This window comes from Pleurodeles waltl, chromosome 5, assembly GCF_031143425.1.
Source record: "Pleurodeles waltl isolate 20211129_DDA chromosome 5, aPleWal1.hap1.20221129, whole genome shotgun sequence".
In the NCBI taxonomy this organism is placed as follows: Eukaryota; Metazoa; Chordata; class Amphibia; order Caudata; family Salamandridae; genus Pleurodeles; species Pleurodeles waltl.
In genome coordinates this window covers 1,311,605,464-1,311,749,642 of record NC_090444.1, presented here as the reverse complement: position 1 = coordinate 1,311,749,642, position 144,179 = coordinate 1,311,605,464, and positions in this window count along the sequence as shown.

Genomic DNA, 144,179 nt, shown 5'->3' with positions numbered 1-144,179 from the left:
GACCTCTATAACTGGAACTGATACCACGAGCTGATAAACTATGAACCTAACTCCAATATCAGAGCTGAAGGTTCGGAGGCCCTGGAAGTCAGACGCCAACTGGGTAAGCTCTGACCTGAGATGGGCTGTATCAGAGGGTGCATAGCTCAGGGTTAGCTCTGTGTCTGGGAGGTGAAACTCACTGCAACACAGCATCTCAGCTCCACAGCTGTCAGCAACAGGTCAGCAATCAGGACAGGTTGGTTTGCAACCATTGTGATTAGTTGATTATGTCATTGAGTGCTGAATTAAGATTGGTTGATGCTGCATTGAAATTGGTGGATTTGCTGCTGTTTATAACATGTTCGATAGAGTGAGTTTCAATAGAAAGAAATGGGAATTTCTTTTAGGAAGCCCTCTGTTGACATTTCTAAGGGAGAGAAATCACTACCTGAAGGTACACCTGCCTATGACATTGTTAGCGTGCCTGGTCCTTTGTAAGTAAATTTACAAGGGGACGCTTATAGGTCAATGAACCTTTTGATTTGCATGGAGCATCCTAGCTAGGCTAATGACTGGTACACTAATGAGTAATACACAACTCAATAAACATTAACCATCATCGCTTTTGAATCAAGAACATAACACCCCATGGCCCTCCAGTCATTAAATAACCACAACTTATTATACGTTTTAGTAATTTTATTCCCTACTAGTTACAATACTAAGGGGGTCATTCTGACCTCGGCGGTAAAAGGCGCTTACCGCCGGTCAGAAGACCGCCATAACACCGCCACGGTAAACCGCCACGGTCATTCTGACCCGCAACTGGCAAACCGCCAAAAACCCGACACCAACAAAAGTCCGCCACACCAAAGGTCAGCGGGAAACTGGCGATGACCAAACCTCCACCGTCACGCCAACAGAAATACGCCCATACCATTCCGACCCACAAATCCCCGCAGCGGTCTTTCAACGGTGGTATTCCATTGGCGGTACACACCGCCGCGCTCAAAATACACACTCCATTACAAAACACTACCACATTGGACAAATCAAAATATACACACCTGAGACACATACACACACCACTCCCACACACCCAATTAAATATAAAACACACACCCACCTCACCCACAAACCCTTACGACCACAATTGCGACTGAAGGACAGAGAGAGACAGCACAGCATAGAGTAGACCATCACACAGAGGCAAATCACAACATCACCCACACAATTTCCACGCACAAAACACCATACACCACCACACTCACCACACTCTACAACACATACACCACCCCTCACCTCATCCACACCACCCCATGGCACCCCAAAGACACCCCAGGTTCTCTGACGCAGAACTCAGGGTCATGGTGGAGAAAATAGTTTGTGTAGAGCCCCAGCTCTTCGGGGCACAGGTGCAGCACACCACCATTGCCAGGAAGATGGAGCTATGGAGCAGAATAGTGGACAGGGTCAACGCTGTGGGACAGCATCCACGCAATCGGGACGACATCAGGAAGCAGTGGAACGACCTACGGGGGAAGGTGCGTTCCATGGTATCAAGGCACAACATCGCGGTACAGCGGACTGGCGGCGGACCCCCACCTACTCCCCCAGAATTCACAGCATGGGAGGAGGAAGTCTTGCACATCCTGCATCCTGAGGGCCTCGCAGGAGTAGGCGGAGGAATGGACTCTGGTAAGGCAAATCTCCACTACTTCATTCCCCCCACCCCACCTGCATGCCAAATCATACCCCCACCCTCACCCCCACCCCCATCACACCAACTCCTTGCAAATGCCTCACCATCACATCCCACCCATCCCAATACCGAGCCCTGCATGCGTCCCCAAAGCATGGACACCCATCCCCAAAGCATGCCCACTGCACACACCCATCACCCCCACAAGCCACTGTCACAAAAGCCCCCACAAGGGAATGCCAGAACTGGGGTACACGGCCACCCACCCATTACACGAAATGCCACACACAGAAGCAATAACCATACTCTTATACCCCTGCAGGACCCGAACGCCACCACACCGCCACGGAGGGTCCAGAGGTGTCAATCCCACCCCCAGAAGAGGCCCCCAGTGACGACATCAGCTCTGTCTCCCTGGACCCAGATGACCAGCCCGGCCCATCGGGGACCTCGGGACAGTCGGTTCCCCACAGACAGCCACAGGCTACACCTGACCTAACCCCCTCTGGGAACACCAGCACAGCTCCCACCCAGCGGGCCCATGCCTCTGTCTCCAGGACATGTCAATCAGCGGTGTGTCCACCACTACAGGGCACCCAGGTTGACCCACCACCCCAACAACAACAGGGACCTGGGGGCAGTGGTAGTGGGCACACCGTCCAGGGGACAGAGGCCCAGGGAAACAGGGGAACTGGGAGGGCTGCTGTGCGACAGGGGGGGGACAGGCCCAGGGAACCGACTCTCCAAGAGGCCCTCTCCTCCATCATGGTAGCATACCACCACTCCCAGGAGACGATGGCTACGGTACTGGCCAGGTTCCAGGAGATCCAGGTACTGCAGGAGGAACAGTTCATGGGGTTCAGAGAGGAACTGAGGAACATTAGTTCTGCAATGGGGACCATCGTCGTGGCCCTTAACCAGATAGTCACCACATTGCGGGACCATGTGGCACCACAAAGGGCCCCTGTCACTAGCCTGGACCAGGAACAGCCTACCACCTCCGCCGGCGCTAGTGGACAGGAGGCCCCCACACAACGAGAGGCCACCAGAACCCCACCTCCTGCAGAAGAAGAACCACCCCGCAAGCGGAACTTGAGATCTCACAAGAAGACAGAGTAGGATACCAAGACCCCCGCCAGCAAACGATACCCCCTGATGTCATCCCACTGTCCCACATTGTCACCCTGTCCAACCTTGAACTGCCCCTGCTCCATCCTTCCACAGGCATATGGACAATGCACCTGTGAGACTGAAAACTGGACTCTGCCATGGACATTACTCCACCATCACCCATCACCGTTTTACAATCATGTTCCTAAATGTAGCACTTTAATTAAATCACTTATTGCACTTAAAAAATCTGGAGTCTGCTTGTATTTTGAACAAATGTATTAGACATAACGGTGCAAAAATGTTCAGTTACATTGTGATGACAACATACCACTGTCACACAGCTGTAGTCCATGGGCAAACAAAGCAGAGGTCACGCAGTGGGGCCCACAGCTCTGAAAACGGAAGGGAAAGTCACAACTCAGTTAACAGGAACTGGGGGGAACTCAGACAGTAGAGAGGCAGGAGACTTTAAGTAAATGTAAAATGGCGGGGTTGATTCGTACCTGTGTGCTACTGAAAATACTGTTGTATCACTGTGTCCCTGTTGTCTGTGTCGTCCCCGTCGTCTTCCTCCTCTTCACTCTCCACAGGCTCCACAGCTGCTACAACACCACCATCTGGACCATCCTCCTGCAGGAAAGGTACCTAGCGTCGCAAAGCCAGGTTGTGAAGCATACAGCAGGCCACGATGATATGGCACACCTTCTTTGGTGAGTACATTAGGGATCCACCTGTCATATGCAGGCACCTAAACCTGGCCTTCAGGAGGCCGAAGGTTCTTTCTATAATCCTCCTAGTTCGCCCATGGGCCTCATTGTAGCGTTCCTCTGCCCTTGTCCTGGGATTCCTCACTGGGGTAAGTAGCCACGACAGGTTGGGGTAACCAGAGTCACCTATTAGCCACACACGGTGTCTCTGTAGCTGTTCCATCACATAAGGGATGCTGCTATTTCGCATGATGTACGCGTCATGCACTGACCCAGGGAACTTGGCATTTACATGGGAGATGTACTGGTCAGCCAAACAGACCACCTGGACATTCATCGAATGATAACTTTTTCTGTTCCTGTACACCTGCTCACTTCCACTGGGGGGAACCAAAGCCACATGGGTCCCATCAATGGCACCAATGGTGTTGGGGATATGTCCAAGGGCATAGAAATCACCCTTCACTGTAGCCAAATCGCCCACCTCAGGGAAAACAATGTAGCTCCGCATGTATTTCATCAGGACAGACAACACTCTGGACAAAACCTTAGAAAACATAGGCTGAGACATCCCAGATGATATGGCCACTGTTGTTTGGAATGATCCACTTGCCAAAAAATGGAGTACTGACAGAACCTGCACCAGAGGGGGAATCCCTGTAGGTTGGCGAATGGGGGACATCAGGTATGGCTCCAGCTGGGCACACAGTTCCTGTATAGTGGCTCGGTCAAGTCTGTATGTCAGTATGACATGTCTTTCTTCCATTGTCGACAGGTCCACCAGCGGTCTGTACACGGGAGGATTCCTCCATCTCCTCGCAAGTCCCAGCGGACGGTGCCTAGGAAGGACAACATGGAGCACAGAGTCAAGCAACCCACAGGTACGTAACCACAGCTTGCACAGTACACGATTCGCTATGCATTGAATGGCTTGTATGAGTGGCAATGCAAGGCCTAGGCCTGTGTGACGCAGTAGAAATTAAGCCATGTGGGCCCTTGAAATGGCGGCTGCCTGACCTGTAAAGTGTGACAATGGGATGTGAGGTCAATGCGCTGGCGTGGCACACCGTGGCGGTAGGCGGTCGAGGACCGCGGCGCAAAGCAGCATTGGTTAACATTGAACCCTATGGGTCTCAGGAGCCAATGACGATGTGCGCCGGCGGTCGCGGTACGCCCCGCCGCGGTACGCACCGCCGCGGGCGTGACCGCCATTTTCTAACTGCTTAATCACTCGAGACCTGATCATCCACAGGAGAGGACCTATACTGCAAGTGCTGCTGTGACCTCGGTCTGGAAGATACAATGGCTGCTGCGACTGGGGAAAGGGCCCCTGCCTTCACATCTGAGGAATTGGAGAAACTTGTTGATGGGGTCCTCCCCCAGTATGTGCTACTCTACGGTCCTCCAGACCAACAGGTGAGTACACAGGGAGCACGTAGTATGGGCTATGCCTGTGTTGAGTGGGGTGGATGTAAGATGGTGGGGAGGGGAGCGAATGAGGAGTGCAACGCACAACAGATGAGAGCATGTGCCACATGGCAAGGTTGGGGAGGGGGGGCCACTCACATCGACCAAGCAGAAAAGTGATGATATTTATTTTTCCACCCTGTACATGTCACATAGGTCAGCGCCCATCAGAAGATCGACATTTGGCGTGCCATCGCCAAGGACGTCCGGGCCCTGGGGGTCCACAATAGACGGGGCACCCACTGCCGCAAGAGGTGGGAGGACATCCGCTGCGGGAGCAGAAAGACCGCCGAGGCTCTGCTGGGGATGGCCTCCCAACCTACGAGGGGTGCCACACGGCAATTGACCCCCCTGATGTCCCAGATCCTGGCGGTGGCCTACCCCGATTTGGATGTGCGCGTGAGGACATCACAGCAGACACAAGGGGGTGAGTATCAGCACATTCTGCTATATTAGCGCACAGTGGAGGTGTCTGGGTGGGGGAGGAGGAGGGCTGTGGCTATCTCTAGGCCAGGGCGGTTTCTGTAGGCTAGGCCCCTCCGTTTGGCATGGCCCTGTGCCCCCGCCCCCCACCTCTGTAGGGTGCTAAGTACAGCTATCCATGGTCCGGGCTCACCTATGTGTGCATTTGTCGTCCATAGACTTGTAGGCCAAGTCACAATAATTGAGTAGTGTACCCCGAGTGCGCGGCGTAGTGCAGGGGGCTTCTGTGTCTGTCCTCTCCGCCAACGGTGCCGCCAATGCATGCACTCAACATGTCTTTCTTTCTTCTCCCCCCCCCTTTTTTTTGGTTTTCCTGTTCATGTGTGCATTAGCATCATCAGGCGGAGGAGAAGTGGCATCGGCGCACGAGAGAGCTGCATCTCACATGGCCCCAGAGGGCCATGCAACCGACTCCGAGTACACCAGTGAGACGGAGGGCGAGTGGAGCTCCACAACGGGGACCCGTGGAGACGTCAGCGACACCGACACGTCCTCGGAAGGGAGCTCCCTTGTGGTGGCGGCAACATCCGTGCCCACCGCAACAATAGGTACAGCCGCCACCCTGCGCACCAGCTCCGCCCTCCCAGCAGCCCCTCAGCTTTCGCCCCGTGCCCGCTCGGCCAGGAAGCCGGGCATCTCCTTCGCCCCTGGCACCTCAGGTCCTGCCCCAGTTACCCCTGCTGCCCTCAGTGCGGAGATCATTGACCTCCTCCAGACGCTCATTGTTGGGCAGTCTACCCTTTTGAATGCCATCCAGGGGGTAGAAAGGGAGGTGCATCGGAGCAATGCATACCTGGAGGGCATTCATTCGGGTCAGGCTGCCCATCAGCGATCGTTCAACGCTCTGGCCTCAGCACTGACGGCAGCAATTGTCCCTGTGTCTAGCCTCCCCCCGCCAACTTCCTCAACCCAGTCCCACTCCCCTGTTCCTCTGCCTATCCCAGACACACCTACAGACCAGCCTGCACACACCTCAACACCCAAGGGCAGCTCATCCAGACATAAGTACCACAGATCACACAAGCATTCACCCAAGCAACATCCACATGCAGACATGCCAACAGCCACTGCCTCCTCTGTGTCCCCCTCCTCCTCGTCTCCCTCCTCCCTCCCTGTGACGTCTCCACTCACACCTGCATGCACACCACCATCAGCCAGTACATCCATCACCACCACACCCACCAGAACAGTCCGCACACGTGCAGTCACCACCCCCACTGCCATTTACATGTCCCCTGTGTCCTCTCCCAGTGTGTCTGTCACCCCCTCTTCCAAACCACACAAACGCAGGCAGCCACCCACCCAACAGCCATCCACCTCACGACAGCCTCCAGCACAAGCACCTGCACCCAAAGACACCAGACTTCACTCTCCTTCAACCACATCCTCTTCCTACACTCCCATACCCACTACAACTACCCGTCCCTGTCTTTCTCAATTGATTTTCCTTTCCAACCTTGACCTCTTTCCAACAACTGACCCACCCCCTCCATCTCATAAGACTCCAATCAGCACCTCAGCCACCACAAGCCCTGCACCTACTTGGACCATCGTTCAGGGCTATTGGAGTCCACCAGCTCCTAGGGCAGGAACATCGGCCAGCAGCAAGGGGACAGCCAGCCCACCCCCTGGGAAAAAAATCAAAAAAGGGAAGGGCCGGCGCAACAGGCCTGAGACGGCTGCCCCCAAGGACACCACCCTTGCACCGTCACCTGGCCCATCCACAAAGGGAGGCAAGGGCCCCAGAGTTTCTGCCAAGGAGGGCAAGGCAGCAGGGCGGACAAGTCCGGCAGCAGGCGAGCTGCCCAGGAGGGCCCCACCAGCCCCATTTGGGGTGTGACAGAGGACACCCACGGGCCCAGTACTCCAGCACAGGAGGGCCCCGCAAGCGAAAGATCGGATGGCGACTGAGCGGGAATTATTGGCCACATCTGGTTCCCTAGGAACACAAGACAAGCACCGCTGAACTGGGCCCCGCCGTGAGAAGCACCGCTGAACAGGGCCCCGCGGTGAGAGGCACCGCTGAACAGGGCCCCGCCGAGACAAGCACCGCTGAACAAGGCCCGCCGTGACAAGCACCGCTGAACTGGGCCCCGCCGAGACAAGCACTGCTGAACTGGGCCCCGCCGTGAGAAGCACCGCTGAACAGGGCCCCGCCGAGACAAGCACCGCTGAACAGGGCCCCGCCGTGAGAGGCACCGCTGAACAGGGCCCCGCCGAGACAAGCACCGCTGAACAGGGCCCCGCCGTGAGAAGCACCGCTGAACAGGGCCCCGCCGTGAGAGGCACCGCTGAACAGGGCCCCGCCGTGAGAGGCACCGATGAACTGGGCCCCGCCGTGAAGGGCACCGCTGAACTGGGCCCCGGCGAGACAAGCACCGCTGAACAGGGCCCCGCCGTGAGAGGCACCGCTGAACAGGGCCCCGCCGTGAGAGGCACCGCTGAACTGGGCCCCGCCGAGACAAGCACCGCTGAACAGGGCCCCGCCGTGAGTGGCACCGCTGAACTGGGCCCCGCCGTGAGAGGCACCGCTGAACAGGGCCCTGCCGTGACAAGCACCGCTGAACTGGGCCCCGCCGAGACAAGCACCGCTGAACTGGGCCCCGCCGTGAGAAGCACCGCTGAACAGGGCCCTGCCGAGACAAGCACCGCTGAACAGGGCCCCGCGGTGAGAGGCACCGCTGAACAGGGCCCCGCCGTGAGAGGCACCGCTGAACAGGGCCCCGCCGTGACAAGCATCGCTGAACAGGACCCCGCCGTGAGAGGCACCCCTGAACAGGGCCCCACCGTGACAAGCACCGCTCCGCTGGGCCCTTCATCTCAAGCACCGCTCCGCTGGGCACCGCCGTCTCTGCACCACTCCGCTTGGCCCTTCATCTCAAGCACCGCTCCGCTGGGCCCTTCATCTCAAGCACCGCTCCGCTGGGCACCGCCGTCTCTGCACCGCTCCGCTGGGCCCTTCATCTCAAGCACTGCTCCGCTGGGCACCGCTCCGCTGGGCACCGCCGTCTCTGCACCGCTCTGCTGGGCCCTTCATCTCAAGCACTGCTCCGCTGGGCACCGCCGTCTCTGCACCGCTCCGCTTGGCCCTTCATCTCAAGCACCGCTCCGCTGGGCCCTTCATCTCAAGCACCGCTCCACTGGGCCCCGCCGTCTCTGCACCGCTCCGCTTGGCCCTTCATCTCAAGCACCGCTCCGCTGGGCCCTTCATCTCAAGCACCGCTCCGCTGGGCACCGCCGTCTCTGCACCGCTCCGCTTGGCCCTTCATCTCAAGCACCGCTCCACTGGGCACCGCCGTCTCTGCACCGCTCCGCTGGGCCCTTCATCTCAAGCACCGCTCCGCTGGGCACCGCCGTCTCTGCACCGCTCCGCTTGGCCCTTCATCTCAAGCACCGCTCCGCTGGGCACCGCCGTCTCTGCACCGCTCCGCTTGGCTCTTCATCTCAAGCACCGCTCCGCTGGGCCCTTCATTTCAAGCACCGTTCCGCTGGGCACCGCCGTCTCTGCACCGCTCCGCTTGGCCCTTCATCTCAAGCACCACTCCGCTGGGCACCGCCATCTCTGCACCGCTCCGCTGGGCCCTTCATCTCAAGCACCGCTCCGCTGGGCACCGGCGTCTCTGCACCGCTCCGCTTGGCCCTTCATCTCAAGCACCGCTGGGCACCGCCATCTTGGCCCTTCATCTCTGCACCGCTCCGCTGGGCCCTTCATCTCAAGCACCGCTCCGCTGGGCCCTTCATCTCAAGCACCGCTCCGCTGGGCACCGCCGTCTCTGCACCGCTCCGCTTGGCCCTTCATCTCAAGCACCGCTCCGCTGGGCACCGCCATCTCTGCACCGCTCCGCTGGGCCCTTCATCTCAAGCACCGCTCCGCTGGGCACCGCCGTCTCTGCACCGCTCCGCTTGGCCCTTCATCTCAAGCACCGCTCCGCTGGGCCCTTCATTTCAAGCACCGCTCCGCTGGGCACCGCCGTCTCTGCACCGCTCCGCTTGGCCCTTCATCTCAAGCACCGCTCCGCTGGGCCCTTCATCTCAAGCACCGCTCCGCTGGGCACCGCCGTCTCTGCACCGCTCCGCTTGGCCCTTCATCTCAAGCACCGCTCCGCTGGGCCCTTCCTGTCAAGCACCGCTCCGCTGGGCACCGCCGTCTCTGAACTGCTCCGCTGGGCCCTTCATCTCAAGCACCGCTCCGCTGGGCACCGCCGTCTCTGAACTGCTCCGCTGGGCCCTTCATCTCAAGCACCGCTGGCCCATTGGCAGGGCCGGATCTGTGTCGGGCAGGGCTTCACGAAGCACTCTGGCCAACATGCCTCCTCCATAACCAGTGGAGTCTGTAATCCACCTGATGGACTGTGGCTTTGCACTCCCCCGGATGGTACAGTGGGCAATCCACCCACTGTAGAGACTTGGAAAACTGTGGCTTTGCACTCCCCAGGATGGTACAATGGGCAATCCACCCACTGTAGAGACTTGAGAGACTGTGGCTTTGCACTCCCCAGGATGGTACAGTGGGCATGGAGGCCCCTCGTGGATCTGGCGTCATGGACTCATGTGGCTGAGGTGCCCCCCTTCCCCCTGAGGTGCCTGTGTTTTTATTATCTGATGCCCCAGCAGTGTTCTCTCCAATGGAATGGGGTCTCGTGTGTGGGCTTTGCCCATGTGTTTATGCACATTGGCCCACGAACAATGGAATGTAGCCAATATGTGCCGGACTTTTGGACTATGTATATATTGTTCATGTTGTAATATATTTATTTGATAAATTTCATATTTCACTTAAGTTCAAATATGCTTTAATATACTTCAATTTTAATGAACATTTTATTTTGTCTTTGCATTATTCCGGGGGGTTTGGAGGGTGTCACTCTGACTTGTTGCTCTGCATTGGTGTGTAGGGATTGGGGGGTGAGGGTGTGGGTGGGTGTGTCGCGTGTGTGTGTGCCCGTAACCTTTTCTCCTCCCCCCTCCCCTGTGTCGTAGGTGCAGTACTCACCGTTGTCTTCTGCGCCGGCGTTCGTGCTCCTGGTAGAGGAGCAGGAAGACAATGGCTGGTAGGATGTTTAATTCGGGTTCCATGCTGTCCAGATTCCTCGTGGAGTGTGTATAGGTGAGCGTTTTCCCGTTCGTAGTCTGTTTCCGCCGTGTTTTTATCGGCGGGGCGCCCGCCCCGGAAAAGGTGGCGGATTGGTGGGTCGTGATAGTGTGGGCGGTACATTGTCTGCCGCTTGTCTGTTGGCGGTGACCGCCGCGCTGTTTGTCTGTCCCGCCGGAGTGTTAAAGTCGGTCGGAGTGTTAAAGTGGCGGCCTGTGTTGGCGGTTCCCGCCAGGGTCAGAATCCCATTTTTACTACCGCCTGCCTGTTGGCGGGTTGGCCGCCGCTTTAACACCGACCGCCAGGGTTGGAATGAACCCTAAGTCATGAAAATTTGTTCAAACTTTATTCAAGTTCAACAAATCCATATTAATTCATTAAAAGGTGGCAAAAACATAACCTAATCAAAATTTGCATTAGAGTACATTCTAAAGCAGTAGCATAAGTCAACAATAGAATCAGGAATGAATAAGTCAACATAAGTAGCAGAGTTCAGCAAATCATTTGTCTCTGTGTTGTCAATGTCATAAGGTAGAAACCTCACCTAACCCAGATTAGCATCAGCATGTGGGACTTCATGCGAAAACAGTTTAGAACTTGAATTTGGAAACACATCTAGCTAAGAGAAACTATTAGACAGCGCAGTTGGTACCTAGAAAAAAAGGCACATAAGTTAAATCAGTCACATTGTCATATCTACCTATCCTCGGTATGGATCAGCAACAAAGTCAGTCTTCGTCCTCAGGTCATCAATCGATCAGCATCACATCAGGCTCTCAAGAGCATTAGCCCAATGACAGAATCTCAAATCTTCTCCGCATCAACTTCGGAGTAAGGTCTTCTCTATAACTGCACCTAACACCTCTTGCCATCCATTCCCCCTTTGTCACAGCATTATATCAAAGTCACCCAGACTATCCCCCAATTCTTGATTGGTCAATTAATAACACAATTTAACTTTGTCCAATAATTTTCATAATTCAAATATCTGAATTTTAATATTACACAGTTCCCAGATTGTTGATTGGTTCACTTTGCGATGTCCTCATCATCCAGCTCATCAGGTATCGAAAATGTTGCATCTTCTTCTCCAGTCAGTGTCTCTATTGTTTGATTCCTGGGAAAGTACACTCAGAGCACCTTACACAGTTTTTGATACATTCTAGTTCCATTGTCTCCTGTCCGTAGGTTCATGCAAAGGTTTCAGTTAAGCAAATAGCAGTTCAATGTTAGTTTGATTTGTCAGCATCTTTTCATTGAACGTTAATATTCAGCTTCTGCACAAGGCTTGGCAAAACTAGGCCACGACTTTGACTAAGTTAAGCTCTACAATATAATGCAAAACATAAGCTATATCTCTCAATATGACATAGTACTATGTTATTACAATACATTTTCAATATTTCACATATGTTAGTTGTTCTTTTAATATAATTCGTGAATTTTGGCGACCACTCTCCGAGGTCACAATTTCAAACGTGAACATTATTTTTCTACGCTAGTAATTTTCTACCTTTTTCATTATTCAAAATACATAAACATTCATTAATAATTTCTAATTAAGACATTTGCATTAACAATAAGGTGCGTAATAAAGGTTTACACACTTATTTATTGATTAAAAATTAGAAGCGGGTCACTTCTGAAAACAAGAACACACAATTTCCCCTGAATGGTACCTTTAAAGTGAGAAAAATTTAGAATGTGTGAGAAGTGATGTATTAAATGAAACTCCAAACCAGGCGTGTCTGACGCAAATCATTAAATGCATGGCAGCATGTTGTATTTCAGAAAGAATGCAAGAGGATAGAGACAAGTAGTTGACTTACTTTTAGTAATTGGTTAGATGTGAATTGGAATTCGAAACAGCAAGCAAGGCATGAAGATATGATTGAAGGTGTAGGCATCTTCTCTGCAATGGTAAGGGAGAAAGAGAAGGAGAAAACGGACAAGGAGTAGAGTCAAAATAAAGATGAGAAGAAAGAGAGAGATACTGGGCCTTATTATGAAGAAGTCAATTCAAGACCACCTCCATAACATATTGTACCTCCTCCGGTAGTATCACCCCCACAGGAGCAAGAGACAGGAGGACTAAGACCAGGTGTAACTGAGGTTGCAACTGTTACCTCTGTTCTGTATGCACTGAAACAGGTAATACATCCTATTAGGTATGTCCACAGATGCACTTCACACAGCTACTGTTACCACTGTTCTAGTCACAGAATAACAGTCTCACAATGGAGAGACAGTGACCAAGGATATTAACATAATGCAATTAAAAACAGAACTTGACAAGATTTTGAGGGACACTATTGGCATAGAAAAAAATGAATACATAGAATGAGGTTAATTTTACATATTTAAGTAAAGAAGTTGCTAGGCATACTTGCAAGCTGCATGATAAATTGGAAAGTCTGGCTGAAGAGTTTGAGATGACTTAGTAAGAACACACATTTACAAACTTCAGAATGGTGATGAGTGATAATTAAATGAAGCTGATGAAATTGCTAAGCTTGAGAGTGCATATTAAGGAATTAGTGAAGTGCACAAAGGAATAGGGAGAGTCAAAGAAATCTAAGGATCAATGGGCAAAGAAAGAATGGATCAAGGCAAATAAGAAAAGTCAACTTGTGAAGCTGAGAAGGAAACAATTGCAAGTGAGCCTGAAACAGGAGTGATTACTGAACTTCCAATCAGAGAAGTGCATTGTACAGTATATGTGCTGTATGCTTGGAGTCAATATGATCTTTTTTCATTTAGAACAACATTTCCAAAGCTGAGGGATGAGACAAATAAGTGGTACAACGAAGTAGAAAGACTCTAACTGTTACAAAGATACTCTGGGAAGATTTATGTATGGTGTTTGAAATGTTGATTCCCAATGATTTATGTATAAATTGTAAAGGGGTTGTAAATTGGTCGACACAAGAACTGGAAAGAGTTGTCCCAAATAATAGCCCATCTCTGGAAGTGAGGAACAAATGCAGCACAGTAATTGAGCATTTGAAGTCGATGGTACCACAAAGGGAAGTGTATTGGTGTAAAATCATGCAGGCAATGTAAGAGCCAAAACCGTCAGTGCATGTTTATTATGAGAGGCTAATGCAGATCCATAGACAGTACAGCAAAATGGGAAGATATTGAACAAATAAACTAACTCTGCTGTTGTATTAGCTTTGCACTGTAAATCTAGTGGTTAGATTTAGATTGTGTTTTTATAATTTTTGTAGAAGAGACATGGCAGATGGAAAGAAAGTTTGCTGCAAATCCTTACAATAAATTTTGGTGGTTATGATAATAATATTCATAGTTGGATTTGTGGATTCTAGCACTCCAGTTGGACTTGCCTCAGCTCAAAATAAAATTAACCAGACCTTGATGAATGGAAGAGGTAATGTAAATAAGAAAATGATGCATAGAGACAATTCAGTAGGTGATTTTAGGAAGTACTTATATTTTAGTTTGTTAGTGGAATATTCAAATATGAGTATACATGAGTGTTATTTATGTACCTTTTTACCTACCTTAGTAGCTGAGGGTGTGGCATAACAGCAACTCCTTCTCACCTATCATTTTTCATGTAGTATATTTGCAATTGTGTTTTATGAACAGGATTTTCTGGAGCTATGTCTTTCGGATTATGATGTTTCTTTGGACAAAAAAGCCTATTGTTAGAACTTTGATTCCCTTTTCAAAAATAAAAACTTTGAGGACTATGTCGAAATATGTAAGGACAGTTACACAATTTAACAAAACTAACAATACTGAAATAAATTTTGCATTCAGACTAGATGTTTGAAAAGGAGGTTCTGAAGGAGATCAATGAAAGGAAGATGTGAATTAGCAGAAATTGGTAGAAATTGGCAGGAGGCAAGAGAGACTGAGCTAGAAAATGAAGAGGAAGAAAGGCTTGGAAATACAAGAGAGCATCCAAGACTTATCCTTGGTCAGGCATGAAAAGGTATATTGTGCATGGTACATTTGGAGTCAAGAATCAGACTAAGTGGTAGGATGGAGGAAGAGCAAACAAGGTTATTTAGTTAAAGGTTGAGGTTTTGACTGGGTGAAGCTATTACTAAAGGGCTTTATCGTGAGTGTGGTAAGGCTTATTTTAAATGTCCACATATTGGGTAAGAAGCTGCTATTTAGCTTCATTATTTCCCCTGTATGTATTGCGCAGAGGAAATTAGTGACAGGGGTGATAAACATTTGACCAGGGAGAACATAGTTTTTGTCAGATATTAGGAGATGTATTTGGTGCCATGATTCCTTCCCCTGTGTGGCTTTGAATGATGTAAAGATTATAAAGTCATCTACATTAGTAGATTGGATGGCCACTAACACAGCTGCTGCCTCAAGTATTAATAAAGAGTTAATGGCTGTATGTGCTACTGTCATGTAAAATCTGTTTGCTTGAGATGGACTGCTGGTGACAGAAGGTGGTGTCTGTCACACACTGCTAGTACAGCGATGTTGCACTTATGTGCCTGGTAACAGAATGTAAATTAACAACCATATTGTGAATAATATTAACATCAGGCTTGAGGTAAAGGCTTAGTAGAGACAGCTGTACAGGAGACAGTTTGATCATGGTTTAGTATGATTGAAGAAGGATTGTCAAAGGTTGTTCAATTGTTTAAACATATAAGTGAAGTAATCATTGGGAAATTAACAACTTCCATGATAGTTATTTGAATTTACATAATAGGTATTACTTTTTTATTATGATGTTTGGGATTTACTTCCTTTGAGAAGTGGTTATGTTGCGGATGAAATCAAAGGGGTCAACAACAAGTGAATGAAACAGAAAGAGAAAAGACTACAAGATGAAAAACATCAAGGCTGACATGTATGATGTAATGAAGAAGTTGGAGGAATTCAGAAGCAAGAAGTTAAAATCAATTACACTGTTGTAAAAAGGGATTTGATTAATGAAATATGGATTGTGATGGTTTCAAAAATCATGGGAGGAAGTGCCTAAAAAGGTTGTTATAACTAAAATGAACAATAGTATTAACATGATAAATAATTCAAGAAGATAAACTCACATGCTTGTGTAAATGTACTCCTTTTTGATATTCACAAAATTGCAATTTAATAGTAACTTTACACTGCATTTGGGGCGGGGAAGTCCGCACATAAAAATATAGGACAGGCTTATCTCTTTATGTGAGGAGGTTTCTTCCCCAAATGCAGTCGCCACAGTTGTAAAGTTACTATTAAATTGTAAAAAAAGACATTGGTGAACAAGAGTAAACTTGCACTAATGTGTATGTTTGCCTTCGAGATTCAGGCCCATTATGTTGAGAAACATTTGCTTATTCTAATGTTGGTCAAAGTAGGCCTGATTTCAAAATGTGTAGTACTGCTGCAGCCATCTTTCAGCTTGTGGTCTTCTTTTTTGCCTTTGTCTTGCCCTTCGCACAAATGATTCATGTACAAATAACTTTGTAAACAGTGTTTGTAAACGGTATTTTGAGATTCAATTTTATTCTGTGCAGGTTGATTTTTCTTTTTTTTAAGTTCTGTAATGTACTGTTACACTGAGAATTAATTATTTCAAGGTCTGGCCTATTGGGACCAATGTGTGATTCTTCATTAGGGGAACCTGTCATTGCGTCTTAGGTAATGACACTTGTATCAGAACTGAGTTGTTTGAAGGGCACCAGCCAGGGGAAAGATGGAAACTACATTTTATTAATTTGTGAGATAATGTAGAGAATGTACGCTTACGCTTGTCGTTCTCTCTCTAACATGATTGGTTCAAACTGTGTGACGCATGCACAATTATAGTGAATGTATGACTTCCATATAATGTATTGTAAAAGAAGCTCCTTCTTGGGGATGGTGAACTCATTTCTCACTTGCCTTTTAGAAGGCTGCACCATGTTGCTGAGACCTCTTATTTTTAACTTTGATTTATTCATTAGATATAAGCTGTGTCTGATTCTGCCTAGTTATCTCTTGCATTTTGATCTGAGCTTAATGCTATGTCTCGATCTAAACGGCTATTGGCTGAATTCTAACTATTTATTTTGCTTTTTGTTATGACTTTAATCATTAATAGACCTTCGTGGCTTTATTATTACTATTTGTCCCGTTTTCATTTGAAAGCCTAATGTACTTTACGGTTTGCAATATAGATTTGTTGACTAGATCCAGTTCAGAAGCAACAAAATCTTGGTTGGTGGATTAACACAGCTCCTAGTCTGTCAGAAGCGCTTTAATTCGATATAATCAGAAAATGTGTCATCAGTGTGTTTCCATAGAGAGGATACAAAAGTTGCACGTGTAAATATGTATCTGCATCACATGCAAATATGAATATTTTTCCACCTAGAGGGCATTCCACATGTTCAACTGTTCTGCATTGCGATTCTATGTGGATTTTCCCAGAATACTCTTAAAATATTTTGTGAAGATTTTGAAATTTTCTTTAAATGATAGAGTAATATTGCAACATTTTTTTTTCATTTCCATCCCTGCTTTTGTGAAACAGGTCCGAAGTGATCAAATTAGTACTTCAAACATAAATATACTCCCCAAAAATTCTGCATTTCAGTAGTAATAAATATGTGTAATGTAACCGTTATATCTAGTTATCCATAATATCGTGACACAATTGGCGGGGCTAAATGTTTTAAATTAAATGACTAGTAACTGACTGTCAGAGTAAGCTTTCATTGTTTTCTTACATTTCTATGCACGCCCTTAATCCAATCAGCCTTGGAGAAGCTTCCTCATTATCTGTACGTTTCGTATGGCCGTTCTGTCATGTAGAGTCATGGGGGAGAAAAGACGTACAGGATCTGAAGACCACAATGCTTATTGAAATCCAGATTCATGGTGCCACTTGCCGCCTACATTTTGCCTCGGGGTGTGCACAGGTCAACTGTGTACATTTATGGAAGTCAGACAGCCATCTTGAAAATTATGATTTAACACTTTGCACGATCACGGTAGACCCGTCTGCCCGGTGCTCATTTTGAAATCATTATTGAAGCTAAATGGCCATGAAAAGTAACGCCGAGACATCATAAAAAATGGGCCACTGGGGCAAGCTTATTATCTGAGGTAAATACGTTAATGTTGCATTATTTATACCGCGAAGAAGTGGATAATATCAGCCATTGAAGAGTGGTATGGTTGGATTTAATACAAACTCATAATACACATATACAGTTTATTCATGTAATTCTAAGTAATAGCTTCTAGTTTATGTAGGGTAGTTAAATGATGCTACTATTACCCAGGTGACCTCGGAAGGATGAGAGTCTGAGTCCGACTTGCTGAGATTTGAACTCCATGATCTCACGAGAACTGAATTTGTCAGCGGGGAGGGTTAACCATTCACTCGGCAACACGCATACTGACCAAACAGTAGATCTTTTTATTGGATGAGTCATTCTGCATCGGTTGTACGCAAAGTTCACCAGTGAGTGATCCCAGATCATATAAAGGATTTACTATCAATTTTACATTATTCAGCCTAATGAACAAAACAAAATTATGTTGGTCGCCAATTCAAAATATATTGCCCATGAAATTTGAAAACTGCAAACGGGGTTGTTTGCTCCAGACTTTGCTGACCTAGCTGTAATAGTTGAAACTTTACAGTTATCTTTACTGTTTCTCGGTATGTTGGTTGCCAAATTTGTTGTTCGCTTCTTCGTTTTACCACCGCAGAGCCCCCAAAATAAGTCAGTAGTGAAAAGTGCTCCCAAATATTGGCTGCTTCAGGGGTCTCGACCTTTTCAATAGTGAGAGCTACTTCTGATCAATGAAAAACAGCTTGAGCTCCTGCCTAATATATAGATCAACCAGGGGTGCATAAAGGCAAAGTGACTTAAGCGCTGCGCACCCTTTCTGCTGCAGTGAAAACCAAGCACTAATGCCATGTGAACAATATTCTGATAGGTTTATCTGTGGGGTGCCTAAAGAACATTGTGCCCCTTTACTCCTGTTTGTGAATCACCCCTGACAGATGAGTGTCTCCCTGTGTTTTGAGGGTGTGGTGAGTGGAAATCACGGAATTTGACCCCATAGAATTTCACAGAGTTACATAAAACCTCAGCGAGATTCTGCAGAGTTCCAGCAGCGGGCAGAAATAGTCATGTTGTGCTACTCACCCTTTGATCTAGTACTGGTACAGCATTCTGAGCTGAAAAATCAGCATGGAGGACACCACGCGTTGCGCCAGACCAGAGGGCACTAGATTTTCAGCATTGATGACACCACGCGATACGCCAGAAGGCACTAGATTTTCTACTCGCATGGCAGTCTTCTTACTGCAAACGGTCGGAACTGCTCACGAGCGACCGCATTAGAAACATCTACCCAGTTGTTCTCCTAGAAACTGAAAATCACCAACTTACCATTCTGCAGCCATGCATGAGAAAATATTCCAGCATGCGTCAATTTGCAGGATTTGGCTGGAACTCCATGATACAAGGGTCTCTCGGAGATGCCAAAATTCTGGCAATTTTGCAGACGGAACAGAATATTTCGCCTGCCCCTAGTTTGTGGTCTCTTGATCCTGCTAAACATTGGATACAACTGCTCTCTTTATAAGAAAACATATCCCACACAGTGCCAGATCCAGGTTAGCGCATATGCGCATACTACTCAAATCAAAATAACTTTCACTGAAGACAACTGAAGCCTTACATTGATATTTACAAGGCCAGTGATGAGTGTGAAAAAATATACAGAAGGACATGAAACACGAAAACAGAGCTAGACCAATGCCCCAACATTACCCAATATATGCATCCAGTTCTTCTTCTTTTTTTTTCTTCTTTCCGTTCCCCTCCCTGCCGCTGCGTCCCCGCATCCCTGCCCCTCCTCCCTCCACTTCAGTCTTCGCTTCCCCATCCTTGCGGCCCGCCCCCATTCGTTGGTTCCCCTCCCTCCTCCCTGCTGCCACTCCCTCCCACCTCCCTCATATGGCAGCCGCGGCGTGGACGCGCAGCTGATGCGTGCAGCAGGCATGCCTCTGGCGCGGCAAAGGCGTGCCTAAGGCAAGCCCGTCTGGGCCCATCCGTGCCACCTCTCCCCTGGCCCACGCACCTCCCGCACCACCAATCACCACTATATAGCCAATTACCTCCACGCCCTCAATTCAAGACGCTCACCCATCTGCCTCCAGTCCACTCCGAAGCACACCAAAGGACCCTTCTCCTGCAGAACCTGTAACTTCACCTGCACGCTAACCACCAAGCTCCAACACAGAGCCTCAGACAACCACCTCAGCTGCATTCTGCTCAACACCCGCTCCGTCCACAAGCACACAATTGAACTATGGGATGTATTGACCTCATCATTAACTGACGTCGCATTTCTCACTGAAACCTGGATGAATCCGGCCTCGGAACCAGACGTAGCCATAGCCATACCTGAAGGCTACAAGATCACTAGAAGAGACCGCATCAACAAACCAGGAGGAGGAGGAATCGCCATAGTTCACAAAAGCACCATCAGAGTCTCCACCAGCTCCCACAACACCACCAACTCCGCCGAGCACCTCCATTTCAAAATCCATGTCAACGCCAACACCACCCTCAGAGGAACACTGGTCTACAGACCGCCGGGCCCCCGACCTAACTTCTGCGACGACATCGCCACATCATCAGCGCCCAAGCCCTCGCCTCAACGGATTACATCCTCCTCGGTGACCTGAACTTCCACCTTGAAAATAACAACGATATCAACACCACCAACCTACTCAACAACTTTGCCACCCTTGGCCTCAAGCAACTCGTCACGTCGCCCACCCACACCGCAGGACACACACTCAACCCCATCTTCTCAGCCAGCAACCATGTCTCCTTCAGCCACACCACCGAACTCCACTGGACCGACCATCGCTGCATCCATTTCACCTTTCAGAAGCCGGCCACTCACCACCTCACCACTCAACCCCCGCTGCTATTGTAACAGAATCTTGACAGAACAGCTGATCTCCACCCTCGCCCAGGCACCTCCTCCTAGGACCCGGGGCCCCAACTCAGCCGCCACCAACCTGCGCCAACACCCTTGCGCCACTCAAACAACCCTCCGACATCCACCACAGATCAAAGGCCAGCTGGTTCAACCCCAACCTACAGGTCTCCAAACGAAAATTCCGAAGAATGGAGAAGACTTGGCGCCTTGTACCTACTGAATCCAACCACTTCGCCCTCAAGACTGCCACCCGCACACATCACCAGCTGATCCGCACCACCAAAAGAACCTACTACAAAAGCTGCATAGACACCAATGCTCACAACAACAGAGAGCTCTTCGGCGTCATCAAAGAACTCTCCAACCCCAAGTCCTGCTCCCATGAACCCCCACCGTCACAGGAGCTCTTCAACTCCCTCGCCACTTACTTCCGTTGAAAGATCGAAGACATCCACTACAGCTTCAAACCCCAGACCCACCAGCCAACCACACACAGCCACGAACTCAACGCACCAAGCAACGTTAACCATCTATGCACATGGACCCACGTCAACAATGAAGACACCATCAACACCATGGCCTCCATCCATTCCATCTCCCCCTCGGACCCCTGCCCACACCAGATCTTCAATAAAGCCAGCGACATCATCGCCCCACATCTCCGTGCCATCATCAACAGCTCCTTCGAGACAGCCACCTTCCCGGAGAGTTGGAAACACGCCGACGTCAACACCCTGTTGAAGAAACCCAAGGCGTGCCCGGATGACCCCAAAAACTACCGGCCCATCTCCCTCCTCCCCTTCCCAGCGAAGGTCATTGAGAAAATCGTAAACAGTCAACTATCCCGCTTCCTGAAAGACAGCAAAGCGCTCAATACCTCCAAATCTGGATTTCGCAAGAACCACAGCACTGAGACCGCACTCATTGCTGCTACAGATGACATCAGGACCATGCTCGACAAAGGCAAAACCGCAGCGCTCATCCTCCTGGACCTTTCCGCAGCCTTCAACACCATTTGTCACTACACCCTTCGAACATGCCTCCATAATGCCGGAATCCGCGGCAAAGTCCTTGAATGGATCTCGTCATTCCTCTCCGACAGAACCCAGAGAGTCCGCCTTCCGCCTTACCTGTCCGAATCCTCCAAAACCATCTGTGGCGTCCCCCAGGGATCCTCCCTCAGTCCAACACTTTTCAACCTTTACGTGGCTCCTCTCGCCAACATCACAAGATCCCACCACATCAACATAGTATCCTATGCAGACGACACCCAGCTGATCATCTCCCTCACGAAAGACCCTACAACAGCAAGAAACAACCTCCACAATGGACTCCACACCATTACCAACTGGATTGAATCAAGCAGCCTCAAGTTAAACACAGACAAAACAGAGATCCTCATCTTCAGCAGCAACCCCTCCGCTTGGAACGATTCCTGGTGGCCCACCTCCCTAGGAGCCTCACCCACACCCACCACCCAAGTACGAAACTTGGGAATCATCTTGGACTCAGCACTCAGCATGACTCAGCAGGTCAACGCAGTCTCCTCTTCCTGCTACAACACCCTTTGCATGGTCCGCAAGATCTTCAAGTGGATTCCCATCGAAACCAGAAAGACTGTCGCCCAAGCCCTGGTCAGCAGCCGACTGGAATACGGCAATGCACTCTATGCAGGAACCACGGCCAAACTACAAACGAAATTGCAACGTATCCAAAACGCCTCTGCAAGACTCATCCTCAATGTCCCACGCCGTGACCACATCTCTGCCCACCTCAGAGACCTACACTGGCTACCCGCATCGAAGAGGATTACCTTCAAGCTACTCACCCACGCACACAAAGCCCTCTACAACACAGGCCCGGAATACCTCAACGACAGACTCACCTTCCACACTCCCGTCCGCCAGCTCCGCTCCGCCATCCTCACCCTTGCCTACGTCCCCTGCATTCGCCGCACCACCGCCGGAGGAAAATCCTTCTCTCACCTCGCTGCCAAGACCTGGAACTCCCTACCGCTCCACTTACGCAAGACCCAGGACCTACTTACTTTCAGGAAACGCCTCAAGACACGGCTATTCGACCAGTAGTTCTCACCCCCAGTGCCTTGAGACCCTGACGGGTGAGTAGCGCGCTTTATAAATTACATGATTGATTGATTGATTGGTTCTTCCTCCATATTTAAGCCTCCCAGTACTAACCTGTATCCAGCACTGTGTCCAAAAAGAGTAATTCAGGCACTTTGTTGCATACTCTGAGCTCTTCTGCCATTTTCTAGTAATATGAAACATATCTCTGCATGCATTGATTATTTAAACTATAACTCATGCCCTCGCCATGCACAGGTATGTGACTAATACTTTTATTGCAAATGTTACAGTCACTTTATCAATGATGCTAACAAAGATGTAATGAGTGCCGCAATTTGTGGGGTAATTATCAGTGTATGGCATGGACAAAAGTTATAGTTACATTAGGGCACAAGTTATAGTTACTTGAGGTAACGCTAACTTATAACTGGTGAATTTCTATGGTTTTATATGTTTAAAATGTGAGCCTAACTATAACGTCCCTGTAACTTTTGTTTTTTTCAGTGAATTTCTATTTTTTGGTAATGTACAATCACTTTCATTACTATACATTTATCCAACCACCACCGTGCACAGCCGAAGGCCATGCACAGTGACAATTGGACACCGGGCTTGGCCTGTGGCCAGGCCCTGAGGCCAGTCCCCTATAAGCACCCAACCATGCACAGTGCATGTCCTTCACCCATGCGCAGCGGAGGTTGCCCACAAGACCTGGCCTGCAGCCAGACCCTGCAGCCAACCCCCTAACCACCCAACCCCATGCTGTGCATGGCCCTTTGAAGAGAGTGTTTTAGGCTTTGATGGATGATATACTTATAAAGAGGTACTTCTGCACAAATTGAAAAGACAAATGTATTTTTCAGTTAAAAAGAGTAAGATCACCTTTAAGTATGAGCCTTACACATTTGAATAAAAAAAAATAGATAACAACCAGAGACACACGTGGATTCTAACCCTCAACGCTCAGTGTGAAAATCTGTGACATTCACAGTTGAGTTATGATATTTTTTTATTGTTTATTTTTTTAGTCCTTTTTGGGCTTTCAGGGACTGTGGGGGAAGCCTCAAAGCTTCCCCACGGTCCCTCACTATTTATTAATTTATTTTGGAATATGACCTTATGGGCTATCAGGGACCGTGTGGGAAGATTAAGGCCTTCAATGTGGTCCCTCACTATTTATTCATTTATTTTGGAATATCCCCATAAGGGACATCAGGGACCAAGGGGGAAGCCTCAAGACCACCCCGGCAGCCCCTCACAATGTTTTAATGTATTTTGGAATATGCCCTTATGGGCTTTCAGGGACCACGAGGGAAGCCTCAAGGCGCCCCTGCAGTCACTCACTATTTTTTTTTTTTTTTACTATGCCCTTTATGGGCCATATGGGACCCCTCTCCCCTGAGGTCCCATTGCTCCAGCAAGATGACAGCTGCGTTTAACAGCAGCTGCCTGTTTGCTGGAACAAAGTTTCATCTCTGTTCCCTGCACACATGCAGGGAACAGAGATGAAAAGTCCACATTTTGACAGCAGGACCTGTATGACAAGTCCAGCTGTCAAAAAGCAGTCTTTGTTTGGTGTGACTTGGTTGCAGCTTCAAAGCTGCAGTCAAGCCACAGCAAACAGCTATGTTCCGGGGGGTGGGCACCCTGGGGCATAGCAGGAGCTGGCCCTGGGGTTTGGTGGTCCCCAGGGCCATCAGTGGCTGCACTAGGGCTGGCTCGCAGCCTCTCTCCATCGTTTAAAAAGCCCCAGGCAGGTGGTGGTCCATGGGGGTTGGTGGTCCAAAACAGACCCCCTTTACATTATTTAGTTTAGCCCTGAGGAGATGGTGATCCCTGGGCTGTGGGTGGCCTGAGCAGACCCCCAAACACAATTTCTCAAATGCCCCAGGGTTTGGTGGTCCCTGGGGCTGTGGAGGGTGCCCAAGCGCACCTCCACACCCAGTTTTTAAATGCTGTGGGGGTGGTGGTCCAAAGGCTGTGGGAGAGGCCATCGGGCCTCCCCCACATTATAAAAGCATTTTTGACACAGGGGGTAATGGTCCCCGGGGCATGAGGGGACCACACGGCCCGCTCCTATTTCATTATCGCCCTGTGGAGGACCACCCCCACATTATATAAACATTTTTGCCCTGGAGGTGGTGGTCCCTTGGGCACGGTGGGGGCCATATGGCCCCTGCTCATATTTCATTATTCTCCCCGGGGAGTAGGTGGTCCTAGGGGCTTATTTAAAAACAAGCGTGGGAGCATGTGCTTGGTTTTTTATTAATTTTTACTGCAGACCCCGTAGCAAATTTGCAGTGAAATGGAAAAAAAAATGCTTTTTAGCCCTGGGGAGGGGGTCTCTTTAGGACCCCAGCACCAGAGCTAAGGGGTCAGGGTGTTCATACCCTGGTTCCTTTTATATTTTTTATTCTTTTTTTCTGTGGCTCAGCTGCAGCCACATTTCAAGATGGCTGCCAATACATCCTTGTTGAAGTGTTGGCAGCCAATCAGATCTCAGCACGAGATCGAGAGGGGTTGCGAATCATTTGTGTTCCTAGATATACAAATTTGGATTTCCTTAAACTTCTCAAACACTACTGAATGGATTTACACCAAATAACAAAATGGCTCTTTCTGGACAAAGAGCTACCTTTCTGCCAAATTTGGTGTAATTCCGTCCATTGGTTTCTGTGCTATAACTGTTCAACGTCTTCTATGGGAATTGACACAGAAAACGCTCTTGATTCACTCCCCCCCTTATCTCAGCCCCTGCTTGACAGATCACCCTCAAAGTTTCCATACAGCCGCTCACATGACTGTTGAATTTTTGGGGAAAATTTAATCAAGATTTGTCAAGCGGCGCCAAAAATATAGGCAAGCAAAAAACATCTTTTTCAATAGAAACTATGGCCCTCATTACAACATTGGTGGCAAAATCCGCTTACCGCCGTGGAGAGGACCGCCAACACACCGCCGCGGCAGAAGAATTCCGCCACGGTCATTATGACCCATTTCTCGGAATCTGCCAAAATTGAGACACCCACACAAGTCCACCACACCAAAGGTTAGTGATAAACTGGCGAAAACAAAACCTCCACCGTCACACCAACAGAAATACGCCCACACTATCAAGACCCACGAATCCACGCGGCGGTCTTTCAACTGCGATATTCCATTGGCGGTACACACCGCTGCGCTCAAAATACACACACTCTTACAAAACACAGCCACATTGGACAAATCGAAATACACACACCTGATACACATACACACACCACTCCCACACACCCAATACAATATAAAACACACACCCACATCACCCACAAACCCCTACGACCAAAATACCGGAAGAAGGCCAGAGAGAGACACTACAAACTACTACCAAGCATCCCCAGGCACACAATACCATCACCCACATAACATCCACGCACCTCACACAACACACCACTAAATATCACCCCACTTATCACAACACACACCACCCCACACATTACCCACACCACCCCATGGCACGGCAAAGACACCCCAGGTTCTCTGAGGAGGAGCTCAGGGTCATGGTGGAGGAAATCGTCCAGGTAGAGCCACAGCTATTCGGAGCACAGGTGCAACACACCTCCATAGCTAGGAAGATGGAGCTATGGTGAAGAATAGTGTACAGGGTCAACGCAGTGGGACAGAACCCAAGAAATAGGGATGACATCAGGAAGAGGTGGAACGACCTACGGGGGAAGGTGTGTTCCGTGGTATCAAGACACCACCTTGCGGTTCAGCGGACTGGCGGTGGACCCCCATCTCCTCCCCCACAACTAACAAGATGGGAGGAGCAAGTCTTGGCGATTCTGCATCCTGAGGGCCTCGCAGGAGTAGATGGAGGAATAGACTCTGGTAAGTCAAACCTTAACTATTACATCCCCCACCTTACCTGCATGCTATCACATACCCCCACCCTCGCCCTCACCCCCATCACTCCAACTCCTCACAAATGTCCCAATATCACAAACCACACATCCCAACACCAAGCCCTGCACGCAACAACAAAGCATGGCCACCCATCACCAAAGCATGGCCACTGCACATACCCATACACCCCCCTAAAACACCATCACACAAGGTCCCATACAGGAATGCAAGCACTGGGGTACACGGTCACCCACCCATTGCACACCATGGCACACACAGATGCAATAAACATCCTTTTATACCCCTGCAGGACCCCTATCCAACGTCACCGGACAGGAGGGTCCACACATGTCCACATCACCAACAGAATAGGCCCACAGTGATGACAGCAGCTCTGTCCAACTGGATCTAGATGACCAGCCGGGCCCATCTGGGACCTCAGGACATTTGGTTCCCCTCACACTGGCACAGGCCACCACAGAGCTTCCCCCCTCTGGAAACACCAGCACAGCACCCACCCAGCGGGCCCATACCTCTGTCCCCAGGACACATCAATCAGGAGTGTCCACCACTAGAGGGAACCCAGGCTAACCCACCACCCCAACAATAACAGGGACCTGGGGGCAGTGGCAGTGGCAGTGGGCACACAGTCCAGGGGACAGAGGCCCAGGAACACAGGGGAACTGGGAGGGCTGCTGTGCGACAGCGGGAGAACAGGCCAAGGGAACTCACTCTCCACGAGGCCCTCTCCAACATCATGGGAGCCTACCACCATTCCCAGAAGACGATGGCAATGGTACTGGCCAAATTTCAGGAGACCCAGCGGCTGCAGGAGGAACAATATTTGGGCTTCAGGGAGGAACTCAGATCCATCAATTCCACCCTGGGCACCATCATAGGTGAAGGAAGTCCTCAACACCAGGAGGGACACTGTGGCACAACAATGGGCCCCTGAAACTAGCCTGGACGATGAACTGCCCACCACCTCCACCGGCGCTAGTGGATAGGAGGCACCGCCACAGGACCACAACACCAGCACCCCACCCCCTGCAGAGGGAGAACCACCCCGCAAACGGTCCCTGAGATCCAGGACAAAGACAGAGAACGATGCCAAGACCCCCGCCAAGAAATGATACCGCCCTGAATGTCATCCTTTTGTCCCACCTTATCACCCTGTCCATCCTCAAACTGCCCCAGCTCCACTTCCTATGCCCCTTTGGGCAATGCACCTGTGAGACTACTAGACTAGACTCTGCCATGGACATTCCTCCACCATCACCCCTCACCATTTTACAGCACCCTCCAATATTGAGCACTTAAATAAACACCCTTAAAGCTCAAAACAATCTGAAGTCTGTCTGTGATTTCAAAATAGTGTATTAGCAATTACAGTGACAAAATGCTCTTTCAATTGTAATGTCAACATACCTATGTCACACAGCTCTAGTCCATGAGGAAACAAATCAGATGTCACACAGTGGGACACACATCTGTGAAATCGTAAGGAAAAGTGACAACTCAGTGACCATACACTGGGTGAAAACGACAGACAGTAGAGAGGAAGTAGTGTTAAAGTAAATGTAGTAGGCAGGTTTGTATTTTTACCTGTGTCTCACTGGAAGTATTGCAGGCTCACCGAGTTCCTGTTGTCGATGTCCTCTTCTTCTGCTTCCTTGTCTTCATTGTCCACAGGCTCCACAGCTGCCACAACACCTCCATCTGGACCATCCTCCTGCAGAAAAGGCACCTGTTGTCGCAAAGCCAAGTTGTGAAGCATACAGCAGGCCACGATGATCTGGCACACCTTCTTTGATGAGTAGAATAGGAACCACCTGTCATATTGATGCACCTGAACCTGGCCTTCAGGAGGCCGAAGGTCCACTCTATAAACCTCCAAGTTCGCCCATGGGCCTCTTTGTAAAGTTCTTCTGCCCTGGTCCTGGGATTCCTGACTGGGGTCAGTAGCCATGACAGGTTGGGGTAACCAGAGTCACCTGCAAATGGCGAGGGACAACTGTTAGTCACGCACTAACCTGGAGGGATATCTCCAGACCCAGACAACCATTCCCACTGACTTGCTTCCAGGTGCTCACCTAATAGCCACACACAGTGCCTCTTGAGTTGACCCATCACATAAGGGATGCTGCTATTCCACAGAATGTAAGCATCATGCACTGAGCCAGGGAATTTGGCATTCACATGGGAGATGTACTGGTCTGCCAAACACACCATTTGCACATTCATCGAATGATAACTCTTCCGGTTTCTGTACACCTGTTCACTCCTGCGGGGGGTACCAAAGCCACATGTGTCCCATCAATGGCACCTATGATGTTGGGGATATGTCCCAGGATATAGAAATCACCTTTCACTGTTGGCAAATCCTCCACCCGAGGGAAAACGATGTAGCTCCACATGTGTTTCAGCAGGGCAGACAACACTCTGGACAACACGTTGGAAAACATAGGCTGGGACATCCCTGATGCTATGGCCACTGTTGTTTGAAATGACCCACTTGCAAGGAAATGGAGTACTGACAGCACCTGCACTACAGGGGGGATTCCTGTGGGATGGCGGATAGCTGACATCAGGTCTGGCTGCAACTTAGCACACAGTTCCAGGATTGTGGCACGATCAAGCCTGTAGGTGATGATCACATGTCTTTCCTCCATTGTCAACAGGTCCACCAGCGGTCTGTACACCGGAGGATGCCGCCATCTCCTCACATGTCCCAGCGGACAGTGCCTATGAAGGACAACAGCGAGCACAGAGTCAACCAACTCAGAGGTACGTACACACAGCTTACACATAACACGATTCATAATCCGAAATTTGCATGTATGAGTGTTTAGGCAAGGCCTAGGTATGTGTGACGCAGTCAGAAATTAAGCCATGTGGCCCCTGAAATGGCGGCTGCCTGACCTGTAAAGTGGGACAATGGGATGTGAGGTAACTGCGCTGGCGCTGTACACCGTTGCGATATGCGGTCGAAGACCGCGATGCTATTCTCCATTAGTTAACATTGGACCCCATGAGTCCCAGGAGCCAATGACGATGTACGCTGGAGGTGACGGTATGCACCGCCGCGGACGTGACCGCCATTTTCTATCTGTTCAATCACTCGATACCTGATCTTCGACAGGAGAGGACCTACACTGCAAATGCTGCTGTGACCTCAGTCTGGAAGAGACAATGGCTCGTGCGTCTGGGGAAAGGGCCCCTGCCTTCACCACAGAGGAGTTGAAGAAACTTGTGGATGGGGTCCTCCCCCAGTACACGTTACTCTACGGTCCTCCAGACAAACAGGTAAGTACACTGGGAGCATGCTGTATGGGCTATGCCTGTGTGGAGTGGGGTGGATGAAAGATGGGGGGGGGGGAGAATGAGGCGTGCATGAAACGACAGTGAGTGCATGTGCCACATGGCAAGGGTAGGGATGGGGGCCAATGACTGTGACGGTGCAGTTCGTAATAACTTCTCTTTTTCCCCTGTACAATTCATGTAGGTCAGCACCCACCAGAAGAAGGACATCTGGCGTGCCATCGCCAAGGATGTCCGGGCCATGGGGGTCTATCACAGACGGAGCACCTACTGCCGTAAGAGATGGGAGGACATTTGCCGCTGGAGCAAGAAGACGGCGGAGGCCCAGCCGGGGATGGCCTCCCAATGTGGGAGGGGTGCCCGTCGCACCATGACCCCCCTGATGTTCAGGATCCTGGCGGTGGAATACCCAGAGTTGGATGGGCGCTTGAGGGCATCACAGCAGCCACAAGGGGGTGAGTACACTCTCATTCATCTGATTCAGAGCGCACTGGAGGTGACTGGCTGGGGGAGGTGGGCTGTGGGTTTCACTTGGCCAGGGTGAGTGTGCTAGTTAGGTCCCCTTTTTCTGGCAGACCCTGTGGCACCCCTCCCCACCTGTGTACAGTGCCAACTACACCTAGTCAGGCGAGTCAAACGAAGGCGGTGGAGAATGCCAACAGTTGCTCGCACATCAACAACAGGTATAGCTGATATATGATCAGAAAATAGTCATTTATGTGAGCAACATAGTATTGGGTGCCAAGCTAGCCAAAACACCTGCCACCACAGGTGTCAGAGGGCCACACACTGAGGAGCGGATGGTTGCCTATATAACAAGAGAAGAGTGGCCAGGGCACACCCGTATCGTAGATCCAGATAATGTTCAGGAATTAAGTAGATGTCCGGTCAGGGTTTGACTTTACCTAGAAATCCATGACTTCCATCAGCTCGTTCAATGCTTCAACCGTAATTATATATACGTTGCACACTTCCAAAGCTGTGACAAAGTCTAGAAGACGAAACACGTGTTGGCTGTTTTGCTGTATGGACTTTTTGTTATATGTGGTCATCTGATTGTAACTCTGACAATTAATTTTCAACTGGCTGTTCTGGATACATGGACATACTGTACAACGTAGTCTTTGTGATTGAAACTCTGACTACCTACTTGCATCCATAATAAATTCCTATACATCATCTTTCCTGACCGGACATCTACTTAATTCTTGAACATTATCTGGATCTATGATACGGGTGTGCCCTAGCCACTCTTCTCTTGTTACACCTAGTCAGGCTCCTGTGACATCCATGTGTGCAGATGTCAGCCATAGCCTTGTAGGCCATGTCCCAGGGATTGAATAGTGGACCTCAAGTGCGCGGCGTAGTGCAGGGGACTTCTGTGTCTGTCGTGTCCGCCAACTGTAGCGTTAATGCATGCACTCAACATGTCTTTCTTCTGTCTTCCCCCCACTTTTTGTGGTCTCCCTGTTCTCGTGTGCATTAGCATCATCAGGCGGAGGAGCAGTGGCACCGGAGCAAGAGGGAGCTGCATCCCACCTGGCCCTGGAGGGCGACACTACGGAGTCTGAATTCACCAGTGGGACGGAGGGCGAGGGGAGCTCCACAGCGGGGACAGGAGCTGACACCAGTGATACAGACTCGTCCTCTGATGGGAGCTCCCTTGTGGTGGCGGCCACATCTGTGCCCCCCACATCTACAGGTACAGCCGGCACCCCACCTACCAGCACCGCCCTCCCAGCAGCCCCTCAGCCTTTGCCTCGTGCCCGCTCACCCAGGCATCACCTTCGCTCCAGGCACCTCAGGCCCTACCCCAGTCACCGCTGCTGCCCTCAGTGAGGAGGTCATTGGCCTCCTCAGGTCCCTCACTGTTGGGCAGTCTACCATTTTGAATGCCATCTATGGTGTAGAGAGGCAGTTGCAAAAACCAATGCATTCCTTCTGGTCAGGCAGCCCTTCAGCAAGCATTTCAGACTCCGGCCTCAGCACTGATGGAAGCCATTGTCCTTGTCTCTAGCCTCCCCCCTCCAACTTCGTCCACCTATACCCAATCCCCTGTACTTCAGCCTATCCCAAGCACACTATCAGACCAGCATGCACACACCTCAACACACAAAGGAAGTTCAGGCAAACATAAGCACCACACATCCCACAGGCACTCACACAAGCATCACACACATGCAGACACACCAACATCCACTGCCTCCACTGTGTCCCCCTCCTCCTCGTCTCCCTCCTCCCTCCCAGTCTCGTCTCCACTCACACCTGCATGCACTACATCTACAGCGACTACTTCCATCACCAGCACACCCACCACCACACCCCGCTCACGTGCAGTCACCACCCCCACTACCATTCACACATCCCCTGTGTCCTCTCCCAGTGTGTCTGTGCCGCCACCTCCCAAGGTACACAAACGCAGGCACACACCCACCCAACAGCCATCCACCTCACAACAGCCTCCAGCGCATGTACCTTCACCCAAAGTCACCAAACGTACACCTCCTACAACCACAACCTCTTCCTCCACTCCCAAACCCCCTCCAGCTACCCGTCCCAGTGTTCCCAATAAACTTTTCCTGTCCACCCTTGACCTCTTTCCCTCACCTCCCCCACCCAGTTAGTCTCTTAGGGCCCGACTCTCCAGGTCCCAACCTAGCACCTCAGCCACATTTCCGGGACCAGTGGTGCAAGTAGTCACCGGATTCTGGAGTGCACCAGGCAGCAGGGCATCCAGTGTGGCAAGGAGCCACAGCACGGACAGTCCCCCACCTGTCAAGCATCAAAAGTTTGCCAGTGCCCGGCAGGAGAGGGGGGAGACTCCAACTACCAAAGCCGCTCCTAGGGGTACAGGTGGGAGTGTGGAGTCAGCTGCGACACCTTCCAAGGTGGGGAAGGGGCACAAGAAACCCAGCAAGTCTGGGAAGAGCAGCACGGCGGAGAAGACCACCATCAGCCCCGCTGCCTGGGAGGCCACCGCCACCATCCCCGCTGCCCAGGAGGCCACCGCCATCAGCCCCGCTGCCCAGGAGGCCACCGCCATCAGCCCTGCTGGACCAGACAGGACCGCCAGCACCAGCCCCGCTGGGTCAGACAGGACCGCCAGCACCAGCCCGCTGGACCTGACAGGACCGCCAGCAGCTGAGTCGCTGCCAAGGACTCCGCCGCAACAAGCACCGCTGAACAGGAGACCGCCGCCTCAAGCACCGCTGAACAGGACTCCGCCGCCACAAGCACTGCTGGCACATGAGCGCCAAGGGCACTGACGCTACTGAGTCCGCCACGAGCACAATGAAGCACTCTGGGCACAAAGCCCCCTCCAGAACCAGCGGAGATTTACATCCACTACCTCTGTCCTTGGCAGGATGAAGCACTCTGGGCACAAAGCCCCCTCCAGAACCAGTGGAGAAAGGCATCCACTACCTCTGTCCTTGGCAGGATGAAGCACTCTGGGCACAAAGCCCACTCCAAAACCAGTGGAGACTGTTATCCACTTGAGAGACTGTGGCTTTGCACTCCCCAGGATTGAACAGTGGGAAAACCACCCAGTGTAGAGACTTGTGAGACTGTGGCTTTGCACTCCCCAGGATTGAACAGTGGGCATGTGGCCCCCTCGTGGATTTGGCGTCGTGCACTCAACCGGCTGAGGTGCCCCCCCTTTTTCTTCCCCCTGAGGTGCCTGTTTTATTTCTATCTGATGCCCCTACAGTGTTCTCTCCGTCATGTTCGGGTATTCAGTGTGGGCCTCGCCCATGCAGTGTGGGCCCAGTGTTCCACGGACTTCAATGGAGCAATACCTGGACTACTATTATTGCTGTATATATTTGTTTATAGTGTATATATATTTTTGCGTACTGGATTTTAATAGATTACAAGGGTTACACTCATTTCCTTTTGTCTTTGCATTCTTCCGGGGGGTTTGGGGGGTGTAACTGCAATGTATCATGCTGTATTAGTGTATGTGTTGTCGTGGGTGAGGGTGGGGTTGTTGCGTGTTGCATGTGTGTGTCCCTGTTTTTTTCCTCCCCCTCCCCTGTGTCGTAGGTGCAGTACTCACCGTGGTCTTCTCAGCCAACGTTCATGCTCCTGGTTTCAGGAGCAAGAAAATGAGGGCAGGGAAAATGTGAAGCTCTGGTTCCATGGCGTCCTGGTTCCTCGTGGGGTGTGTAGATGTGAGCGTTTTCCCTTTGAAGTCCTGTTTCCACTGTGTTTTTGCTCACGGTGAATCAGCCCCAGAAAAGGTGGCGGATTGGTAGGTTGTGAGACTGTGGGCGGTACATTGTCTCCCGCATGTCTGTTGGCGGTGACCGCCGCGCTGTTTGTTTGTACCGCCGTGGCGGTCGGAGTGTTAAAGTGGCTGTCTTTGTTGGCGGTTTCCGCCACGGTCGTGATTCCATATTTTTGTGGCGCCGGTGGTCTTAACCGATACTTTAACACCGACCGCCATGGTTGTAATGACCACCTATGTCCTAACTATAACTACCTAGTGGTGACTGCCTCTAGATAATAATATGTATATATATATATATATATATATATATATATACAATGCCTTTCGGCCATAACAGACATTAGAAGGCCTTGATCACATGACTTACAACATGAGTCATTGCAGTTTAGAAAGAGCAAAAAACAACGAAGGAAATGGACTATCAGTAAAAACAAACAATCACCATCTTAAAAGTACTTATAAAATGCAGCGTAATATCATCCTGGGTTGTCCTGTTCCATGTCATATGAAATACATGTTGTGTAAACATAGCAAGTCAGACATGTGATGTTTCACATTCAATATGAGTAACCAAAAGATATTTTTAAACCATAAAAATCCCTAATCACCCCTAAGCACCCCTAAATCCCAAAAATACCTATACCACCTATATGCCTACCAACTCCTATACCCTAAAACACCCTTACCTCCCTCTACCCCTACCCTCTCCTAAAACCACCCTCAAGACTCTATACCCCTACACACCCCTAAAACATAAAGTCCCTTACCACCCTATACCTCAAATACCCCTAAACCCTAAAAATACCCTTACCACCCTATACCCCTACCCACCCCTAAACTCTAAAAACACCGTTACCACCCTATACCCACTACCCACCACTAAACCCTTAAAACACCCATACCACCCTATACTCCTTCCCAACCCTCAATGCTAAAAATAAACTTACCACCCTATACCTTGACCCAAAACCTTAAATTAAAATGTCCTTACCACTCTATACCTCAAAACCCTAATTTATACAATCAATCAATCAATCAATCAGTACATTTCTAAAGCACGCTACGTACCCGTTAGGGTTTCAAGGCGCTGGGGGGTGGGAGGGCAGCTGCTATTGGTCGAAGAGCCAGGTCTTCAGGAGTCTCCTGAAGGTGAGGAGGTCCCGGGTCTGGTGCAGGGGGGTTGGGAGGGAGTTCCAGGTCTTGGCGGCGAGGAAGGAGAAGGATCTGCAGCCGGAGGTCTTGCGTTGGAATCGGGGAACGATGGCGAGGGAGAGGTTGGCAGAGCGGAGTTGGCGGGCGGGGACGTAGAAGTCGAGTCTGTTGTTCAGGTAGGCGGGTCCGACGTTGTGGAGTGCTTTGTGCGCGTGGGTGAAGAGTTTAAAGATGATCCTCTTGTCCACGGGGAGACAGTGGAGGTCCTTCAGGTGTGGCATCGGCGGGGTACGTCGAGGATCAAGCGGGCGGAGGCGTTCTGGATGCGTTGGAGACGTTGGATGTCTTTTGCTGTGATGCCTGTGTAGAGTGCGTTGCCGTAGTCAAGTCTGCTACTGACGAGGGCCTGGGTCACCGTTTTTCTGGTTTCCGTCAGGATCCACTTGTAGATTCTACGGAGCATGCGGAGGGTGTTGTAGCAGGAGGAGGAGACTGCGTTGACTTGTTTGGACATGGTGAGAGCAGAGTCGAGGATGAAGCTGAGGTTGCGTGCGTGGTTGGTTGGTGTAGGGGGGGTCCCAGCGCGGTGGGCCACCAGGAGTCGTCCCAGGCCGAGGAGGTGCGTCCGAGGATGAGGACCTCCGTCTTGTCGGAGTTTAATTTCAGGCGGCGGTTTCTCATCCACTCTGCCATGGATTTCAATCCCTCATGGAGGTTGGCTTTGGCGGTTTGTGGGTCCTTGGTGAGGGAGAGGATGAGCTGGGTGTCGTCGGCGTAGGAGAGAATGCTGAGGTTGTGCTGACGGGCCAGTTGTGCGAGGGGGGCCATGTAGACGTTGAACAGCGTCGGGCTTAGCGAGGAGCCTTGGGGGACGCCGCAGATGAGGTTAGTGGCTTCGGAGCGGAAGGGTGGGAGTCGGACTCTCTGGGTTCTGCCAGAGAGGAATGAGGAGATCCAGTTGAGGGCTTTGTCTTGTATTCCTGCTTCGTGGAGACGTGTTAGTAGGGTGCGGTGGCAGACCGTATCGAAGGCAGCGGAGAGGTCCAGGAGGATGAGGGCTGAAGTTTCGCCGTTGTCCATTTGCTGTCTGATGTCATCTGTGGCGGCGAGGAGCGCAGTCTCGGTGCTGTGATTGCATCTGAAGCCGGAATGGGAGGGGTCCAGGATGGAGTAGTCCTCGAGGTAGTGGGTGAGCTGGGCGTTGACGATCTTCTCGATGGCCTTCGATGGGAAGGGGAGGAGGGAGATCGGGCGGAAGTTTTTGAGGTCGCTGAGGTCAGCTTTGGGTTTCTTGAGGAGTGCTTGGATATCGGCGTGCTTCCAGCTGTCCGGGAAAGTCGCGGTCTCGAAGGATAGGTTGATGATCTTTCGAAGATGGGTGGCGATGGTGGAGTCGGCTTTGTTGTAGACGTGGTGTGGGCAGGGGTCTGAGGGGGAACCTGAGTGGATGGAGTTCATGATCTTTTGAGTTTCGGCGTCGTCTATGTGGGTCCAGGATGTAAGGCGGTCGGCGTAGGAGGAGTTGTCGGGGATGGGGTCTGGCGGAGGAGTGGTGTTAAGGCTGTCGTGGATGGCGGCGATCTTCTGGTAGAAGAAGGTGGAGAGTGCGTCGCAGAGTTTCTGGGATGGTGGGACGTCGTTGATGTTGGCGCTGGGGTTGGAGAGCTCCTTCACGATGCAGAAGAGCTCGTTGCTGTCCTGTGCGTTGTTGTTTAGGCGTTCTGTGAAGTGGGAGCATTTGACGAGTCGGATTAGTTGGTGGTGCTTGCGGGTGGCTTCCTTGTGGTTTGCCAGGCTGTTGGGTGTGCGTTTGAGAAGCCATTTTTTCTTAAGTTTCTGGCAGGTGCGTTTGGAGGTGATGAGTTTGTCTGTGAACCAGGCTGTTTTTTTCTTTTCTTGGTTGACGGTGGGCCTCTTGAGTGGTGCGAGGGTGTTGGCGCAGTTGAGAATCCACTGTTGGAGGTTGATGGCGGCGGTGTCCGCGTCGGTAGGGTCGGTAGGCGGGTTCTGGGCGAGGGCGCTGGTTAGTTGGTCTTCGGTGACTTTGCCCCAGTGGCGCTGCGGAGGTAGTGGGGTGTGGTGGTGCTCGGTGTGTTTCTAGAATGTGAAGTGGACGCAGTGGTGGTCGGTCCAGTGAAGTTCGGTGGTGTGGCTGAAGGAGATGTGGCTGCTTGCAGTGAAGACTGGGTCTAGCGTGTGGCCGGCGATGTGGGTGGGTGTGTTGATCAGTTGTCTGAGTCCGAGGTTGGAGAGGTTGGTGGTCAGTGATGCAGTGTTGGCGTTGTTGTTGTTCTCCAGGTGGAAGTTGAGGTCTCCAAGGAGGATGTAGTCCGTAGAGGCGAGGGCGTGGGTGCTTGCGAGGTCGGCAATGGTGTCACTGAAGGGGGCTCTTGGTCCTGGAGGTCGGTAGATGAGGGTTCCTCTGAGGGTAGTGTTGGGGTCCGTGTGGATCCGGAAGTGAAGGTGTTCAGCTGTCTTGAGGGTGTCGTCCGTGTGGGTGTGGATCTTGAGGGTGGATTTGTGGACGATGGCTATTACTCCTCCGATTTCGTTGGTGCGATCTCTTCTGGTGATCTTGTAGCCATCAGGGATGGCGATGGCGATGTCTGGGGCCGAGGAGTCGTTCCACCAGGTTTCGGTCAGGAAGGCTACGTCTGGGGCGGTGGTGTCGAGCAGGTCCCAGAGCTCGATGGCGTGCTTTCGTGCGGAGCGTGTGTTGAGGAGGATGCAGTGGAGGTGGTTGGTGTTGGTTGTTGGAGGCTTCTTTGTTCTGTTGAAGGTGAAGTTGCAGGTGCGGCAAGAGAAGGGTCCTTTGGTGTGCTTCGGAGTGGCCTGGAAGCAGGCTGTGGAGGAGCCAGGGTTGAGGGCGAGGAGTTCGCTGGCCGAGTAGCGAAGACTGGTGGTGCGGGGGGTGTGCGGACCAGGGGGGGTGGCGCTGGGCGCGGTCCAGGCACGGACGGGCGCAGACGGGCTTGCTTCCGGCGCGCCTCTGGCGCGCCAGTGGCGCGGACGCGCAGCCCCAGCCATTAAGAAGGGAGGGGGGAGGGAGGAGCAGCTGGGAGGCGAGAGGGAGCGGTGAATGGGGGCGCGAGGGGGGCGGGCCGCAGGGAAGCAGCGGCAGGGGAAGCGGCAAGGGGGAGTGCCTAAGGGGCGAAAACCAGATTAAAGAAGGCACAAAAGTGACAAAATAAGGCCCAAGTCAAAAACAGTCACAAATACGGTAAATGGCAAAAAATACAAGCGGAATACAGCAATCAGAAGGGGCACAAATGGGGGCAAGAGCGCAAGGAGGCAAGGCGCTGAAAAGTAGAAAACACTTACAGATACGGCGAAAGCGGCAGAGTGCACACGGGTCTAGCGAAGCTTACCAGAGCCCACTAGACACCAGGGATGAGACACAGGAGGATGCCTGCGGGTGGAGGAGGGCCTCGAACACGCTAGCAGCAGCGTGGGCGGGGGTCAGGGGCACGAGACAGCAAGGTAGTGCTGCGGACGTGGGGGGCGAGCTCTAGATCAAAAACAGGTCAGAGGTCGCTGTACACAAACATACATATATATATATATATATATATATATATATATGTATGTGTGTGTATACATAGATAGATAGATAGACAGGTAGATAGATAGATAGATAGATAGACTTCCTTAATACTGATAGCGCTGGCACACATGTAGCTCTAGCGCTGTCTCAAGAGGGCATTTTCCTATTTGAATGAGGGTGTGGCCCCATGCAAATGAGGGAATCTCTCCGCCCCTGCGCATTCTTATAGACATCATTGCAAAGGCAAATGAGCTGTCAGGAGATGTACTGAAAGTGTATCACAAAAAGGTGGCACGCTTTCTCTGTGCCCCCTGCGGGTTGTCCACTGGAAGGGAGAAAGGGGGTCCCATTGACCCCACCCCCCCGACATCCACCTGCAGGTGGGTGCAGTCACTCATTGCATCTGCCTGCAAGAGGACCTCTCTCCCCTGATGAAAGTGCAGACGGGTGGCTGTCTACAGTGTGAAACACTGAGCAGCTTTCAAACCGCTGTATTTTCACTTGAAAGCGATGCCCTGGAGACAGCGCAAGTTAGCATCTGCCTTGGGGACAGCTCACTCAATGTAATACAGTGCACTGTCCCTGTTTCTGCCCAGCACACTTTTTGTAAGGTTTGCCATGGTGTATACAGGGAAAGTGCATTGTATTCATAATAATGCCCCAGTTAGGTCACAGCAGTGTTGTCCTTGGGCTCATGCAATCCCTTCACTTTGCTTGTGAGTACTTGCTCACTGCTCAGTCGTGAACAGTGATTGACTTTCCTAACACCTGTCTGCATCTTGGCACTAGGTGATTGATCACAGAACTCTTTCTGCTCATTTTTTCACCTTTCTATGACTCAGGAGGTCCATATATCTGCCTGTGCTGAGGACAAATTACCCTCATTGGACCTCACCCTTGGCACAGCAGTGCAACTCTCCCTGATGTTGTTGCAGCAGTGGTTATTCATCCTGCTTGGGCTCCTTCATAGTCCTTCTCTTTCAAAAGCAATGACTACTTTGCAGAAGAACAAATTCACTGATTGTCCTCAGCAGTTGGTCAACTCTTCCCCTTGGAGCAGGGTACAGAAAACTCCTTTAAGCAGACTTGCCAGTTTGACAGGTTACTAGTCCTAATACTAGACACAGTGAGTTGGCGGTAGTTACCACCTGGCCCTTAATTGATTGTCTCGGTCTCCACTAGTGTGAGACCTCCAGGCTTCTGGTCAAGAAATCTTGGCACACCGGCTGGAAGTTTCTGTCCCCTCTTTAGGCAGACAGTGTATTCCCGTAGTTCAGATCTGTGACTGGTTCTGGGCATTTCTGCACTTTTTTCTTCTAAAGCAGACTGGTCCAGTAAAGTTTTTTGCAAAGTGTGAGCATGATGGTAGGGTGGAGCAGGAAATCTCCAGGTTGGAGTAACCCATCAATTAACCAGAAGATTTGTAGAGCACTTCTTGTCACCTGTGCGGGTATCCAGGTGCCAGCAGGGTCCAGTTGATTAATCAAATAGCGAGGTCTTCAGTGACTTACAGAACTCTGGAAGAAAAGGGGAGTTTTGGAGACGAAAGGGTAGCTTGTTCCATTTCTTTGTAGCTAGGTAGGAGAAGGAGCGACCTCCACATCTGCTACGTCGCATGCAGGGGTGAGGATTAAAGAAAGGAAAGCAAAGTGAAGGGTCAGGTGGACTGATAGAAGTTAAGGCGGTGGTTCAAGTAGGCTGGTCTGCAGTTGTGTGGGGCCTTGTAGCCATAGGTCAGGAACTTGAACTGGCATCATTTCTGCACAGGGAGCCAGTGGAGTTCCTTGAGACAGGGGTTGATGTGGATTCCTCTAGCGAGATCCAGGATGAGACTGGCTGTGACATTCTGTATGGTCTGTAGTCATCAGAGGAGGTAATCTGCAATCCCTGTTTAGAAAGCATTGCCATATTCCAGTCGGCTGGAGACGAGGGCCTGGGTGATGGTGAGTCTTGTGCTTCGGGGCAGCCATTTGAATATCTTACGAAGAATGTGGAGGATGAAGAAGCAGGTGGAGGTGATGGAGTTGACCTGAGTCACCATGGTTAGCTTGTTGTCCTGAATGATGCCTAGGTTCCTAGTGTGGTCACTGTGGGTAGAAGTAGATCCAAGTTCTCAGGGCTTCCCAGGAAATGTCCCATCAGGAGCTTTTGTTTCCGAAGATGAGTACCTCTGTCTTGTTCTTGTAGAGTTTCGGGCAGTTGTCCGTTATCCAGTTAGTGACATCTGTCATGCAGTTGTGGAAGTTGGTCTTGGTGGTGTCTCTGGAGAGGGAGAGGATGAGTTTTAGGGCATCAGCATAGGATAATATGTTGAGTCCACAGGTGTTAATATCATATAAGTGTTGAAGAGGGTGGGGCTGGGCAAGGATCCTTGGGGTACTCCACAGATGATTTCCCTATGTTCAGAGGCGAATGGGGGAAGGCAGGCTTTTTGCGTTCTTCCGGTGAGGAAAGAGGAGAGCCATCATAGAGCTGCTACTTGGATGCCTATGTTGTGCAGACTTGTGATGGGTGTGAGGTGGAAGACCGTATCAAAGGCTGCTGAGAGGTCTGGAAGGATCAGTTCCTCTGTCTCTGCCCTTGGTCGAGTAGAGTTCGGATATCGTCAGTAGCCAAAATGAAGGCTGCCACGGTGCTGTGGTTGCTGTAGAATCCAGACCGGGAGGAATCGAGTAGGAAATTCCATTCCAGATGTGAGGAGAGTTGTTGGTGGATAGCTTTTTCTAATGTTTTGGCTGGGAACGCAAGCAGGGAGATCGGTCGATAGTTGATGAGTTTGCTGGGGTCTGCCGACAGCTTATTTGGTAGGGCATTGACTTATGCATGTTTCCTGTCCTCAGGGAAGGTGGCTGTGGTAATTGAGGTGTTGAACAAGATGGTGAGTATGTGGCTGATTCTGGCTTTTCCTAGGTTGAAGATGTGGTGAGGGCATAGTCAGTTGGGGCCCCTGAGTGGACCAAGTTCATGATGGAGACGGTGTCCTGTTGGGTGAGCTGGCTCCATTCAGCTAGTCTGATGTCTGTGGTGGCAGCTGGATTGTGGTGTTGCTTGTGTGGCCTTGAGCTGAGGTTTGAAGTTTATGCTGATATTGGTAATCTTCTCATTGAAGACGTTTGCATGGTTGTCACAGAGTTCCTGTAAGGGGGTAATGTTGTTTCTTGCAGCTGAGGGGTGAGAATTCTTTGACAATGTTAAAGAGTTCTTTGCTGTTATTGGAGCTTGATTCAATGCAGGAGGCTAAGGACTTTTTATTATTCTCTCAGCTGTCTGTGGTAAGTTTGAGGGCTGTCTTGAAAGCAATCTTGTTGGTTGTGTCCTTGCTGGTGTGCCTTCCCATTTCCAGTTATTTACAATGTCATTTAGTGGTTGTGAGGTCTTCAGTGTACTAGCTAGCCTGCTTGGTGGACTTTCTGTGGGTGTTGTTGCTATTGGTGCTGTTAGTGATCCAGTTGTTGAAGTTTATGATGTTCTGGTCAAGGTTGTTGGAGGAGATGGGGTGGGTTGTGCTGAGGGCATTGATCCATGTGTCTTTTGAGACTAGGGCTCCAGCAGCGGTGGAGTGCATTGAGCAGACTGTGAGCAGAAGTCCATGAGCTGGTGATGTTTAAGTGGATGATCCAGGTGAGTTCTGTGGTGTGGTTGTACCTGATGCGGTCGCTGGAAGTGAAGATTAGGTCTAGTGTATGTCTTACGGTATGTGTGGGGTCGAGGCTGATGTTAATGCTGTCAAGAGAGTTGGTAGTATTGATGTCATTGTGGTCATCAAGAGAGAAGTTGAGGTCTCTGATGAAAATGTAGTTGTTGGAGTCTGTGGTGAGGGGGACGATGAAGTTGGCCATGAAGTTGCAGAAGGCTGGACATGGTCCTGGAGGGCATTAGGTGAGGGTGCCCCTGATGGAGATTTTGCTGTCTGTTTGAAGTCAGAAGTTGAGGTGCTCCATGGCTGGTGTGATACCATTTGTGGTGGTGCGTTGGATGGATTTCTTGTGTATGATGGTGATCCCTCCACCAGGCTTGTTGATGCGGTTGTGATGCGCGATATTGTATCCTTCGGGTATTGCGGTGGTGATGTCAGGCATTGAAGTGGGGTTGAGCCAGGTCTCAGTGAGGAGGGGATGTTTTGTGTGAGGGTGGAGATGAGGTCCCAAGTTTTGGCGGGGTGTTAGCATAGTGAGCGTGTGTTAAGAAGGGCACATGCGAGTTGGTGTTTTTGTTCAGGTGGTGTCTGTGATGTGTTTGGGGTGGGGCTGGTTTGTGGGCTGGTGTGTGTGCTGTGGCAGGTGAAGTGGCAACAGGTGCAGGTGAAAGGTGCTCCCATGGAGTGTGGGCCAGCACAGTGGCAGTGTTTGTTGCGGCATCCGGGGTTGAGGGAGTAGAGCTCAGGGATGATGTATTTACAGGGGCCCAGAGGTCCAGGCATGGACAGGAACAGGTGGGCTTGCCTACAGTGCTCCTTTGGACCAGAAGCATGTCCACTGCACTGGTGCGCTGTGTCCTACATTAAGTAGATCCTGGTGTGGAAGGGGCTTTTGTTAGCAGGAAAAACAGTGAGCGGGAAAACCAGGGTGGGAAAATATGCGCAGTGGTGCTTTCACTTGGTCAAACGGCAGCCACTGAATCAGGCAGAAAGAAGCAGGAACTGATGGCCACAGACAGGTGGCAAGCTAGGTGCCCAGATGCATACTACAAACAATAACAAATAATATAATCATAAAAAGTCACAAATGATATCCAGGCTGTGCTACTCCAAAATCTGGGGGGGGGGGGCCGTGGTGGGGTATTTGCTTCTTCCAAAGACCTATGAGCCAGGAAAGGACAAGGGAAACTCCCTAGGGTAAAAACTGAATCCCCTGTTTCCTCACCTAAAAAGTGTTCACTCTGACCCACTACACTGTTTTTTGGTATACCTGAGAATAGCCCTGCAGCTCATATTTGCTGTATGGCTCCTCCCAACCCTCCACTTGGGTACCACTTGCAAATCATTGTCTCACACAAAATGGAAGCCAGTGAAGCCACAGCACCACATTCTCTCCATGAAGGCTTCTACATACAGACAGCATACACATGTGACATCCATGCCCGCATAGATGTGTGAGGTTCCCGACTGCAAGGGACTAGTCAACAATTTAAACTACAGACAATGCCTGTATGCGAGCTCTCCAGCAGGCAACCATTAAAAAGACCTGTCTTGGTGACTAAAAATAGCATCCCTGCAATCAGTCTGTCCATTAGCCGTGATGTGACTGTGGGCCCGTTCACAAAATGAGGGCGCCCTACTCTTCCTTTCTGACCTTAGAGCCTGCTCTGGGTCTCCACTCCAAGTCACAATAGATCTCAGTCCACACTTGTGATTGTCGTGCGTGCCGAGGTAGGGGTCATAAATGGTACAGCTTGAGGCAGGGGTGAACACTCTCCTGAGTCCTACAGGGGACCCTTCTCCATCCCAACAGCGTTTTTCAGAGAACGTATGTCACATGCATTGAAATGAGTGTGCTGCAAATCACCTGTCAGCTTTTTTCACACACACACAATATTAAATATATTGCTGCAGCTCTTCTTTTAGTTTCCCACAGCCGTGTCAGTCCTTGTCAATGGTGCCCGGGATCTGTTTTCTTTTATATATCGATTGATGACTGCAAAGTTGCCATGTCTGCTCCCATGAAGGCATGGTGGTTAGGCAGTGAGATCGTACACATTCCCCACTACACCCCTGCAACATCCTCTGCATTCAAACACTGTCAGGCTTGCTAGAAAGTGTGTCTTTCATAGAAAATCTGATTACACTTAGAGGTAAAACTATATCACAACCTAAGTTCCAAATTTTTTCAGACACAGATAACAGGCAAAATAACAGGAAATCCTTTGCTGAATTCAAAGCAGAGAATGTTTGCATTATTTATTTGCCCGGGAATAGAATATTTGATGTGGTCACCAGGCACTTTATTGAATGATCATTTGGTCCATTTGCTGTTACTTTTCTTCAGTCTCTCTAAAGATGTTGGAGGAGCATGCCATGGAGGAGAAAAGAGGTGTATGTTTAGGTTTTCATAAATACGATACCCTTATCACTGAAGGCTGAAAATGAACCCGAATCATTCAATGTCTCTTCATACAGACTAAAATAAACGACTCGTTCAATTTGTTATATTCTCTTTCTCTACTGAAACATTATTCAGAAAGAAAGTTGAATTCAACCGTTCTGCTTTCAGATTGTTAATATGCTTCCTAGACTTGCTCACTTCCAGAAGCCCATACGAAAGTAAACTATTCTTTCGCAAATTATTCACCTTAACCTAACTTATTTGTTTACTAATTAATCTCAGTTTAATGAAAACTAGAAATGAACTCCTCTTATAAATGTTTATCATCATCTTCTTTGCTCTCCCACATTCAGGGCCAATTTACGTAGTTTTGGCGCAGGGCAGCGCCCAAAGCCTTTTTGCTCCGCCGCACTGCATCAGAACAAAAGAGCAGGAATGCGCTGGATCTATAGGATACAGCGCCTTCTTGTACTTGACCCACCATGGTGCAAAGGTGCCTGCGTTGCAGGGATGATTGTTTATGTGCAGGAAGGGGCGCCTTCCTGCACATAAACAATAAGTAATGGTGTTTTCTTCTTCCTGTGTGGGCTGTAGAAAACAATACACATAGAAAGAGGAAAAAACAGGGATTTTTTCCACCTAATGGGTTTTTTCACTTTCTTGCCTCCTTTAACCAGTAGGAACTGGGCTGTTTACTGGGTGGAAGATGAATTGGTTGAGCTCCCACAAAGTAAAGCAATCTAGGCCCATATTCATCAAGGCTTTGTGTCGCCCTTGCACAAGGGGGCGCAAGAGTAACGCAACACCTAAGTGACATTTATAAAGCCACTCAAGGCCACCTTGCATGTCCCTGCATCACTTGATAAACCTAGAGTAATGCAGAGCAGAGCAAATTGCTGACTTGCATTATTCTGCCCAAAGGAGGCGTTCCATGGGTGAAGCGTGGTTGTCCCCATGCATCCACCCACGTGGGAGATCTGGGAATGTGTTGCAATGCTACACCTCCCCAGGTGAGATGTGACAAGGAGAAATCTCAACATTTCTCCTCGTTTTTTCCTCTTTCTACTTGTGCGGCATTCTGCAGCACACATACAAAGAGGAAATGCCTCAAAGAACACCTTCCTGCAGAAAAACAATGCTGCCTACAATGCAGGGACCCTTACATCATGACCCAAGGGTGCCTGTGTACCAGCACTAGAAAAGGACAGGCGTACCAGCACTAGAAAAGGACAGGAATGCGCTGTATAAAGGTAAATATGGTGGATTCCTGCCCTTTCCTTTCCACGCAGCACAAGAAGTTGGCCTGTTGTGTTGCACTGCATGAAAGAATGATAACTCTGCCCCTAGTATTTAGAAAGTAAAAGCAGATTTCTGGGAAGAATCCTGTGCTTACCACTGCTAGTTCTGGCTTAATCGACGTTTGCTGAGTTGAGAGATGACTTTAGGCAAACCTTGTGAAACTACCTCGGTCTGCCTTTGTTTCCTGAAATATTACTGAACCTTTCTTGTTAAGAAAATATTTTATATTGATGTCAGATGTTGCTGGAACTGTGATAACACCACATTTGTGAAAATACTTAATATTCTTTTGAACAAAAATAATTACTACATTCTGTAGATATAGCCCCTGGGACCGTTACACATTTTAGAGGTACAGGTGAGTTGAGGACTTTCAGCCATTAGCAACCCTTTTAGTTGATATTATCAGAGTATCTTCAATTGAGATAATATTTTAATTGAGATAATATCTTAGCTCTATGGTTTATGATCCTACTAATCACCAGACAGATGGATATGCCCCCTGTTATTCACAGATTTGAAGTGGCTTTAGAAAACGAATACATTTGTAGTAAAAAAGACAGTAGATCTACTAAAACTAGAAAATTATGGAGTGGTAATAAATCTTAAAGAGGCAAGAAAACTACTAGCCCATATGATTATCCCTTACCTGACGATCAACAAAAGAGCTTCTATATTAAATAAATATTTCTTTAAACAAGAATGTTTAAGTATTGATAAAGTAAAAGAGAAAAGACGTTTGAAAAAGAGCTATTCGACTTTCAATTTCCCCAAACGAACTGCCACTTTCAATTTTAGTAAAAAGGTGAGTATTTGAGACAAGGAACGTTTATCAATCTATCTTGATTTTCTGGCAAGGCTCAGCAGAATCTATGCGCAATGTGAACGTGCTTCTATTTTAAATTAATGCTAGACTAGAGTAAGAGAGAATGTTGTATATGTTAAAATCGAGGAGTACGAATGTTGTGGCACGTCAACGCACCTGTAAAGTTGACCACGTATGTAAGACTCCCAGAAGGTGTCCGTGTGCAATTGTCTAGGTATCTTCAGTACAAGCAATTCCTGATTTGGAGCAATAAACACACACCACATACCACACAGTGTGTGATATGAGTTGATTTAGGAACCCTGGCACACCACTTTCAGTTTCATGAACAGGTAAATCATCACATTGCAGCCAACTCAATCAATCAATCAATCAAGGATTTATAGAGCGCACTTATCACCCGTTAGGGTCTCAAGGCGCTGGGGGAGAAGCTATTGGTCGTAGAGCCATGTCTTGGGGCATTTACTGAATGTCAAGAGGTCTTGGGTCTGGTGAAGGTGGAGTGGTAGGGAGTTCCAGGTCTTGGCGGCTAGGTGAGAGAAAGATCTTCCTTGGCGGTGGTGAGGCCGATGCGGGGGATGGAGGCGAGGGCGAGGCTGGCGGAGCGAACATTGTGGGCAGGGGTGTGGAAGGGGAGTCTGTCATTGAGGTAGGCTGGGCCTGTGTCGTGGAGGGCCTTGTGTTCGTGGATGAGGAGTTTGAAGGTGATCCTCTTTGATACTGGTAGCCAGTGAAGGTCTCTGAGATGGGGAGAAATGTGGTCGCAGCGTGGGATGTCCAGAATGAGGCGGGCAGATGTGTTCTGGATTCTGTGCAGCTTTGTTAGGAGTTTGGTTGTTATTCCTGCATATAGGGCGTTTCCGTAGTCCAATCGGCTGCTGACCAGGGCGTGGGTGACAGTTTTCCTGGTTTCTACAGGAATCCACTTGAAGATTTTGTGGAGCATGCGGAGAGTGTTGTAGCAGGAAGAGGAGATGGCATTGACCTGCTGGGTCATGCTGAGTGTGGAGTCTAAGATGAAGCCTAGGTTGCGTGCGTGGGTGGTGGGTGAGGGCACGGTTCCTACGGAGGTGGGCTACCAGGAGTCATTCCAAGCTGAGGGGTTGGTGCCAAAGATGAGGATTTCTGTCTTGTCTGTGTTTAACTTGAGGTGCCTTGATTCCATCCAGCTGGCGATGGCGTGACGTCCGTTGTGGAGGTTGTTCTTTGCAGTTGTAGGGTCTTTCTTGAGGGAGAGGATGAGCTGAGTGTCGTCTGCGTAGGAAACTATGTTGATGTGGTGGGTTCGTGCGATGTTGTCGAGGGGGGCCATGTAAACGTTGAAGAGCGTGGGGCTGAGCGAAGATCCTTGGGGGACGCCACAGATGATTCTGGAGGCTTCTGACAGGAACGGTGGGAGGCAGACTCTCTGGGTTCTGCCTGAGAGAAATTACGAGATCCAGTCGAGTGCCTTGTTGCGGATTCCAGCGTTGTGGAGGCATGTGTAGAGAGTGTGATGACATACCGTGTCGAAAGCTGCGGAAATAACTATGGCAATAGCTCTTTCTATTATTGGTGAGAGAAGTTCATGACACAGTATGTATTTCTTGCGACAGTGACACTCAAAGTGCCGTGTCAGCATTCTAGTAACCATTTGCCACAACCAGCATAATCCATAATAGCACTCAAAACGGTCAGCAATACCGTCTCATTCTCAACACCGGGGGTGGTGCCAGCTTTTCAGGTCAGCCGCAGGACCCCATCAAAAATAATCATGTTATTGATATTCAGAACCTAGTATTGTTACTTCACCACTTTCTACTAGTGATATATTTCTTGATTTGTCAGGCAAGATTAAATCCTAAGCATTGCCACTTGTTTAGGTGATGATTAAGAAATGACATTTAAGTGCTTGAAAGATGTCCTCTTCTCAGCACTCCTACTGCAGAAACTATATTTTTCCAAAACAGATATCTCCCGTGGCAGATTATCATAATAAAGCATTTGGAGCAGGATGCAGGAAAATGTACGTCAATCAATTATTTCCCAAAAATAATTCTGCTAAGTGTGATTACGAGGAAGCCATTCACAAATGCATATATGATAGTGGAAATAGTACTGCAGGAGTACTCTTTTACGTACTCTTACATGCCTTTGGCCCTGAAACTCCACCTTCCCCCCATATCTTTGCCAGTAAAAGTGAAGTTAGGGCACAATCTTTGGCTCATATTTACACTTTTTAGTGCCACATTTGCGCAGCTTTTTGATGCAAAAGCGGCTCAAACTTACAAAATACAATTGTATTTTGTAAGTTTGAGCAACTTTTGCATCAAAAAATGACGTAAATGCAGCGCTAAAAAAGTATAAATATGGGCCTTTGTTCTTTCAGAGATATTATGTGAGCAACGTCAGAATATTACCACTTTATTCTCAGTTCAGATGTTTTGGGCTAGCTCATAAATGCATGTAAGAGTATGAAAAAAGTAAAGTAAGAGTATGTAAAAGATTACTATTGAGTACTCATTTAGATACTCTTACATGCCAATGTGAATCATACCCAACATCTTTAAGACGTGCTTGTTAGTTATAAATGACGTCTCCTATAATTAAATACAATGGGCCTAATTTAAATGGCTTTTGTGCAGCCTCAGTGCCATTTTTGTTTTATGATGTGGTGGCCCTAAAACAACTCCAAATCTACAAAGTGACGATACAGGTCTCTAGTGTCACTTCTCCCCTGGGTGCCAGTTTCCGGCAATGATATGTAAGGTAGGGGTTTCCCCAGCAAAACTGACTCAGTGAAATTTACATTTCACTGAATCATCCTGCACCTTCACTGCATCCGAATTTTACCGTCTGCTCAAGTGATGCAGGGCTTTTGTCTATGGGGGCCTCCTCGCATTAGTGGAGTAGCATAATTTTTTCACGCTAGTCCAGCAATGTGTGACTATAGCGCCACGGACGCGTCGGAATTTTTTCTGCATCTGTGAAAACATGCACCATGGAGCTCTGTGTTGTTAATGCAGCGCATCAATGGCATCGTTAGGTGGTCGCGGGGCGGTGCAAGAAATCTGACGCATCATAGCCGATGCGTCAGATTCTTGTAAATGAGCCTTAATGTTTCTTTAGATGTTTACATTTTATTAAAAATCCAACCTTAAACGTCTGGTATGCTTAAAGCTACTCATACGTGTCAGCTAAATCAATGTTTTTCTGAAGGTTTAATTTCAGGATCACATTAAGGCGGTGCCATGAGAACAGTAAAGCAGATATGTATTGATGTCTTCATATGCGTACCGGTGGATTTTTTGAAGTGCAAATCTTGCTACAAAGCAACTAGGTGCTGTACGATGGTAGAGCCAACTTGTAAGTTTTTAACTATATGAATGTATGTATAGCTGTGATTTAAACAGCCCAGGCCTGAGCGCTTTATGAGAGCTGAGGGCCACAACAGAGATGCCGGAGGCGAGCGAAAACTAAAGATGTGTGGTCGCTGGCCCGGCGGTCACATCAGAACTGTAGAAACAACATGACGGTCTGTTAAAGAACATTTCACTCGAGGGGGCTGAAGCTGGCAGAAACTTTGAGATTCCAAAGGTCATTTGAATTATGCCACAGCACAGGACCCAGAGTGACATTTAGTCCTGCATTTCAGCGCGAGTAGTAATTTTCTTTACAGTCTGTGAAAACTGCATATTCTTTAATGCACTTTTAATTTAAATTCACCCTTTAATACTTGATCCAACACTATTACAACTGCAGTATAACAATTGCTCCGTTTCGAAACAAAGTGGACCTGTACGATTTTATTTTTCATAGCTGAATGTGTTATCACCAATATTAAAAAAGGAAAACATCCCCATTCCTATTAAAGTTGCAGACATGATCTCTGTATCCCTACAGTGAAATACGTTTTCCATGAAAAGAAGCCATAGGTGCAGGGCTACGGGACATTGGCAAACCCTCTTTTCTGAAAATGTTATTAATAATCGTTCAGAAGCTTGAGGTCCTCTGCAACTGAAGGTCTTGATGCCAGTATACCCATTCACAGGGGTTTACCCTTAAGCACATGGTGAGCCTTGGGATGCTTGTCTGTGACTAAGACACATTCTGTTTGGAAATGTGTCCAATGGATCTACTGAATCGAGCAAAAAGGTACTTCACCGAACCTGGGCACAGCAGATATCCACCATGTGTCCAGCCAGCCCCAGGTGGTTACAGCCTCATTTACAGTAGAGTCCAAGGCACCAGTGGGTATTTAGTTGCTAGTGTTTGCCCTTAACCATAGGTCAAGTGTATGTACTGCTGTTCCTTAAGAGCAATTGCATATCTCATTTTGAGCTTTGCATCATGCATCACTTTCTTTGCATTTGAAGGTACTGAGGACGACGCTTCAGGTCTTTCCCCTGAGTGCAACTGGAAACTGGCATTCACTTTCTGCATAGTGCTTGGATAGGGGTTGCTAGCCCTCAGCTAGATTCATATTTCCTATTTTCTCTGTAACCTCTTCAATGTTATCCACCTGTGAACACAAGGTATTTCCTTGATTTGTAGTGAAGTGCAGCTGTTCTAATAGGAACAAAGGACACTGCACGTATTTGACACTTGATGGGTGGAGATTTTAGCACTAAAGCAGGTTCATTCATGGCTGGCCTGCCCACGGGCTCCTTGGTCACATGAAATAGTAACATAAGGTACCTAAAATAGAGAGGGCCTTACAGCTGCTCAAAACACAGCTGCAAGCAACCATGGTGCCGCCTGAAGGTTGCTGACAAGTAGATGAGTCTACATTCAGAGTTACAGCTATAAGTTCCTCCACCCACATATCTTAAGCATTCTTACCATCATTAACTAATACAAATCACCTACTTTGTTGCACTATCATTTGTCTAACTTAAGGCTACTGTAACATGGCCAACTACGGCAAAAATCTGTCTTCTTTTCCTTAAGCCCTTTTGCCACTACAGACACACATGCTGTTCCTTCATTCGCTCTTGTGAAGATACTTCCATGCCCACAATTACAGGTCTGCGCAATGTGGTATCACAGAAAAAAGCAGTATGCTACAGTGCAGCTACTATATTATCAGGGTAGTTGTCTGCCAATCTTGAACCTTACTCTTTCCAGCACATCCTAATTCATGACTGCTGATGGTTATATAACTTTTTGCCTTCTTCCTGCTATTTTTCTGGCTTTCTTTTTGTTGGCTTTCATACTCTGGACACTTTACCACTGCTAATCAGTGCTAAAGTTCATGCACTCTTTCCCCTTAAAGGTGGTGTGATTGGCTTACACCTGTTTGGCATATTTGATTTACCTGTAAGTCCCTTGTAAAGTGGTATACCATATACCCAGGGCCTATAAATTAAATGCTACCAGTGGACCTGGAGTACTGCTTGCGCCACCCACAGAAGTAGCTTTTTAAATCTGTCTCAGGCCGGCAACTGCAGGGTCTGAGGTCGCAGGTCTGCCACCTTGACTTGGCATTTCAAACTATTGGCCAAGGCCTAAAACTCCCTTTCTATCACACCTAAGTCACCCCTCAGGTAGGCCCTAGGTAGACCTATGGGCAGGATGCTATGTAAGTAAAAGATAAGACATGTATATTTTGCATGTCCTAGTAGTAACAAACAGCATATTTCGTTTTTTACTGCTGTGAAGGCTGCTCCTCTCATAGGTTAGCATTGGGAATTCCCTTATATACTTTTAGTTGGTAATTCCTGATCTGATAGGAGTAACGTTGCCAAGTTTGGTATGTTTGGAATGGTATTGAGAAATCCTGCTTTCTGGTGTAGTTTGATTTTCTATTATTATTTTAGAAATGCCTTATTTGGAAAGTGAGCATTTGTCTGTGCTTATATTCTATGTGTTTTGCAGTCTGTCTCCAATCCATGTGTGCCAGTTACACTTTGTGCATACTTTCCAGACAACCACAACATAGGAAGGTCTGGGCATGACAGTGGATTTATCTGCATTCATTTGCATACTGATAGTCTTCCTAGGCTGGGAGAGGGGGAGGTCGTTCACATCTTACATGTCAATAGGCTGCGTCCTGCCTTCAGACAAAGAGCTGATTATCCCTTCTGATGTTTGTAGCCAGGGCTGGAATGAAAGGGGTTTGTTGTACACTTGAAAGGGTTCATTTGAAGCCATCCCCTACATCAAAGACATTTTTGAGTATAAGCACAGGGTCTCTGACCCCATGTTTTCAAAGCACTTTTGCAACTGGAACCAAACCTCTATCAGAAGGACTGCTGCGCTGCTCAAAGGACCCAACTGGACTGCTCTTCTGCTGTTGCCCTGCTGCCTGCTACTTGCTGTGTGACCTAAAGGACTCAATGGATTTATTTATTTTATGTTTGTTGCCCTGCTGTCAGCTGCTTCCTGACCCTGTTCTAGCAAGGCACTATGATGTTATCAGGAGGAAACACCAATTGGACTACTAGCTTTGTTGTGTGCTGGTCTGCCCGCCTGTTAGGATGCTAGTGAGACTGCCACCCTGAAATAAGGACTCATGCTGGCCTGCCTGCCCTCTTTGTGCCCCTCAAGTATTCTCTAAGGAGCCCAGCACATGGGGAGTGCTATTACCTGCTCCTTGGCTTCCTCACAACTAGCGCATGGTGAGCGTTTTACACTTTCACTTCATTCTTAAAAATTAGTGTGTGGTGAGTGATTTCTTTAGTCCTGTTCCTTTTTTTGCCCACCATGTGGTGAGCGCTTTACAAATCTGGCCTGAACCAGAGGGTTGAGTTTGAAGTACTGAATTCTACAGAGGAGCATGTGTAGAGACTTTTGTTCTGTCTATGCCTGTGCTCCCGGAAGTGGAACCGGCAGGACCCCTTTGCGAATCGTTCCACACAAACAGGGCGAGCATGACTCCACAAGCCAACTTGGAGCCCTAACCGTGTTGCTGTGGAACAGGAAGCCTTTGCTCAGCAGCAAGCACTACCTCACCCCACACCCCTCAGGGGGCTGAGATTTACATGGTGCGGCTACCGCTTGTTGTCAGCCCTGGGAGAAAGGTGGCTACCCGGGCCTCAGATCGTCACGTCCCTTGCCCTGGTGGAACACAGAGTCTGCCCCTGTCATGAGAGAACAGCGAGTGTTGCCCCGGCCAGAGACAGGTACTGTGCGCTTGGACCAAGTGCTCACAACAGAGACGGCCCCCTTTGCAGCCCGGCCCAGAGAGGCCACTCGAGGGCTGCAACACATGCATCTGGGGTCCTTTGTTGTGGATCCTTCCAATGTGGGCTAATCCTCGACAGAGGCTCACAGGCACGGCGCATGATCACTGTCAGAAACTGTCTTACGGGTGGGGGACTGTAAATTCCCAAAATTAAAAAGAGCACAAGTGCACCCTGCCCTCTGGTTGCATGATGATTCATGTGTTTTTACTACTTAATCTGCTGCATTTTATGCCCTAGGCATCCACTGTTGGTGTTCTGTGAGGAGTCATACAATTGTGGTGACAAATAATGTTTTAGGCGTCTGGTCTCTAAACCAAGTTACATTATTTTGGTGACCTATGTATCTTTTTTTGCATTTCATGCTCCAAGGAATTACAGATGGTATGGCGTCTATCATCATCAGGATCCTGATTACTATGTCAGTGTTGGTATGGTATGCACAGTATTTCTAATTCATGTCATTTTTGGTTCTTCTAAAGTGCATGATAACGAATACTGGGCATATTATGCACAGTATTTATGTTGTTTATGGTTCATGATATATATTTAAAATATAAGAAACACATTTTTATATAATCCTGTGTGGAGTCTCTTTTGTGGTGTATTCATTGTGTTTCTGTAAGTGTGTTGAGCAAATGCTTTACACATTGCCTCTGAGGATAAGCCTGACTGCTCTGTGCTAAGCTACCAGAGGGAGAGCAAAAGGTATCTTTGGTGTGTAACTTACTTTCCCTTACTAGAGTGATGGGTTCTGTGTGGCTTAGGTGCATACCTTAAACAATCAGAAACAACATTTCTAATAGCGTTTTTCTCATGCTTGTGTATTTATCATTTCCCCCCCACAGGTAATCCACAGATAAATCTCAGAAGGTTTGAAAACAGTCGGGTGCGATAATCATCACACAATTAGGCTAAATGTGCTCAGGGATCAGAATTCATCTCCACAGTTGGAAACTGCTTTCATCTCCCCTAATAGTCATTTAGCAATGATTGTTCTCGTATTTCACTTCCAATGCCAGGCTCTCGTCTGCAAGTCAGTCCATGGTCGTGTTATCCATCTTGTTCTCTTGAAATGAGAAGCGGCCTTCAGGTAGCAAAAGCTCTGTAGAGACAAATAAATAGAATACTATTAATTAGATGAATTATTAGTAGTGCAACGTTTTGAAGGCGCTGCCATAGCTAACCAGGCTACATTTGTATCAAATGATGTTTGTTATTTTAATCGCATTTTCGCAGTATGTATTTTTATGTACAGATTTGGTGGCCCTTTTAAATAATTCCGCTTTCTAAACAGATATGAAATGAAATGGGTAAAATAAATTCCCAAATCTATTAATTATATTAAAGTGAGTTATAGGTTTTTGGCAGAGATGAAAACAAGCTCATCGATTTGGCTCAGCGATCCAGCGATTTATTATTGGAGGTGGTAGGGATGGCCTGACAGATTTTTGTATGTCTATAAAATTCTGCAGTCACTCAAAATGCACTATGCCGCAGGATTTTAAGAAGGTGTAGTCCATCTTTACAAGCAAGAACTTCAATCTAAACACAACATTGCTATCCCTACCACCACAGAAATAATCCGGGGAGTGTTTCTGGGGCTCCTACAGATGCCCAGTGACTCTGATCATACGGATATGATGCTAGGGTCTATAGCCTGTAGGCAACGGAGGCTGCACATTTGTTTACCAAGCACTTTTTATTTCACTTATATTTCTTAGGTTAGTTCTAAAGGATATGGAAATTGCTGTACATTGCAGATCATGTACTAGAATACGTCCTTGTGAACGCTACACCCTTTATTAGTACTATATACCGTAAGTGGACTTGATCGATCAATCAATCATCTACGCCAGTATTAATCATACTCGATAAAGGTACGGAAAACCCCATCCATTCTTCTATACCATCTCAGTTAGAACTGCAGAATGTCCGCAATATCAGCACACTACTAATAAGCGTTGGTAATATCAGTAAGTCCGGGATATTTTAGGTGTATGTGCTCTTTGCTACAATTGCTCATGTGTTATGTTATTTGTGGCAGTAGTGGTAGAGTGATGGAAGAGGGATTGGTGGCAGCCTGAATACTAGATTTAGATAAATACACGCAAGTAGTAGATAAAGCCACGAGGTTCATAACTTGCCCAGTGAAACCAAGACAATGCTGATTTGATGAGGAATGGAAGAAACTGGGTTGATGAGGAGTGAAATGGATCAAATTGATACTTGAGGAATGTGCCGTGTCATTGCCTGGGAACAAACAAGGCAGCTAACCTGTTTGTCTACGTAAATCCGAATGCAAATAGAAAATAGAATGCAAATTACTTGAGGATGTTTGAGATTTGAAATAAGCATGGAATTCCGCAAGCTTAGCTCATCTTGGATGAGGCCATTCGCTCCCAAGACACCAGTTAATTTTGCTTCCTGGTTTCAAATGGGCCCTCTATGGTTCATGACTCCCGACATGCCCGAGGAAGTATTAAGGAAATGTGAAATCATTGTTTATTATCCCTCTATAAATCAATAGCCACGATTTTAAAAGAGCTGACTAAATATTGTTCCTTCCTGAGCTAGCTCAACCTGACTCAGCTGCATACTGGTTGATGTCCTGCTTGGCACATGATATTAAATGCACTTAAGCACTTTCATCCAAAATCTACTTTCATAAGAGCAGGAGGGACTCAGACCTGGAATGAGCACCATGCTTTTGCCCTTTGGTGTTGAGCACAGACGTTCACATCGTGGTGTGGTCACAGGCAAGTTGTATGCTTGTTATGTGGACTTCATTGTAGCATTTGACAGTGTAGACTGGGAGTGCTTCTTGTGCAAGCTGTCTTCAAAGGGGGTCTTGTAAAGGCAGCAATATGGTAACAATCAACTATATAGACCCAAGTACACAGTGGCGGCCAGCTGTTAAGCAAGGAGGGGCCCGACCCTCCACCTTTTCCGAAAACATGAAGAATGTCAGGCTGAGCGAAGGTCCAGGCATCCAGGTGCTGTACATGTGCAAAATGCATAGGCGCCTGTCTGACTGAGCCAACATTTGTTGGGCTGAGGATTTCAGAGCCGAGTGGGCGTGAGGTCCTCTGCCTGCAAAATCTTCTGTAAGACTGCCCCTCATCACAAGAGGGATCGTCACTGATAGACTCAGCCCTGCATGCTTCAGTTTTAATCCCTGATATGCCAAGGGCCAAGTGTCCATCTGTGATGCTCTTCACTAAGTGAAGTGGGGTCAACAACTCTCACTGAACCCCATCCCATTCTGTGGTGATGTAAGGAAGGTCCTCCTGTCATTGGCTGACCTTCACAAAGAGGGCAAAGGGATCTATTTTCTATCCCTTCCTTCAGGACAGAGGCTTTTCTCCTGCCACCCAAGACATGGCCTATTAAGTTATTTTTTTGTAACATTGGGTGCATGCGGTCATGCATGTATGTATGAATGTTTGTGTGTTTGTGCGTGCATGCTTTGAATGGGTGTGTGCATGTGCTGGGTCTTCTGTGTGTGAGAGAAAATGTGTGTGTCTGTGTGGATGCCTGACACACCCGTGGTACACGTATAGGCAACAACTGCAAGCAAAAGTGGATAGTTATGGTCAACTGTCAGAAAGGATTGTGATTGTCCAAGGATTAATGTAAGGGTGTATATTTGCTCCCAGACCAAACACATTTTTCAAACTTACTTTTTCAAGTGTAGGTACTTGTCCATCAGTCTATCAGCTGCTATCCCTCTGCATTTTGTGGCATTCATTTAGGCTTAAGGTATTCAAGAAATTGGACACTAAACAAGGTATGTTAAATGAGCCGCTTCTGCATTCGTGGGAACATCACTTATTAGCACGTTACATCATTCACTGGTGGTCACAAAGCCTAGTGAAAGCTGCTTTCTCTCATTGTGAGGTCAAAAGACCAAACACATGGTGAAGCTGGCAAATGTCACCAAAGAAGTCTCTACTTAGTATATCTGAATTCATTACTTCACAGATCATCAGTCTCAAAAATGTTCGATTTTGTAAAATGTTGGATGCCTGACATGCTCACTTAGCCTGCCAGACAATAGGCATTAGATAGTGTACACATCTTCGTAATTGGTTATTTACAAATGGGAATGCAATATACAAAACGGCAGCAGCTGATAGGTTGATGGGGGAGTACCCACACATGACAAAGTAAGTTCGGACAAGTTGTACTCTCTTAATTTTCTTGAATTTAAGTTCTCTACTCTTCCGTTTTTTCCAGTTTATCTTGCACACTTACACTACTGAGCTTTGATTACCCCAATCTAGTGTTTGATTACAGGGAAGTGCTTCTTGCTTCATCGTATGGAGTCTAATTCCCCTACTTAGAGGGTAAAATAGGCCAACACGTTCTGTTCCACAGTTAGATGGATTTGTTTACTCTGTCATATTGCAGTAATTTACATGGTTATGCAATGCACACTGTTATCTTAATAGTGTTTGTTTTTACCAAACCGTGAACTGTACTCTAAAATTGTGTGACTAAGTATTCTTTGATTTTACTTATGAGGAATTACATAATATAGGATATATTACGAGATATATTTAATCTACCACAGTAAGTATGTCTCCATTTCGGAAGAATTCTTCCTTCTTTTTATGACAATATGTCAAACACTTTTGCAGAATAGACATTGTTTAGGGTATAGATGCTACGGTCAGCAGGCCACTGACCATTTAGGCTTCAGATTCGCCTGAAACTTGTTCACTGATGCGTGTAGGAGTCATAGGAATTACTAAAATATTTTTTACATTTTTAACCTTGTCAGGGACACTCAAAATAAAATTGAGTTGGTATCCTTCAGAGGTGGCGAATTTAGGCTGAATTATATAGAATGGGAAAAGACTGTTTTATGTGATTTTGTATGTAATTGAATGTTTTTATGTATCAATTTATACCTTTATGGCTTTCCAGCTGAATAAAGTCTTGAAGATTATGAGCTGTGACCTACTAAATAATTCTCCTGATTCCACTCGTTATCTAGAAACATAATTAATAGGACCTCCCATGTTGGTGAGTTCATTCATGCTAACAGGTGAATATCTATAGGATCCACTGATGAAGTATGCCACTACTAGTGGGTGAAGGTTGTATGCCTATCAAAGATGACACCATTAGACTTTTTGTAAAATGTGTGATTTTAACCATTGTGTTCATTAAGTGTTATGAGTAAGTATATTTTATGGAGTTTAACAGGTTGAAAGTGGGCCTGCAGCAAAAATTGAATATTCTGTGCTTCATTATTAGATGAACTGACTGGAAATAGGCATTTTAAAGACTGAGGGCCTCATTATCATTTAAACAGTCCACGGACTGCCAAACATGTGGTGGTAGTCGCACCATCGCACTCCTGGCGGTCCGACCGCCAGATTATGATCCTGGAGGTTGGACCACTAGGAGACTGCCACCAAAGCCAGGATCATGGATCTGGACAAGTTGGCTGGAGCAGTGATTTACATGGGAGTAAATCGACATGTGTAAATTTACCCTGACCTTCTTGACTCAGAGCCATTGTTACCAGTTCTTTAACATGTAATGGGACCTATTCATAAAGATATTCTGAAGTACATAAAGTAGTATACCTGTAGGACTCTTTTATATACTCTTACATGTCTCTGTAAATTGGTGCCAAAACAGCTATAATGGGAATAACTTGACAACACTGAAGGAAAATTCATATATAGTTAGCACAATAAAAATTAATTTGCCCTCATTGTAGGAAGTTGGCTGTTTCATGGCCAATTCACAAAGGCATGCAACAGTATATAAAAAAGAACTTCTGTAGTTCAACTTCCTGCACTCAGAAATAGTTTTGAGAACTAGCTCCATAGAGTGGACATTGTTTCCACCCAGAGGAGTGTTACTCTCACCTAGTGCTACTGTCTGTTTAGTGTATCGTTCCACTTTCTATGGAGTGTTTACTTTGTAATGCATGAGGATCTATTTTACATCTGAAAAATACAATCAGCCATCAAGCATTCTATTGACTAACTCTAACAATGCAAGGCAATCCTGCGATGGGCTTTCTCAAATGAGGAGCAATATAACTTAAAGTTAATATTTTTTAGGATAGGGAACCATTTTAGGATGGAGATTCAATGGAGGAATAGAACTGTTTCTGTATTTCTAAATGTGCTTTTTCTTCTCTCCATCCAGCACCACCAAAGATGAGAGCTGGGAAGGCCAAGCCTGAAGCCCCCAGAACTTTTACAGTCATTCCCTCCATTGCAGGTAAACCATATTTTTATTTATTTAACCTTAATGGTTTTAACAATGAATTCCACCTAGGGTAACTTACACAGCCTTCTGTATTGTCTTGTTGCTAATGTTTTTTTTTACTTTCCCATTTTGCATTGTTTCTCTCCAGTCTGTTCTGTTCCACATTGGCTAGCAACAATTTCAGATTTGTTTGATGTTGCAGTTTAACTTGTGCAAATACAGTAGTTGGTAATCATATAATTAAATTTGTGTCTTTTGCTTTTGTCCAGAACCTGCCAATATGTGATGTGTGAGCCATGTGACCCAACCTGTCCACGGCCAAACCTAAACCTAGTCCAACTCCTGACAGTTTAAATGTTACATACCGCTCACTTGCTTCCTAAGTCAGGAATAATATATTTATTGCAGAGAGAGGAGCAACTGAACATAATGCTTCTGTTAAATAACTTATGTGCCAATAGTTGTTCAAAAATCATGGCACTCCAGCAGGTTAGACTAGTTACTGTTGCATGGCATACATATTGTCAAGTAAACTGTGCACCACAAGTTTAATGCACCATATTTTCCATGGCGATATAGCTTTGCAGTTTAGTCATTCTTCTTAAACAAGGTATCTGGTGAAAGTGCCACCCGATGAATTCATTGAATTCACAATTTTACCCCATTTTAGTAAAAACATTTTTTAAAATTATGCACGAGGAATAATTAATGTTATGTAATGCAGTGCAAATGATAGTATGTGAAGTATTGGTAAAAAAAAACAGGGACACAGAATCACAGAAAAAATGCCAGTGGCCCTAGAGAATTGGTAAGACCATGAGGCTGTCTGACTTACAAAACATGTGCTTGTAGTGGGTACTATAATTCATGTTCTCTGCTTGCCTCAGAGCATCCAGCTGTCTCCCAGGTTATGACCTCAGACCATCACTGATACGAGATAGTGGCTCACCTGTGCCTTCTGCCAGCTTGTTGTCCTTGAGAGGATGGAGGCAGAGTAATCAGTGGCAGCTACTTCTTCCAGTATTAAGTCAGCACAGAGGAGGCAGCATCTCTATCACAGCTGCCTGAAGGAGCCAAATCTCTCTTCCAGCAGCACATCCACTACCTGAGGTCCTCCTCCTCAGCAAGCTACTCAGTGGCCTGGAGGAGATCAAAGCAAACCAGGAAAAATACTTCGAAGAATGGACAATATTGAGCAGCACCTTTATTTGGAAGGGAGGTGAATATTGTGGGTTATGACTGTGAGAAAACAGGGTTGATTGCAAAGGCTCCATAACTTTTTGCCCCCATGTTTCACTTTTTGCTGGTGTTTTCCTGTTTCTGATGGTGCCCTGCGTACTGCTACCCAGCCCCAGGGCTTGTGCTCTGTGAAAAACAAGTATGCAAATTAGGCTAATTATAATTGGCTATGTAAACCTACCTATAAGGCCCTAGTATATGGTAGGGCATGTAGGTTAAGGGACATCAGCATAGGTAATGCACCCATAGGTGCACTGCTGAGGTGTCCTGGGTCATTTTAAAGGCAGACCTATCTCGCTGGCTGCTTTTAAATTAAAGTTAAATGCAAATTCAACTTTTGGAATTAAAAGTACTTCCAAAGTCAGCCAGATCTAACCTCCAAACATCAGTTTCCACCATGAAGGATTTTTGAAGAATGTTGCACCTGGACACTGCACTCGGAAGGACTGCACCAGCTGCACACTTGGTCTGCACCACAAGAAGGACTTTGCCTGGCTTCAACTGGTTCAAGGAGGAACTACCTGTTTGCTACAGGTGAAAATGTGCTAACCAGAGTCCCATCTCTCAGATCCTGAAGAAACTAACCACCTGACCACTGTCCAGTGGCTGTTTTGGAGATTGAGCCAGGTGCATTCTGGGAGTTTCTAGTCTGCACTCTCAAGGAGCAACTCAGAGCTTCTGGAACCTTGGGGTGAGCTGTGGACTCCAAAAGAGCCTTAAAAGACCTCCAGGAAGAAGATCCAGAAGTTTGGAGAATATTTGAAAACATTTTGGAAAAAGCTCCATAGAAGGACCAACCCACCGTGGCAACTCTAGCCGGCATGCCTCTACTGTGACCTAGCCTGACTTGCAGGTTCGTCCCACTGAAGAAAGTCTTCAAAAAAGTGACTAAGTCAAAACGTAGAAAGTTGACAGGGACCTCTCAAGCAGTGTATCCGAAGAGGGCTCCAGGGACATCAGATCAAGATTCCGGTTCGGCCCTGTTGAAGTATTGTCATCCCGAAAAATCATCTAAGTCCGAAAGTAGAAATCTTCACTGAGGGCTCCCACAAAGGGCATCCGAGGAAAGGGCTCCAGGGAGGTCGGATCGGACTGATTACTTCGTCCCGCTGAAGAAACGACTACGTCCGAAGGTAAAGTTTTGACTAAAGCCTCCTGCTTGCTGTAGCAGAGCAGAGCTCTATCGCGGATGGCCTTGAAATTTGACTTTGCCCTGGGCGAGGTGCGACCCGATGACCAGATTGGCGCTATTAATTTCTATGTGCTGAAACCCCCCACTAATTCTTTAAAAATTCATATCTTCGGTTCGCCTTATCTGATTTTATTCATTTTGGTGTCATTTTAAAGATAAAAATATAATCTATTTTTTTTAATTGGTGTTAGGTTTTTTTCTGTTTTGTGTTTTACTTATTTACTGTTTTGTGATTTTTAAAGGCTTTACACATGTTTCTCCTAAGTTAAGCCTTGTTGCTTGTTGCCAAGCTACCAAGGGTTGAGCTGGGTTTAACTTATTGAGCGCTAACTGGGCCTAAGTGGAGGTTAGTGGCCTGTTGCTAAGTGTAGGTACTTACCAGCCCTAACCAGTAATCTACTTTCTAACATTTTTGTTGCACAGTGGTGGGATCCAGTACTTGTGTTTAAAGTCACATTACAGCTTTAAGTGAAATAAGTAAAAAATCCTCTAAATTGACCTAGGGCAAAAGTATTTTGGATTTTTCAAATTTTGACTAATTTTTTCATTACTTCATTTTTGATTTTTCTAAATTTTTCTGATCAATTGGTGCCAACGTTTTTTTAAGTGACACAAATCTTAACTCCAACAATGAGGATGGGCCAGTTATGGAAGAGATAGTTTTATAAGTGTGTTATTTGGAGGATTTGGGGAGGATGTTCGATTTTGTGGGTGAGGAGTGTGGTGCAGCTGAGCAAGTGGTAATTTTATTAGGATGTTTATTGGAGGATTTAAGGAGTGGATGGAACTGTTGTGTGTGGCAAGGGTGGGGCAGTTGGGGAAGCGCTATTTTTTAAAGGATGTTTTTGGAGGATTTGGGAAGCAGTGAGCCTCTTTTGGCTGGTGCTACTGTAGTACTGGTTTCTTTTGAAAGTGAGAGATCTGGCAGCTCATTTATCTATCTCTTCAAAACTGTCTGCGATGCTTTGAGTGGCACTTGTGCATTCTCATGAAGTAACTCAGCAACCACCAAGGAGCTGCAGCGTGAGGCGTTTTAAGCACCAGGAGACTAATTTGTTTTACAAAGTCCAATCATTTAGCAGGAACCTTTTGCATGCAAATATGATGATGCTCTGTGTGCATTCAAATATCAGGCAGGTTGGGTCAGCCTTCTTTCAGGGTTGGGAGGGTGGGGTCACAATGGAGTCTGTAACCGGGTGGAGATGCACTTTTGTTCATGCAGGGCTCACAGCTCCTGATCAACCACTCAAGAGGCTGCTTGCTCTATTGAGATTCCTATGTCAGCATCTTGATGAGGGCCAAAATCTCCATGCATTGCTTGATAGAAGAAGTGGTGTTGTGGGTCCCTCATGAGTCTGAACACGGCAATAGGCCTGGTTTGGAGATGGTTGCCTGTATGGAATGAAGCCTTCTTGCAGCTCTCAGTTTATGTCCTCATAAGTAAGTGAACATCCATCTGCTGGTTTTACCTGGTAGATGAGGCCCCCAGTCACATTTTTCAAGCTTGCCAGAGCGGTCATAGCAGACCAAATCTAGAGAATGGCCTTCTTCACTGAAGCCAAGCTCCACCCTGAGGTGTTTTAATTTCAACATACTGCTTTCTAAGTTGGATGTAGACTAGATAGTTTCCTTAATGCTTGGAGGTTGGTTAAGACTATCAAAAAGGATTGTAATTTACCCCAAAATTTGTGTTTATTTTGAAATGCATACTACATCTAAAACAATTGGTTGGCTTAACTTTAAAACAGTAGTAAAGAGTTGGTTGATTAATTAAGATATTGTGTTAAGAAAACAGTCTTACTATGTAGAGAGTAGAGTATGAGTATGAGCGTAGAGAGTAGAGTATGAATGACAAATTTGGAAAGTTCACAACACAAGTTATATAAGGATAAGTTTTCATTGTCAGGTAGGTCCTCGCTTCACAATGGTACAGACGAATTATTCAATTATATAGGGAAGCAATAAGACACCAGAAAAAAGCAAATATTCCTCATTGGCAAATAAAAATTGTTGTTCTCTGCAGGATCATTGTCTATGAAGGCCAGGCCTACAACATCATTGGCAGAAGATGTAGAGCTAATTAGAATGTCTGACAAGGAACCAAGCTCCAAAACTATTCCCTGTACCTGTCTTCCTGAGAACAGTTCTCTGCATCTTTTCTCCATGTGGTGTTGACTAAGCCTTCAGACACTACGCAATAATGTGAGCTAGGTCTAGTGTGGCCAGTAGATTTTTTCTAAAAGGACCAAACCATTGGCTACCGGCCCTATGAACTTCATTTTGTATTAACCTATATTGGGCTGACTGAACATAAGTTGACTTTAAACCTAAAATGAACTGATTCAGCCTTGGAGCTCACTGTGTTGCATTGTGTTTAATAAACATCTTGCATTTTGCACTTTTCATCTGCACCACGTTTGCAAATTTGCAGTGTGCCATCATAAAATTGCTGTTAAAATGGGTTTTTTCTCTTTATAGAGAGATAATGTATTTTGCAATAAATGTGTTTTTACCTCTTTGTGCTATATGTTAAATTCAATGCACTTGAATACTACCAGATGCTGGTTTTGGAAGAATGAAAAACTGAATATCATATAGTGACTGAAATATGACTATAAGTGTATCTCAAGGACGCAATATTTCTATTATATTTTGTATTCACCCAGCTTCTCTCCTTTCGAATATGGGTATGGCTATGGATTATTGAATATACATTTTAATAAAAAGAAGGCCATTAAAAAAAGATTTATTTTGACACATTGATTAGAAGGTGGTGCTGGAGCAGCAGGGTCTTGTCGGAGTCCCTGATTTTTCCATCCATTCACATATTCACTCAGAGCATTTGGTTTCCCAACTGGTTTTCACAACATCGTCTCATATTGTGCGAGGAGAGGGGGCACTGCTCTTTCAAGCTGCATATTAAATCCACATCATTCTTTATTACTGCAATCAAAAATTGATTTCATTCAGTTATTTAAGAAACAGGATTACATTTTATCTGCCACAGATTGAGCGCAAAGCCCAGCCATAGGACAAACCTCACTGCAAAAGACCAAGGGCAAAGTGCTGCTGGGGTTGGCTGCCTGCTGTGGTGTGGCCACAGAAAACTGTTGGATGCCCTATACAACAAAAAACACTAAAAATACTACTGATTAACTGAAGTTTTGGTTAGCTTTATTTTTAACACATAGAGGTATAGAAACCATGAGGAATTCACTGAAAAAACAAAGTTAAAGTTTAGTATTGATTATGAATTAAAACCTAAAAACCACAGAAATTTGTGAGACTTGTTTAGGGCTGCAACTAACTCACACAAAAGAGAAGCAACTCATACCTCAAACACTAAATTTAAAGCTTATGAATGCACAATATTTATAGCAGTAAATACTACCACCTAAAAGTACAATGTTGTGAAACAACATAAATTCAAACCAATAAATAATACTACATTCATCGCCATCTCTTTCAGAGGGTTATGGGCAATATAAATTCTCGTCTCTGAGATTATTTATGCTATCCAGTGATTCTCCAAGGCTTTTAAAACCTATTTTTGGTGTAAAAAACAATGCCAATCATAACTTCCCTTCACCCTTTGTTTTCATCACTGAATACATATACATGCATATATGTTTGCAACAAAACAATTGAGTAGTCGAGTTCAATTGATTTAAGAATGCGGTGTAGTCACTGCACTTAACTGTTCAGCCTTCATCTCTTCCAGACGCTTATGGCTGAATGCCGGGCACACATGTACATTTATTCAGGAGAAACAATTGTGCTATCACGAGTCAATATTTTTCTTTGAAAATAAAACAAAGACACTTTACACATTTTGAGTGTCATAGTCTGATAGTTCTGTATTGTCACGTTGTCCAGACCCAGGAAGCAATTTGTGTATTATGCTATGGGCCTTTATGCATAAGCTCAAAGCAGCAACAACTCTCGATTCCCTTCATTACTAGGGTGTGAATGGGAAATAGAAGACAGGCTGTAATGCTCCAGCTTAGTCTAGTGATGGTCTCTTCAGGGGCACTGTAACCAAGATTAGCATGAGCTATGGAGGGACAGCCCATTCTTTAACAATCACAATTATAATAGGGAGCATTGAACTGGTCTGGGATATCACAGGCTTGTTTCCTATATGTTGCTGAAGGTGGTTTATGATGAGGAATGATTGACATGATCTATTGTATCAGCGCCTCCATTCTTTCAATTGTGATTATACATAAAAACCAGCCAGAGATTTGATCAGCACTGATTTAGGTTAGTTCTATAGTTGCATATCTATATTTTTCTTATTTCCATGTCTATATTTTTCTTATGTATTATAAAAGTGGGGTCTACCATGTCTTAGCAACATTTACAGAGTTTGTGATCTCTTAACATGATAGTGTTGTGGAAGGTAGGGCATATTCGCAGCAGGAAGGCCCAAGACCTACTTTAGAAAATGGTCAAGATGAATTATGCCAATATGTATTGCCAGGAACGTTTGTTGGTTTTATGTTTATGTGGAAGTGACGTGTGGCGTTATGTTTATTGCCAATAAGGCTCTCAGTGAATATTAACAAAATACCTCCTTTTTAATGTGACAACTAGCATTTGGGAATGGCAACATTCGTCATCCTTTGCTACACCAATGACCGAAAAAATCTATAGGTGTCCATCCTCAATATATTTTAAGTAAATGTATCGAATGCTCTGTGTATCTCTTTTCATCCTAAGTGGTTTAAAGCATTGGCAATCCGTCTTCATACATGCACTGGTCCGTTCTAGTACATTATGACTCCCACCTGTATCGACTCTTGCACGTTCGCTTTCATTTTCTATTTACTCTGTCCGATTTTTTTATTTTGTATTCTTTAATGTATAACACTTTGGGATTAGGAGTTTTGTGAAAGTATTTGGACATATTTTTACTCAGTTCTCTATCTGAAAATAAATGCATTCGCTAGTTATACCGTTTATCTATTCTTGGGCGTGTTTGTTGTGGATTTAGTAGGAAAATGTTGATTTTACGACACTTTGGTGGTATTCTTGATTAACATCAGATCAAATAAATGTGGAAATCAGGAAATTTTACATTGGTATTTGCACCGTTAAGTCAGTGCAGAAACGTGTGAAAAAAAGTCTGCACCAACCAACCACTGGAAAAGTCATTTTCACACTGGTCTCATACCACAAATGTATTTTTTATTCGCTGGTAAATCGGTGCAATTATTGTTTTTACTTTGGTCATCTGGTGAAAATGTGGGTTTGAAATTACCTGGCACTACTACATATGTCTGCAATGCAGCCCACATACGTTCTAAACATGTGAATTGCAACCACAGGGCTGTGGCTTTAGTTGTAAAATGTTTCCTCTTTCTTCCCATACGTGAGAATAATTTCAGCTAGCACATAAATGAAAGAAGCACTGAGAAAACATTTAGTGCTCATCAGAAGGGAATAGTGGGTTTAGGAAGGCTCTTTATGGAAACAGATGAGCACAAATGTACTGTAATTGAACCTGGGGGTAATTGGGGGACATACATTTATTTAAATCATTTGAAAAATGGATTAACGCAATCTAAGAATGAATGAGACAAAGTCAGAAAGCTCGCACTGGAAGTAGGCATGCAGCACCTGCACTTGTGTGATCTAATTTACATTCACTTAGGAGTTAATTTTAGAAACCTGTTTCTGCTGATAGAAGTCCACTCTGTGGAGAAAGACATTGAGGCCCAGATTTATGAAAAGTGGCGCTGCAGCTAGTGCAGCGCTACTTTTCTTGCACCCCTTAGTGCCCTCCCCTAAAGCCACCATGTATGCGCCGTATTAAAAATACGGTACACCATGGCGGTAGTCAGGACTAGTGTCATAATTTTTTACACTAGTCCGGCACTTTGCAGGGCTAGCGTCAAATATTTTTACGCTAATCCTGCAAAGCACCCAGGGGCCAACGGAACACAATGGGAGCCTCTTCTTAACGCCTGCACTTGGCAGGCATTAAAAAAATACATATAAAAATGGCACAAAGGAATCTCATAGATTCCTTTGCGCCATTTTTATGGCTCCCCTACTACTGGAACACCCGCTTGAATACATTATGCCTGGCACGGGCATAATGTGGTGCAAGGGGTTACAAACTGCCGCAATGCAAGCATTGTGCCACTTTGTAAATATGCTGCAGAATTTTTGCCCTTCCAACGCCACATTAAGCGTCAAAAAAATGATGCTAATGGGGGGTTGGATTAGCGCTTGACCACCATAAATCTGGGCCAGAATTTATAATGAGTTTTGACTTTTTTACTAAATGGTTTCCTGTCCCTTTATTGGCATATCCTTTTAGGACATTTTGTTGAGAGTATTTTGATATATGTTTGTTTGCGAGATTTTTTGAGTGACATTGTTTTTTACCTTTGCGTGGCCTATTAGTGGTGTTGTGCGACTTAGAATGCAGGGTGTGGCCTGCTGGCTGTGGGTTTTCCAATGGGGGATCTTCAGACGGAGGTGTGCGTGTGTGCGCGTGCGTGTGTGGGCGCGCGCGCGCTCGTGTCCGTCTTTTTGTAGTGGCTGGAAAACCCTAAATCAGAAGCTCCGAAATAAATGCTCTATTAGATTCAGTAAAAACATCACTCCCATATGGTTCGAAACTAGCAGGAACGTTCTTGTATGGATTTTCATCGTCCCAAATTAATTATCTAACTAATTTTAGCTGCCGGCTTTGCTTTTAATAAATTCACGAGTCTTTTAAAAAAAAAAAAAATACGATTTTGGTGGGTCCTTTGCCTGTCATCATTGGACGTCTTACTCTACAACATATTAAGAAATTATTTGAACGTCTTATGCGGCTATTTCAATCTGTCACAAATAGTTTGCAACTAATAACTTGAATTTACTTTTTCACTTAATGACAGAAAATCATTATCGAAACAAAAATACCGCATTTGTGTTACAAACTCCAACGACAACCACGAAGATGTGTTAATATCTAACTAATATTGCTTATGTAAATACATATAAAGAAAATAATGCATTTCACATGGAATTTTGCATATACACCGTAACTGCAGCATGAAGTATCTCTCAGCCAAGAAACATTTTTTTCAAGCTAGCAGGGTGTTTACGGTTTCACATTGTGTACGACAATGTAATGGGCATTACCCTCTCAGCTATTTGTATAACCTCTTTTCTTGTTTCAATGAACAGTAAGAATTTTGACTGCCTACACACATGCAGGCACACTCGCAAATGTGAGCATGCACGCGCACACACACACGCACCCACACATATGGGCATGCATATATCCCTACAAAGCAATATGAAGAAATCAATGTTGAAGAATGCTCAGCTGTAAAGCCCCCAAAAAATCACAATTACAGAACATAGACGGTGCTAATAAAGACGTTAAATTATACGTGTTAACTAAATAAAACCATATTCCTTATCTAACGCTAAAATCATAAGTGCATGCCAATAATTTCTGCAAATACGAAAAATTTAAATATTGATACCATCACAAGATGCATAATTTATATGCATCAGTGAAGAAATCTACTAATTCTCCGAACAGTTTCACATACAACCGATTTGACTTTCCTAAGGAATTTTAATAAAACTAAATAAAGCCCACCTGTTCCTGAAACAAAATATGCAACAATATTTTATTTTATTGGGAAAAATGTTGATTTGTTTCAAATGTTTTCATACATGAGTATGCTAAGTCACAATAAGCCTGTATTTTCAAACTGCAAATGCACGAGTTTAGGCGGCTGATGTGTGCGTTGGGGTGAAATTCATCTTTAAATATTTATTTTAAAATGCTTTGCTGTATCAGCCTAGAGTATTGCAAAACTTTCACATTATGAACGATTAAAAAAATTAAACACAGTCTGGTGAAGAAGTAAGACTTGCTGTCAGCAAATTTTCACTCATCTAAGTGTAGTATTTGAAAAATATTTTCAAACATGGAACAAAAACAGGTAATTCGTAACCCAAGACAAGTCAAGATGTAATTATCTCTTGGTGATTATATCATGTGTACTGTCACAATACTTTAAGTTAAACTCTTAGGGCCCTATTACAATTTCGGTGATCCGACCGCCCGACTGCCAATATGATGGTGGGGAGGCGGGTTCCAAGATGGCAGCCTCCCCACCATCGTATTATGATATGCGGTAGCATTGGCCTCAGCACTCAGGGAGCCAAGCCCAATGCCGTCGCACAGACGGTGCCCAGAGTGCCCTCAGAATGCACACTGGGTGCCATGGCACTGGGGCCATGGCAGATAGTGCGCATTTCGATGGTCCTAACACGTGGCCCCATCCCTGCCTTTCCATCAGCCTTTCCAAGATGGAAAGGCCAGTGGAATGGCAAGTTGTAATCAGAGTGGTTGTGCCAAACTCGGCACCACCGTGGCTGACCACAAATTGCACCACTGCAAATCGGTCGAGATCTCTGATCCTGATGGTGGCGGCGGTGTGCTGGCAGTCTGACCGCCAGCATCGTAATGTAGGGGTCAGACCGCGAAGGTTGAGGTGGTCAGACTGCCACCACGGGTACAGCAGTCCATGGACCGCTGTACTCGTAATGAGGCCCTTAGATTTTTATTTTCTCTTTTGCAGTAGCCATTTCAGTATTGTTTCTTTCTTTTACGTACTTTACCAGACTTTAATCATATGGAATGATTTAGGGGCATGGCACAAGCACAAGCTATAAAGTTGTATCACAGTATTCAACACATACTTAATGTTGGCACATATGTTTCAATGATCTCTTTAAGTATTACAGAGCGTGCCAAAGAAATAGGAAATGTGTCTCTTTTAAACACTATGGAATATGCTTATCAATGCATCAGAAATTACAACATAGGCGTCAGCCATGTCAGAATTTGGTTGAAATCTCCATTAGCCACAGCTGTTGAACTTTATTCTGCTGCACAGTATCCGAATAAAGGTAGACAGGCATTATTTTTGGAGTTAAAATTTAATTTAAAAGTCTAAATATATTTTTTTTAAAAGGTAACCTGCATCAGAGTTTTAAAACTTCATTTTGACAGGTAAAGCTATGTCCAGGAACTGGTTTAATTTTAATAACACGTACTGTATTTGCACATACCTTTTGTGCTGTTAAGTACATGTATACTAACCTGGTATGAGTGGTCCACTACTCATGCTGGTACTCCAACTACTCACGCAATCAGCCTTAAAATTGTAACCATTGTTCCACTGTCTGTGACTATTCAGGTTTCGTGTTTCTGTGTTCCTACTCTGTATGGTGTTCTGTTGCTTTCTGAAGCCATGTCCACAATATATACTACCCTAAATAACATTAAATAAACAACTTATAATAAAATGTTGTTTTATTTCACTATGTGCGTGAAAAGAAATGTATGCCATACGCTGAAATAGTGCAAGGAAACATCTTCTCAATATTCTAAATGTGATGGGATGAATACATATGATTTGGCAAAAAAGGAGTAAAGAAGTCCCTACTCTGCACATCCACTAAACATCATTTTAAGGCACCCTTCACTAAAGTCTTAATGAAGGGTGCCTGCGGCCATCAAGCAGGGTTTTAGCACTAAGGTATTAGCACTAGGCTTGTGCTCCTAGGACAGTGTTGCTTTAGCAAGACTCAAATGTGCCAACATGAATCCACGGGTTTTCGAATGGGGTGATGACTTGGCAGCCTGAAATAGCAGAATGCAAGGTCACAGACAATATTGTTTAAACTTCTGCTTCAAATGATCATGTGAAACTCGTAAATGCAATTTTGAGGGGTAAATCATAAAGATTTTCTAATTGCTATGACTACATTACCGAAGGCTGCACTGCAGGTTGGTCAGTGAACAGCCAGTGTGGGTTTGTTACACCCCTCTATCAAGGGAATGGCAATTACACACTGTAATCTTATGAATTATTCTTTTGACTTTCGAGAACTTCCTTAAGAGACTCTGAATGTAGTCTATGTACAATTTGAATAAAATCTCATTGGATCAAATGATAATACAATTAGATTGTGAATGTATAGGTGTCGCCCTTGACATAGTCATTGAATTTATTGTTCAACACTGTGCTATTTTTTCAGTTCATCGATAACGAAGTGTTCAAAACCCGATCCATGCATACACCCATTACATTGGAGCACTAACATTGAGTTATATCTTATACTTTAGCAGTTAGCAATATGTGAGTAGATTGTCGGTAGCAAAATCATAACAATGTGGAGGAAACAAGTGCTGATGCTGCAAAATATTTTTTTTCTTAAAAGTCATTTAAATAAACAAATGATAAAGAAGAATAACTGTGGTCGTAAAGGCAGATCTCTAGTTACAAACCTACAACTGATTCAAATGGCTGCAGCAGAACATGTATAGTTCTTTGTGTGTTGAATGTTAAAAAGTCATCAATGTACCCAGGATAGGGATAAAAAGGAATATGATATTGGTAAATACTGAAGGTGGAAAGGCCTTTTCACAAAATATGGTCAGTATCGCCTACATGTTTACTTTCAAATCAGGTCAAAAATCAAATCTAAAGCACCAGTTGCTAAGTAACCAGCAAGTCTACAGGTCCTTGTGTCTCAAAACCTGCACTTTACAGGCACTTGATAAGGTATCATAATTAGTGCGGCATGTATCTACCCAGGGAATCAAAAATTAAGCTACAATAGGTTTAATACCTAATACATTATACACCAACTAAAAGTCTTTCTTACTTGTGTATATTTTGTGAACATGTATATATATCTATGTAATAGTAAAAGCTTGTTTTTTATTGAGTGACTCACACTACATGTCTGGCATCTCGTGGTGCTGTAAATAGCGGCTGTTACTATTACCCAATAAAGGTAGGTTACTCAGTGTATTGACGGCGAAAGGCTGCAAAGCTGAGTCTGTCTTGCCAGGATTCAAACTCACAAACTCGTCAACACCACATATGCCTTTGGGTAAAGTTCACATTACTCAGACATTATCTGGCTAACATAATTATGTGCCCATTTTGATTGGACATTCCAAAAAATGAATTATCTTTTAGCTCATAAAAGATAAGCAGCCAAATTATTCCCAAACAAATGGAACTCATTCTAGCAAACGTGGAAGGATGAAAGGCTGTGTTCTTTAACTGCACAAAACATATAAGCAACAAAGGAGTTATTAAAAGATGGAAATAAAATATCAAAAAATATGTTTATAGACACATTCAAAGTGTGATATCTTTATTAGTAAAAACTTGCAAATTTGCAAGGAGGGCACTCATAAGCTGCACTGTACCATTAGTTGGTTTGTGTTGCATCCACTGCCATCTGAGACATTTCAGTCTTTTTACTCATTTCCTATATATTAAAGCCTGCTTCTATTATAGACGGTTTATTCCAAATCCCCTGGCTCACTCTTTACATTAAATGCATCATCATGAACAAACAAGAATGAAAAAAAAATTAAGCACACCTCACACGCATGATATGTCTGCTTGTATTTTTCAATTAATTAGCAATGTCTGAAAATCGCAAGAAATTCATTGACATACCAATTGAATACACATTTTCTACTGTTTGATTTAGCAATGAAGACTTTAAGTGCAGGTCACAGTAACTACTATATGCTTCTTTAAAAAAAAAAAAAAAAAAACAGCCACACTTTCTTATATCACAAAGCAACAAATGTAAATCCATAATATAAAGTAGCAGCAAAAATATATTACTTTTAAGAGTCATTGCATGTCCCCATGCCACGTTCCTGAAAGCACAAATAAGCATGAACATAGCTGTAAATAACAGAGAAATGTATGTTAGCAAAATCATTAAAGAAGATTGTGCACACCATTAAAACACATGATTTCAGAAGCGTAATTCCAAGGGTAGAGAGGTATTGAGATAAAAAGCCTGTCAAAGACAGATAAAATGTGAGATTGTTAATTGTAATTAGTAAGAAAGGTAAGTACAGAATATGCAGGGCTATGTCTTCACTGGTAGGAGGCGAGGTACCGCATAAAGGAGCTGGAACAGTCATATTGACTTTTCTTGCAGGGTGCGATAAGCCTATGTTTGTTTACGCTGACACACCTGTCTACACCGCAGTGAAAAAATGTCCCAGGATACACTGTACGCCTTATAAGATTAGGAGCCTTACCCCGGTGAATGTTTACTAATGGTTCTTTAAGACATCCTGTATGGTCTTTTAAGGCTCTGCAAATCTGGACACTCACAAGGTAATGGTAGTGGGATTTTTTCTGACATTGCAGATGCTACCAATGGAGGCAGCGATAGACAGAAATAGAGGTAGGCTGAGAAATGGGAAGACTGCCAAAAATACAAATAGGGATGGAGGATACAGATAAGGATAAATAAATACACAAAAAGGCAGGTATGCAACTGTGGTCTGAAAACATATTTTGAATGGACAATATCATACTGGATTCATTATGTAAAATTTGCAGAGTCTCAGTCTGATTATCTTCTTACCAGTTAATTAGTTGATAATGATGACGAAATACATTTAGATAATGAAAGCTTCAAAGTATACTCTCCAGCTTCAACACAGTCTTTTGTTTACTCAGTATTTTTACTGGCAAAGGTTAACAAAACCTAGTATTCAACTGCAATCAATACCCTTGTTAGGCAAACATAAAGGAGGGCAGCTGCAGAAACCTTCCCTTCTGTAGAAAGATTAGTTTTTGACATTGCAAAATGTATTCATTTAAATTCTAGTTTTTGAAAAACTGAACTGAGTAATATTCTCTTATCCAAACTACAGATAGCATATTCCAGTAGTTAACCAAGTGGCTGGTGTAGGTCTTTCACCAGAATCCTAAAATGGCTTTCTTAGGTCAAAGCACATGCTATCAGTCATGTGTTTGCTATGTTATATGTTTATTTCAGATGTACTTTGCATCAAAAGCTAAAAAGTCAAATAGGAAAATGTTTTTGAAAATATTTAGTTGAATGGTGTACTATACTGTTTGCAAGACTGCAGTAGTCGTAAAAAAACAACTTTCGATGTCCATAACGCTTGGTAACTGGCCATTATGGTATAACTAGACCATCGGAAGTAGAAATCTGTTTGGTTTGCAAATATCGTCAGATTCCCAGCATGACTTTGTTGGAATATAACACTGCAAATCGTGCTTATTTTGCTGCATGTTATATGAAAATTATATTCTTTTTAAACAGGACAGTGTTTATTAAAATAGATAAGTTAGATAATGCATGTTACTAGATAAGTGTCTTCAGTAAATAGAAGAGAAAATGTAAAGGCGAGGTTTCAGTAAAAAATGTTTTACTATGTTAGGAAGCACATTCTGCCTACTGTATTAGTGTTTGTTGAAGACTCGTCAGCAAGGTTGGGGTAGCAATAACCCCCAATTGTAATGAGAATGTTCAGATATTTGTTTCCTCGAGGTGATTCTGACTAAACAAGGTAATGATGGTTAAACCCACTGTCATGATATGATGCTTTCTTTACCTATGTGCGTTCTCAGACTGGGTGCTAATTAGCAGTAGAAGGATATCACACAGAGGCTGACACCCTTATTAGATCAAATCCATAATTAACAGGAATTATGTCGTTTACTGAAATTAATGAAAATGATTTAAAAGTATGAAATGGATTTTGAAACCACTGATATTTGTGCATCAGGAAACAATGTAGCGAAGTATGAAAATTTACTTATATAAATAGGCATATATATACTGTGAATGTCTGTAGGTGTAAAAGGGGGAATAAGGTTAAATTGGTAAAAGCCTCTGGGACATGTGTGATGCAATATTTCATAAATCTTTGCCAACCTGTTCTACAAATGTAATAAAAAAACATATAGATTATTATTTGGGAATCTATGTTCCATAATTTCTGGAAGTTATACTACGAAGTTCATTTATTTTTTTCTCCAATTGGGAACCCCACCTAGTCTCACTCTAATTGCCTTATCATTAGCTAGCCTGTAAGCTTGGCAATGCGCAAGGAAAATACAATTATCAAAACATACAGGGCCTCTTATTCAATATCCTTTGTCTAGTCATTATTTTCTCCATGACAAGGCAAACAAAACGTTTTATTTTCGGTTGCTAAAATGGCACATTTGCAGCAGAATATTGCAAAACCCTTTATTAGATATAGAAATGTGCTATTAAGGTTATGAAATATGGTTTACTAAACCTTGCTTCCCGAACAAATAATTGATTATTTTCTCTTCTAATTATTTAAAATAGCCAAGTCAAACGGTATTGTACTAAACAAAGTGTTCCCTGTTTTTTTCATAATCCAAGACATTGCAAAATACATATTTGCTATGCCTAAGGCATTATCGTACCAAAAAAGCTAGATAGACAGATAGATAGATAGACAGACAGACAGACAGACAGACAGACAGACAGACAGACAGACAGACAGACAGACAGACAGACAGATAGATAGATAGATAGATAGATAGATAGATAGATAGACAGACAGACAGACAGACAGACAGACAGACAGACAGACAGACAGACAGACAGACAGACAGACAGACAGATAGATAGATAGATAGATAGATAGATAGATAGATAGATAGATAGATAGATAGACAGATAATTAGACTTAACGGTAAATAGGCAGATAGGCAGGCAAGAGAACATGCTCAACTAAGAAGAGGAAGACAAAGACCGGAAAAGAAAAAAAAATAAGCTGGATAGTTAAAAAATATAAATAGATTTACTGACACCCACTGAGATAAAAAAAATTATAGCAGGTTTACTTAAATAAAATAAATTAATTAAGAGCCAACTGATGAGTGGGTACATGAGGGGGTACTTGATTTATAGACCAACAGATGGAGGAAGGACAGATAGTCATGCAGGTGTAAGAAGTGGTGAGTGGTGACAGAAACGAGAGCTGACCAAACAAGAAGACGAAATTTGGAAGGATAGTTAGGAAGATGAACTGAGAGATAAACATTTACCCAAGCAAATCAAAAGATTAAGACATTTTAATGAATATACTAGTAGACCAAAAGAGGAACAGACAGAATTACAGAAAGTTTCACAGATAGAAAGAAGGAAAAATAGACTAATTTGTAACAGGAATTAAAAAAGACAGGTAGAGAGTGGGATAAAATAAAAGAAAGACGAATAGAGAAATAGAAAAGCACACAAACAGGGGCAGACACTTAGAAAAGTTGTAAGGTTTGAAATGATGCCTTACATTTCTGCATGGTTTATATCTGCATACTTAAAATTACACGCAATAGCTAGTTGCAATAACAACACAAAAATGTTTATGCAAACTATATATTTAACTGTTAAATGTGTGCTAATGAGAACCACCGTAATGCAGAACATCGCATGTAATACGCCTCATCTCTAAGAAGAGTGGAAGCTGAATTATTTCATTTATCATTCCGCACTGAAGTTTATACTTTATTCGAGGTATGCATTGACGCCAACAGACGCGACAACATTTAAAAGTTGCTCTTGGATTTTAACGATGCCCCACTACTGCAATCTAAAGCACAGTTGTGAGTATTTATAGGAAAAATGTTGTCAACATTTTTGCAGAAAGAAAATACGTTGATGAAGTATGAGAGGAATAAAATATACACGTGCAAAAGAATGGATTTTTATCCAAAACGACACTGTTGGTAATTTTGTGGTTACCCTTTTAAACATCCCATTTCACAATAATAAGTGACATAAGTAAAACATGTAAAAAAAATATATCATACCTTGGAGAGCACACGGAAATTAATGCATGCAAATAAGAAACCTTTCTATGTGTGTGCTTATGTGTGTAAGGGCGCATAAAAAAAACAGGGCACAACCCCAAATGTGTAATACAGCAGCATGCTTAATAATTCCAGTACATTTACATTCGCTATCCCTAAGACAAGGTGGCACAATTGCATTCCCAACGATACCTCATAAAAATAGCCTCCATTGTTTCCATGCTCCTATATTTATTTAAAAATAGTTTATGCATTTCCAGGTGCTATTTTCACAGCATAAGCCACCATTGTGTGCAGGCTTTATCTAAATACCATTATCTACAAAACATAATGAATTGTAATGTCAAATATGTTTGTCCTGTTTTTTTTCTGTTTATCTTACCTCACAGATTCTCCAAGATGCCTCCACACTGAGTTTCCACCGGACTACTGCAGAAATATGTATTTGCGTTTTTAGATATATCGCTCATTTGCACCACATCGTAGCAGTGCGGACAAAACACATGCTGCTGAAAATACCTTGCAAATTAGAGGCATCGCACACATAATTTACGTATGGGAAGCGTAGCCCTGAATTTCAACCTCATCTCAATAAATCTGTAAACTTGTCATAAAGTTGACATGATATCCTCACAAATTGACAAAATTAATATATTATTATACTGTAAGTAATGATCGTCCTACATACTGGGTTTTTCTTCCGAATTCAATTAAAAGTCGGTTTTATCTTCACTGATGCATGCCTTCAACCCCCAAAAAGAATTACTGCAATGATAATCTGCGTGTCTGTGGACAGAATTGTTTAAAATATATGCATTCATTAGTGGAGTGTCCTAATAAACAACACAATAGTACAAATGCTGCCATAGGTAATTATTAGCGAATTTCTGTCAGTTAGTCAGATCTACTAAAAGGCCAATTATTTTGATGATACACAGGTTGAAAGGCTGGTTAATATAGAATTTAATGGTGACATTGCATCGCAATTGGTAAGTGGAATTCTAGGACAATGCATTTTTGAACCAATTATTATAATGAAGGTATTTGCTTATGGAAGCATGGGGAATAAATTGTTTTCAACTTTATCTTTATTGACCTAAATGCAGTCTTCGGAACAGAGCTGTTCCTCTGGAAACCTGTTTGTTTTCCTCTGAGGAGCCAAATTAAGTGATGGGATTCCGGTCAAAAAGGACATTTTCGTTTTGTCTACCCTGCATTAGCTCTTTTCACCCACACGTGCCACACCCCCTGCCAGGATGTTTCTTTTAATTTCTTGGTTTACTGTGCAGCATCTGCATTTATCTCACCTTTTTCTGATTGTTGTCTACGCTCTCTCTTTAATTTCACGTGAACCCTTCCACACTATTGTTCCTTTTGAGGGCAGATCTTTTACACTATAACAAGGCATACACGACACCCAAATTAAATATTAATGTCGTTTCTATATATGCCTCTGTCTGCGCCTTCTAAACGTGGGAAAGTATGCTATCATGGGAGGATGTATCACCAGAAGAGAGTCTATGTGTTTGCGCCTACTGTGAGTCAGTGGAGTGCTTTTAAGGCTGGTTTGGACACATTCTGGCTGCTTGCTTTTGGATCCTTCAATAGTGTGGCAATAATCATACTTATGTTTATTTGATAGTCCTCTATAAATATGCAAACGTCCATAAATGATTCAAATCATTTGTCAAGAATTCTGCAAAGTATATCAGAAAATCAATACGTTTAGGGATTTACTGAATAATTGTTTATGATCACACCTATTTTCAAATTGGTCAAATTGCTTTCGATTATTAATATTTATGTATATAAAATATTTTGCACGTATACTAATATTTCCATCTAATAATATTTATTTATAATAATACTTATGTACACCCACCATACACATTTATAGACATTTTGATAGCTCATAGTAAACATCGCTATTAAGAGTGTTGAGCAAGTGCCCTTTATACTACTTTTAACTACCATGTGGCCGATAATAGGGGGCCCTAGAATTCCCGATAGGTTGAGTAACAAGGTTATCGACCCCATCAGGAATTCTGTAATTCTGTAATCTGCTGCAAATCCATGCTATATTTCAGGCAGGGACTCCAAGTGCTGAAAGCAGACAAAATTTCCAAGTGAAACTCTGTGGCATAGAGGCGCTGCAGAGGAAGTGCAGACCTAGAATCACTGATTTGCTCGTAATAATACTCATCCCTGAAGTAGATCTTGAATTCCACCAGTGATCTCCATAATTTTACCCTACCACCCCTGAAGTCTCCAGTAACATTGATATCTGTAACTCCTGGCAGAAAGGGCAAAGTTAATGGGACTGGCACTGAGGACATCATTTGTGGTGACCCCATTTGTGTATGTGCAAAAGGCACAAAGAGATTTCCCCTGTCATACTTTTAGAATGTCTAGAACATACTTACCACATGTGACATGTGACCAGAACCAATAATGGCATTGAAGCATCACTGCTCGTATAATTTGAGGGTCCTTTCGCTGGGCGCTTGTGATGTGAAGTCCAACTTCAAGGTTGCGGCGCACAGTGAGTGCGATGCTTTGGTACCTAATGCTGCGTGGCTACGATGCAAAGTCCAGCTTTGATGTTGAGGGTGCAGTCAACAAGGGATGTAAGGACCTGCACTGAGGATGGTCACGTAGAGGCAGTTCCAATGGCAGCAGTTTGATGAAGGTCTTTGCGACAGGTCCAATCCATGCAGCGGACCAATGTGTCGGTTCTGTTGGGTGTGCGCCATGTAGCAGAGGAGACACATCAGTTTCTCTGGATCCTCAGATGCTGGTAGAGCACCTTAAGCCCACTTCCAAAGGTCCAGGACTGGGGTGGCATCACTTGGCAGGGTAAACTCACAGGTAGCTGAGTCCAGGTGCACATGCAAGGTTTTTGAAAGCCTGTTGAGTCCCTAAGGCTTCAGATAAGCAGCATAGCCAACTAGCCTTTGGAGTCACTGTGGGTTCAAGAGATGCAAGTTCACTTCTTCTCATCCAGGCAAGAGGGCTGTAGGCAGCAGGTCAGCACAACAGGGCAGCAGTTCTTCAGATCATAAGTCCAGCAGAGTAGCAGTCCTTTCAGCAGCACAGCAGTCCTTCCTTCTTCCAGCAGATTATCCACAGGTCCAGAAGTATAATGAAGAGATGGCATCTGAGGTTCAGTATTTATAGCCAATTTTGCCTCTGAAGTTGGGAGAAGCTTCTAGAAGCTTGTCTTGAAAGTGCACAGGTGCCTTGCCTTCCAGGCCCTAACACCAGACTGCAAATACAGGGGTTATGAAGTCCTTTGTGTGGAAACAGGACACAACCTATTCAAATATAAGTGGGACTGGGCCCAGCTCCTCCTTCCCATTCTGCCTGTGATGGCCCATCCAGTCACACTTAAGTTCACCTTTGTGTGTGGATGTCTAGGAGGAATACACAAAGCCCAACTGTCAAATACACCCAGTCATGTGACCCAAAGACAGGCTACAGGCACCAAATGGCTAAGGTAAGAAAATGCAAACCTTCACAAAGTGGCATTTTCAAAATTTTAATTTAAAATCTGACTTCACCATAAGTTAGGATTTTTCACAACAATTCCAGAGACATCAAACATTAGCTGGTACCTGACCTGTTCTCATCTGAAATTACACTTATAAAATATAATAAGGTAAATCTAATGTCATCCTACAGGAGAGATAGGCTTTGCAGTAGTGAAAAATGAATTTTAAAGTGTTTCACTAATAGGACAGGTAAAACTTAAAAGTACATGTCCTACTTTTTAAATACATTGCATCCTATCCTCTGGGCTGTTCAGGGCCTACCCTAGGGGTGACATTTGTACTAAAAAGGAATGTTTGGGCCTGGCAAAAGGCTTGCATTGCCAGGGCGAAATGGCAGTTTAGAATTGCACACACACAGGCTGTAATGGCAGACCTGAGCCATGTTTAAAGTGCTACTGATGTGGGTGGCACAACCAGTGCTGCAGGCCCACTAGGGTGCAAGGAGTGACACTTTACTGGGGATTTGCAAGTAAATTAAATATGCCAATTGGGAATAAGACAATCTTATCATGTTTTGAAGCAGGGGCCCAAACACTTTAGCACTGGTTAGCAGAGGTAAAGGAGGTCTGAAGATGAAAAGTTAGGGGGCAACCATGCCAAGGATGCTAGGTCTCACAATACACAGAATATAGATTATGGTCAAAATGTCCTAGCAAGATAAGCTCTAAATATAAAAAGATATTTGACAAACTCCGGCTTAAATACAGAAATATGTAGTGGTAGCAATCGCGACAAAGGCCCATGCAGGACAGGTACATACACATTCTGCCAGGGCATTCAGAGCTGTTGAATCATTGATTGAGAGACTAGTTTAACATTATCAATTCAATATTAAATCAGGCAAAGGTAGTGAAAGAGAGTCAGAATAAATGATGGACTTGACATCCTTGGCTTGATATTCCCCCAAACTTTTGACCTTTACTCTTCTTGTTTTGTGGTACTGCGGAATTCACTTTTGTTGTCTTTAGGACCCTGTGCACTTCACTGTTGCTAACCAGTGTTAAAGTGCTTGTGCTTTCTTCTTTAACATGGTAAAATTAGCTTACACCTAATTTGCACATCATTTAATTTACTTTTAAGTCCCTTATAAATGGTACTACATGTGCACAGGGCCTGTACGTTAAATGTAACTAATGGTGCTACATTACTCGTTGTGCCACACACTAACGGGCCAATTTAAAACATGCCACAGGCCTGTCACTGCAGTCTGTAATGAAGTTCTAAACTTCCATTTCAGCCTGGCAAAATAAACCCTTGTCCTGCCCACTCTTCAGAACACTCTTGGACCTTTAGAATTTACAGGAGAATTACTGCGTCCGGCTGCCATACTGCTACCCTGCTGCTTGAAGAACTGCCTTGCTGTCTGAGAAGGAAGGCTGTACCTGCTTGATTTCATCCCAGGATAACCATATTGACTTCAGGGGTCTGGTGGCTGACCTCCAGTGTGAACTGCAGGGACACAACAAGCCTCAGAGGCCTCCCTTCAACTGTCCGGCTGACTTGCAGCAACTGGACCTGCCTGGACCTGTAACAGGACCTATCTGAACCTTGCTGGCTTCTACTGGAGTGAGCCCCGGAGCTTTAAGAGGTGCCTCCCCAAGTCCTGGAACCTTGGCTGGCATCAGAGTGTACTCATCTTAAAGAAAATGTGAAAATTCAAAAATGTGGACCCTGTGTGACAGTGAATGGGCCCATTCCCACCAAAACTCTGTCACCCATGATGACTGCAAACAGGAAGCTTCAGTGAGACTTGCAGTTTGTGTTGGCAGTGACCACCAGCAACAAATGGCAATGCAAGACCCACACTTAGCACTATAGCGACGGCAGCCCTCATTAACTGCCAACAGAAAGGTATAGCTTTGACTGTCTGTAATGCTTGACAGGCTCATCATACTACAGCGATGGCCTACCGCTACGCCCAACCTGCTCTCTGCTCTACAGTGATTACCATTCTCGATGCTCAGCCTGCTCCTGGTGGCCTTCTTCAATGCAAATGGAACTCTTTGTGCTGGACTTCAGAGGTAACTTTTAGCGGAACTAACCTGGTCCCTATATCCCACTCACCCTCTATTGAGGCTAGTGCAAACTTGTGACTTTCCCTGGTCTAGCATGACCAGAAGACCATGAGTGTTGTTTTGTGTGTTTAGGTGCTATTTTCACACAAAAAATATAGAACTGAATATTTCCTCCTCTACTGATTGAATTTTTGTCATTATAATATCATTTTATTTATTAAAATGTGCTATTTTTTTCAAAATTGGTTTTGAATTTTTCTTGTGAGGTATTTCACTTTATTACTGTTTGAAAGCCGCAAGTTTACTTTACACATTTCTTCTAAGTTGCGCTTGATTGCTCTGTGCCAAGCTACCAGAGGGTTAAGTACAGGTTAATTTAGTGGCCTAGGTGTGTCACATGGACAAGGATTGTGGTTGTTGCCTGAGTGGGGCTAGCATCCCCATTGAAACCCAAACATTTAATCTGTTTTTCATCGTATAACACCAAAGCTATGAATATATATTGAAAACTGATCATATTGTTGCCAGATTGATATATGTAATGAAAAAATGCATACTTATAAGTATTCCATTCAATGTTGATGTCCAGGGGAACGCTCAAAGACTCATTACTGCTTTCCTATTCAACACCCACATGTTATTATCAATAAAACAGAATTCATTTTACCAATGTCAGTTCAGCAAACACTTCTTCATGTTGTGTTTTGTGTATTGAGAGGGTATTTTGAGTGACCAGCATAGACCTCGGCACATCTACAGAACAATCAGAATATTGCTTTCAGCAGCAATTTAAGTGTGTTTTATATAACTTTTCATGTTGATAAAGCCTTTTTACGAGCACTACTAGCAGACTCAATTGGTTACAGTCCATGGCCCAGTTTACTATTTAACACACACAGCAGTGGCTAGGACATCACTGTAGAAAAGCACCCTTTTTAGACATGGTTAGCCACAACTTGTTGCCTGGTTTCTGATGTGGCTTTGACTGTTAGTGCAATGGGTCCTTGCTAAACAGGTCCCCAGTGCCAGATCTCTTTCCCCAAAACTGCACAGTTGTTTTGCACAATTGGCAAACTCTTTAGCTATCACTTTTAGGTCCATAGTAAATTCTACCCCTGGTGCCTAGGGACTGTGGTAGTAAAGAAGGTCTCTGAGGGCTGCTGCACCAATTGTGCCACCCTCATGGACCCCTCACCTAACCCCCACAGTGCTGCATATGCTGGACACTGGTCATTCTGAGTTCCCCATGTACATGGTAGATTCTCTGAATGCTGGGATGATTGGTATCAAACATCTCAGAATAATAAACCCTCACTAACCCCATTGGTGGATGTATTAATACACAGAGGGCACCTCAGAGGTGCCCCCTGGAAACCTGCCCAGTTACTGGTGTGTTCACTGACTAGTACAAACAAGTGCAGCCACCCTAGACAGAGGTAGGGCCCCCAAGGTGAGGGCCAACACTCTCAGAGGCCCAAAACAGAGTCCAGAGCAGGATGGACATTCCAGGGGGGGGATCTTCAAAGACCTTGCCGCCTTTGAAATGCAACCCAGGTCTCTCCAGATGGAGAAGATGACAGACCCCCCATCTTGACCACACTTTTGGCGGCAGCACAGGTGAGAAAATTAGTTAAATTAGGAGGAGTGCCCACTTCATGCCAATCGCATCCCTAAGGTAGACAAGCTGAAATGGGCACTACTTTTTACATTTCTCCATGTTGCTTAGAAGAAATTAGGCCACTAAAGTTAGGGTTATGCCCACTTACCAGCAGAAGTGGTCATAAGAAGGGTGTAGTCACCCTAAAGGTGGTCAGCCCATTGGCTACCACCTGAAACTCCCTGTAATGCCCCTAAATTTAGTATTTAGGTGGCACCCCTGAACTCTAAAACTCAGATCCTGACTACCTATGAAAAAGAAGGACAAAGAAAAGTTGCCCTCGCAGAAGAAGAGGAAGAAGAAGAAGCAGCTGATCAGTACCAACCCTTCCGGCTTGCCTGCTGACCTCAACGGACTCTGCAAAAAAGGCTTGTCCTGCAGCTGCAGCTTCATGAAACCCAGGAAACCTGTTGGTGCACTAAAAAGACTAATACTTCAGTGAGCAGCGGACCTGCTCAGCAGCAAAGTATCCAACAAAGACTCTGCACCCTGGAAATCTGACACCTGAAGTGACCTCTGCACCCGACAACCTCGACCAGGTGAAAAGCCCATCAACGGTGCTAGCAGGGCTCCCCAGCTGTCCTGAGCCTGAGTTCACCAAAGTGTCACCCCCTCCCCATCCAAGATACCTGCAGCCTCTGCATGCAGGCCTCCATTCCCCACCTTGGTGGTGAGAGAAAACCCATCACCTACAGCAACCACTGCACCCGTGACCCCAGACTCCAGATGAGGTGGGTCAAAAGAGCAACGACGAACAACGGCCCCTGGCTCCTGAGAATTTTTGTCCATCCTGGGTCCACCCCTGCCAGACTCCCCCACGACGCCTGCAGCCTCAACACACAGGGCCCCCTGACTGTGAGTGCTCCCAGAGGTGAAAACTCTACTGCTAAGGACACCCCTGCATCCGTCGCCCCTGGGCACAGGAGAAGAGGACCAAAGGTTCACCTACATCCCTAAGCATCCCAAGTCTACTGCCTACTTGTTTGTTGTCCTAGACTGGCTTCCCAGCCAGAGCCTGCAGCCTGTTTGTCATGTGGTCAAACTCCCTTAGGAAATCATTGGGCACCCTACGCCTTACTGCACCTCTTCACCCAGTCGCCCCAGTGCCGCCTGGTGTGACCTGTTGGAGTGGTTCTGATCAGTGTCCAGTTCTTATCTCAACTTCCTGAAATTGGCTTTGTAAGTCGTTGTTAAACCATGTTTGCTGAACTTTGTTTTCCTCCATAAGATAACAATGAGAGAACTCTGAAAATTGCACAGTGTCTATTTTTGAAAATGCAAAGTACTTATGCTTAAAAGTCTACTTACTGATTACAAAGTTCTTGGGTTTGAAACATATATAAAAAGAATTGTTATTTTTCTAAATTGGTCTGGGATTTATTCTTTGAGTGTGTGTCTCATTTATTGACTCTGTGAGTACAACGGATGCTTAGCGGTACCCGCTGATAAGCCCAACTGCTCGCCCACACTACCACAAATAGAGCATTAGTCCTATCTACTTTTGCCTCTGCAATACCAATTGGGGATCCACTGGACTCTCTGCACAGTGTACTTCATTTTAGTGCACTATTTAGGAAGCCAGCTTCCTACAATCACATATTAGTACAGCTCGCTGTCTTAATTTTAGGTGAACACTCAATATAGTTTTCACCAAGACAACTGTTTGAAGCGGACTCTATTTAGGCCTGATTAGAAGTACCATGCAATTGACAGCAGCTTGGGATACTGTAATTAGAAGGATGCACAATTTACACCTCATTCTGAATTGCAGTCTTCACAATGAGGAACAGTGTGTATAAACTACATGTGGTTTACCCTTTTCTGGAGTACACATGTTGTGCTATTTGCCCACTTGATTTGCAGTACAGAATTAGATTGCCTGCTAGGTTGTAATTGATTATTAAATTATTTTGAGTGCTTCTTCAGACTAGATAAAGGCTGAACACTTCTCTGACACTGGCCTAAAATGCTTACCTATGCACACCTATGTGGGAATTTTACGTGAGTAATATACACATACATATAATACACTGAGCTACAGATACCTTTGCATTACATATTTGAAAATAATGTGTACTTTATGCATGTGCACTTTACACCTGTTCCTAGTAATTTCTCTAAAGTATTGCAAAAAAATAATTTGTTGCTTGACCCAACAAGGTTTGCAAGTTTCCAATAAATTATCTTAGTGATTGAGAGAAAGAGAAAGCGAGGGTGTGTTTATATACAGGAGACTCCGAAACTCCACACTTCAGCAGCTTGAGCAGGGGTGGGTGCCACTACGCAGTGTGTATGTAACATAAAACCTTTAAAACGTTGTTTATTGCTCCTTTGGATTGTGGGAGAGACGAGTGAATGCATGGAGCATGGGTTGGACAGTCAGATGGGGAGAAAGATGAAGGACAGGTAAGAGAAGGATGGATGAAGAGATGGGAGTCGATGTTGAAATGGAGGAATCAAAAGAGAAAGATAAGGATGGATTGAGAAAAGGATCAAAGGAGTGGATGGACTGAGAAAAGGCTAGATGGAGGGAGAAAAGATGAATTGAGAGAAGGATGGATGAATGGATACATGAATGCAAGACAAGGACGAAAGATTGATGACGAGACATAAGGAATGATGGTCAAATTCATTGAGAATTCATGTGTAAAAGACACCATTTGTCATCATTTTTTCACAATTCCTTCAGGAAATCAATTGAACAAGTACCCAACTCACCCACTCACTGCCATTTGGGATACAGTTCAAAGTGTTTTTTTAACAATATTTCTGGCTAGAGCCTTGTGCGTGTATATTCCTTAATCTGTGTTGACCTAAAGTAGGCCTAGAGGCGTTAAATGAACCAACATACGCACCTTGGTTTTTATTTTGCCATAACCTCACACAAACATCACACATGATGATATTGAATGGCGTAAAATGATTTTAATTAACAGTGACCAGCAGAAAGAGAAACATTTATTATAATTTTTTTATTTTTTGTGTGCTATAAGTCATTATTAGAAAGACAAATCTCTCTGCATGTTTCTACACACTCTATCCTACAGTGTTTTTAAATCTGACTGACATCTACTTCATTCTAATATATTTTTGCAACAAATTAGAAACTGCTTTTTGGTGTGTTTACTTTTGCATTACAGAATCTACTGTTATTCTTCCTGTCTGAAGCCATACTATCACTTTAACTCAAAAGAGAAAGGAATGAAAGCTTTAAGCGGCTTGTGGGCTGTGTGATGATGTGAACATATAAGGAATAAAATACCCGATGTCATATGTAAAAGGATATTGCGAGTCCACAACCTTATCAAAAAACTCAACCTTTTGTGCTATTCCTCCATCTCATCAAGGAATTCCTCTGTGAATTGCAATATTTGTAAAGTACAGTAGAGGTATTGTATCTCATATGTTTTATGGGTACTTGTTGCAATATACAACGAAGCTCACTCCGAGCAAAGACAAAGAATAGTAGGTGTGACTCCTAGCAATGACTGTAAAATGTGTGTTCCTTACAGACACTACATGATGTCAAACCATAGTTCAATACCAGTATAACAAACACCAGTGAATGAAAGATTGCATGTTCTTCAGGGATTCTTATATTCTACTTTTGTTTTTATATTTTTCAGAGCTCTTTGTATTCTGTTTCATATACAAGTAGGTGCATAGACGAATTTAGGTTGCTTGACTCTCTTAAAAAGAAATAGAATACCCACTCCAAATCAGGTCGTGAAAAGTATGTTATTGTCCACTCAAGCGTGACAATCATGCTCATGGGGAAGACTTTAACTAATTAAAAAGACTTGAAAAGATTTAAAAAGGAATGATGAATACCTGACTGCAAACCGAATGGATTAAACTGAATGAAATTATTGGAAGTGCTCAATTGTTCAAGGCCCACCAGTGTATAGGAGGGGATCGATGGAGAATAGCCTCCAGAGTCCGGCTCGATGAAGGAAAATGCCTAAAAATAAAATAAGAATTAGATATTGTAAAAAATACAAATTTTGACTCATGTCTCATACAATGATTATAGTTTAAACTTATCAATATTCGTTTGTGAATGATTTTAACAGATGTAATGGGGACGATTACAACCATGTACCAAGACTGAGTAAAAATCTTGAAATTCTGTAAATAGGTTGAAAACAGCCAAAATACAAAAGCACAAAGAATTGGTACAAACTACAAGATTCACACTTCAAGGAATCAGGTGATTGGTGCACGTGTTTAAAAACCACTGGAAAACGACTTTATTGAACAGAGGAAAAGAATGTGAGGTTGAAACACATTTGCTTACTTGGATTACGCCCAATAAGTAAGTAGATAATTCGAGCCTGTGTCAACTGCAGCAATTTTGTTTGAAGGAAAAAAAGATTGATTGTTGTTATGGGGTCACACACACACACACACACACACACACACATATATATATATATATAAAACGCTCCACAAAGTTTTCCCCGTAGTGCGGCCGCTACGTCACAGCGGTCCTGGTCGGGCTCAGGGACTCCCAAAAATATTATGACCCAACACTCCCCTAATCCGAAGAGAACCAGGACACCTCTGTATGCAATTCCAACGTTTATTCACAGCAAACGAAACAACTCCAATGTGTTACGGCAATAAGCCTTGTTCACGGATAGAGCGTCATTTCACCATCTCATTTAAATATCTTACTGCAATAACATAAAAAAAGGACTAGTTTCATTTATTTCACAACAATGGCGGCCATCTTAGTGTGCCTATATTTACATACATAGCAGCTTCACTATTGCGATGCACCCTTTCAATTTGACCTATAAGTTTTCAAAATTGTTACCAAAATCTTCATTTAATAATAATCTACTACATGTTACTTCTTTCTTTTATCAAACCAACCAATTCATTCTAATTTCATATTACATTAGAAAAAGTCAATTATGAAAAAGCACCCAACATTATACATTATATGTACTGCCCAAGTGGGCAAAATTACTTTACCATGCTGCTCTCCTGTAAACAATTTTTTGACATAACTCTAGCCTTCCTCTCATTATTAGACCTGATGTAGTCCTCATCTTGTATAAATGAAAAGTTAAAAAGAAAATATATAAAGAGAAAAATGTGACTCAACCCATAACTAAACCATTACTTAAAAATAAAACTAGAACATACATTCCTATCCCAAATGTGTACTTAGTTCCTCGCTAGAATTCAGCCCCATAGGGTCCAATGTCTCAAAATCTATAACGTAACGTGACTCCATAATTCTCAACATATGTTCTCTGTTGCCACCCCGTTTACTGTATTTAACCTGGTCGATAACCACAAACTTTAAAAGATTTTCATTTCCCTCATGGTGGCTGGAGAAATGTCTTGCCACAGGATAGCTCTTATCGTTGTTTTTGATCGCTCGCCTATGTTCTAATACTCGTTTCTTAGCAGTGTGAATCATGCTTCCTACATACAATTCGTTGCATGGACATATAAGACAATATACACAATATATTGTCCCACAATTATAGCTTCCTTTAATAGCAAAAGCCTCATCTCTCCCTGGTATCCTCAACATTTTACAGCTATTGCTTGTTTTACATGCTTTACATTTCATACAGCACAAAAATCAATTTCCTATGTTTCCCCTAGTATTGTCCTCACATGATATTTCACTTCTACACAAATCGTCCCTCAATGACCTGCTCCTCCTGAATGTTATTTGAGGTCTTTCATTGATACACTCATTTAGTAGTGGGTCAGTTTGTAAAATATGCCAACTTTTGTTGAATATCTTCAGTACCTTATAAGCTTGAGTACTGAATGTTGTTACAAATCTTACTTTATCCTCACTCTTATTCTTGTTCTTATCAGTATGGTAAAGTAAATAATCTCTATTTAATGTCTCCACTTCCCGTCTGGTTTGTTCGATAATCTTAGCCCCATAGCCTCTCTCCTTAAATCTTTCACACATCTTATCACATTCTTGATGAAAATCCGACACATTGGCACAATTCCTCCGAGCTCTTAGTAGCTCCCCATATGGGATACTCTGAATCAGACTCCTAGGATGTGCACTCCGAGCATCTAATAAGCTATTACCAGCTGTTTCCTTTCTGTGTAACTTTGGAATCAAACCATCTGTGGTTGCTGTAACTTCTATATCTAAAAACTCCACATGTCTAGGATGTAAATGTTTCGTAAATCTCAAATTATAATTATTGTCGTTCAATTTCTGCACAAACTGCACTGCTGACATCTCATCACCTTTCCAAATTATAAAGATGTCGTCAATAAAACGACACCACAGAATTACATTCCTGTCAAATTCTATCATAGTTTCTGATGCCTGATCCTCCCACCAGCCCATGAATACATTTGCATAGCTGGGGCGGAACATGTACCCATAGCTGTACCCTGTAGTTGTTTGTACAATTTGTTGTCAAAAATAAACAAGTTGTTCTTGAGAAAAAACTTCATCATATCAAACAACATTTCTGAATGAAAGAACAATGACAATGATCTTGCCCTTAAAAAATGTTTGGTGGCACTCACCCCTAGATTATGATCTATACAGGTGTATAAGCTGGTAACATCTAATGTTAAAAGAGATAGTCATCCTCCCACTGAATACCCTCAATAATCTTCAAAAAATGTGTTGTATCCTTTAGGTAAGATGGTAATGCCTCAACAAAAGGACATAAAAAAATAGTCAATATACTTCGATGTATTCTCTAAGAGAGAGCCCATAGCAGAAACTATAGGCCTGCCTGGCGGATCTGTCCTATCCTTGTGGACCTTGGGTAAAAGATATAATACTGGAATCTTAGGATAGTCACATTTAAGAAACAAAAATGCATCCCAATCTATTAGACCTTTCTCCCTCCAATCAACCAACATGCCATGATATTCATCATTCAACAGTTTAACATCCTCATAGCGAACTTGTTTGTAACACTTGCTTTGACTCAACTGTCTAAATCCTTCAGGCACATATTTGCTGACATCCTGCACCACTACATTGCCACCCTTATCAGACTGCCGGATGACAATGGTCCGATCTTTTTTCAAGTCTTGAAGAGCTTTCCATTGTGCTCTTGATACATTCATTTTACCATCTCTCTCATTATATCTCATTTTCTTCAGTTGTTTAATAACCTCACGCTCAAATACATCAATGGCATCATATTCAATCGCCGGTAAGAATGTAGACTTTGGCTTTAAATTACTAGGACATGGATCATCCAAAGAGATACCCAATCCTTCCAAATTCAAAATTGAATCCTCATGTACAGTTGTTCCATCATGCAAATCTGTAAGTGTGTGTAGGATCTAAATATCTGAAATGCACAAATTGCTATATTCATGTTGTGCTTTTTCTCCTTATTACTTACTTTAGTCTGATACCATTTCTTCAATTTCAATTTCCGAATAAATTTGAAAGTATCTATTCTGGTTTGTGCATAATTAAAGCAAGCTGTCGGGCAGAAAGAAAGACCCAGTCTAAGAGGCTCTCTTCCACACTAGACAATGTTCGGCTTGATAAATTAATAACATTCATGATATTTACTTTCGAGCACGAGTAACCACTCCCAAAGGTCTTATGTTTCCTTCTCCATCTCCTGTTCTTTGCCTCTCTATTCCTCTTCTTTTTCCTCTGGGCCCACTCCCTCTGCCTCTCTGAAACTAAGAATCCTTGTACAAATCTGTCCGTCCCTGGTTCAAAAGTCGAAATTGTTTAAAAAAATTAGATCTCTCAATTCCCTTGTCTGGTACCACACCTTTAGATAATACCGTGTCCGATATATCCGACTTCTAGCGAGGAACTAAGTACACATTTGGGATAGGAATGTATGTTGTAGTTTGATTTTTAAGTAATGGTTTAGTTATGGGTTGAGTCACATTTTTCTCTTTATAGATTTTCTTTTTAGCTTTTTATTTATACAAGATGAGGACTACATCAGGTCTAATAATGAGAGGAAGGCTAGAGTTATGTCAAAAAATTGTTTACAGGAGAGCAGCATGGTAAAGTAATTTTGCCCACTTGGGCAGTACATATAGCCCCTCATTCTGATTCTGGCGGGCGGCGGAGGCCGCCCGCCAGAATTCAGCCCTCCATAATACCGCTCCGCGGTCAAAAGACCGCGGAGGGTATTATGAGTTTTTCCCTGGGCTGGCGGGCGGTCTCCAAAAGACCGCCCGCCAGCCCAGGGAAAAACTCCCTTCCCACGAGGATGCCGGCTCGTAATCGAGCCGGCGGAGTGGGAAGGTGCGACGGGTGCTGTTGCACCCGTCGCGTATTTCACTGTCTGCCAAGCAGACAGTGAAATACTTGTAGGGGCCCTCTTACGGGGGCCCCTGCAGTGCCCATGCCATGCCCCGCGACTCCCCCTCCCGCCATCCGGTTCCCGGCGGGAGAACCGCCAGGAACTGGATGGCGGGAGGGGGAGTCGGAATCCCCAAGCCGGCGCAGCACGCTGCGCCGGCTTGGAGGATTCCTGGGGGCAGTGGAAAACCGGCGGGAGACCGCCGGTTTTCCCGTTCTGACCGCGGCCAAAGCGCCGCGGTCAGAATGACCAAGGGAGCACCGCCGGCCTGTCGGCGGTGCTCCCGCCCCCGTTGGCCCTGGCGGATTGTATCCGCCAGGGTCAGAATGAGGGCCATAATGTATAATGTTGGGTGCTTTTTCATAATTGACTTTTTCTAATGTAATATGAAATTAGAATGAATTGGTTGGTTTGATAAAAGAAAGAAGTAACATGTAGTAGATTATTATTAAATGAAGATTTTGGTAACAATTTTGAAAAATTATAGGTCAAATTGAAAGGGTGCGTCGCAATAGTGAAGCTGCTATGTATGTAAATATAGGCACACTAAGATGGCTGCCATTGTTGTGAAATAAATGATACTAGTCCCTTTTTTATGTTATTGCAGTAAGATATTTAAATGAGATGGTGAAATGACGATGTATCCGTGAACAAGACTTATTGCCGAAACACGTTGGAGTTGTTCTGTTTGCTGTGAATAAACGCTGGAATTGCATACGGAGATGTCCTGGTTCTCTTCGGATTAGGAGAGTGATGGGTCATAATATATACAGATAAATATATATATATATATATATATAAATATATATATATATATATATATATTAATTACCTCTGTTCACAAGCTTTGAGAGTGCCAAGTTTCATACAGGCCCAATCGAAGGGGAAGGTAGCATATTCAATGTGGAAACTTTGCTCTCTGATACTACAAAACAACAAACCCTAAAATAAATTAAACCACACCTAGCATTAAACTACAGCTTTATTCATAAGTATGCCTTTGTCTTTGCTTGATGAAATGTAAATCCATTTAGTAGTTTTGGAGAAATTACTATTTTAAAAAGGTGTCAGACATGCTTCAAAGTGTTAATTATAATGAAATCTTTTTGTTTACCTTTACCATTATCTTTAATGATCATTTGTGGCACTTTTGAGGAACCTAATCCTTGATTCTTCTGAGGATTTTAAATTTGAAAAACAAACAAAACAAATAAACTGAACCAACTGTGTTTTTTTCCATTGTCCAATATAAGTTTCAGAGATACATGGTGTATTTGACAATCCTAGCAATCTGTTTGCCTGGCAGGAAAGGAGTTTTTTTCGCCGTGACAGCTATTATAGTAGGGCAGAATTTAAAGCCTCTGTCCTCAAAAAAAGTAACTAAGACAGCATGGGGTGTGATGGAGCATCTAATGATCCCAGTGAGGATGTGACGTGTCTCGGAGAAGCAGATACTGCCCTCAGAATTAAAACAAAAACATTTTTCTCACAGGAATTATGGATATACTTTAAAGTCCACAAATGTATGAATTCACAGATAGATCAGCAAATGTTTTGAAAATGTATATATCTTTATTTAAATGTGCATGGCAAGGACCATGCACAGAGTGCACTGTGGAACACGGGGCTGGTCGGGGTCCTGGCCATAGGTGGGATTGGCTGACTTCAGGGGGCTTGGCACAAATCCTGGCCAAAGACCTCCAAGTGAATACAATTGAAAGCCCCTCCACATAAAGACATGTGGCAGTGGCTCTTTTCAGTTTTCACGTAGGTTTGAGAAGTCTTCCATTATGGAGAAGAAAATCACAAAGTGGAAGCAGGGTCAAGGGCCTGGTAAATGACGCTGATTGACGGCACCTTGGTAGAAGACTCCACAGTATCATCTCTGAAATGAGCAAAAGAATTGATAACAAGTACAGTAAATACGTGTTTTTTGGCTGGGGTGACTACATCAGCAAAATGGTAGGGTGTCTATACACACAGTAGCAAACAGCAAGAAGGTGGCAAAAGAAGAAAATAAGACACACCAGTATTATGCAAACCAGATATCTAAAGATCTTTTAATTTGTGCTTCATTGCTTTATTTACGTTTAAAGAAATAGCATCTTTCCTCATTGACAAACATGTAGGCAACATCAAAAAGACACTTACACAAACACATTTGCAAACATAACCAAGCCTCAAAAAGAGCAACCATTGATTACCAAACCAATTATAAGCCAGTTGCGGTGCGTCATAATTCAAAAACAATGGTCTACAAATTGGACCCTAGAAAGACCAAGATTATTCTGCTTTTAGTATTTTAGGAATAGGAGATAGCAGATTTTTCTGGATCGAAACAAAGCAGGAATAGGAGGCATTAGTCCTGCAGGGACTCTGCTTTTTAGCATACCATTGCGAATGTCCTTTACAAGTTGTTATAGAAAAGGCTAACCATATGGGAGTGAGATCTTTGATGTAACAAAGCTGAAGTATCAGCTTATCGACCAAATAGTGTTATTATTTTTATTGCTAAGAATTCTGTGGTAATTGATTGTCTTTAAGGCAAGGATGTGTTTGATGTGTGGGTTTCAGGAATATTTCATTCTGAAAAAAATATAATTGAATTGAAAACAAAATTAAATATATATTTAATTGCTATCTATTTAATGTGTGTTTGGTGTGAATATTACAGTATTACAGCATTAATGTAAAGTTAGGTACAATTACAATTATTTCCTGAAGGACTGAAACTAAAAGAATAAAGTGCATATAAAAATAAAGGTGCTTTTACAAATAAAAGACTCTCTCTCTCTCCCTATATATATACACATATGTATATGTATATATATATATACATATCAATAAAAGCAGTTCCACTTAAAACCAGTTGCATCCACCAAACGAGGCTGGTGCTGACCAAACGGTTGTGGTCCCCGTTTCTATATCAGATTAGTCTTTCAATCACCTTTTGGACTGTAAAAAGAAGTCGCACCCAACGTGTCTGCATCTTCATCTTGATTCTTTAATTGGCTACGCGTTTCAACACCGAAGTGTCTTCGTCATGGCCCAATTAAGATGCAGACACACTGGGTGCGACTTCTTTTTGCAGTCCAAAAGGGGACTGAAAGACTAATCTGATATATATATATATATATATATATATATATATATATATATATATATATATTCCACAAAAAATACCCGAAATATCGAGGCTCAAAACTGCGATCTTGACATGGGATCGGGAATCCCATTAATATACACCCAATATTTCCTTATCCAATATAAAGGAAAAGTCAAGACACCATCAGATAGTTGTAAAAATATATTGGCAATAACAAAAACAAACTTCCTCCCAACGCGTTTCAGCCGTAGCCTTGTTCACGGATGGGGGAGTGCTCAATACAACAAGTATAAATACAGAATACATAAACATAACATAAAAGAAGGACTCAATCCACAATACATACATACATAACAACTTGAAACGGTGGGCGCCATCTTGTAAGGGTTCCTAAAGCACAGTAAATTCATCTAAGTACTTAAAATCATTCAATTGATTGATCCATGAAGGATTCATGACTCAAAAGAGACGGAGCCTCAAATGATTGATGATGCCCCTCCCCTCCCACAACAATGGTAATAAACAGCATATTATACTCTCTGCATCTGCATGTATGGATTATGTCATGGTATTTTGTCATGTTTGTTTCCTGTGTTTTAACAAATTATATTCCACCAAAACCAGGAAACAGTGGCTAAATGTGAGTAGTAGAGTAAAATGATATTGAAGGGATCCTGTGACTTTTAGGGGAGTTTTTCTCACAGTGTAATTGTTACATTCAATCTGTGGGAAAATAAAATCAGCATTTTGCATGTAATTTTTGCAGTACGGTATGATGAACTGAAATCTGACCTTTGCACTGTGTTGATTTGTGAATGTGTGTTTATTGGTACAGCTGCTCTAAATAATGATTTATTAAGCCATGTTTATTTTCATTGCCATTCAGATGCATTTTCCATTGGAAAACATTTTTTAATTTGCCTATAACTTTTGACCCACATGGATTTTATGTACTTATTTGCAGATTAAAAAAATTAAAAAGGGGTAGGGTTGAAAAATTATGTGCTTTTCCCTTTTAGCTTCATTTGGATTTTTCGCTCATGGCCATAACCAAATTGATGAATGGGTACTGCAAACTTGGCATGAAAGTAGCCTTTATTCATAAAGTGTGTCTTTCGTTGTTTGGTCTTATCATTTCAGTAGCTTTTGAGATATTAGCATATGAAAAAGATACCAGAGGGCTTAAAAGGGTTAACACTTTTGTAGATCTTCTCAGTTGACAAGCGATTTGTGTATTTCCTTATAATTTTTGCACAGTTTGACAAATATGCATGAAATCTGATAGACAGTATGCTGAGGTTACTCTTAACATTACTCTTCATTTTTTCAAATTCTTGCAGAACCATCAAGGGAGGTAGGTGAAAGTTTAAAAAAAGGGGGATGGTGTTCATTTGTGTTAACTTTGGCACCAGGCAATGAATATGTACAAAACATGGAAGACCCTTTGAAGGTTTAATTTTCTATGGGTATTTCACGTTTGGCCCCAGTAAATTAAGGGTGGGGGGCACAGTTAAAGTGTGAGGCAATAAAATACTAATTTGCTTATAACTTTGGTGCTGTTTGATAATTCTGTATCAAATATGGTTGCTTGCATGCGTGATCTGTAGTCTACCCAGCAGATCCTTGGCATACCCTATCCTTAAACTTCAATGGTCACCAGCTCACAACTGTTTCACTTTCATACTGCTTTGCCAAATGCATTATGCACTGAATTTTTGCAGGCCATTGCTTTTAACAAAATACATAATCTCTGCATATTGTTACATATTCTGTGCTACAACAAATTTTAATCTTACTTACATTAAACTGATTCTAAAATATTCTTTGCACCAAATTACTAAATGGATTCTGGTGTGTTAAATGTTGCACAATATATTTTGCTTTTTTCCTTCATGTCTGCAATCAAACCATCACTTTTATATGAAAAGGGAAGATACCAAAGATTTAAGTGGTTGGCTAAAAGGGTGATTGTGTGACCATGTAATATAAGAAGTAAAATACCCTCTGCATATGTTAAAAGGTTGAAGCAAGTCATCTCAGAATTAAATTTCCTTAATCTGTTTTGAATGAGAATCAGAATAGCACAATACAGTGTTTTATCACAAATGTTATCAATCTCTAATGTTTATAATATGAAAGTGTATAAGAATATAAAAAAATATATATATCCATGGGCCCTGAAGAAACGGCTTTATGTCTCATTACACATGTACGCTGATCTGCATGTCAATTTGGATACAGACCAGAGACTTTTTATAAGTGTGTGTATATATATATATATATATATATATATATACATATATATTACCTAGTGTCAGTCGCCACTAGGTAGTTATAGTTAGGACCTAATTTCTATAGAAAAATATATTTTTTACTTGGCTATATCTTTGGCGCCGGTTGATGAATCTTCACAAAAGTTTACCAAAACATTTACCTGCCATGTCAGCTGTTGTCTGGAAAGTATCAGGGTGATCCGTCAAGCAGGGGCCGAGAAAAAGAGGGGGTCCCAAAACTCTTTTTCACCATTCATTTTTGCATAGGAGATTTTGAACAGCAATAGCGCAGAAACCACTGGAAGGAATTACACCAAATTTGGCAGAAATCTAGGGCCGGGTCCAGAAAGTGACCTTTTGTGATTTGGCGTAAATCTGTTCAGTAGTTTTAGAGAAATTTAAGAAAATCCAAATTAGTATATATAGGGATGCGGAGGATTTGCTACCCCTCCCGATCTCGTGCTGAGATCTGATTGGCTGCCAACAGTTCAACAAGAAAGTGTCTGCAGCCATGGAGTCCCTAAAATAAGGTTAAAATTAAAGAATAGGGGCCAGGGTATGGACACCCTGACCCCTTAGCTCTGATGGTGGGATCCTAGAGGGACCCCCCCCCCACCAAGGGCTGAAAAGCACTTTTTAAGAAAAAATTATTTGCAGCAAATTAGCGACAGGGTTGGGAATCCGGGCACAAATTTTAAAAAAAAGCGCAGGCTCCCGCACTTGTTTTCTATCAAGCCCCTGGGCATTGTTCAGATATTATGCGGGGTCCGCATGCCCCCCCTCCCACAACCAGGGGGACCACCACCTACTCAGGGCACAAACACTAAAGTAATGCAGGAGGGGGGTTGCCCAGCCTTCCTGCAGCCCAGGGAGAGCCAAACAGCTCTCCCCATCTGCAAGGAGAGGTTTCCTCTGACTCCCTGCCCACGCAGGCAAGGCCTGTGGCCAAACCCCGATGCACACGGCCAGATAGGTGTTGGGTTGTTATAGGGATTGGTGGCAATACCTGGCCACAGGCCAGGCTCTAGGCCAAATGCAGTGCGCGGTGGTGGTTGGATTAATGTATAGTAATGAAAATTACTTTACATTAAAAAAACTTTGAAATTCACTGAAGAAAACCAACAGTTACAGGGATATTATAGTTAGGTAATAGAATTTAAAAAAAAACGTAGAAATGTGCTTAAAAAAACAAAGGCTACAGGGACGTTATAGTGAGGCTCATATTTTAAACATACCAAACCATAGAAATTCACCAGTTAGAGTTATCTCAAGTAACTATGATTCGTGCCCTAAGGTAACTATAATTCACGCCCTTGCCATGCACTACTAATTACCACACAAATTACTTCACTCATGACATCTTTGTTAACATAATTGATAATATCAATCTGCTGTTACACCATTATTGTCCAAACTGTAGTAGTATAAAAAAAAAAATTCACAGGGAACAGCGAGCTATGGAAACTAGTTTTAAAAAATAAGTATATATAATTAGATGGATAGATACATAGACATGTATATATACATAGAGAGGAGAGAGAAAAAGAGAGAAGAAATAGGGGCAGATAATGGATAACCTGATCTTGTGGCCAAATAATGTTAGTTGAGAGTCCTGCCAGCATAGTAAGTCTCCATGTGTTTTTATAAATTTAATGGGAAAGCAATTCATTGTGTCTCAGTGGTTGAAGGGTATTCATACATGGTAAGTATCTCATATCACTGTTTATAGTCTTTATTTGCATCTTTACAGCTGTTAAAACAAGTATTTGCAATGCAATGGGTCTCGCACTTGCTCGAGTTAGTGCTATTGGAGTTGTAAATTCCTATCAGGACTTTTCTTGCCACATAAATTAAAAATGAAAAGTAAAACAGTTGACATAAGTGAGCCAATTCAAAGCATCATGGCCGCCATGAGCATGAGTGCGAAGGAGACACACAAAATGAAAAAGAAGTTCGCTTGCAGTCAAACGTATCGACAAAAGTGCAATTATTGATGTAACAGGGTCGATGGCCAAGGCAGTAAGAAAACTGCCCCAAGGAGGAACAAAAGCAAAGCATTACCAATGATATCAAAGGATTTTTGAAAGGTAAGCCCATGAACGAGTGATAGTGATGGGCGTGTGATGGCCGTGCGATGGGTGTGGTAAAAAGCCCACAGAGAAATTACAACAGGCCACAGCGATTACGTGCGCAACCTGAAAATAACCACACTTTTTAAATAGTTTCTGTTAAGCCTGAGATAATGTAACACAGGTGTGTGCACAGACATGCACACCGTGCAACACTAGATCAGCAGGCTTTTAGTTATTTTGTATTTCCTCCAATTCACTCCACAGTATAATAAATTCATGCATGTGATCTGAGTAGTGGAACAGAAAGTATGGTGGATGTTCTAGCACAAATTTCAACAGACCTGATAAGGCAAGCAAAGCTGTCTTCTTGAAATATGCAACTCTTTCTAAATCTAGTTTTTTAAAATCTTTTGAAAATGTGTAATTAATCTTGTCATTACCACAAGCGCAGCAACTTCCGCCTTTGCGATTTTCCAAAGCTTCTATTTGGTAAATGGGAAAGTCTTTCAACCGGCAAAACAAAAAACTAATATAGCATAGATAAATAGGACGTGACTCACAAGCCAACAAAAACATAAAGCTTATATTAAAGTTCCATTCTGTTCAGCGAGCTATTTTTCATTGAAGCCACCGAAAAGGAAAATATACCACTCCACCACCATACCGCAGGCCTTTTTCCTGCAAGCACGTGAGCGCACAAAGCTTGCCTCCACGGCGGCGAAAACAAGCCCAACTATTTTTAAATACATCAGGAGCCCGTGACCCCGTAAGGAGGGACTTCCCTTTCTTGGCGGAGAGCGCATCTCACTTTTCTACGTGTCAACAATTTCTGGCTGGCTGGCTCCATAGCACAGCATAGTCTGTTTTCCTCCCAAAAAGGCCATGTCACTCTTATGGAACTTAATCAGTGGCTACATATACGAAAGCCACACTGCAGCCTTTCTGATCATTTTAATGAGGACCCCTGGCTATTCAGTCATTGAAATATAATTGACTTGCTCTCCTCTTATTTTCATAATGGACACTCCAACCTAGGACGCATTTATTTTGCTATAAGAAATGTCAAAAAAGATTGGAAGTTTTCCGAGTGTGCCCATTAAAACTGAAAACATGCCACCCTGTCTTTTGCATGAGCCACAATCATTTGGTATAGGGCTCATTATGCAGATGGGAGATGCAAATGCTGCAGCTACCTCACATCCAACCAAACTGCAAGTGCCAAGAAAATAAGCACAGGCACAATAATTTTCTCATTATGCTCTACGTTTTCTTTTTTATTTTTTTATTCGAAGGACCTAACAAGATTTCACGTATCACGGAGTAAAAAGAAAGTCAACAAGAGTATTGTACGTGTACTCGAACATTTCCAAGAAGTGCCATTTATTAAAACGGACATATTTCGTCTTAATAACAACTCGGCTAATAGATTTCTTTATCTGGTGGGTAACAAAAGCGGCCTGTACTAGTATAAGCAGCAATTATAATGTATTAAAGCACAATGGGGACCAAGGTCCAGGAGGCGTCATTTGTAAATCTGTAAGCTTTTGTAAAGCGGATCTCATCAGCAAGCGGATATCATGCCTTGTAATTGTGCATTTTGTTCGGTAAACACAATGCCATTTGGGTCACAATTCACTTTCTTTTGTGTGTCCATTGGAGCTGTTTTTCGCACTGCTGTGGTGATTTGTCGCTGCCGGAAGATGCACAGTTACCGGACAAACGTAGACATCCTCTTCTACCAAAGGCAATCATCCGACTCGAACGAATCGGAGACCACACACGATGTAGCGCGCTCTGTTAAATTGTCATTCTTGGTGGCATTTACCTTTGTTAAACAGTGGTCGCTGTTAATATTACCACGTTTGAATATTTGGGCTGTGAACATTTTCACGTGAAATGGGACATTGACACATGAAGACCCAATTTCTCTGGTGAACCCTAATGAGGCGTTGAGCCTGCCCTCTATGTACTTCAAAACTTTTACCCATATTAAGTTAATCATGGCCTAGTCGTTAAATAGAAGGCCATCATTAAAATAATTATTACAAGGTCTAGTGGTTTCAGACCAATATGGGGGAGAAGGAACATTGTTTTTTGTTTTATCACTTAGAGCAAGGTCTACAATTTTCCATATTTAAGCACTGCCCGATTTTTCTTTACGGTTTTGGAACTAGAGAGGCGTCTCAGCAATTTTGTTATTTGATTAAACAACCAAGCTTACAATGTACACCGGGAAAAGATCCAGTATTTCACTGAACTCATGGAAATCATAAACCATGTGCAAACGCCAAGCAAGCATTTCAACAACTAGTACTTGTATATGGTGTCTCAGTCAAGATGAAATATAGCAGAGAACATGTTTTTATTATACATTATGTTTTAAAAGCACAACATTTTCTGATTATAGAAGATAGTTGAGTAAGCAACGGAACCACTGAAGAGGCTACTACATAGCAAGAGTGTGGGTGACCTGCCACTCTGGGGGTAAAACAGGCCCCTGCAGCCTCTTTGGAGAAGAAGGGAGCCCAACCCTATAGGGCCACCCAATCCTTCAGGGGGCCCTCAATAAGCCCAAGGCCAATGAATATTTCTGAGCTATAGGAGACTCAAGGGGCCCTCATCACTTTCTGCAAGGGGGGGCATCATTTTGCATCATGGCACTCTTGCCATCTAATCGTAAATAAAAGTTTGAACACCCCTCAAATAAACCACTTGCTACAACACAAACTACACAACTATATCTTTGAAGAGATTCTGTTCAATGCACACTCCTAGACAGGAAATTCCATCCATCATAGTTTTCTCGCATACTTGTCATTTAATCCCCTCACCAAAAGCAAATGCCGAAGAATTCCTTTGTATCTACATTTAAGGTCATATATTCTTTTCTGTTTGCATAAACAAATCCCTTGGGATATTATTTATCATTAAAAAAATATGGCGCTTTTTATGACGTTCCATGCGTAAATACACAATAACAGTCTCTAGTCAGAGACAAAAGCACAAACTAAGGCGCTTAGTACCCAAAAATCCTTCCCATCTTCCATTCTCACTCTCCCCTGACATGTAAATACTTGATACTCGAATAAATAAACTATAGTAGCAAGGTGGATGAAATGCTAAGTAAATTTACTAGTCTCTAGAAGAAATTAGGAAAACAAAAGAGTGAAGAGGGGATTGAGTGACTTAATCATAGCAATCTGTAACTATTAAGGGCCGCAGTCCAGGCCATCATTTTTTGCCCACCAACCTATCTAAGACAAAATCCAGTCATAAGCAAAGCAGCCCTTACATCTTACATACCACAACTAGGCTGCATTTCAGATCGGTAGCAAATGGTGGCTCCGAAATCTTCCTGTCTCCTTCCTCGGGGTCACAGTTTTAATTGAACCACCACTGGCTACAAATGCCTTGTTATTTTCAGGAATATTGAGCAATCTAGAAAAAGAGCTTTCAATGCAAAGACTAGCAATTCTCTTTTCAATAACAGCAAGAGAACCCCATTTTAATTTGTGATGCAAAACATAAGGGTACATTTTTTTCTTTTTTATCAACAATGAAGATGGAGGGCAGACTCAAACAGCATTCAAGGTGATTTATGCAGGTATTTATTTGAATATTTTTCTATAACATCACTACAATGGAGGGTATTTGAGTGTTTTACAGATAGCTGTGAATACATATTCAATACATGTTTTAAAAGAACAATTAAGTAGGCATCAGGAGGAAGACAGGAAAGAAGACAGGATGGGGGAATGATGGAGGCAAGTAAATGTGTGAAGGGCTAGACAAAAAGGGGGGATACGTAACGAGGAAAGGCAGAGAGAGGTTTATGGAGGACAAGGGAGTCACAAAAGAGAAGGCCGAAGATACGGGGAGACACGTGAAAGGTTGAAAAGAATAGTTGAAGGTTCTAGGGTGCTGCACTAACTTTCTCCAACTGATGAGCAGATATAACGAAATAGCTCATTCAGTCTTCACCTGAGAAAGTTCCTAATAATGATTCCAGATTAACTCTCAGTATTTCTGTGGAAAGCTTCTATTACTTGCAATTTTATTATTTATTTCCCTTATTAAAACACCCCTCTATTAAACCATTGCAAATTAGTGTTTTTCAAAATATTTAATTGTCATCTTCTTCCATCAAAATATTGTGACCTTCGAAATGCTCTGATAAAAAATATTTGTGTTACGATTTAACACGCAGGTGAATTCAAGTGAAGTAAGTTTATTCTCTATACCACCAACCACGGGCAGCCACACACATCCACTGACTCAATTCAACTGCCTTAGAACCTTCATCCCGGAGTTCTTAACACATCATATGGAACCTCACTACCAAGGAGGCTCTCTGTTGCATGCCCAGCATCCCACAAGGTAAAACACAACACATCCCACTTACCCATATTACAAACACACTAAAGGAGTAAATAATAAAACAACAAAAATATAAAAATAAATAAACATACAATACACTAATGTGTATATTGCAAGGTATTAAGATAATTTGGCCCTCATTACAACATTGGCAGTAAAAGCTGCTTACCGCCGTGCAGAAGACCGCCAACACACTGCCGCCGCGGCAGAAATCCGCCACAGCTATAATGACCCACAGCACGGAATACACCAAAATTCAGACACCCACACAAGTCCGCCACACCAAAGGTCAGTGATAAACTGGCAATAACAAAACTTCTACCGTCACGCCAACAGAAATACGCCCACACTATCATGACACACAAATCCATGCGGCGGTCTTTCAACCTCAGTATTCCATTGGCGGTACACACCGCCTCGCTCAAAATACACACAATTGTACAAAACACAGCCACATTGGACAATCCAAAATACACACACCTGATACACATACACACACCACTCCCACACACCCAATACAATATAAAACACACACCCACATCACCCACAAGCCCCTACGACAAAAAAACCGAAAGAAGGCCAGAGAGAGACACTACAAACTACTACCAAGCATCCACAGGCACACCAGACCGTCTCCCACATAACTTCCACGCACCTCACACCACTACATATCAGCACACTTATCACCATACACACCACCCCACACTTCACCCAAACCACCCCATGGCACGGCAAAGACACCCCAGGTTCTCAGAGGAGGAGCTCAGGGTCATGGTGGAGGAAATCATCTGGGTAGAGCCACAGCTATTTGGATCACAGGTGCAGCACACCTCCATTGCAAGGAAGATGGAGCTATGGCGAAGAATAGTGGACAGGGTCAACGCAGTGGGACAGCACCCAAGAAATCGGGATGGCATTAGGAAGAGGTGGAACGACCTATGGGGGATGGTGCGTTCCGTGGTCTCAAGACAACACCTTGCGGTTCAGCAGACTGGCGGCGGACCCCCACCTCCTCCCCCACAACTAACAACATGGGAGGAGCAGGTCTTGGCGATTTTGCATCCTGAGGGCCTCGCAGGAGTAGATGGCGGAATGGACTCTGGTAAGTCAAATCTTAACTATTACATCCCCCACCCTACCTGCATGCCATCACATACCCCCACACTCACCCTCACCCCCATCACTCCAACTCCTCACAAATGTCCCAACACCTCCCTGTTCTTGTGTGCATTAGCATCATCAGGAGGAGGAGCAGTGGCTCCGGAGCACGAGGGAGCTGCATCCCACATGGCCCTGGAGGGCGAGACAACGGACTCGGAGTTCACCAGTTGGACGGAGGGCGAGGGGAGATACACGGCGGGGACAGGAGCTGCCACCACCCCCACTACCATTCACACGTCCCCTGTGTCCTCTCCTAGTGTGTCTGTGACACCACCTCCCAAGATACACAAACGCAGGCACACACCCACCCAACAGCCATCCACCTCACAACAGCCTCCAGCGCATCACAACAGGAAGTCTGCCACAGTATTCTTTGGACCAGGTATATATTCTACTGAGAAATTGCATTCCATCAATCCCTCCACCCATCTTCTTATCCTAGGTGTTAATTCTTCACCCTTTTTGGACAAAAAGATTTGGACAAGGGGTCTCTGGTCTGTTCTCACAACAAAAGGTAAACCCCACAGATAGAATTTGAAATGCTTGATTGCCCACATACACGCAAGTGCCTCCCTCTCTATGACTGAATAGTGTTGCTCAGCTTCCTTAAGAGAACGGGATGCAAAGACCATTACCTTTTCCTCATGGTCCATTCTTTGGGTTAGAACTGCTCCCAACCCATTCACACTTGCATCAGTTTACAAGATGGTTTATCATACGCATTGAAATGTCCCAGGGTGGGCATTTTGCTGATACACTTCTTGACAAAAGTAAATGCAGACACACAATCATCCGTCCAATTGAACTCACACCCTTTTCCAAGAAGAGACCTTAAGGGCTGAACTACACTTGAAAAGTTAGCAATGAACTTGGAGTAGTATTCAGCGAAACCTAAGAAAGATCAAACTCCATCCTTATCCTTGGGTTCAGGTGCTCGTACAATGGAATTAACTAGCTCCAATTTGGGTTTAATTCTTTCACCTGATATAGTATGACCAAGGTAAGTCACTGAAGTGACTCTGAACCTGCATTTTTCTTTTTTTACAGTCAGACCTGACCAGGCTAGCTTACTCAACACTTCTCTCAAAATCCTATCATGGTCATTTACAGTTTTACCATGGACCAAAATATCGTTCTGGAAAAACAAAATACCAGAAATTCCCTCCAAGACTTTTCTCATGACACCGTGGAAGAAAGCAGCTGCTGAGGCTAGCCCAAACGGCATTCTTAGGAATTGATGCGCTCCCACCGGTGTCACAAACTAGGTAAGGTGTTTAGACTCAGGATGTAAGACAATCTTGTGGTAAGCTGAAGACAAATCTAGCACACTGAAAACTTTTGAACCTCCCAAACACGATAATTCTTCAGAAATGTTGGGTAGGTGTTGGTGATCCACCCATATATGTTTAATAAGGTCTCTAAGATCCACACACATGCGGATCTTAGATGTCCTCGTCACCAGTGTTACGATTTAACACGCAGGTGAATTTAAGTGAAGTAAGTTTATTCTCTATACCACCAACCCCGTGCAGGCACACACATCCTCTGGCTCAGATCAACTGCCGTAGAAACTTCATCCCAGAGTTCTTAACACATCATATGGAACCTCACTAGCGAGGAGGCTCTCTGTTGCATGCCCAGCATCTCACAAGGTAAAACACAACAATTTGCTTTCAACATATTAGTATGTTTTGCTTCATTAAATACCACAGTGTACAAAAACAGTATGTTTTAGATATATTTGAGCTGTTTCGTTCTTATAGTTGACGATATACAAATATATATTTCAAAAATGCGAATAACTCAAATTGTTAATAGTATGTATTAATACGTTTAAAGTTCATATGTATCTATTCAGTCACTCCCATTTTTCTTGCTCATAACATAACCATGTTTACCACTTCCTCCTGGGGATTTTGAACATTTGTTTTTAGGGACCCATTTGGAAAGCACTGTTTTGCTTTACTACTCATTGTTGCCTATAATTAAGAAGCATAAAAACACATTTCAAATAAAAATAGATGAAAAAGTAGGTGTAACAAGTGACGCAAAGCGAGTACCATACCAAGGCCACTGCAATTATGAACCAGGAGAGTATCAAATTATGCAGCAAGGTTAACTAAAGCATGCAGCAGGAAAACACAAACTGTGTGGCATAATGTGGCACATTATGAAGCACTATTACTTGACTATTTTGCCATTGTTGCAAGTGTAAAACCTTTATCAGCATAGATTTACCATGTTATTATCACTTTAACACCTAAATACAACAATACAACAGTAGGAAACTAAAAGGTGACCTGCTTCTACGCAACAAACAGGAGAGAGCAACACTGTGTGGCAACATGTAAAGTAACATTATTAGTAACCTTTCATGCACTAGAGCGAAAAATAAAATTTTACTTCTTTAGATCTGTACAATATGAAAAAAATGAAGGATTATGTACAAGTGCGGCAAATCCAATATTATGCAGAAAGAAATGCCAGGCCACAGAATCCCATAATTTCAGCGGCTCTTATCATAACCAAGAAAAAGCCACTTTTATCAAAAACATGTGAATGCCTCTCCTTATCTGAAATTTGCTATTGTAGAGGGTTCCATGTCCTGCAGGCACCAACCCACTATCAGAAATAGTGTATGTGATATACCATGAATTATTGACACTGCAACTAAAGTTAAAAAATAGTTTAGCCTGAGATTGTCAAAGAAAGGTTAATATAAAAGCAAGTGGCTAGGCTTCATTCAAGCAATTTAGCAAGGCCTGTCTTGAGGACAAATCAGCAGATTTCAGTGCATTGATTCTGGAGGGAGAATGGATGAAAATCAGGAAGGCTCAAAGTATTATAAATTATTTATACCAGAATACCACAGAATTTCATAAGTAGGCTGCAATGGTTTCCGAACCAGGAAACCTCAATCTACCTGAACTAGTAGAAGGGTGACTCTTAGACCTGTCAGCCTTAGGGTGATCTTCCCCAAAACGTTTTGCCTCCTTTCTTGCAATTGTTGCTGAATTTGTGCTTTTGATGGCTTTAAGACTCTCTGCATGTCACCCCTGCTAACCAGGGTTAGAGTGCCTGTGACCACTACCCTAAACTTTGTTTTGATTGACACATACCTGATTGCCATATTTAATTTACTTGTAAATCCCTTGTAGAGCGGTATACCATCTACCCAGTGCCTGTAAATTTAATGCTATCAGTGGACCTGCAGCTCTTGTTTGTACCACTTACCTAAGTAGCCCTCTAAAATTTATCACATGCCTGCCATTGTAAGCCTGATTGCAGTGTCCCACTGCCATGTTGACTTGGCATTTAAAGCTCCTTGCCAAACCTTCAACATCCCTTTTTATTGCATATAAGCTAGGCTGTAAGTAGCACTAGGTAGCACATAGGGCAGGGTTCTGTGTAATTAAAAAGGTAGACATGTAATTATAGATTTTACATGTCCTGGTGGTGAAAAACTTCCAAATTCATTTTTCACTACTACAAGGCCTGCCTCTCTGATAGGATAACATTAGGGATTCCTTATTACAGTTAATAAGCTGTAATTCTTAACTGAGAGGAGGTAGATATGTCATGTTTGGTACCTAGGAATTGTAATGAGAAACCCTCTTTAATGGTAAAGTTGGATTTTTCATTACAATTTTAAAGATGTCCATTGGTTAGTTCTTTTATCTTTTAGGTGCTGTTTTGAATCTTAAACTTTACAAATTCATAATTATTGTTCTACTGATTGGATATTTGCCATTTCGATGTCACATAATTTAGTAAAATTTGCTCTATATTTCGAAATTGGTTTGAGATTTTTCTTCTGATGTTTTCAATTTACTACTGTTTGTGTACTGCATAAATACTTTACACATTGCCTCTAAGTTAAGTCTGACTGCTTTTTGGCAGAAGCTACCCAGAGTTTATACTCAGCCTAATTTGATGGCTTTGTATGGGTCATCCTGCAAGCGGATTCGACTGCTGCTTGAACATGGATCACACCCCAATCAGCCAACAAACCAATTTCTCATGTTGGTGTTCAGCGGTGTGGATCAGGATTTCTGTTTGTGTAGTAACATATAGTGATTTGGTTGCACAAAAATCCCAGATAAATATTTTGAGATAAGAATAACCCCTGTTTTTTTTCAAATTCTTCCTTAGTGTTTCCATTGGCTAGTTTATCCCTCCTTTTCAAACTTTAAGCACCCTACCTTCCTTTTTGCAACCATGGAGATGGGTGCCTGTAAACCTGACACCTTTGGCATGGCTAAGCTGCTGAAACTCTGCAAACAGAAGGGACTGAAAGCAGACAATAGGGCTACCAAGCTAGATCTCAAGGTAGCTCCCAGGGCCTTGGAGGAGGAGGGGAGGCAGGCCACCTGCAAAGATCATGAGGTAGATGACAGTGGGGAGTAGAGAGCACAAACAGAGGATAGGGAGGGAGAGGGCCCAGTCCAGGGCCTTGAGCTGTCCCAATCAACCCAGATGCCCCAGTTGACCAGGATGGAGCAGGGAGCAGTGGGTATGCCAGGGGCCTGACCCCAGAGGAAATAGAGGAGAAGAGGGAGGAGAGAAAGCTCAAGCTGGAACTGGCCAGGCCAAGGATAGAAGAGCAAAAGATCATGCTGGCACATGAATTGTTTCTGAAGGAGCTGGGCATAAATGTCAAGCAAACTGAGTCCGCAGTAATGGTGGAAGCAAATCATCAGTGTCTATTGGAGAGGTGAGAGTCCACATACCCAAAGACCTTGTGCCCAGTTTTGTGGAGAGAGATGACATAGGTGAATGGTTCTCAGCTTATGAAGTAACTCTGAGGGTACACAAAATCCCAGAGGAGTACAAGTGAGGTAGATTGTGGTGGTAAATGCCCATTGCCGGGAGGGACACACTCTTAACATTAGAGGTAGAGCACCAGACCAAGTATGGCCCCATGAAGGCCTTTCTCTTTAGCAAATTTGTGCTGACCCCTGAGAAATACAGGCAAAGGTTGAGGGACAAACATCCAAACCAGTCCTGGGTGGACTCCTTAGACTATGCCAGCAAGACACTGAAGGGCTGGGTGAGGGGCAGCAAAGTAGATGATTTCAATGGGCTGGGCAACCAAATTTTGAGGGGGCACATGCTCAATATTTGTAATTACAGAGTTGCATCAACACCTGGAAGATGGCAAGCTGGCTGACCATAGGAAGCTTGCTGAGGGAGTGGACCAGCAACAAAGTGTCCAGGAAGCATTTGGGGGTGAAAGGGTGGTCAGGCTTCCCACCAGATGAAAGAGGGAGGAGAAGTAAAGAAGGAGTCCTCTCAATGCCCCCAAAATAGTTCTCAAGGGAAAGGCTCCCAGTCCAAATCTGGTCACCAGAAGAAAGGCCTCTCTGACAAGAATCACAGCACATCTTCTCACAAGTACAATGAATGTTATGAGTCTGAGCATTACAAGGGTGATCCCAAGTGCCCCAAGAGGACTCAGCCTCCCACTTGAGGTAAACTCCCAAAGTTGGCTAGTATAGTGCTTAGGGAAGAGATGGCCCCAGCTAGTGGCAAGGAAGTCAGCAAAGTTACCCCAGTACCTGGGTGATAAGGAGCGATGCCTAAAGCCCCTTTGCCTTCCAATACTACAAAGTATAGGCAGTGGGTCACCATCAATGGGCAGAGAGTGGAGGCTCTGAGGGACACAGAAGCCAGTATGATTACGGCAAAGTGTCAGGTGTCCTCAGAACAATTGATTCCCAATACATTCCACCAGGGTGTAGTAGCAACCAGTAGAGCCTCTATCCTATAGCTCTAGTTCTCTTTGAGTGGGGGAGCACTCTGGTCCTCTGAAAGTTGGCGTGAGCCCTGCCATGCCTGTGGATTGGTTGCTAGGGAATGATCTTGAGCACACTGCCTGAAAATTAGTGGAGCTGAGGTCATACCTGGGAATGTTGGGGTTGCCTGAGTGGGGCTGTGTGACCACCAGGTTCATGGCTGCCAGGAGGAGAGTCAAAGGGGTATGGAGCCTAGACAAATGGTCCAGGCAGCTGCCAGGAGAGGGAAGGTTAAGAGGTATGGGGAACCAGCCCCTAAGTGTCCCCCAGAGGAGGTAGGTGGGGAGCCAGAAGAGGCCACCAAGGAGCCTACGGGGGAGGATATTGCAACCCTTGGTGACTTGCCTGAGTGTGATCGATAGAAAGCTGAAGTGGGACCTACCAGGGAAGAGTTTTGAAAGGCATAGAGACAGTGCCCAACTTTGGATGACATGAGGAAACGGGCTGAAGCCCAGACAGCTGGAGATCACTACATCTGTTACGAAGAATGATCTCTTGTATAGTGAGCCGAAGACAACAGTGCATGGGGCAACACAAGCAACATAAGCACTGGTAGTTCCCCAATGCTATAGGGCCTTCCTACTGGGGCTGGCTCATGGTATGCCCCTGACATGACATCGGGGGCTGGACAAGACCTTTGCCAAGCTTGTCCCCCACGTTTATTAGCCGTGGATGAAAGTTCCTCAGATATATTCTGTAGTGCTTGCCTAACCAGCCAAGCCATTGGGGAGACAAAGACAAAGCTGAAAACTCCCCTGACTCCTGTACCTGTCATTGGGACGTCCTTTGAAAGGATGGGCACCAACATTGTAGAGCTGCTGGACCCCAAGACAGCCTCTGGCAATAGGTTTATCCTAGTGTTGTTGGACCATGCCCAGATACCCAGAAACCATACCTCTGAGTACTGCAATGGCACCAACAGTGGCTAGGGCTTTACTGGGGATTTTTACCAGAGCGTATGTCCCCAAAGAAGTGGTGTGTGAAAGGGGCAACAACGTTATGTCTGCATATATGCAGTCAATGCAGAAAGAGTGTGGAGCTAATTACAAATTTTCCACACCTTACCATCCACAAACAATTGGGCTTGTTGAGAGATTCAACATGGCCCTTAAAGGCATTGTTATGGACCTCCTGGGCCTCATGAGACAGTTGTGGGACTTCCACTTACCATACCTAATCTTTGCCTACAGGGAGGTACCATAGAGAGGGACTAGATTTAGGCCCTCATTCTGACCCTGGCGGTTCTCTACCGCCAGGGCCAACGGGGGCGGGAGCACCGCCGACAGGCCGGCGGTGCTCCCTTGGTCATTCTGACCGCGGCGCTTTGGCCGCGGTCAGAACGGGAAAACCGGCGGTCTCCCGCCGGTTTTCCACTGCCCCTTAGAATCCTCCAAGGCGGCGCAGCTCGCTGCGCCGCCGAGGGGATTCTGACCCCCCCTACCGCCATCCTGTTCATGGCGGGAAAGCCGCCATGAACAGGATGGCGGTAGGGGGGGGGGTCGCGGGGCCCCTGGGGGCCCCTGCCGTGCCCATGCCCATGGCATGGGCACGGCAGGGGCCCCCTAACAGGGCCCAACTAGGCGCAGACACTGAAAAGCGCGACGGGTGCTGCTGCACCCGTCGCACGCCTTCCACTCCGCCGGCTCGATTCCGAGCCGGCTTCCTTGTGGAAGGCGCTTTCCCGCTGGGCCGGCGGGCGATCTGAATCAGATCGCCCGCCGGCCCAGCGGGAAAGTCAGAATACCCCTCGCGGTCTATTGACCGCGGGGCGGTATTCAGGCGGCTTCCGACGGGCGGGCGGCAACCGCCGCCCGCCTAGGTCGGAATGACCACCTTAGTCCCTTTGAACGTCTGTATGGAAACCTAGTTAGGGGACCGCTCAGTCTGGTTAAGGAGGGGTGAGAGCAAGCTCCCAAGAATCCTCCACAGGATTTGATCAGCTACATGCTAGCCCTTCAGAAACAGATGACCACGTTTTGGAAGAAGGCGTCTGAGAACTTGGATGCTAGCTAGGAGGTGATGAAGAAGCGGTATGATGAGACAGCTACCCTGTAAAATTCCAGTCTGGTAAGAAAGTGTGGGTGATAGAGCCAATGGAGCCCAAGAGCCTCCAAGATCATTGTACTGGACCCTATGAGATAGTTGAGAGGAAGGGAGAACCACCTACCTGGTGGATCTCAATACCCCTAGTAGTCCACTTAGAGTCCCCCATGTCAACTGTCTGAAGCAACACTTTGAGAAGTATGAGGTCACCATACTGTCGGTGACAGATGATGGGGAGGTGGGTGAGAGTGAACCACTCCCAGAACTCCTGTCATCCAAAGAGGAAGATGGGCCAGTGGAAAGTGTCAACCTCTCACCTATCCTGACCCCAGAATGGCAGAGGGACTGTCACCAGCTGTTGGGGCAGTTTGCTTCTCTGTTTTCCCTCACTTCTTGGCTTGCACATCTGTGTACCCTGACATTGATACAGGAGATAGCCTCCCTGTCAAAAACTAAATTTACTGGCTGTCTGCCAAAGGCCCTCATTACGAACATGGCGGTTCAGACTGCCATGCAGGCAGTGGCGGAAAATACCACCACCGGCATGGCGGTCTGAACCACCATATTCTGAAAAAGGAGGGCCGCCTGGCTACAGCCGACAGGCAGCCTGAGGATGATGGATTACTTTATCTGACAGTAAAGACAACCCTTGTTCCTCCAGCCTTTCCCTGGCGGGTTCCCCTGCCAGAGAAAGGCTGGCGGAAGGGGTGCTCCGGGGCCACCGTGCAGTGCCCTGTCACGCAGGTCACTGCCAGATTTACAGGCAGTGTGATCTGCGCTACGGGAGCTGCTGCACCCGCTGCACAGCGGCATTGACGACGGCTCCATTTGGAGCCGTTGGCAACGTTCCGGCCCTGCATTCTGATGGCCGGCGGGCGGAAACAGAATGTGTATTATTCAGCCAGCGGGGCCTCAAGGGGGCTGGCGGTCTGTGATAAGACTGCCAGCGTGAACACGGCGGGGTTTCCCGCCGTGTTCATAATGACCCCCAAAGTGTCTGTCAAAGTAAAGGCCAGCATCAAGTCTCTAAGATATTGGAGTTTGGGGTGATTTAGATCTCCAGAAGCCCCTGGTGCTGGAACCCAAAGCTGCTCCACAGGGCTCTGCCCAATTCCAGTTCTTTGTGGACTCAAATTAGTCACTAAGGCTGATGCTCACGCCACCACCAGAGCTGGTGAGCTACTTGAAAGGTTAGGGGCTGCTAAGTTCCTGAGCACTTTTGACTTAACTTCAGGATATTAACAGATTGTCCTAATTGAAGGGAGTAAGGAGAGGGGAGAGGTCAGGCTTCTTTACTCAGAGGGCCACCATTTAAAGTGACGTCCTTTGAATTGAAAAATGCTCCTGCCACCTTACAGAAACTGGTGAATCAGGTTTTGGCTGGTATGGAGGCCCTCAAGGCTGCTTACCTGGATGACCTAGCTGTCTTTAGTAGCAGCTGGAAGGATTACCTCATTGCACCTGTAGAAAGTGCTACAGGCCATACAGGACTCAGGCCTGACTAACAAGGCCAGTAAGTACCAGATAGGGCAGGGATCTGTGATGTACTTGGGACACCTAACAGGAAGAGGTAAGGTGCAGCCCCTCCAGGCCAAAATGGAGACCATTCTTGCCTGGGAGCCCCCAAAAACTCACAATGAGTTTAGGGCCTTCCTGGGCCTATACAATATATTACAGAGAGATTGTCAAGGCATATGGCCCCATTGTTGCCCCCTTGACTGAGCTGGCTTCAAGGAAGCAGCCAAGAAAGGTGATCTGGACAAATACTTGCCAGAAAGCCTTTGACTCCCTAACGCAGGTCATGTCCACAGCCCATGTGCTCAAGGCCCCTGACATTTGCAAAGAATTCAAAGTACAAACAGATGCCTCAGATCATGGCATAGGGGCACTCCTTCCACAGCTTAATGATGAGGACCTAGACCAACCTGTAGCTTTCACCTCTCCTGCTGCCTGGAGCCTGCCTTGACCCCTTAAAGGTTAAAGGCTAGTCCTGCTGTTGAGCCCCTCATCTACACCTGCACCAAGGACTTCCAGAAGTGACTAAAAGGGCTATTTTGCTGGCCTCCTGTTCAGAGCCACAGGGAAATAAGAGGCTCCCAATATCTTGAACCCATGCCTGGACCCAGCCTTTGTCCTGAACCCCCAGGAGGTCTCTATCCACTCCTGGACCCTTGGTTGGGGTGCTAACGGTGCCTAGGTGGCCATTTTGGAAAACTGACAAAAGACAAAGTTTGGCTAAAAAATGCTCTGAGAACCAGAAGGAGACCAGGACCAACCTGCTCACATATCCGTCCAAGGTGCATCACTGATCAGATTGACTTTGCGCCTTCTCCCGCTATATTCTTCTCCGCAACAACAAATCCATTTCTGCGGTCTTTCACCAAAGGGGCATCTGATCTCATGAACTGTCTTTGGCTACAACTTTGTCCATTGTCCCACTGGAGATTTTTGACTTCCATTTTGATGACAAAGTCTGAAGGTAAAAATCTTCACCGCAGCTTCTCTCCACGGTCATTCATTGATGAAACTGCCTCCTCTGGCACTCCTGCAGCCTTTCCCCACTTAACTTTTATCTTCTCAGACATTTTTCTTCAGAAATGTTTCTAAGTGTGAAGATAAGATCGAACAGGACACAAACCACTTCTTCTATCTGATCTGTGCTCGATTGTGGGCAGCCTTAACTTCTAACTTTGACCTGATTTCATGCAACCAGATATACACAAATGGCGCTTTTGTGTTTTAGGATTTGTTCGAACTTTAAACTTAAAAAAATCATAACTCTTGTTCTACTGATTGGATTTTTACTGTTTTGAAGACAAATAATTTGTTAAAATGTACTCTTCTTTTCTAAATTGGTTTGGGATTTTTCGTTTGTTGTGCTTCCACTTTATTACTATTTGTGTGCTGTACAAAAACTTTACTCATTGTCTCTCAGTTAAGTTCGACTGCCTTTTGTGCCAAGCTACCCAGTGTTAAGCACATCTTAATTTATTGACTTTATGGGTTCACCCTGCAAGGGATTGTGGCTGTTTCTTGACCAGGGTTCACACCCTGGTCGACCAACAACCCAGTTGCTCACAGTGATCAATTCATGCTATCCTTTACAGTGCTCCATTACCTTTTTGTGGATGCATAGCGAATTTCAAATTTATTTGCACTGTATTTTAAGCCCTCTTGAGGGCTTATGCATTAAAATATTTTTAACAAAAATATTGTCTGAGTTAAATATTCTGGTCTAAAAATTGTGTCCAAAAGTACAGCTCCACTGACTTGTAGACTAACGTTTTTAACTTCAATGTGGCAATATTTTCATAACTAAAATGTAAGATAGATTTTTTTTGTCAGGCAATATTTAAGCAACAAAGGGCCATATTTACAAAGGTTTTTTGTGGTTGCAAATGGTCTGATTTCCATAATTGGGCCATTTGCAACTTCAATTTTTTTTTTGAGATGTACAAAAGCTATGTTTGTGATTTTGTAATCTAATACCGAATTACAAAATAGTATTGCGGCTCAGTATTAGGAAGGTGTGTATTAAGGGTGTCAGTTCCTAATAGCGTCTTGCAGGGGGAGTTTTGTGACTGGAATGTGGTCGCAAAACATTCACAGTTTACCACCAACTTCAAATTGGTAATAAACCATTTGCAAATGACCTCTTCCTCTTTGCGAATGTGGGTGCAAACATTTTTTAAGAGCAGGCAGTGGTCCTAGGACCACTGCCTGCTCTTAAAAAACTGAAAAGAAAGCTTTTCTGTTTTCTCTTTGAAATGCATCCATTCAAAAAGAATAATAGGGTGTCACAGTCAGTGCTGCAGGCCCACTAGTAGCATTTAATTTACATATCTTGAATATATGTGGTACCACTTTACTAGGGACTTGCGAGAAAATTAAATGTGCCAATGGGGTGTAAGCCAATTCTATCATGTTTACATGAGAGACCACAAACATTTTAGCACTGGTTAGCAATGGTAAAGTGCACAGAGTCCTAAAGCCAGTAAAAGCAAAATCAGCAAAAACAGGAGGATGGTGAGCAAAAACTTTGGGGGAAAACCACGTCAAGGATGTCAGGTACAACAACTTTCATGTATTTGACTGCAATCTCTTTGTTCTATTGGTATGCTACTAAGGGTACTAACAGGCTACAATCTCTTTAAAGTCATTTGCATTGGAGCTGATTATTGACACCTAGTTAGTGACTTGTAGTATACACAAAGTAATACAAGAATTTTATTAAGTTATAGGTCTTACTGCATCTATGTCTGCTGTAATTACCGTTTCATGCAGAAAGTTAATAATGTCTTTGATGGATATCAATCGTTTCTAGTGAAGGGGATGTAGACTATCTTACTATAACTGTTAACATCCAACAGAATGATGGCACCTACACTGCTACTAATGCCAGAAAATGAAATACTTTATGTTTTTGGTGTAACGCCAGGATGAGAATTCTCTTGTTATGGAGCTATTTCACTTCATTAACATGCCCAAAGTTTGAAACATTATCTTTGTGTGGGTCCTCATGAGCAGTAGCATCTCCGTAGACTGTACCTAGTCAGACCTCTAGTGCATTCACTGCACAAGTTCATCTTTTTACTTTTCCTTAATGAAGACCCGCTCTCCTTTCTCCTCTCCTTGATCCTTTAACTAGGATTATCTCCTCATGTTTCGCCTCTTGAAATATGTGACACTAGAGGTTGTCACACTCATCAAGGTGTACCATGCCTAGAATTATTTAAATGCACGAGAATAAGTTGCTCCCTTATGTATTATATGAGGTCACTTTAAACCCAGATGCTGACTGAAATTTAACTTGTCCAAAATGAAGAGTATTATGACTATATGCGGGAATGTTGGATATACTAGATTTTGAAGTGTTTCCATTATAGTACAATTATTCGTTATAATAATTGTATATTCAGCATAAGAAGACATACAGAAACCATTTAATTTGAAAGTGTGCTTCAACATATTTACCTTCACTGGATTGAAGGCCTACATTACTCCTGAAGTTTGCTTTTTGCATGTTTTTCTAAAGCTGCAGGTGCCAAGGCTTATAAGGAGCCTATTGTGCGTGACAGATAAGAAAGTCTGAGATAAGCGTAATAAGGAAGGAAGGAGTATTCTGAATTGGCAGTTATCATTTTGAAGTTCCTGAGCCTCAGGCTGCACCAATGCCACATAGAAGAAACTTACTGCAGATACTCTTACCAATTATTCATTTCATTTATTGCTTTGTTTTTTAGAAGAGTTCAACAGTGATGTAAGCTTTGGAGACATTGAGATTTAAGTGTGGTTTAGTTAGCAAAAGGTTCAACCCCTTTACTCCCTTGAACAGAGCGGACATATTTGAGGTATAGACCTCAATTCTATGATATTAAGTGGGTTTATCTTTCACATACCTCTCTTGACAGAATGATTAGGCAGAAAATGTAATTTTGGATTTAAAAAATCAAACTCATTTTCTTGGTGATTTTTTGCATTGTTGCTATTGAGATATTGCTATTTCATATACTAATTTTATTCAATATTGTGCAACATTTTACCTCTCCTTTAGTGATTCTGTATCTCTGTACCATGGTTTTGAGACTCATTTATGTAAGTTTGACTTTGAGTTTGTAAATAAAGACCCTCATTACAACCCCGGCGGTAAATGCCACTTACCACCGTGCTGACGTACCGTGACCGCAGTGGTATACCACTACAGGTATTATGACCCACTCAGAGAAATCCGACACTATACATACACCCACACAAGTCCGCCAGCCCAAAGGTCAGTGATAAACTGGTGGTACCAAAACCCACACCATTACGCCAACAGAAATACACCCACAGTATCTGGACCATGAATCATCGTGGCGGTCTTTCAACCGCGGTAAATCATTGGTGCACTCAAAATACACACACTAACAAAACTACACCACATTGGACAATTCAAAATACACAGACCTGACACATACACACACCACACCCACACACTCAGACCACTATAAAACACACGCCCACATTACCCACAACCATTTCAACAAAGAAAAAGATTGCCAACTGAGAGAAAGAGACAAGCCAGGAGCACCCCGTCAATCTGAACCACAGAACACCTTCACCCATACACCATCCACGCACCTCACAGCACACATCCCAACACAGCACCCCACACACCCTCACACATACCACTCACACCACATCGATGGCACCCCAAAGACACCCCAGGTTTTCAGAGGAGGAGCTAAGGGTCATGGTGGAGGAAATCATCTGGGTAGAGTCACAGCTATTCGGATCACAGGTGCAGCATGCGTCCATTGCTAGGAAGATGGAGCTATGGCAAAGAGTCGTGGACAGGGTCGATGCCATGGGACAGCACCCCAGAACAAAGGATGATATCAGGAAGAGGTGGAACAACCTACGGGGAAGGTGCGTTCAGTGGTTGCAAGACACCAGGTAGCCGTACAGAGGACTGGCGGTGGACCCCCACCTACTCGCCCACAACTAACAACATGGGAGGAGCAAGTCTTGGCAATAATGCATCCTGAGGGCCTCGCAGGAGTAGCAGGAGGACTGGACTCTGGTAAGTCAAATCGTTACTATTATATCCCCCACCCTACCTGCATGCCATTACAAACTCCTATCCTTACCCTCACACCCACCACTCCACTACCTCACATATACCCCACTATCACAACCCACCCATCCTAAAACCAAGCCCTGCATACCACACCAATGCATGGACACCCATCACAGACCTGCATGGACACCCATCACTAAAGCATGCACATTAGAGAGAATCACCTAGCCCACAAAATCACCACTCACACAAGGCAAAGCTGACAGGGCAATCACAACCATACAGGGAAACACACCCATGCACAAGATGGCACAAGCAGATACAATAACACTGCATTTACATCCCCACAGGACCCCCAATCAACGTCACCGGAGAGGAGGTGCCACCAACATCCAGCCCCCCCCCCAGAAGAGGCCCACAGTGATGACAGCAGCTCTCACACCTGGATCACGATGACCAACCTGGCCCATCAGGTACTTCTGGACAGTCGGTTACCCTGCCACAGTCCCAACCCAACACAGAGCCTCCCCCCTCAGGAAACACCTGCACAGCACCCACCCAGCAGCCCATACCTCTGTCCCCAGGACACGTCAATCAGCAGTGTGTCCACCACTACAGGGACCCCAGGCAAACCCACAAACACAGCATGATCAGGGACTGGGGTCAGTGGCGTGGGCACACGGTTCAGGGGACAGAGGCACAGGAAAACAGGGAAGCTGGGAGGACTGCTGTGCGACAGGCGGAGGACTGGCCCAGGGAAACCACTCTCTACGAGGCACTTGCAGGAATCCTGGGAGCATGCCAACATTTCCAGGAGACCTTGGGCCAGATACTGTACAAGTTGCAGGAGACCCAGCAGATGCAGGAGGGACAGTACCTGGAGATCAGGGAGGACCTCAAACACATCCACACCATCTTGGTCACCATTGCAGGGGTGCTGGCTGACATGGCCAACACCATGAGGGAGGCAATGGTACACCAACGGGCCCCAGACACTAGACAGCCCTCCACCTCTGCCGGTGCTAGTGGACAGGAAGCCCCACCACAGGACAAACCGACCACCAGAACCCCACCCCCTGCAGAAGGAGAACTGTAGGAAGGTAGCATTTTTTTTTGCCTTGTTACCCCCACTTTTGGCCTGTTTGTGAGTATATGTCAGGGTGTTTTTACTGTCTCACTGGGATCCTGCTAGCCAGGGTACAGTGCTCATAGTGAAAACCCTATGTTGTCAGTGTGTTTGATATGTGTCACTGGGATCCTGCTAGCCAGGACCCCAGTGCTCATAAGTTTGTGGCCTATATGTGTTCCCTGTCTGGTGCCTAACTGTATCACTGAGGCTCTGCTAATCAGAACCTCAGTTTTTATGCTCTCTCTGCTTTTAAAATTGTCACTGCAGGCTAGTGACTAATTTTACCAATTCTGATTGGCACACTGGAACACCCTTATAATTCCCTAGTATATGGTACCTAGGTACCCAGGGTATTGGGGATCCAGGAGATCCCTATGGGCTGCAGCATTTCTTTTGCCACCCATAGGGAGCACAGACAATTCTTACACAGGAGTGCCACTGCAGCCTGAGTGACATAACATCCACGTTATTTCACAGCCATTTTACACTGCACTTAAGTAACTTATAAGTCACCTATAAGTCTAACCTTTACTAGGTTAGGTGCAAAGTTACTTAGTGTGTGGGCACCCTGAAACTAGCCATGGTGCCCCCACATTGTTCAGGGCTAATTTCCCAGACTTTGTGAGTGCGGGGACACCATTACACATGTGCACTACATATAGGTCAACACCTATATGTAGCGTCACAATGGTAACCCTGAACATGGCCATGCAACATGTCTAGGATCATGGAATTGTCACCCCAATACCATTCTGCTATTGGGGGGACAATTCCATGAATCCCCAGGTCTCCAGCATAGAGCCCGGGTACTGCCAAACTAACTTTCTGGGGTTTTCTCTGCAGCTACCGCTGCTGCCAACCCTCAGACAGGTTTCTGCCCCCCTGGGGCCTGGGCAGCCCAGTCCCAGGAAGGCTGTACAAAGGATTTCCTCAGAGAGAGGGTGTTACACCCACTTCCTTTGGAAATATGTGTGAAGGGCATGGGAGGAGTAGCCTCTCCTGGCCTCTGGAAATGCTTTGAAGGGCACAGATGGTGCCCTCCTTGCATAAGCCAGTCTACACTGTTTCAGGGATCCCCCCAGCCCTGCTCTGGTGCGAAACTAGACAAAGGAAAGGGGAGTGACCACTCCTCTAACCAGCAGCTCCCAGGGGAGGTGCCCAGAGCTCCTCCAGTGTGTCCCAGACCTCTGCCATCTTGGATGCAGAGGTGTGAGGGCACAATGGACAGCTCTGAGTGGCCAGTGCCAGCAGGTGACGTCAGAGACCCCTCCTGATAGGTGCTTACCTTTCTCTGTAGCCAATCCTCCTCTGTGGGCTATTTAGGGTCTGTCCTGTGGGTATCTCACCAGATAACGAATGCAAGAGCTCATTAGAGTTGCTCTGCACTTCCCTCTTTGACTTCTGCCAAGGATCGACCGTTGACTGCTCCAGGACACCTGCAAAACCGCAACAAAGTAGCAAGAAGACTACAAGCAACATTGTAGGGCCTCATCCTGCCGGCTTTCTCGACTGTTTCCTGGTTATTCATGCTCTGAGGGCTGTCTGCCTTCACCATGCACTGGAAGCCAAGAAGAAATCTCCCGTGGGTCAACGGAATCTTCCCCCTGCCAACGCAGGCACCAAACTTCTGCATCACCGGTCCTCTGGGTCCCCTCTCATCCTGACAAGAGTGGTCCCTGGAACACAGGATCTGGGTCCAAGTGTCTCTGACAGTCCAGTGGCCCTTCTGTCCATATTTGGTGGAGGTAAGTCCTTGCCTCCCCACGCCAGGCAGTAATCCTGTGTACTGCATGAACTGCAGCTGTAAGGCTTCTGTGCACTCTTGGAAGACTTCCTTCATGCACAGCCTAGCCTAGGTCCCCAGCACTCCGTCCTGCATTGCCCAACCCGCTGAGTTGGAGTCCGACTTCGTGGGCCTCCCTTTTGTTGTGCTGAGTCGACCGCCATCCTCAGATCTTCTAAGCACCTGTTGAGGTGCTTCTGCGGGTGCTGCCTGCTTCTGTGTGGGCTCTCTGTGTTGCTGAGTGCCCCCTCTGTCTCCTCCACCAAGGGGCAACCTCCTGGTTCTTCCTGGGCCCTGGCAGCACCCAAAATCCTTTACTGCAACTCTTGCAGCTAGCAAGGTTTGTTTGTGGTCTTTCTGTGTGGAAACAACTCTGGATCCTCCAGCATGCCATGTAACATCTTCTGACCAAAGGAGAAGTTCCTGCCACCTTCCGTTGTTGCATAATCTTTGGCTCCTTCCACCCGGAGGCAGCTCTTTTGCACCTTCATCCGGGGTTAAGTGGGCTCCTGCCCCCCTGGACACTTGTGTGACTCTTGGACTTGGTCCCCTTCCTTTACAGGTCCTCAGGTCCAGGAATCCGTCTTCAGTGCTTTGCAGTCAGTTGTTGTCCTTGCAGAATCCCCTATCTCGACTTTACTGTCTTTCTGGGGTAGTAGGGTAACTTTACTCCTAATTTTTAGGGTCTTGGGTGGGGTATCTTGGACACCCTTAGTGTTTTCTTACACTCCCAGCGACCCTCTGCACACTACACTAGGCCTGGGGTCCATTTGTGGTTTGCATTCCACTTTTGGAGTACATGGTTTGTGTTGCCCCTAGGCCTATTTCTCCCTCTTGTATTCTATTGTGTTCTACAGTGTTTGCACTACTTTTCTAACTGTTTACTTACCTGATTTGGTTTGTGTATGTATATTTTGTGTATATTGCTTACCTCCTAAGGGAATATATCCTCTGAGATACTTTTGGCATATTGTCATTAAAATAAAGTACCTTTATTTTTAGTAACTCTGAGTATTGTGTTTCCTTATGATATAGTGCTCAGTGATATAAGTGGTATAGTAGGAGCTTTGCATGTCCCCTAGTTCAGCCTAAGCTGCTCTGCTATAGTTACCTCTATCAGCCTAAACTGCTAGAACACCTCTAATCTACTAATAAGGGATAACTGGACCTGGCACAAGGTGTAAGTACCACAAGGTACCCACTATAAGCCAGGCCGGCCTCCTACATTGGTGGTGCAGCGGTGGGATAAGTACATGTAACTGCTTTACCACTTTGTCATTTGGTGCTTTTCATGAGAAAAACATACACCAAATACTTTAAGATATACACATTGAACTAAACAGTTTAACTTTCCTTCTCTAAAACTTTCTAAAATGTTTCTAAAAAGTTCTGAAAACTTTTAAAGGTTTTCAACAAGTTTGAAAAGTTTTTTTTCTCTGTGCTTTCAAAAGTTCCAAAAACGTTTTCTCTCTCTGTCCTAAACCTTTTCTATCATGTCTGCAATAGGGCTTACTCCCACAGTTGTTCAGGCAACATGTGAGAGTTCAAACTTTAAAAGTTTGAGGGTCTCTGCATAGAAAGAGGTTTAAGCATTGGCTGGAATCCTTCCAAAGACTTTCTCTTTAGCCTTCTAGAAAATGACCAGAACCAGTCTGGCCCATCCTAGGAACCGGAGGTAGAAGAGGGGTTTACCCAGCCAGACTCAGAGGAGTCCCCTGAGGATGCTGGGGAGGGTTCTTCTAAAGACCTGCCAGCTAACAGGCCACCTAGTGACACTGGTAGTGGGAGAGGGTCACATATTAGTAGGTCACCTTTCACTCCTAAAGGCCAGGTTACTAGGGTCCAGCCAGTTAGGGACAGGTCTCTCTCTGCCTATTCCCATATTTCCTCTGTGTCTCACAATTCCCAAGCCTCCCATCCTGAGGATAACTTAATGGAAAGGGAACTCAGAAAGCTGAGGTTGGAAGAGGCCAGGCTGAATCTTAAACAGCAACAGCTGCCCTTTGACAGGGAAAGGCAGTGGTTGGGGTTAGTTCCCCATGGCGGCAGCAGCAGTGTTTTTGATAGCAATCCTGTTAGAGAGCAAGATTCCAGAAACCTGCATAAGATAGTCCCCCTTACAAGATGGGGGTGACATTAACAAGTGGTTTGTTGCACTTGATAGGGCCTGTATGGTACAGTTGGTCCCTCAGAGGTAGTGGGCTGCTATCTTGTGGCTATCTTTCACTGGTAAGGGTAGGGACAGGCTCCTTACTGTCAGAGAAAGTGATGCTAATAACTACAAAGTTTTGAAGGATGCACTCTTGGATGGATTTGGCTTAACCACTGAACAATACAGGATTAAGTTCAGAGACACCAGAAAAGAGTCCTCTCAAGACTGGACAGACTTTGTAGACTGTTCAGTGAAGGCCTTGGGGGGTTGGTTATATGTCAGTAAGGTGACTGACTATGAAAGCCTGTACAATCTGATCCTGAGAGAGCATATTTTGAACAATTGTGTGTCTGATTTGTTGCACCAGTATCTGGTAGACTCAGATCTGACCTCTCCCCAAGAATTGGGAAAGAAGGCAGACAAATGGGTCAGAACAAGCCTGAACAGAAATGTTCATACAGGAGGTGACAAGGATGGCAAGAAGAAAGATGGTGAGAAATCTCAGGATAAGCATAGGGACAAGGGTAAAACTAAAGATCCTTCTTCAAATCCTAAACACTCTTCAGGGGGTGGGGATAAATCAACTTCTTCCTCTTCTTCACAACCCACACACATTAAAAAACCTTGGTGCTATGTGTGTACAAATAAAGGTTATGGGCCAGGGGATAAGTCCTGCCCAGGTAAACCCCCTGAGCCTACCACCACTAATACATCAAACTCTAGTGCCCCTAGCAGTAGTGGTAATAGTGGTGGGACTGCTGGTAACAGTCAAAATAAGGGTGTAGTTGGGTTCACTTATGGGTCCATCATAGAAACTGGGGTAGTCAGTCCCAAGACCGTTTCTGTCACACCTGGTGGCATTGGTCTTGCCACACTGGCTGCTTGTCCCCTTACAATGGATAAGTACAGGCAGACAGTTTCAATAAATGGTGTTGAGGCCCCAGGCCTACTGGGACACAGGTGCCAGTATCACTTTGGTGACTGAAAACCTAGTGTCCCCTGCACAACACATCGTTGGACAACCATACAAGATTATTGATGTCCATAACTCCACTACGTTCCTTCCCTTAGCTATAATTCAGTTTAGTTGGGGTGGAGTTACTGGCCCTAAGAAGGTGGTAGTATCACCTAGCTTACATGTAGACTGTCTCTTAGGTAATGACCTTGAGGCCTCAGGTTGGGCTGGGGTAGAGTTTAATACCCATGCAGCCATGCTGGGTATCCCTGAGGAATTGCTTCCTCTCATTTCAGCTGAAATGAAAAAGCAGAGGAGAGAAAAAGGCCTGAAAACTCAGGTTCCTTCTACAACAACAGGTAAAAAGGGCATCAAAGCATCCACTACCCACCCTGCCATTCAGGATACCATTCCTGTGGTAGGAGAAACCTCTCCTGGGGTGGCAGCTGTGCCAAGGAAATCATCAGCTAGCACAGCTGTACTCCCTGAGGTAGAAGTACCTCTCTGTGGGATAACTAATATTGGTGAGAAACAGTGCACCATTTTAGTTAACATGGAGAATCCCTCCAACCCTCCCAGAGAAACTTTAGTGCAGCAACCCTGCACTGCCTCACAACACTTAGGACAGCAGCCCTGCCCTAGTGTGGAGCTCATAGGACAGCATCCCTGCCCTGCTCCAACTCAAGAGAAACAGCAACCCTGTTCTCTCTTACAGCCAAATGGACAACGTTTTTGCCCAGCTATGGCTTTATTGAGACATCATCCCTGTCTGGCTTTCTCATCACTTGATATAGGTCCAGTGGAAAATTCCCACTGCTCTAAACTTAAACATACTAATAGGAACTCTGAGAATATAACTTCATATTGTTGGCTATCTAAAAAACTTCAAACAAGGTGGTTTAATTCCCCACAGGGAAGTAACCATATAGTGGATGATAAAAGGAGTAACCAATCTATTGCAGAGCTACTCTCCAATTATTACCACTTAGACAATAAAGACTCAACTGGCCAAGGTTAGCCTTATTGTCCTCCGTTTGGGGGGGGGCTGTTGTGTAGGAAGGTAGCCTCTTTCTAGCCTTGTTACCCCCACTTTTGGCCTGTTTGTGAGTATATGTCAGAGTGTTTTTACTGTCTCACTGGGATCCTGCTAGCCAGGGCCCAGTGTTCATAGTGAAAACCCTATGTTGTCAGTGTGTTTGTTATGTGTCACTGGGATCCTGCTAGCCAACCCTCAGACAGGTTTCTGCCCCCCTGGGGCCTGGGCAGCCCTGGGAACTCCTCTAATCTACTAATAAGGGATAACTGGACCTGGCACAAGGTGTAAGTACCACAAGTTACCCACTATCAGCCAGGCCAGCCCCCTACAAGATACACCCCTGCAAACGCTCCCTGCGATCCAGGCAGAAGCCAAAGAACATTACCAAGGCCCCCACCAGGAAATAAGACTCTCCTTATTGTCACCCTTCTGTCCAACTCTGTTACCCTGTCCACCTTGAACTGCTATTGCTCCCCTTCCTATGTCCCATTGGACAAAGCACCTGTGATACCAATTGACTGGACACTACCCTGGACTTTCCTCCATCATCAACCCAGCCCACTGCAATACCCCCTCCACTTATTTGCACAAAAATAAACACCCTTGTAACTAATACAAGTGTGGAGTCTGTCAATGGATTGAATATGTATTCCTTTAACAAGCTGTATACATGCAGTCAGGTATACATAGGTATGACTTGTAGAGGGCAGCAGGGAACACACCAGGAGCCAGAGTGGGGCACATAGATCTGAAAATAGAGATGCCAAAGGGTACAGCAAGTGGGCATACAATATGGAAATTCAGGCTGCCATGTACAATGTCCAACACAAAACTACAATGGAAAGTGAAGTTACAGTGTCTTACCTGTGTGTCACTGGAAGTACTGTTGTATGAGTGATCTTCTGTTGTCCACATCTTCTTCCTCTACCTCCTCTTCCTCGCCGTCCACAGGCTCCACCGCTGCCACAAGACCATCTCCAGGCTATTCTTCTTGCAGAAAAGGCACCTGGCATCTCAAGGCCAGGTTGTGCAACATGCAACAATGATCTGGCACACCTTCTTGGGTGAGTAGTACAGGGATCCACCTGTCAGATGGAGGCACCGGAACCTGGCCTTCAGGAGGCCAAAGGTTCTTTCAATGATCCTCCTTGTTCGCCCATGTGCCTCATTGTAAAGTTCCTCTGCCCTTGTCCCGGCAGTCCTCACTGGGGTCAGTAGCCATGAGAGGGTGGGGTAACCATAGTCACCTGTAAATATTCAAGGGATACCTGTTAGACATACACTCATCCTTAGGGACAACCCCACACCCATATACCTACATCAACTGGGTGGGGACCATGGGCTCACCTATTAGCCACACCCTGTGCCTCTGGAGTTAAGACATCACATGTGGAATGCTGCTATTCCTCAAGATGACGGCATCATGCACAGAGCCAGGATACTTGGCATTCACACGGGAGATGCCCGCCAAACACACTATCTGCACAGGGCATAGAAGTCAGCTTTCACTGTGGCCAAATCCTCCACCTGGGGGAATACGATGTAGCTGCACATGTGTTTCAGCAGGGCAGACAACACTCTGGCCAACATGTTGGAGAACATAGGCTGTGATATCCCGGATGCCATGGCCACTGTCGCTGTGCTGTATGTATGGTGGTCAATGTATGTGCGTAAGGGGATGGGAGGGATATGGTGGGCCATGAGTATGACTAATCCCTTTTCTGCAGTCTTTTTCCTGCAGGTCAGCACCCATCAGAAAAAGGGTATTTGGCGTGCCATCGCCAAGGAGGTGCGGACCCTGGGGGTCTTTGACAGGCAGAGCACCCACTGCTGCAAAAGGTGGGAGGACCTGCGCCGCTGGGCAAGGAAGACAGCGGAGGCCCAGCTGGGGCTGGCTTCCCAACGAGGAAGGGGTGCCCGTCGTACCCTGACCCCCCTGATGTTCCGCATCCTGGCAGTGGCCTACCCAGAGTTGGATGGGCGCTTGAGGGCATCACTGCAGCCACAAGGGGGTGAGTACAGATTCAGAATCATGACTTTGTGCGCGTTAAGGTTTTACCTGGGTGGGGGATGTGGACTGTGGGTGCCCCTAGGCCAGTGAGAACATGGCAGGGTAGGTCCCTTGTTGGTCAGGCTCTGAAGCACTCCTACCAAAATGGTGTTAGTGGGCATCTACTACTGGGCGGGGCCCTGTTTGTTTCAGGTGTGCAGCTAATGGCGTTATGCTATGTACCCCATGGGCTGGTGACTATCTTTGTAACCGGTAGTGCATGGCCTAGTGCTCCTCCCTGTGTATTGTGTACATCAACGGTAGTGTTGTTGCTGGAATTGACCAAGTGTATCCTCTGTCTCTCCCCCCCTTTTTGTTTTATCACCCTGTCCTTGTGTGCATTAGCATCATCTGGCGGAGGAGCAGAGGCACCAGCGACGGAGGGAGCTGCATCCCACATGGGCCTGGAAGCCGAATCCACTGAGGGTGAGGGCACCAGTGGGACGCTGGGCAGGGGGAGCACCATGATGGAGACAGGAGGGGATACTACAGACAGCAACTCCTCCTCCAATGGAAGCTCCTTGGCGGTGGCAGACACCTCTGTGCCCACCCCAACAACAGGCACAGCCGCCACCCCCCCATCAGCACCGCCTCCCAGTAGCCCCTCAGCATGTTTCCCGTGCCCGCTTACCCAGGAGGGAGGGCAATTCCTTCGCACCAGGTACCTTCGCACCAGGCACCTCAGGTCCTGCCCAGTCAGCCCTGCAGCCCTCAATGAGGAAGTTTTTGACCTCCTGAGATCCCTCACTGTTGGGCAGTCAACCATAATGAATGCCATCCAGGGTGTTGAGAGGCATTTGCAACAAACAAATGCATACCTGGAGGGCATTCACTCTGGCGTGGTGGCCCAACAGAGAGCATTTCAGGCTCTGGCCTCCTCACTGATGGCAGCCATTGTCCCTGTCTCCAGCCTCCCCCTCCAACTTCCTCTACCCAGTCCCAATCCCGTCAACCCCAGCCTATCCCAAGCACACCTTCAGACCAGCATTCACCCAAATCATCACACAGAAGTGGCTCAGGCAAACACAAGCACCACACTTCATCTCACAGGCACTCACACAAGCACCATCCCCATTCAGACACACCAACATCTACTGCCTCTGCAGTGTCCCCCCTCCTCCTCATCCACCTCCCTCCCAGTAGCATCTCCACTCACACCTGCATGCACTACATCCTCATCCACTTCCTCCATCACCAGCACACCCCTCACTACACACCCCTCACTGGCAGTCACCACCCCTACATCCATGCACACGTCCCCTGTGTCCTCTCCCACTGTGTCTGTGACCCCTCCTCCCAAAGTACCCAAACGCAAGCACTCACCCACCCAACAGCCATCCACCTCACAACAGCATCCAGCTCATGCACCTGCACCCAAACACAGCAGACTGACACCACCTACAACCACTCCCTCTTCCTCCACTCCCAAACCTTCACCCTCTTCCTGCCCCAATGTCCCTAAGAAGCTTTTCCAAGCCAACATTGACCTCTTCCCTACCTCCCTGTCCTTCACCTCGGGCCAGGGTGGCCAGAACCCAGCCCAGCACCTCAGCCACCAAGTCCACGTACGCTGTGGTTTCTGCAGCTGTCAGAGTCTCTGAAGGTGCACCCGTCAGCCCAGCCAGTGTGCAACCAACCCCTGCCAAGGCCAAGAAGATTCCACCACCTGGCAAGGTCAAGAATGGGACTGCATCCAGCAAGGAGAAGGAGCCACAACACCCAGCAAGGCAACATTAAAGACTCCAGCTGCCAGACCCAAGGTGACACCACCATTTGCCAAGGGCAGGAAGGGGCACAGAACAGCAACCAAGGCACTTCTGCTGTCCGAGCCTGCAGGTGAAGGCCTGGAGACTACCAGCTCAACCGCCAGTACCGCCACCTGCACCACGGCCAGCACCACCACCTGCACCGCCGCAAGCACCGCAACCTACACCACCACCTGCACTGCCGCAAGCACCCTTACTGCCAGCAGCAGCAGCCCCAGTGGGCAGCTGTCCGAGGCTGCAGGGGAAGGGCTGGAGCCTCTTCCCAAAACTGGCAGCACTGGCTCCCGCACCACGGCCAGCACCACCACCTTCACAGCCGCAAGCCCCACTACAAGCACTGCCACCTGCACTGCTGAAAGTGGCATCACTGCCAGTAGCGGCAGCCCCAGTGGGTACATACCCAAGGCTGCAGGGGAAGGGCTGGAGCCTCCCCCCACCACTGGGAGCACCCCCAGCAGCACCGCCACTACCACCACTGTGCAGCCGTAGCCTCCAGCGGATGGACTGTAGCCCTGCCTCTATACAGTATCATACATCTTGGCCACTGCAAATCTCGTGGCTCTGACACCCAGGAACTGTGACCTGGCACCCCCCAAGTGCTGCATCACTGGGCACAAAGCCCCCTCCAGAAGCAGTGGAAGAAGACATCCACTCAACCCCTCCATGGCAGGAAGAAGCACACTGGGCACAAAGCCCCCTCCAGAACCTGTGGAAGAAGGCATTCACTCACCCTATCCTTGGCAGGAAGAAGCACACTGGGCACAAAGCCCCCTCCAGAACCAGTGTAAGAAGGCATCCACTCACCCTATCCTTGCCAGGAAGAAGCACACTGGGCACAAAGCCCCCTCCAGAACCTGTGGAAGAAGGCATCCACTCACTCTATCCTTGGCAGGATGAAGCACACTGGGCACAAAGCCCCCTCCAGAACCAGTGGAAGAAGGCATCCACTCAGCCCCGCCATGCCAGGAAGAAGCACACTGGGCACAAAGCCCCCTCCAGAACCTGTGGAAGAAGGCATCCACTCACCCTATTCTTGGCAGGAAGAAGTACACTGGGCACAAAGCCCCCTCCAGAACAAGTGTAAGAAGGCATCCACTCACCCTATCCTTGCCAGGAAGAAGCACACTGGGCACAAAGCCCCCTCCAGAACCTGTGGAAGAAAGCATCCACTCACCCTATCCTTGGCAGGATGAAGCACACTGGGCACAAAGCCCCCTCCAAAAACAGTGGATGAGCCACCCACTTGAGAGACTGTTGCTTTGCACTCCCCGGGACCAAGCAGTGGGCAAACCATCCACTTGTGAGACTGTGGCCTTGCACTCCCCAGGACCAAGCAGTGGGCAAACCACCCACTTGAGAGACTGTGGTTTTGCACTCCACAGGACCAAGCAGTGGGCAAACCACCCACTTGAGGGACTGTGGCCTTGCACTCCCCAAGACCAAGCAGTGGGCAAACCACCCACTTGAGAGACTGTGGCTTTGCACTCCCCAGGACCAAGCAGTGGGCATGTAGCCCCCTCCAGGAGCAGTGGCATTGTACCATCTTCCGGCTGAGGTGCCCCCCTTCCCCGGCCCCCTGAGGTGCCTGTGTGTTTTCAACCTGATGCTCCTGCAGTGTTCCCTCCATTTTGAGGCAGGAGTCAAGTGTGGACTTGGGCTATGTGTTATGGCCCAGTGGGCCACTGACTATTTTTGTGTGGACATTGTCCCTCATATTGTAGACATTGTATATATTGTGCATACTGTTCATTTATTTATGTACATATTTCTATTATTACTCTAATTTGACTCCATTCCTTTTGTCCTTGCGTTATTCCTGAGGGTTACGGGGTGTATATGTAATGTTATTGCATCTGTTTGGTGTGTATGGTGGTGGGGGTGTTGCGTGCTGCGTGTGTGTGTCACTCTCTTTCTCCTCCCCCCGTGTGCTAGGTGCAGTACTCACCGTGGTCGTCATCGCTGGCCATGGTGCTCCTGGTAAATGAGCCGATACACCAGCATGGGGAGGACCCGCAGCTGGGGCTCCATGGTATCCTAATCCTTCCTTGAGTGTCAAGAGGTGAGTGGTTTCCCTTCAAAGTACTGTTTCTGCTGTGCTTTTGATGGCCCTGGAAAAGCTGGCGGATGGGCGGGTTGTAATTCTGTGGGCGGTACATTGTCTTCCGCCTGGCTTTTGGCGGTTACCGCCATGGTGTTTGTTGCTATCGCCATGGCGGTCGGAGTGTGAAAGTGGCTGTCCGTGTTGGCGGTTTACGCCGTGGTCATGATTCCATTTTTGTTACCGCCGGCCTGTTGGCACTATTACCGCCGCTTTAACACTGACCACCAGGGTTGTAATGAGGGCCCAAGTCCTTTGAAACTTTGAGTTAGTCTCTGAGATTGAATATGTGACCATTTAGTTACACTGTAATTGATCTTGAATAATTTGATGTGAGTCTCTTCACCCCTCGGAACAGAGAAGGAAATATTCTTCGGAGTCATATAGTCCAAGCTGGATTACATGGTAGTTCCAAAAATGGTTCTCTTTCCAAAGTGCAGAGAACTAGAACCATACTGGAGAGTATGTAGGTCCTTAGAGCCAGTTCCCAAGTGCCCATGTCCAGAATCGGAGAATTTGCAAAGTTGCGAAGACTGAGAAGAAAGTCATATTGGCATTGGGAGTATAAACATGATTGTGCAGCAGTCTGCATTTAGCTTGTGGTGATTGTGAGGTTGGATGGTGTCTTGTGGAGTTGTTATGTATATTGTTTGAGTGTGGTGATTTATAAAGGAGTTAAAATGGTTATCAAGTCCGATAGTTTGAAAGGTGTAGAAGGCACCATATTATATTGTCTGAAAAGAGGTTGTGTTCATTGTGAGACGTCGACAACAGCACTAATAAGAGAGGGATTTACTTTGTGTGAATGTGACACGATTGATATAGCCGATCTTAATCATTAGAGTGAAGCTGTATTGATCTGGATGACACCCCGCAGGTTGAGGTTTCATCAGAAGTGATTGGAAACTTTCTTGTGTGTCTGGAACTATTCATTATTTAGTGAAGCAGACAAAGATTATTGTATTGTATTTTGTATGTATGTGATATTGTGGAGCATGTTAGCGTGCAGGTTGTAAAGGAGGGGAACTGCTGTGAGGAGTGAGGTCCATGTCACAGTGTGCTGTGCTGGTATAGGTCAGTTGGCATAGTGCTGCTCTGCTATTGGCGGACAATGTCACAAGGTGCTGTGCTGCAATTGGTGGTTGTTTGGAAACAAAGAATTGTACAACATTTTTTGGATTGAAGTGAAGGTTTGTGGATTTTTTTCTAAATTAAATGTTTTAAAGTCTTATGGAATTTGTTTAGAGGAAAGGTTCATATTCCTAGCAGGGAAGGTGAAGTGACGCCTCCTGAAGGTACTCCAGGTCATTATATGGTGGTTAACGTAGGGCTTCATACATGTGCTTGGATTGGTCAATGGCATAAGATCACGGAAAAAGAGGGTCCATTGAGATTCACACAATAATGCACATTTAATTTGTGGATTATTGAGAATTTAAAGAGGGTGCTGTATGAAATACAGCCACCTCTCCGACCTGCAAAATATGAGGCGCTTCGGCCCATATTTATACTTTTTGACGCAAAACTGCGCCGGCACAGTTTTGCATCAAAAATATTACCGCAGGCTAACGCCATTTTGGTGCACCATGCGGGCGTCATATTTATACTTTGACGCACGGCTGCGCAAACAACAGGTGGGAGTCATTATTTTTGAAGCACACTGCGGCGTCAAGTCATAAAGGAAAACTACGTTAACGCAGCGGAAATGACTGTGGGTCGATTTACGACACCGCAAACCGGATATGCGATGTTTTTTTTTGACGCAATAGCGTAAAAAAAAAACAGCGAACACAGCCATTTCACCAGAGGAGAGCCAAAATGGATCCCAGATGCCACTACAGACCCCAGGAAGATGACAGCAGACCAGGAACCAGCCAGGAGGACCCACACAAGAACCAGGACACTTTTAAGAAGAAAAGAAAATGTCGCTTTAGTGCAGAGGAGCAGGAAATTCTGGTTAAAGAGGTGACGGAACACCAGCACCAACTGTTTGTCACATCAAAGTTGCCAATCAGTAGGAGAGAGGCCATATGGCAACAAATTGTTGACAAGATTAACAGTGTGGCAGAAGTACGCAGAACAGTCATCGAGTGCAAGAAATGCTGGCATGACTGCAAGCGCAGGACCAAGGAAAAGATGGGCAGGAACAGGAAGGCACCACTGCATACTGGAGGTGGGAGTCCAGCACACCAGGAGGCCCTGGACCACATGGAGGAGATGGTCGCAGCAGTCATCCCTGAGGAGATCGTCACAGGGATTCAAGGACAGGACATCGCAGACTACCAGGAGACAACGCACATGCAGGGTAAGTCGCATGGGGAATTAAAATGCAATAATGTCATCTACAACCGGGGGGGGGGATACCGACCACTAAATGCATGGAAGTCATCTAATACATGGAGTGGCATGGGTAAAGGGACACGGGGGGGCATGGCCCGTTCTGAGAAGACCTGGGGCACACCATTACACAACACCAACAACAGTCCCATGGGGGCATGCTGTCATGCCAACGATGGAGCAAAGGGAAAGCCACGCAAGGAGGGAAGGCCACTACGTCATACTGACATCCCAGCACACGTCAGCCAACATACCCCCTATTAGCAATCCTCTAGCCATACCGACAACTGGAATGTAACTGCGACAACAGTTGCCACTACCACCTCTGCTCTGTGTGCAGCTCAAGTAGCCAATGGCAGTAACCTCCCCATGGATCATGCACACCTAAATTAGGGGGTGAGGATGACAACTGCAACAATCCCCAGAAACAAGACAAAGGCCCCAGTACTCTCAAATGTCAATGCCCATAGTTGTCGCAAACATCAGCCAATGTAAACAACAATAGGAGCTACACAGCACTAAGGATACACCCATGCTGCATATGTCAGGGTCCATCCTGTGCCTGGGTAACAAGGCAACATCCCAAATGTCATACTGCTCTGACAACAGCATTGAGGAGGGGACACATGTAACTGGTCACTGAAATACACCTGCACAGTCAAAGGATGAAATAGGACACTGATACGACTATCAGGGCAATCCAATGTAACACACATTCCTCAACATCAGCAGGACACAGTAACAATGTCATCATCCATATCGGATCATAACATTGCCATGCATAGGATATGCCACATGTCAATTACATTTAAGTGGATGTGAATGATCAGAGATTGGGGCAGGTCCAGATTGTTAAGTGTGCTGCCAGGGCCATCAGTACACCCACAGCCAGTGAAAGGTCTCACCATGAGAGTGGATGTACACGGAGGGTCGAGTAGGAAATGAAGGTGGCAATTCTCTATTTGGCATAAATCAACACCTAGAGGCGATGAGGCTGACAAGTCTGATAACTCAATAACATACAAGTGACACACAGGTGGGCCATAGGCCAGGAAGAATGCCCATCGGAAGGACTGGAGAAATTAACACAAAACAAGATCACAAAGTGAATTCATCAAAAGGCAGGCGCGTCACATCAAAATTGCCACAACACAGACACACTGATTGTACCCTGTTTCATTGCAGAGAAAGATGGATCTCCTGCCGATATGCCTGTCCCAGATTTCCCTTATGACATGGATGACGAGCAGATAAACATTCCCCAGGAGACTATTCAAAAGGTCCTTGAAACCCTCCAGACCCCACCTTCAGTCACAAGGAGGAGCACAGAACAAGCAGCCATGGCAGAGGATCCACCCACCACCCCAATTGTAAGACCTGCCAGCTCCAATACAGCTGAGGACTCTGACGACACTGGCACCAACTTTGAGAGAACTGTAGTTGGAGTACAGCGGGAGCTGGCCAAGGAGGTGCAGGTGGGGATGCAAACTATGGCAGCCAGTCTTGAGGTGGTGTGTTCGTGCATGATGTAATTTGCAGATCAGGCAGCAGCTATGCAAGCCCTAACATCCATACTGCATGGACTACAAGAAACTGTCAAGGAATTCACCACTGCAGTAAGGTAGTTGCCACAACACTTTGCACGCCAAACCTTCCACTGCATGCACGAATGCAATCATGACTCCCTCAGGGCGACCTGGCTGCCTACCATCGTGATGTGGCTGCTATTCTCAAGAACCAGCAGACCCTCCTTGCTGCAGTACTGCCCTTAAGACTTTCACAGGGAGCAGCGACCGAGATGTCTGACTCTACGTCTTCTAACACTGAGGTGTGTGTTGCCCCTTCACAACCAACAACAACAAGGACAAAGCAGGCAACACACACATCAGAAGAAGAAGACATGAAACAGATCACATTCCCAAGGAAAATTACCCGAAAGCACTAGTCCCTGCTACATTGCCCACGTTTACCTAGGTCCTGCGCATTGTAACTTGCCAGTCTTGCAACAACTTTACTCGAGCACTGTTCTGCAAACCACTGTATATCTTGTCACCCAGCCCAGTGATTGTCTCTCTCCTACTCATTGCCAAATCCTGTTCCTCTGCACTGTCTGAAACATCAACCCCAGCATGTCAAAAGCATTTCCGTAACCCCTTGTGTTGGATCCCAATTTAAAATGTCACTATAACGGACTCACAATCATGGACAATGTACAGCTAGCACTACAGCACGTTTCAATAAATAGCACTTACACAACAAATCTGTCTCTGGGTAATGTGACATATCAACTGTGAAGTAGATAACTGAAATGTGCCTACTGTCAAATTACGTAGCTTGTCAATGCAACTGTCCTGATAATATGTAGTCAGAGAATTCTGCACAGTGCCCATGATTGCATCATACTCTGCCCTTCCTGAGGGACAAATCGGATGAAGTGAGAAACCATACACCACCATGCTGTGTTGGACAGAAGAATGCTTCCTCAGGGGATAACTAAGTCATCAAATAGTGGTCACAAAATGTTGTAAACATGCAAAAATAACACTAATCTAAGTAAACACTAAAAAAACTGCACAAATGAAGGTGTCTGAGATAACATAAAAATAGGTAACCATGCCGAACTGTGTCACAAATGATTTATGAGGGTCATGAAGACAAGAATACAAGATTGCCAATGAGAACTCATCTTATAAGGGTGTGCATGATCATTACACTGCAGTCAGACCTAAAAGTGTTTCCCCAATATCAAGTCTGGAAGCACTGTTAGTGACTTTGAAAACACACTTATCAACAGAAACACATTGGGATACATATTAACTGTGATTGGTATTTGCAACAAAGGGTTGACACTTTGCAAGGTACCTCTGGGCTAGCTGCCAATCGTACAGCTCAGTTGGGATTTGTTTGTAGCATAGGACACAGATGTTATAGTACCAAATTGATGTACACGGAATCCAAACCCACGATCAAGTACCATTCAACACATACTATTAAGGGGTAACCAAATATTTATTAAATGCTAACCACAGATGAGGAAACTGAGGGAAAAATCTTACCTACCCTAATCTACCCTGACTACTCATTACCCACAACTGACCCTAACTAACCTAAGCTACACTTACTTATCACATGTAACTAAACGTTCTAAACATCTCCCCCCACCCCCTTATGATACGGGACACATAGAGGACAACACATACTAACCTAAACACATACTATACTATCCTATACAAATATATATTTTTTTGGTATTTTTTTTAAAGTTTTTTTTTTTAAACACACAACAATCCCAACATAGAACCCACACACTTAATAAGTAAAAATATAAAGAATGAGGACCCCCCCACACACTAACACTAACTAAACTAACAGTCTATACTAACCTAACACTAAGCCCCCTAAGCCCACTAACTATAAGAACAAGGAAAGAGGAGGGAGGGGAGGGAATCATGTCCATCAAAAAATGTGTCTAGAGGTTGGCCCTCCAGAGGGTCCTCTTATTGGACTTCACCCGCCGGTTAATGTGCCGCACATCCCGGCTCAGGTGGCTCAACTTGCGCAGCACTTTGTCCATCTTATGTTCCATTCGTTTGAAGGCTGCAGGGTCAACAGATGTAGCAGTGGCAGTCTGGGTACCGGTGGAGGAGGTCTGTGTGGGTGTGGTGCCAGGCCTAGTGGGCTGTCCTGCACCGGTGGCAATGCTGGGGCCAGGAAGTCCAGCAGATGTTGGACCAACAGTGGCAGCTGTGGGTGGGGCCACCTGGCTCTGATTCGTGGTTGTGCTGATGGTGGCTGTGGTGGGCAAAGTAGGCCAACCCTGTGGGAAGGCTCTCCATGCCCCCGAGGCCCGTTCATGGCGATATCGCCGGCCCATCCTCCGGAACCCCGACTCCACCAGCAGGATGTGCTGATATCGCATGGCCCGGCGCTGAAATTCACGGACCTGGTCTGGAGTCATGTTAGCAGCTGTGAAGACAAATGCAGATATTCTACATTAGTAACTGCATTGTGTTAAATGGCACAGCAAGTTAATCTGACATTAAATCTACTGTACTTGTAACAGCTCATATCGCAATACAGAGCATTGAATGTCCCTGAGGAAGTATGTGGCAGGCCAGACTACAAAGGTCACATCGCACAAAGCACATCCATAACCTACAAGATGGGTAATAACTGGCTTTGACTTGCAATCTGAGTTTTGACAGTTCTCATCTAAGAATCATGCTGCATATCCTCCGCCAAGACCTGGGCTACAAATGTCAGTGTACGGAAAGCAAAACTAAAGCCACATGGTCTGCAAGTTGTAACTGGACTTGCCAGTATAGTACCAAGTGCCAAACCTGAGTGTGTATACTAGTATGCAACCAAACCGTCACTTATTCACATGTATGTGTAACATACTCGTAGCATCAGTACTAGGTACCCCATTCACAAACCCATGGCCGTGTTTGAGGGGGGGTGGATACACAACTCTAATTTGCCAACAACATGTACACCGAGGAGTGTATAGGAAACTCCACACATGTTTGTCTCTACAGACACACCACAGGTAAGGTCTATCTACAATTAGGAGTCAGCAAACCCTAGAGCACTCATAGGGTCAGACATGTCAGGAAATGCAGAACTTGGTACACAACATATACTTCCAGTGAGGCCTGACTTACATCAGACACAGAGTTGCTAGAACACCCATGATCATGAATTGCATGCACACCTAGGCCATTGCACTCAGGTTCCACAGACTTGTTGCACCACATGTGGAAGTACATGTTCTACCTACTGTTTCAAAATAACGCAGGTAAATAGGGAAGCAGATGTCTATTGGTAAGCTATTAGCTGTACCAATCTTAGAGAATGTGGGTCTGACAGGCTGACTAAATTGGGGCTGACTTCCATTGCGACTCTTGGTGATACAAGTGTCATACACATGACTATGCCCTGTACTCACAGTGGGGCCTACAGGGATGTCCTACAATCCCTACATGATACCATTGGATACGCATTGGCAAACTCAAAACATCTGATAACTGCATTCCCACTCATGGAACAAGAAAAAAGCTTGCCCAACGCATCACACCTTGCTATGCGTCGAACTCACACGAGTCCATAACCAGCAAACACAACACATAACAGACATATCAACACTTACTGGAGTGGTAGGGGTCCTCAAATGCCGCCACCTCTCCCACAGTGTAGGGTGCCGGTCCACCTGTAAGGTATGGAAGGAAGAAATGTGCTCAAAATCTGTGCACAGTGCAGCAATTTCATTAACATTTACAATGTGTAGGCTTAATAATGAAATGGCAGCCATTCAGACATGATTGTACTGCATCTGATATATCACGGCCAACTTGTACATAGCATGGGTCTCCTGTGACAGTTACACACATATCTGCACACATACATTGGCCCTAACTATCATGTGGTTGCAAACATGCCCCATAATTGGTGAGCACTAAAAAATATGGAGTGTAATCGTCTCATCATGTGCATCCAAGAGAGGCATCCAAAGCCTGGTTACTTGAGGACTACATTACCAGTCAAACATGCCTTGTGGCCATGACACATTTATTGCACATAGGCCCAATGTACAGAGGGAGGGGCAGGGACTTTTGTAAGCCATCCTGTTGTTACTGTATAGTCAATTGATGTGGCCCAGCTATGGTGATTTGCACCAATCATGGAGATGTGAGGCCATGTGCATACACTTTGACTGCCATCGATATTTGGATTGTGGCTGAACTAATTCCAACAAACATCTTAAGATGTTAGCTAAGGTCACTTTACACCTTTTCACAATGTTTTCAAATCAAGAACTGACATGTATGCAAAAATATCAAGGAACACAATAATCCCACACATTCATAGTACTTCTGTGAACGCTTTCCTTCCACACTCACCAGACTCACATGAAACATATGTCTGAGCCACTTTGCTATTATCAATTGACGTGAAGGCAGCACTCATTTTCAGCATCATGTAGTGATTCTAAAATCAGTCTAGCAATTGAGTCAACATAGTTGGGCTAAATGTTGGTACATCTGTACTTCTCTGTCAATAGTACCCTATATAGACATGATTGGCTCATATTTTGTTAGCTGTTCTGACAAAAAGGCCGCACCAATTTCCTTCTTGGAAAAGTAACCTGTAAGTTTGCTGAGCACGTGCTACCTGACAGCTAGCAATTGTGATCCTTGCCATAGAGCATCAATGATCCCCTTATATTTCCCCAGCATTACACACAGTCAGCAAGTTAGCTGGCAGACATTGCACTAATCCCCTGATGTCACTACAGAGCATTTAATTGTGCACATTAACATAATTTGTACTCACCAACAGTGCCACCAATCATGATTCCCAGGTGGTCCAAGAGATCCTGCTCCCCGGTGATGAGGTCAGCCCACCGGTGCTTCAGCTGGTGGTCACTCCTCTGGCTGGCATACACACGCTGCAGGTGATGCAGCACCTTTCCCCACCGGATTCTGGGCGCCTCTGTCAGATTCCCCTGTATCACCCTGCCCCCTGCCTGGATCATGAGCAGCAAGAAATGTGTCACCAGCCAGATGAAGCCCCCCAACTCCTCTTCCACCATCCTGCCAAGACGTGGCCTACCAGACATACTTATAAGTGATATGGAAGAGGGGTAAAAGAAATAGAAAGGGGAAAAGGGGGAAAGTAGGGGTACAAAGACAGAAAAAAAGTAAACCTAAACACTAAAAGAGCCCAACTATCCCCAAAGTAACACTACCTACAACAAACTCCCACAAACAAGAAAAACACAAGATAAATGGACAAATGTAGACAAAACACTGTAGTACAGTATACACAAACAATATTTATTTCACAAATTGCCAATATAGATAGCACACAGGACAAAAACAGCACAAAATCTCAGGACAACACTCTCTACACAGCCACACAGTCTAGAAGGATCATAGACTGCAAAGTGAAAGTGAAAGTACACCCACTGTACATGATCTATAAACAGGATATCCTATTACATCACTTCCTGTATGAAAAGTCCAGCCTTTTTCACGTTATGCTTCATTTTTTGTGTAACAAAACTGTATTTGAGTCTTTTTTTTGACGCACAGATGTGAATATTAGCCCGCATCCACATAATGATCCATGGACTGTACAAATATCTGGATGCCGGATAAATTTCACTCCTGTGCGTAAAAAAAAATGACGCAAATACAGTTTTGGTTGTCAAAAAATGACGCACAACGCTAGGGATGTCAAAATTACAGTGCATTAACTGGTTTGGGGCATTTGTACTTGTTTTTTGGTTATTTTACATTTGGAACACATCAGAGATTGGCTAATTGAAGACAGTATGGTGTTGATGGTGTATGTTCACATGTGTGACATCATACTGCAGCGGAACATGATCCACTACACCCTTCACAGTATTTTTACAGTTGGCTGACGCAATAGATGGTCATAAGTGTGGCCTACATATACGTGTTGCACAAATTGTGCATGTTTGGCATAAGGAGAGGATAGCAATGTGACGCACATATGTACAATACCTAAATGCCTTTGGCTCAAATTGTGTGCTTTCACAACTAATGTGTTG